The sequence below is a fragment of the Garra rufa genome, chromosome 20 (assembly GCF_049309525.1).
Source record: "Garra rufa chromosome 20, GarRuf1.0, whole genome shotgun sequence".
Lineage (NCBI taxonomy): Eukaryota > Metazoa > Chordata > Actinopteri > Cypriniformes > Cyprinidae > Garra > Garra rufa.
This window is the reverse complement of record NC_133380.1, coordinates 229,519-357,132: the sequence shown is the minus strand read 5'-3', so window position 1 is coordinate 357,132 and position 127,614 is coordinate 229,519. Positions and strand designations below refer to the sequence as shown.

At 35.6% G+C, this 127,614-nt stretch overlaps 7 protein-coding genes across 8 annotated transcripts; 5 read left to right on the top strand and 2 right to left on the bottom strand.

Annotated features, from left to right (window-relative positions):
• Positions 1-7,821: 7,821 nt before the first annotated feature.
• On the top strand, positions 7,822-24,902 carry LOC141294083 (ras-responsive element-binding protein 1-like). Its single transcript, XM_073826164.1, has 11 exons — positions 7,822-7,951; positions 8,045-8,256; positions 10,629-10,718; positions 10,911-11,074; positions 14,501-14,642; positions 14,739-14,881; positions 15,931-16,120; positions 16,210-18,775; positions 19,987-20,157; positions 20,521-21,261; positions 22,648-24,902. Exons 1-11 carry the CDS (start codon positions 7,822-7,824, stop codon positions 23,115-23,117), a joined length of 5,019 nt encoding a protein of 1,672 aa, XP_073682265.1. The 3' UTR covers positions 23,118-24,902.
• Positions 24,903-26,499: 1,597 nt separating this feature from the next.
• On the top strand, positions 26,500-36,830 carry LOC141294038 (serine/threonine-protein kinase RIO1-like). The gene is made up of 17 exons (XM_073826115.1): positions 26,500-26,676; positions 27,036-27,261; positions 27,403-27,493; positions 27,621-27,690; positions 28,520-28,562; positions 28,661-28,753; positions 29,816-29,928; positions 30,017-30,097; positions 30,181-30,267; positions 30,391-30,528; positions 30,645-30,748; positions 30,827-30,933; positions 31,094-31,159; positions 35,407-35,526; positions 35,615-35,668; positions 35,931-36,071; positions 36,156-36,830. Exons 1-17 carry the CDS (start codon positions 26,627-26,629, stop codon positions 36,264-36,266), a joined length of 1,695 nt encoding a protein of 564 aa, XP_073682216.1. The 5' UTR covers positions 26,500-26,626; the 3' UTR covers positions 36,267-36,830.
• On the bottom strand, positions 36,265-41,492 carry LOC141294037 (LIM zinc-binding domain-containing Nebulette-like). The gene is made up of 7 exons (XM_073826114.1): positions 41,262-41,492; positions 41,064-41,158; positions 40,830-40,914; positions 39,728-39,835; positions 38,124-38,301; positions 37,865-37,983; positions 36,265-37,754 (listed from the first exon to the last, which is right to left on the bottom strand). The coding sequence occupies exons 1-7, from the start codon at positions 41,328-41,330 to the stop codon at positions 37,578-37,580; spliced, it is 831 nt and encodes a 276-aa protein (XP_073682215.1). The 5' UTR covers positions 41,331-41,492; the 3' UTR covers positions 36,265-37,577.
• A 3,633-nt stretch (positions 41,493-45,125) lies between these two features.
• LOC141293912 (phosphatidylinositol 5-phosphate 4-kinase type-2 alpha-like) lies at positions 45,126-74,903 on the top strand. Of its 2 annotated transcripts, XM_073825984.1 has the most exons (11): positions 45,126-45,945; positions 53,598-53,695; positions 53,786-53,882; positions 61,055-61,207; positions 61,301-61,447; positions 62,581-62,619; positions 65,262-65,357; positions 68,504-68,617; positions 68,809-69,061; positions 71,203-71,306; positions 71,401-74,903. In XM_073825984.1, exons 1-11 carry the CDS (start codon positions 45,802-45,804, stop codon positions 71,479-71,481), a joined length of 1,326 nt encoding a protein of 441 aa, XP_073682085.1. In that variant the 5' UTR covers positions 45,126-45,801; the 3' UTR covers positions 71,482-74,903. The 2 variants fall into 2 exon arrangements, with proteins under 2 accessions (XP_073682085.1, XP_073682086.1); XM_073825985.1 differs by lacking the exon at positions 65,262-65,357.
• Positions 74,904-77,730: 2,827 nt separating this feature from the next.
• On the bottom strand, positions 77,731-83,425 carry LOC141293924 (polycomb complex protein BMI-1-B-like). The gene is made up of 10 exons (XM_073825995.1): positions 83,048-83,425; positions 80,269-80,400; positions 80,043-80,139; positions 79,815-79,870; positions 79,627-79,674; positions 79,426-79,534; positions 79,245-79,287; positions 79,040-79,138; positions 78,837-78,917; positions 77,731-78,753 (listed from the first exon to the last, which is right to left on the bottom strand). Exons 2-10 carry the CDS (start codon positions 80,384-80,386, stop codon positions 78,427-78,429), a joined length of 978 nt encoding a protein of 325 aa, XP_073682096.1. The 5' UTR covers positions 80,387-80,400; positions 83,048-83,425; the 3' UTR covers positions 77,731-78,426.
• Positions 83,426-88,041: 4,616 nt separating this feature from the next.
• Positions 88,042-96,869, top strand: LOC141293834 (dnaJ homolog subfamily C member 1-like). The gene is made up of 12 exons (XM_073825901.1): positions 88,042-88,358; positions 89,370-89,471; positions 89,604-89,650; positions 90,954-91,119; positions 92,190-92,287; positions 92,903-92,993; positions 93,090-93,180; positions 93,314-93,477; positions 93,556-93,675; positions 94,745-94,793; positions 95,900-96,345; positions 96,455-96,869. The coding sequence occupies exons 1-12, from the start codon at positions 88,206-88,208 to the stop codon at positions 96,521-96,523; spliced, it is 1,596 nt and encodes a 531-aa protein (XP_073682002.1). The 5' UTR covers positions 88,042-88,205; the 3' UTR covers positions 96,524-96,869.
• A 2,067-nt stretch (positions 96,870-98,936) lies between these two features.
• Positions 98,937-105,033, top strand: LOC141294055 (uncharacterized). The gene is made up of 7 exons (XM_073826135.1): positions 98,937-99,290; positions 99,361-99,505; positions 99,615-99,713; positions 99,806-99,950; positions 100,117-100,262; positions 102,656-102,795; positions 102,943-105,033. Exons 1-7 carry the CDS (start codon positions 99,182-99,184, stop codon positions 103,077-103,079), a joined length of 921 nt encoding a protein of 306 aa, XP_073682236.1. The 5' UTR covers positions 98,937-99,181; the 3' UTR covers positions 103,080-105,033.
• The last annotated feature ends 22,581 nt before the right edge of the window (positions 105,034-127,614 follow it).

Sequence of the window (127,614 nt, the reverse complement as noted above, 5' to 3'; positions counted from 1 at the left end):
AAGTGCGCATTCAAAAGTGGTTTCATATTTAAAGGTTTTTGTAGTACATGTCATTTTTGTTCTGAACACGGTGTGAATGGATTCAGACACATCCCTAATGGAGAGTGTAAAATATTTTTGATTAATTAGTAAGTTTATAGTTAATAGGAAACACTGATTTCATGAGTCAGGACCACCCATACTATAGACTGGGTGTGTTTTTGTATTAAAATTGTGGTGTGTTTGATGTCCAGTGTGCACCAAAAATTGATTATGATTCGTAATTAAAAATTGAAAAATCATAAATCGATTTTTAATCGAATCGTGTGGATCATTTTGGCGAATCGTCTAATTGTGAGGTATCGAAAGATTCCCACCCCTAATTTTTTATGGACAAATGTAAAAAAGCTTCAGTAAAATCCAAAATGGTTAACATAGTATAATAACCACAGCTGCCATTTTAAAATATTATATATATATATATATATATATATATATATATATATATATATATATATATATATATATATATTTTTTTTTTTTTTTTTTTTACAATGTAGGATTATAATTATTTTTTTATAATATTGGTATTTTACCGGGACATTAGTGTGAAAAGTCATAAGGTTTTGCTCAACCTCCGTTAAAGGCATAGTAACCCAAAAATGCCAATTACCCTATGATTTACTCATCCTTAAGCCATTGTAGGTGTATTTGACTTTCTTCTTTTGTAGTTATATGTGACCCTGGACCACAAATCCAGTCTTAAGTAGCACAGGTATATTAGTAGCAATAGCCAAAAAATAAATTTTATGGGTCAAAATAAAGATTTTTCTTTTATGCCAAAAAATCATTAGGATATTAAGTAAAGATCATGTTCCATGAAGATATTTTGTAAATTTGACTACCTTAAATATATCAAAACTTTGATATTAGTTTTTGATTAGTAAAATGCATTGCTTAGAGCTTCAAAGGCGATTTTCTCAATATTTAGATTTTTGCACCCTCAAATTCCAGATATTCAAATAATTGTATTTTGACCAAATATTGTCCTATCCTAACAAACAATACATCAATGGAAATCAGCTTTCAGATGATGTATACATCTCAGTTTCAAAAAATTGACCCTTATGACTGGTTTCGTGGACCAGGGTCACTTATTAAAAAATGTCCTGGCTCTTCTGAGCTTTATAATGACAGCAAATGGCTGATGAGATTTTAAAGTCCAATAAAGTGCGTTCATCCATCATAAAAAGTGCTCCACATGGCTCGATAGTGTTTATTAAAGGCCTTTTGAAGCAAATTGATACGTTTGTGTAAGAAAAATATTCATATTTAAAACTTTACATTGTTTAGGCGCAGCTTAAGCTCAGGTGAGAATATGAATTGAATGTGCGTACAACAGCAGCAGCTGTTACAGTTCATAAAGTTTTACATATAGATATTTTTCTTACACAAACGCATCGATTTGCTTCAGAAGGCCTTTATTAACCCATTGGAGCTGTGTGGAGGAGTTCTTATGATGGATGGATGCACTTTATTGGACTTAAATCTCAAAATCCATTCACTGCCATTAAAACACTTGGAAGATCCAGGACATTTTTAATATAACTCCAGTTGTATTTGTATGAAAGAAGAAAGTCATATACACCTAGGATGGCTTGAGGGTAAGTAAATCAAAGGGTAATTTTCATTTTAGGGTGAACTATCCCTTTAAGAGATTTGTTGCCCCAAATATATTCTGTCATCATTTACTCACCTTCCTGTCATTAAAAAACGGGAATGACTGTCTTTTGTTCTGTGGATGTTTTGAAGAACGTTGGTAACCAAACAACACTTAACCCAATTGACTTTCTTATACAGACAAAAAGTCATTTTTCAAAATATACTTTTTTATGCTTCACAGAATAAAGAAAATCAAACAGGTTTGGAATGACACGTAGGTGAGTAAATGATGACAGAGTTTTCATTTTTAGGTGAACAATCCTATTAAAATTTTCGTCACAGTGTGTGTGTGTGTGTGTGTGTGTGTGTGTGTGTGTACTAGTAGAGCATCTTCATTTAGATATCAGCACGTTGCAGATTAAGATGATGATTTTCCCAAATTAGACAGAGAGAAAAAGAGGGATGGATTGGGTGGAGTGGAGTGGTTGAGTGAGTGAGATGGAGGATGGTCTGTAAGATGGAGGATGATAACATGGAAGATCAGGGGAGCTCTGCAGTGTAGAGGAAGCAACAGAGAAGAATGGCTCAGCATTCCCTAGAACTTCCCAGCCACCACACCAAACAGGAAATGCACAAGTTCCCCGCTTTCTCTCTGGTGGAACAGGGAGGGAGGAGGGCTCAGACTTTCCATTCCTCGGTGTACTTATGAACGAAAAGAGGAACAAAACCATCAAGAACACTCTGAATGAAAGCATAAATCTACGGCGAGCATTCATGCAGTATGGGGGCATTTGAGAACGTTTTTGCTGTGCTCCTAAACCTAGTGGGGCAATCCCAGAATGCATTGCAACAAGCTCAGCGAGAAGTGAGAAAAATAGGTTAATTTTCATTCAACACTAAGGGTTTTGTGTATGTTAGGATGCTGCTTTAAAAAGGTTTTGGAGCAAAGCTAATAATTTCCTCAGAGTTTCTATGGATAAGCATATATACTTCTTTTTCTGAATCCTTTTGTCTTGCTAGTTCACCTTGAAGTGTGAGTGTGTAAAAGAGAGTGATGGTCAGGGGCAGATGGACTCATCATTATCCAGTGTTATCTGTTCTCAGTAGGAGGGAAGGTCTATATAATCCCCACACTCCCATTAACTCAGACACTTTTATAGCCTGTAGATGTAGGAGGTTATGTGCTTGCCTGGACAGTGTCTATCGGAGCATCAGCACTCCTTTATTCTTTCCATCCTTTTTGTTCTTCACATGTATAATGTTTCTTGAATCATTACCACTTATATTACTGTAATTATTGCCTGTAATATAGCTTTAACATAATTGTAAACAAACCACTAATCCAAAGTAGACACCTAGGAGAGGGACTGACTGATTTGGGCCAGGATGCAACCACCCAGAGCATCCAAGCAAGTAACAACCAATGTTGCTCAAAATGCTTTAGTGGCCTCATATACCAAACATCTTGCCATTATAATAGTCATATAGACCATATGATGATATGTTTAACTGAGATGTCCATCTGCCATTATTAGTTCCAGTGGCTTATGAATTACTGTCTTTAAGCCTGATCCTCTCAATTAGTCCAAAGATGCTTGGCTAATAACAGCTCATTAATCTTAGATAATCTATGCTGTATTGCTATCTCAGCTCGCAACACTTATATGTAGCATCTGTGAGGCCGATAAATGTACTGAGGCTGCACACAGTAATGTTATTATTTTTGACAAATACTCAGTAAATTGAGTTTTCTTTTTTTGAAGGAAATGAATACATTAATTCAGCAAGCGAGCATTTCAATTATCCTCAATGGATTTTTGCAATCATTGGCTTTTAGTAAAAATGTTTTGTTATCAGGCCTTAAAGGAGTAGTTCACTTTCAGAACAAAAAATTACAGATAATGTACTCACCCCCTTGTCATGCAAGATGTTCATGTCTTTCTTTCTTCAGTCGTAAAGAAATAGTTTTTTGAGGAAAACATTTCAGGATTTTTCTCCATACAATGGACTTCTATGGTGCCCCTGAGTTGAACTTCCAAAATGCAGTTTAAATGCAGCTTCAAAGGGCTCTAAATGATCCCAGCCGAGGAAGAAGGGTCTTATCTAGCAAAACGATGGGTTATTTTCTAAAAACATTTACAACTTATATACCGAGTTAGACAAGATGAGCATTTGAGGTTAAAAAGTATATAAATTGTATTTTTTTTTTTTTTTTTAGAAAATAACCGATCATTTTGCTAGATAAGACCCTTCTTTTCTCGGGTGTGATCGTTTAGAGCCCTTTGAACCTACATTTTGGAAGTTCAAACTCGGGGGCACCATAGAAGTCCATTATATGGAGAGAAATCCTGAAATGTTTTACTCAAAAAACATAATTTCTTTACGACTAAATCTTGGATGACAAGGGGGTGAGTACATTATCTGTACATTTTTGTTCTGAAAGTGAACTACTCCTTTAAAGGGATAGTTCACCCAAAAATGAAAATTCTGTCATTATTGCTCATACTCATGTTGTTTCAAACCTGTAAGACCTTAGTTCATCTTCGGAACACAAATTAAGATATTTTTCTGACTTTTTTTCTCAGAATTGCATGATATAAACTTACAATTCTGACTTTTTTTTCTCACAAATGCTAGTTTGTATCTCACAGTTCTGATTTTTTTTCCTCAAAATTGCATGATATAAACTCATACTTCTGACTTTTTTCTCAGAATTGCGTGATATAAACGTACAATTCTGACTTTTTTTCTCACAAATGTATGATGTAAACTCACAATTCTTTTCTGTTTTGTTTTTTGTTTTTGCCTTTTATTGATGGGACAGTAGTCAGACAGGAAACAAAGTGGGAGAGAGACGGGGGACAGGATTGGGAAAGGTCCACGAGCCAGGACTTGAACACGGGACGCCCAAATCGCATTAGCGCTGCATGTCGACACACTGCCCACGAAGCTATCGGCGTAGACTAAACTTACAATTACTTTTATTCTCAGAATTGCGTGACATAAGCTTACAATTCTGACTTTTTTTTCTCACAAATGCTAGTTTGTATCTCAAAATTCTGACTTTTTCTCAAAATTGCATGATATAAATTCACAATTCTGACTTTTTTCTCAGAATTGCATGATATAAGCTCACAATTCTGATTTTTTTTTTTTCAGAATTGTATAATATAAACTTACAATTCTGACTTTTTTTTCTCACAAATGCTAGTTTGTATCTTACAGTTCTATCTCACTTGCAATTGAAAGTTGGCAAAAAAAAGACATTTATTCTCAGAACTGCAAGTTCATATCTCACAATTCTGTCATTCCAAACCCATAAGACCTTCTTTCATCTTTGGAATACAAATTAAGATACTTTATGTCTTTCTGACCCTTCAAAGACAGCAACGCAACTGACATGTTCAAGGCCCAGAAAGGTAGTAAGGACATCATAAAATAGTTCATGTGACATCAGTGATTCGATCGTAATGTTATGAAGCCACGAGAATACTTTTTGTGTGCAAAGAAAACTAAAATAATGACTTTATTCAACATTTTTTTTCTCGTTAGATTGCCCATTGTATTTGTAACGACATGAGAGTGAGTAATTAATGACAGAATTTACAATTTTTGGGTGAACTATCCCTTTAAGGGCCTGACACTGATAGTGATAGAGTTGAGAAAAGCTTAATGCAAATAAAAAGGCAGCACTATAGAGGTTTTCACATTCATAAACTAATAATCATTCATTCTAATTTTGTTATGATGCATAGCAATGCTTACTGGCAACCTGGTAACCTCCATTGTAAAATCTGTCAGTGTTAAAGGTGTAATACACTGCAGAATATGTGCATCTCTTTTCCTCAAAGTTAGAAATAGAAGATAATCAGCTTCCTCCGTCCTCACTTTTCCAACCAGTGGAAGTACATGTGCAGAGTTTGGGATGGTGGGAGCTGGGAGGGGGATTTCCTACCCTCCCCCCTCCAGCAGAGGCAATCACACCCTGCTACGGCGCACACAAACTGCAGCAGGGCCGCATGGTTAGAGCACGAGAGAGTACAGCAGACAGCCGTCTACCCTCCACTGCTCTCACAGCCACTTCCTGCTTTGCCTCTCAACCCAACCCCCCTACTGTTCCTCTCTTCACAGCAGAAAGACTTCCAAGTTTCTCCCGTGTGAACATGCACCCAGTCTCTCGCCTCTCTTTTCCAGTCCTCTCTCTGCACTTTTCTCACATTTCACTTTTCTCTCAGTGTTTTCCTCCATCTCTGCCTCCCCTCCTTCTCTGCGCTCCTTTGCTGTCACGTATGTGTCGTTCATCTTTCTCTCCCTCGTCTCCTCACCCTGCACCACCCCCCTCACTGGGATGGGCCTCTCTCGCTGTAGTATCACACTCCCACAGCTGCCTCAAACAGTCCACAGCCAGTGCTTTTCCTATCTTCACTCTTAGACAACACAATACAGAGAGCTCAATCCAAATTGAGATGTTTGTGGGAAGAATGTAGCTTTTTAAATCTGATATGTACACTAGCATTTAAAAGTTTGAGGTCAGCAAGATACATTTATTTAGCAAGGATGCATTCAATTTATCAAAAGTGACAGTAAAGACATGTACAATGTCATTTATAAAGATTTCTGTTTCAAATAAATACTACTCTTTTGAACTTTCTATTCATCAGAGAATCCTGGGAAAAAAGAATCATGTTTTTCCACAAAAATACTAGTAATATTGGTGAAATAATAAATGTTTCTTGAGCAGCAAATTAGTGTACTAGAAGGATCATGATGTGACACAGGGATAAATTACAGTTTAAAATATATTTAAATAGAAAACTATTTTCTATTTTAAATTGTATTATTTTAAATTGTAATAATAATTCACAATATTACTTTCATTTACTATATCTTTAATAAAAGCCTTGGTGAGCATAAAAGATTACTTTGGAAAAACATGTAAAAAAAATCTTACCGACCCTAACTTTTGAAGAACCTTCACAAATACTTTGTCTTTTAGTCTTTTTGCCCAGCCATTGACAGAGACTAATTATTTCCTATCCCCCCAAAAAAATGTTATTGTGACTTTTTATCTCACAATTTAGTTTTTTTTTCTGAGAATTGTATGATATAAACTCACAATTCTAACTTTTTTTTTTATCAGAATTGCATGATATAAACTCACAATTTTGACGTTTTTTCTCAGAATTATGTGATTAAATGTACAATTTTGACTTTTTTTCTCAGAATTGCATGATATAAACTCACAATCCTGACTTTTTTCTCAGAATTATGTGATTAAATGTACAATTTTGACGTTTTTTCTCAGTTTTTGTCAGGATTAAGTGATTATAAACGTACAATTTTGACTTTGACAAACTCGCAATTCTGACTTTTTTCGGAGAATTGCGTGATATAAACTGACAATTCTTTTTTTTTTCAGAATTATGTGATTATAAACTTACAATTTTGACTTTTTTTCCTCAAAATTGCATGATATAAACGCACAATTCTGACTTTTTTCTCAGAATTGCGATATAAACGCACAATTCTGACTTTTTTCTCTGAATTGCAATATAAACTCTTAATTCTGACTTTTTTTCTCTGAATTGCAATATAAACTCACAATTCAAGCTTTTTTCCTCTGGATTGTGTAATAACAAACTCACAAATCTGACTTTTTTTCCCCCAGAATTTCCAGATATAAACTCACAATTTTTCTCACAAATGCTAATTTGTATCTCACAATTCTGACTTTTTTTAAGCTAGTATTACAATTGTGACTTAACTCTATTGCATGGTATAAAGTTAGAATTGCGATGTGTAACTCGCAATTCTAAAAAAAAAAAAAAAAAAGGAGTCAGAATTTGCAAAAGAAAAATTTTCATTTACCTTTTTTATTTATTATTCTGGGGCAGAAATGGGATTCCATATCTTAAGTCCATAATAGAGTTTTGTTCTTGCATTTGATTGTATGAAAATGATTAAGTAGCACATGTGCCAAAATAGAAAGTTGAACGATGAAGCTGCTCCTGTAAAACACAACAGCTCCTGCAGAGATTAATTGTAACCATTTAGGCAGTTAAAAGATGTTTTCCACATGGCTTCTTATGCAGATTGGAAAAATAATTGATGTGTTTAACTTTACAAAAATTATGTCATATTGAGTTCTGTGTGAGTAACTAATATTCTCTATTCTTAGAAATGGAAAGTGCCTCCCCTGAGAAGACTGTCAGCAATGGTGTCGGTGCTGCTGATGTGAATGAACAGTCTTATTTGTCAGAAGAGGCTGTGAACAATGAGTCCTCCACACATACACCAGAACCCGTTGAAGGTAAGATGCCACAGTGGCACAAAGAGAGACAGTTCATCCAAAAATAAAGATTCTGTTTTAAAGAGTATTTACTCACTCCCATTTGATTTACAGAAGCAGACTGTGATGGAAAGGACAAACAAGAACATGGAGATGGAGATGAAGATGGAGTTAGAACAGAGGAGGAGCTGTCCTCGATCAACTCCATGATGAGCACTGTGATGAATGTGGGCCAGATCAATGGAGTCGATTCGGAGCCCACCAAAATATCTCCCAGAAATGCCACCAAATTGCCTTCTGTCAATCGCACTGGGAGAAGAAATCAGGTATAGCAGCAGTTAGTATTTGGTACATAGCAGGAAGTACAGCTGTATAGGCTGCAGAAGTGGAGTAGTCAGCAATGTCCCTTTCAAGCTAGTTTGTTTGTTTGGCATTCATATTGGTATCTCATCTACTTGAAGGGCTACATCCAAAATCACACACTCTTTGAATGGGCACTTCTTTTGATTGAGTAATTACTTTGTGACCATTAAAAAAAACTATGTTCTGTATAGCATCAGTGTGTGTAGTATGAAAGTAATGCGGACATACTACATTCATCAGGATGTCATTTTCATGTGACCTACAAGTGTCAGTTGAGTCACTTCACTGCCATTCACAAATCCTGACCCATGGCCTCACGGAATAGCAAAGTGTACACATTTATTCACCAGAAATAATAGGTCGTCTGGGTATTTTGACTACTGTTTACTATAGACTTGCTGTACTACTCTTTCACGTGCAAGTTTTTGCCTACTATATAGTTGGCAAGTATGCAATTTTGGATGCAGCCCACTGTCATTTCTATATATGCCATATTTAGTGTATTTTTCTAGTGGATAAACTCACAATTCTGACATTTTTCTCAGAATTGCATGATATAAACTCACAATTCTGACCTTTTTTCTCAGAATATACACTCACAATCCTGACTTTTTTCTCAGAATTGCATGATATAAACTCACAATCCTGACTTTTTTCTCAGAATTGCATGATATAAACTCACAATCCTGACTTTTTTTCTCTCAGAATTGCATGATATAAACTCACAATCCTGACTTTTTTTCTCAGAATTGCATGATATAAACTCACAATCCTGACTTTTTTCTCAGAATTATGTGATTAAATGTACAATTTTGACTTTTTTTCTCAGAATTGCGCGATATAAACTCACAATCCTGACTTTTTTAGAATTGCATGATATAAACTCTCAATTACGACTTTTTTCTCAAGATTGTATGATATAAACTCGCAATTTAGATTTTTTTTCCTCAAAATTGCATGATATAAACTCACAGTTCTTACTTTTTTTCTCAGAATTGTGATACAAACTCAGAATTCTGACTTTTTTTCTCAGAATTGCATGATACAACTCATAATTCTGACTTTTTTCAAAGTTGCATGATATAATCTCACAATCCTGACTTTTTTCTCAGAATTGCATGATATAAACTCACAATTCTGACTTTTTTCTCAGAACTGCATAATATAAACTCACAATTCTGACATTTTTCAAAATTGCATAATACGAACTCGCAGTTCTGACTTTTTTTTCCAACAAATGCAATTTTTTATCTCACAATTCTGACTTTTATTTTCTCAGAATTCTGCGAAATAAACCCACAATTCTGACTTTTTTTCTCACAAATGCTATTTTGAATCTCACAATTCTGAATATTTTCCCCTCAGAATTGCGTGATATAAAGTCACAAGTCTGACATTTTTTTTCCTCAGTATTGTCTGATATAAACTCACAAGTCTGACATTTTTTTCCTCAGTATTGTCTGATATAGACTCACAATTCTGACATTTTTTTTCAGAATTGCATGATATCAACTCACAATTCTGCCCACTGTCATTTCTATACATGCCATATTTAGTCTCATGATTTGTCCTATTTTTCTATGAGAGGTCCGTCTCATTTCCCTCATGCTGTCTCTGGTGGTCATTCAGTGTAGCAGTTACGTAAACTCAGTTAAATGAGTGGCAACAAATGGTCCTTGCGCTTTCTCAATCCCCCCTTTGTGAGAGCCAATGCTTGTCTTATGCCTTCAATTAAAGTGTGGGATTTGACTGAAACACTTCTCTGTGGAGAAAACAGGTGTTTCAGTCCCCCAACCCCCTCTGGTATCCCGTCCCACAGCCCTAACTGTATTTCCATACGCTGAGAGTGACTCCTGCACCGCTGCTCGACTGCAGAAGGCCTTACCCACTAAATTAGTGATGCTCTTCCTCAGCCAGTGCTGCTGTTGTCTGGAGAAACAGATGGAGAGGCCACTTGTTACTCCATGTGACGCGAGCGCACAACCGCTCCCGCTGCTCTGACACATACTATCTTCATCAGGCAGGCCACATCCTGCATCTGTTTTACCTATTGTGTTTATCTCTCACCGGGGGACAAATAAACGACTCACTGGGGTTTTGGAGTCATGGGGAGCCACATGTGTTGAGGAGATGTATTTTCGTTTGATTAAATCGTAATTACTTAATGTGTTTTCAGGATCTGTGTCTAAGGTGTAATACTTAAAAATATATAAATTAGTTACTAGTTAGTTACTAATGTTATATGTTTATAAAATTATATAAAACTTCATACTAATCAACTATTTAATGAAGTACATTGTAACTAAAATCTGTCTTGTTTTTGTGTCTGCTACAGGAAGTCAAAGACGATCGCTCAAGCTTCATTTGCCCCTTGTGTAACAAAAACTGCATGACACAGCACCAGCTCACCATGCATATCAGACAGGTGCACACTCTCTCTCTTACACAAACACACCAGAACATCCCTACATGTACACCTGTTTACTGAACCACAACCATTTGTCTTAAAATCAGAGTTGTACTCAATCTGAAGATGTGTTAATACTCATTTCTTTATGATTTATATGTAGACTACATATAAGTATGTTCACATCTGTCCCTTTTTTTTTTCCTCCAGCATAACACAGATAGTGGGGGCACTGACCACTCCTGCAGTATCTGCGGGAAGGCTTTGAGCTCGGCCAGTTCTCTGGACCGCCACATGCTGGTTCACAGTGGAGAGAGGCCATACAAGTGTGTGGTATGTGGTCAGACGTTCACTACCAATGGAAACATGCACAGGTAAATGGTCAGACAGTGTTTTTAAAACTGTAGATGTTTAACTTTTATGTGATGTAGGCTAGCCTTTTCACTGGCTCACGACCATACACAATAGAGTATCCTATTTCCTGTTTAGCTGCATGGGCTTTTTCATTAATTCACTACCAGTCAAAAGTTTTTGAACTGTAGTGCTTTTAAAGAAGTCTCTTTTGTTCAACAAGCCTGCAGTTATTTAACCAAAGTATAGCAAAAACAGTAAAATTGTGAAATATTTTTTAATATATAAAACATCTGTTTTCTATTTGAATATATTTTAAAATGTAATTTATTCCTGTGATCAAATCTAAATTTTCAGCATAATTACTGCAGTCTTCAGTGTCACATGATCCTTCAGAAATCATTCTAATATGCTGATTTGATGTTCAAGAAACATTTATTATTAGTATTGTTGTTATTATTAGCTATACTGTATTTAAAACAGTTGAGTACATTTCTTTCAGGATTCTTTGATGAATAGAAAAATCCAAAGATTAGCATTTATCTGAAATAAAAAGCTTTTGTAACATTTAACACTGTACCATTCAAAAGTAATTTTTGAGAAAAAAATTAATTATAGAAATTAATACTTTTATTTAGCAAGGATGCTTTAAATTGATCAAAAGTGATAAAAACATTTATAATGTTACAAAAGATTTCTTGTTCAGATAAATGCTGTTCGTCTGAACTTTCTAAACCTGAAAAAATTCTCAGCTGTTTTTAGCATAATAATAATAATAATAATAATAATAATAATAATAAATGTATTTTGAGCAGCAAATCAGAATATTAGAATGATTTTATGAATGTTATAATTTGATCATGGATCATGTGACTGGAGTAATGATGCTAAAAATGCAGCTTTCAAATCACAGGAATAAATTACATTTGAAAATATATTCAAATAGAAAACAGTTATTTTAAATAGTAAAACTATTTCAAAATTTTACTGTTTTTGCTGTACTTTGGATCAAATAAATGCAGGCTTGGTGAGCAGAAGAGACTTACTGTTCAAATACTTTTGACTGGTAGTGCACACAGGTTTAAAAGCCAAAATGTGAAACTTTCATTTTTGTTAACAAACAAAAATGAATTATAATTAATTATGTAATGTTATATAATTACATTTTAAGCTGCAGATTTATCTAAATCATCCATTTTGAAGTGAAGACACTTGTTTATACTCTATATAAATAGTGCTTTTTTGGTATTTTAATCATTGTATATTGGATATAACTTTATACATATACAAACTTTACATGGCATGCATGATGACAAAATATCTAATCTTTCTATAGTAAATGTTATATTTATTAAAGATATAGTTCACCCAAATATAAAAATGTTGCTATTAATTACTCACCCTCATGTCGTTCCAAACCCGTACGACCTTTGCTCATCTTCAGAACACAAATTGAAATATTTTTAATGAAATCTGAGAGCTTTCTGATCCCGCATAGACAGCAACGCAACTCACACATTTAAGGCCCAGAAAGGTAGTAAGGACATTTTTAATATAGTTCATGTGACATCAGTGGTTTAACCATATGTTATGAAGCTATGAGAATACTGTTATTGCACAAATAAAGCAAAAATAAGTTTGGAAAAATCTAAATACTTCTCTAAGCATTATATTTATAACACTTTAGCTGTAGGTTTGTGGTGGTGGTGGAGGAGGAGGAGGGTACGGAGGGAGGGATGAAGGAATGTCTGCATGTGATGTGAGAGGCCTGTTTCTCAAGGCTGACTTATATTGATGGCAAGTGGCTTCTTTCTTTCATGTCACTTATATTTAGAAAGATTGTTCTGTGTCCATGCTTTCTTTTAATGTGTCTTTGTGGGTTTGATGTGTGACTCTTTGTTTGTGTTGATGGGATGTGCATAGAGGGCTTCCTTGAGCAGTTGAGACATGCAGGCATTCCAGATGGGGGTGGAAGAAGTTTGTGTGAGGAAGAAAAGGCAGGGGGCAGGGAGAGGGCTGCTGAGCATATTTTTGGGATAGATGTTATGGATCATTTTCAACCTTATCGTTTCATATATTGCATAACAAATCAACTTTACTTGGCATAGTGTTAAATCATGCAGCTGAGCTGTTTTTCTCACACTGCCCTCTTACAACATTGATAAGGCACTGCAGAAGGAAACATTTACTCAGTGCATCAGCTAGTAACTTCAAACAAACTTTAAAACCACAGCGTAATTAAGTGGCGTGTGACAAGAAGTTGCAAGAAATGGAATTATGGTTGCATGAGAACATAATTACGCTGATACGGTTTTAGTCTGTATGGTATCAGCCTGTGGCTGGAGACCTGAGATGGAACAGGATTCAGGCTGTCAGGGTTGGGTCCACATGTGGGTGACCATCACTCTGCCTCTCTGCTATTAATATCTTTGGCTGCAGAATGTAAAACAAGATTCTTACCACTGGGTCTGCTGACATTTATCCTCCCTTTGCTGTTACAAACACTCAGTGCACAACCATTAACTCTAGACACCACACATTTCATTTGAAAACGTTCACATTGTATATATGCTCTATAGAGCTATACGGTCAACTATTTTCAGTGAAGCACAGCTGCACATAAGCATCAGGGGCCTTGTATCTGGTTGAACCTGAAAGGTGGGTTTGTTTCTGTGTAAGTGTAGGAGGGTGAGGGGTGCGCACGTTCCAGCATGTCGTAATGCGACTCCCAGCGCTTTGCCTCCACACATTACCTCTGACCTCTGCTGGTCGTATAATTGCATTTCCCGCCACCTGGTCACTCCCCTCTGTATTTTGCATGCTTTAATTATTAAAGTATTCTAGTGGCCCGGTGCCATCAAATAAGGATGAAAACAGAGAACGTTTTACAGGGATAAGGTTAGCTTATTTGTTTAATAGTTATTTTATAGTAGTCATTTTATTGGGTTACAATTATAACCCCAAGATTTGCTCACCCTCAAGCCATCCTTGGTGTATATTACTTTCTTTTTGCAGGCAAATACAATCAGAGTTATATTAAAAAATGCCCTGGATCTTCCTGGTTTTATAATGGCTGTTGAGATTTTGAAGTCCAGTAAAGTGCATCCATTCATCAGAAAAAGTGCTCTACACAACTCTGAGGGGCTAATAAAGATTACGGTTTATAAATATAGATTTTTTTTTTACACAAACACATCGATTTGCTTCAGGAGGCCTATATTTACCCCCAGAAGCCTGGACTTCAGAATCTCAACAGACATTCACCTGATTGTATTCTTATGAAAGGAGAAACTCATATACACCTAAGATGGCTTGAGAGAGAGTAAATCATGGGGTAATTTTTATTTTTGGGTGAACTATCCTTTTAGTAAAGCATTAAATTTCTCCTACATTTATGATAAGTGTTAATAGGCAGAACTTGGTTTGAGTTTAGCTGTGTATTTCTCCAGGCACATGAAAATTCATGAAAAGGATGCAAGCAGTATTCCTACCCCCAGTTCTTCCCCACTAAACAAGCGCAGACGAATCTCTAAGAGGAAGCCTATTGTAGAGGATGAAGTAGAGCAGGATGAGGAGCCACCACTTAAAAAGGTACATCTCCACTATGTGTGTGTTTTTTTTAGTGAAAACAGTCGAAGACTTTAAATGAAGTTGTATGCAAACAGTTGTCAATTGTCTTGTGTTTAGGTGATGTTGATACAAAAGTCTGGAGAGGAGGACTCTGTTAAGAGTGAAGAAGAGATCTTTCACTGCCCTATCTGCTTTAAGACATTCAACTGTAAATATGATCTGGAAACACACATGGACACACATCCTGACACTACACTCAGGTAGGCTCAGGACATTGTATTCCTGTATATAAAGTTGAGGTCAAAAGTTTACATACACCTTGCAGAATCTGCAAAATGTGAATTATTTTACCAAAATAAGAGGGATCATACAAAATGCTAAAAGATATTTTACATAAAAGATGTTTACATATAGTCCACAAGAGAAAATAATAGTTTAGTTGTTCATGAGTCTATTGTTTGTGCTGAACAGTTAAACTGCCCACTGTTCTTCAGAAAAATCCTTCAGGTCCCACAAATTCTTTGGTTTTTCAGCATTTTTGTGTTTGAACCCTTTCCAGCAATGACTGTATGATTTTGAGTTCCATCTTTTCACACTGAGGACAACTGAGGGACTCAATTATTACAGAAGGTTCAAATGCTCACTGATGCTTCAGGAGGAAACACAATGCATTAAGAGCCTGGGGGTGAAAACTTTTGGAATTTGAAAATCAGGGTAAATTTAACTTATTTGGTCTTCTGGGAAAATCTGAAAAATGTACAATCTTCATTCTGTTTAAAAACACCCCTGGCTCTTAATGTGTTGTTTTTCCTTCTGGAGCATCAGTGAATGTTAGTTGCTAATGAGTCCCTCAGTTGTTCTCAGTGTAAAAAGATAGATCTCAAAATCACACAGTCATTGTTGAAAAGGGTTCAAATACACAGAAATGCTGAAAAAAAACTAAATTTGTGGGACCTGAAGGATTTTTCTGAAGAACAGCGAGCAGTTTAAACAAACAAAAAAAAAAAAACACAGCTGTGGATCATTTAGGTAACAACACAGCATTAAGAATCAAGTGTTTGTAAACAGGGACATTTTGATAAATTCAACTATTATTTTTTCTTGTGGACTATATGTAAACGTCTTTTATGTGAAATATCTTATTCAGGTCAGTACTTAACAAAAAATAACATGCATTTTGTATGATCCTCCTTATTTTGGTAAAATAATTAACATTTTGCAGATTCTGCAAGGTGTATGTAACTTTTTTTTTTACCTCAACTGTACATGTAATAAATACACTGTTTCTGACTGTTTCTTCTTATCCTAGGTGTAACATTTGTTGCATTACTTTTCGCACACACCGTGGCCTTCTGCGTCATAACGCTGCCATTCATAAGCAGCTTCCCACTGACCCCTCTGGACAACCCTTTATTCAGAATAACCCCTCCATCCCTCTGGGGTTTGGTGACTTGGCTTTCATTGACTTCAGCTGTCAGAAATTTCCTCAAATTGCACAGGTAAAGACTTGCAAATACATTTGATTCGAAATAATTACTTTATTTCTTTATTGGATGATGACTGAAGCTTATTTGTTGTATTTACTCAGGTCTGGTGCGAGACTAATTTGCGCAGATGCTCTAGCAAGTTCCACAAATTTGTTTGTGAGGTCTGCAACAAGGCCTTCCCTCTTGAGCAGTCTCTGGACCTCCACAAATCCTCACACAAAAGTAGCGCAGACACCAGCACTGAACCTCAGGAACATAACGCAGATGGTGTTATGGATGCACCCAAAGTTAACTCCCATTCCACAGATTCCAAGGAGGTCAATGAACTAGTCCCACATGTTGAGAGTACCACTTCAGATGGGAAAAACGGTTTCATGGAGTGCCTGGGTCTCCAACACTCCTCCTTGGCCAAGCCAGAGAAATCAGAAGAGCAAATTCAGCAGGAAATCTTAGACAGCATTCGCTTCATTCGCGTTGAGCCACCTTCAACTAATCTACCTCAAGAAAGCAGCAATCCCGGCGTCTCAGTTTTGGAGCCCGTCTCTCTTCAAGCCGTGAACAAGAACGCCGCCCTCGGCCTCCTGTCGCTACAGCCGCTACATGGTGTCGTCAGCAGCGGGATGTTTGTCCCGATAAGTGGTCAATCTGCGGTGGAGCTGGCGGACATTGAACAAATCCTTAAGCTTGCAGCCACTGTGCCACCTCAGATGTCTTTGTCTCTGCTTGCCAAAGGTTTGGGCAGTCCTCTACAGGTGGACCCCAAACAGATTGCTTCTCTCAAGCAAAAGCCCTTAATCACTCCTCGATCCAGCATGGGTGCCTCCACACCCCCTCCTCCCGTCATGAATGCCCAACAGGCTTCATCAGGCAACATCAGTCCTAGCCTTCCACCCCAAACAGGTCAACAAGTAAGAACTACCAGACAATCATCAGCCTCCTCTTCGTCCTCAACCTCATCCTCTCCTACCAACTGGGAAGGGCCAGATGTCATAGGAAACACGATTATCTCGTATGAAACTGGAAAGCAAGAAGAGTTTGATGGCAAAGAAAAGGAATCAAGAGTTGTCAGCAAGAAGACAACCAAGACAGAGTTCCCTTGTCGCTTCTGCAAAGAAGTTTTTTCTTTCTTAGGCGGCCTCCAGGCTCATATGCGTCACCATCTAGGAGCGTCACCGTACCAGTGCACCATTTGTAGCTACGCTGCTCCTGACAAAGCGACGCTGATTCGACATCTCAGAACACACAGTGGTGAGCGGCCATATGTCTGCCGCCTTTGTCACTACCCTTTCACTGTGAAGGCCAACTGTGAGCGTCATTTGCGCAAGAAACACATGAAGAACACACGCAAAGACATTGAGAAAAACATTGAATATGTAACCACCTCCTCTAGCGTAAGCGGTGTAATTGGAGGCACCACGCTAGACCTCCTCGATTCGGCCAGTGCTGGTAACACATCTTGTAGATTTTGCGGGGAAGACCTTAAGAACTACAGAGCACTTCAGATTCACCTGCGAACACACAATGGATGTCAGAGGAAGCCGTTTGAGTGTAAGCAATGCGGGGCGGCGTTTCTAGCTAAAAGGAACTGCATTCACCATTTGCTGAAGCACCACCCAGATGTTCCAGAGCGGGAAATTGAAGAACACATCAAAAGTCTCGTACCGGTTGGAGGAGACACCACCGCTCAAACCAACCCTCCAACCTCAAATGGACTGGTCAACAGCACCGTTCCTCCAAATGTAGGTCCCTACTCTGGACCCGTTGAGGACCAAGACCAGCCTTTGGATTTTTCTAGCAAATCTCAAAAGACGATTGCTTCAGATGTTAAAGTTGAAGAAACAGTATCCCCTCTGTTTAACGACTGCTCTATGGAGCCCATCGATCTCTCGATACCCAAGGCTCCTGAGAAAAAGAGAATGATGAAAGAGCTTCCTCAGAGCATGCCCCTGAATCATCAAGACATCAAGAAGGAACAGACTCTGGAAACGAGCCCTGGACTTCTTGCAGCCCTCCCGGTCTCAATTTCCAGCCTGGCTTCTGCTCTATCCAGTGACCTTAGTAAGCCTTTTACTCGCTTGAAGCCATTGCTACCAAAACCAACTTCTGTTTCAGAAATGGCACCGCTGGCCTCCATTGCTCAGATCATCTCGTCTGTGTCAGCTACTCCAGTGCTGATCGAAACAGGAATAGATGGCAAAAACAGTGTTAGTGCAATGGATTTTAATACACTAAGTGAGAAGAAGGGTCCTCCCGCCGCTAAACTGGATTCTGTTCAAAATGGCTCCTCTGATAACTCAAAGAAAAGAGGCAAGAAGAGAGCATTTCAGGAGGAGATCTGTGATCCGAGAACGCCAGCAGGCTGTGGCATTGACTTGGAGTCAAGTGGCGAGTTTCCCAGTGTGGAGAAAATGCTAGCTACTACTGACTCTAATAAATTTAGCCCCTATTTACAACCTAGTCAGATGGAGCCAATGAAGGAGGAGAAAGAGAAGCAGCCTGTCGATGAAGAGGTGAAAGAGGCACGAGAAGAAAAGCCAAAGAAACCTTCACAGAACAAAGGAAAGAAGAATGCTTATTCAAATTCAGTGCAGAAGATGACCTGCCCTTACTGCCCACGCCTGTTCCCTTGGGCCAGCTCATTGCAAAGGCATATGCTAACACACACAGGTGAGACACTGTTTACAATTCATATGCCACAAAGCACTTTATTACTTTTTTATTTACTCTATCCTACAATACAGTGAGCTACTTAGCATTCTTAGGAAAGCGGAGGTTACAGAATGTGTTCAATTTCGTACACTATTTAATTTGTCAGCCATTTCCGACTTTAAATAGATCTTAGGTAATCCTCACAGAATGCAGAAATTGTAAACAAACATGCTACAGTTGAATGTGTTGATTAGTTTTGAAATTCATTCACTGTCTATAATGATTTATACTACTGTTTTTGAAAAAAAAAAAACTTCTAGTCAGCAAGAATGCATTAAATTGACAAAGTCACAGTAAAAAACATTTTAAATGTTACAAAAGATTTCAGTTTTTAATAAATGCTGTTTTTTTTTTAACTTATCAGAGAATCCTAAAAAACTATTTTATGGTTTCCACAAAAAATTTTAAGCAGCACAACTGTTTTCAACATTGATAATAATAAGAAATGTTTATTGAGCAGCAAATCAGCATGTTAGAGTGATTTCTGAAGGATCGTGTGACACTGAAGACCGGACTAATGATGCTGAAAATTCGGCCATTACAGGAATAAATTGCATAATAAAATTAACTCAAATATAAACTCACAATTCTTCCTTTTTTTCCTCATAATTATGATATATAAACTTGTAGTTCTGAGAAAAAAAGTCAGAATTGCAACTTTATATCTTGCAATTCTTACTATAACTCGCAATTGCGAGTTTATATCTTACAGTTCTGAGGAAAAAAGTCAGAATTGCGAGTTTATATCTTGCAATTCTGGCTTTATTACTCGCAACTGCGAGTTTGTATCTCACAGTTCTGAGACAAAAGGTCATAATTATGAGTTTGTATCACTTAATTCTGGAAAAAAGTTAGAATTGCGAGTTTGTATCACTTAATTCCTGAAAAAAAAAAGTCAGTCGCAATTGTGAGAAAACAATTACCTTTTTTTTATTCAGTAATATTTCACAGTATAACTTTTCTTACTGTATTTTTAATCTAATAAATGCAGCCATAGTGAGCGTTAGAGACTTCTTTCAAAAACAAAAAATAATCTTACTGACCCTAAACTTTTGAATTTATTATATTAGATATTAACTTGTTTTTGATCCAATATATTTGACTTCATAATGCTTTGTTTCTCTCTTCAGAGTCTTACAGTTTGTGCTTTCACAAATGTGATTTCACAGGTCAGAAGCCATATCCTTGTCCTCAGTGTGAGTCATTCTTCTCCACCAAGTCAAACTGTGAGCGCCACCTGCTCCGCAAACATGGAATATCTAATCGGACTCTTCAAAATAATGGATCTCGACCCAAACCTAAGGCTGACGAAGGATCCCAAGGAAGCACTGGTACTACTGGTCAGTACCATTATGTTATCTATTATGTAGCACTAATGGTCTCACATATATATTGTATGAAGTAAGATCAATTAAAATTTGTATCCAAAAATGTGGTGATTTAAATTTTGAGATTGCTTTTTCTCAGAATTGTGAAGTGTAAACTCACAATTGCAAGTTATCAAATTTTGGGCAGGAAAATACTAAAATGTCAGAATTGCGAGTTTGTATCTTATAATTCTGACTTAATAATTCATAATTGTGTGTTATAAGATATAAGCTTGCAATTCTGAGAAAAAAAAATGTGAGATATAAATGGAAACTGCTTCCATACAAAACAGTGAAATTTATATAGTGCTTAACAAGGTTTTCTTGTCTTTGTAGAGAGTGTATCTGACTCTGAACCTGCAACCAGAGATATTGTGGATCTGAGCTCTGTCAACCCCAAACAAGAAGAGAAAGCCTCATCTCCAGAACAAGCACTAGAACAAACAGGACAATCAGCCGCTGAACAAACAGACAGCTCGGATCCAAACCAAACACTGCCAGCTGAGGAAAACCCTGAGAGTGTAGAAAATAATGATGACGACTCTCAAAGCAATAAGAGCCTTGACATGAACCTTGCCAACAAGCTTGTGGACTTCAAGCTTTCTGGAGTAGAGCAGCACCAGCCTAAATCAAAACCTGAACCGGTTTCTCCACCAGACGAGTTTCCACACACCTGTCAGTCCTGCAATAAGACCTTCCGCCATGCAGCCACTCTCAGCCGGCACCAGAAAACTCACATTCAGGAGGTCCAGCCAGAGGATGGAGGCAAAAAGGGAAGACGCCAACCTGCTCCTCAAAACCCAGTCACAGTGCTCAAAAAGGAGATAGAGCAGGACACAAAGGTAGAAGATGATGAAAAGGACGAGAACAGCAGCTGTGTGGAAAGTGGTGCCGATGAAGAGAGGGAAGAGATGAGTGAGGATGAAGAAGAGGCTGCTTCCTCAGAGCTTAGGGCTTTGGATGAGGAGGGCGACACACCTGGAGGCAAAACCGATAAGAGGAAGAAGATCTGTGCTGTGTGCAGCAAACGCTTCTGGAGCCTGCAAGACTTGACCAGACACATGCGCTCACATACTGGTAAGATCTACAGCCTTTTATTGAGATTGTATAGTATCCTTAAAGAGATAAGTCACCCAAAAATAAAAATTCTGTCATTAATTACTCGCCCTCATGGCGTTCCAAACCAGTAAGACCTTTGTTCATCTTCTGAACACAAATTAAGATATTTTGGATGAAATCCAAGAGCTTTCTGACCCTGCATAGACAGCAACACAACTATCACGTTCAAGGCCCAGAAAGGTAGTAACCTTGTTAAAATAGTCCTGTGACATTAGTGGTTCAACCATTATAAAGCTACGAGAATACTTTTTGTGTGCGAAGAAAACAAGTAACGACTTTGTTCAACAATTTCTTCTCTACCTTGTTCTACCTTTCTGGGCCTTGAATGTGAATAATACTGTGTTGTTACCTGAATGATCCACAGCTGTGTTTTTTGTTCAGTGATAGTTGTTCATGAGTCCCTTGTTTGTCCTGAACAGTTAAACTGCCCACTGTTCTTCAGAAAAATCCTCCAAGTCCCACAAATTCTTTGGTTTTTCAGAATTTTTGTGTAGTTGAACCCTTTCCAACAATGACTGTATGTTTTTGAGATCTTTTCACATTGAGGACAACTGAGGGACTCATATGCAACTATTACAGAAGCTTCAAACACTCACTGATGCTTCGGAAGGAAACACAATTCATTAAGAGCTGGGGGGTGAAAACTTTTGGAATTTAAAAATTAGGATAAATTTAACTTATTTGTTCTCCTGAGAAACATGTATGCAGCTTCTGAAGGGCAGTGCTAAATGAAGAAAATATGATATTCAGGCAAAATAAGAAAATTGTAAACTTCTTTCTGTTCAAAAGTTTACACCCCTGGTAAGATCTGGAGCTATTTTTTTATTATGTACTGTCCTTAAAGAAATTGTGATTAATTACACACCCTCATGTTGTTCCAAACTCGTAACACCTTCGTTTATCTTCTGAACACAAATTAAAATATTTTTGATGAAATCCGAGAGCTTTTTAACCCTCTAGCAACATGTTGAAGGCCCAGAAAGCTAGTAAGGACATCAGTGGTTTAACCTTAATTTTATGAAGCTACGACAATACTTTTTGTGTGCTAAGAAGACAAAAAATAGCAACATTAATCAAAGTCTGACTTGAAATTGAAATTGTTGGATAAAGATGGACTATTTTATCGATGTCCTTGCTACCTCTCTGGGCCTTGAACATGATAGCTACATTGCTGTCTATCCAGGGTCAGATCATAAGTCATATCTTAATTTGTGTTCTAAAGATAAACAAGGTCTTACATGTTTAGAACAACATGAGGGTAAGTAATTAATGACAGAATTTCCATGTCTGGGTGAACTTTCCCTTCAACAAATCCAATATCTAAAACAAACCTTTTTGTTGTAGGTGAGCGACCTTATAAGTGCCAAACCTGTCATCGCACCTTCACCCTGAAGCACAGTCTGGTGAGGCATCAACGTGTCCACCAGAAACCCACAGATGAAAAAGGGACCGACGAGGCAGAAATGAATGAAGAAATGGATGGAGCAAGAGATAACGGCGAAATGCTAGAGGGAAAAGAGATCAGTGAAGCAGCAGCTCCAATCCAGAGTGAAAATGAACATGAGAAAGCAGAAGCACCCCAAGAAGAGAGTGAAGAACACTTAGAGGAAATTAAGGAGAAGCAGCACCCTGAAGATACATCCGTGGAGATGAATTCTGCTGAGGAACCTCAGCAAGATGAGGCTAAACAGGAGGAACATCAAACATTAGTCGCCTCAGTTGAGGCCCAATCAGGCTGTGATTCAGAACCTGCAAAAATCAGTGTCCATGGCTGTACAGCAGCTCAGGAAATGATGGAGAAGCCCGTTCAGTGAAGAGAACATTCACTGTGTTGATTTTGTGCCATAGTTTATCAAGCTTCCACAAACACTAGGTCTTATACAGTATGCATGACAGATGCAGACTGGAGAACAGTTTTTGAAGCACAGTGATTCTTCTCTTGATGCCTTAATGCTTTTTTCTAAAGATCTGGATCAACACGTAACTGGACAGTAGCAGTTTTAATCCTATTTATATGATTTTTAATGAATCATATAAAGCCTTCATATAAATAAATTAGAAGCATTTGTATGATGAACAGATGATTTATATATCAGCATTAAATTGTATTATTCTTATGTCAGTTTTTAGTATCTGTATGGAGTTTGCTTTGGTTTCTTTTTCTCTTTTTTTGTCTTATGGAATTGAAGAGCTGAAGTGCCTGACTCATTTTCATTTTCATTATCAAGATTGGCTGAATACATTTTGGATAAAATTGCTGTTTAGCTCTATCGTTTTTATTTTGGGGAATCGTCAGCCAATCAGTTTATCGGCAATATTTGCCTGTTCTTTGTATATTATCCTCCATCTTCGAGCCTCGTTGACAAATGATGCAGATGACATGTATAAACGGCGGGAAAGCTTGAAACAGCGCCTTCTGGTGGCGTCGAGTGTGAAGTATTATATTATAAGGCCTGTGCATCAGAGAGAAGAGTGCTTCTGAGAGTCACGCAGTATGTATTTAATATCAGCGTGATTCCGAGTACATTTTATGTATCTTTAAAGTGTGATTCTGTTTGCGTTTTTGGGTTTTGTGTTTGTACTGGAAATCTCCCGAGGATTCACTTTGACTTCAACACTGGTGTTCACACTAAAAATCAAACACTTTTTTTAATCCGGTAGATACCGGTTCTAAAAAGTATCCCTCATACTGGTTTAAATCATACAGTTTTACACTTGTTGTTGTAATAGAGTGACTTTAATAACCCCTGAAGCCCACACAACACTTCAATTTTGGATTCAATGAATTTGGCTGAAGTCCTCTCAGTGGCGAAATGTTTTATTTTGAAAGCTGTGAGTCTTTAAAAGCAGTTGAAACATTGTAAATGAACTGGTCTTTATATTTGAAACACATTTAACATTTGTTTTTGTGTAATGATGTTTGTACTTGTAAATTTGTACAAGTGCGTGTGGGTGTGCACAGTTATACAGATAGAAAACACTGAACATGTTATGCAGGTATTTATTGATCAGTCTAAAGCGTGTGGTTGTAATTTTGTCAGAGCCATGTAGAATCCGATTTGTCCGGCGAGGAGACTCAAAGATGAATGTTGAGGTTCTCTACGTTTTCAGATGCTTTAGATAATTCTATCTTTTGTGTGTATTTTTGTTTGTCAGCTAATTCAGCCAATTCAACTATCCATTCATTTGAGAGCATTGAACCATAGAGTATAAATTGATGGGGTTTGACCATATGATTATAAACGTATTGATTTTGCATGTTAATCTAATTTGAATTTCTCAGTTATTCTCTTTCTCAGGGGCTTTTCAAAATCAACATTTTCTGTGTAAACTGTCTGGTGTGTAAAATTCGAGCTCTGTTCCCTACACTACATTTAATTTGGTCACAGTATGTTTGGGCTTAATTGTATCAGACTTTTTCTGCAAAAATTGGTATTGTAATTCACTCCGATATCATAATCAATGACCATGTTTGTCAGATGGATTGCAAATACCTGTCAGATCAATTCCGATGTAGGAAACCCAATGTTTTTGCTTTTCACCTTGCTGTTCAACCCTGTAAAGTGAATAAATCATCCAATCAATAAATGTACACTAAGAAAGAGTGAGAAATTAAGTTCTGTTTTTCTGTCTACATAGTATTAATATTGATTAATAGTATTATTAATGTAAACCAAAACATCCTAGCAGCCACTTCCATATAAAAAATAAACACTACAGTTGAAAGGTTTGGGATCAGAAAGATGAATGTTTTTTTTAAAGAAGTCTCTTGTGCTCACCAAGGCTGCATTTATTTGATCAAAAATACAGAAAAAACACTAATATTGTGAAATGTTATTACAAGGCAAAATAGTGATTTCTATTTAAATATACTATAACTTGTAATTTATTCCTGTGATGCAAAGCTGAATTTTTTATCAGCCATTGCTCCAGTCTTCAGTGTCACATGATCCTTCAGAAATCATTCTAATATGCTTAATTATTATTAAAATGATCAATTATGGCAACATTTGACTTTTTTTTTGGAACCTGTGATGCTTTTTTTTCAGGATTCTTTGATGAATAAACAGTTAAAAATAACAGGATTTATTCAAAATATATAAATCTTTTCTAACAATGTAAGTCTTTGCCGTAACTTTTTATCAATTTAACACATCCTTGCTAAATAAAAGTATTAATTTCTTTCAAAAAAGAAAGAATCCAATTTACTGACCCCAAACTTTTGTATATTGTTAGAAAAGATTTATATTTTAAATAAACACTTTCTTTTGAACTTCTTATTTATTAAAAAATACTGAAAAAGGTATCACAGGTTCCCAAAAAATATTAAACAGCACAAATGTTTTCAGTATTGATAATAAATCAGCATATTAGAATGATTTTTGAAGGATCATGTGACACTTAAGATTGCAGTAATGATGCTGAATATTCAGTTTTGATCACACGACTAAATTAAATTCTGATTTCTGAAGAAAACCGTTATTTACATCATAATGATATTTCACAATATTACATATTTGTCTGTATTTTTGGTATCAGCCTTGAAGAGCATATGAAACTTCTTTAAAAACAATACAAATCTTACTGATCCCAAACGTTTGTATATTGTTACAAAATATTTATATTTCAAATAAACACTTTCTTATTAACTTCTTATTCATCAAAAATACTGAAAAAGTATCACAGGTTCCAAAAAAAGCAGCACAACTTTTTCCAGTATTGATAATAAATATTAGCATATTAGAATTATATTTGAAGGATCACGTGACACTTAAGAGTGCAGTAATGATGCTAAAATTCAGTTTTGATCACACAAATAAATTAGATTCTGATGTATATTAAAATAGAAAAACATTATTTACGTCGTAATAATGTTTCACAATATTTCATTTTTTCCTGTATTTTTGGTATCAGCTTTGAAGAGCATACGAAACTTCTTTAAAAAAAAAACTTTTCAGCGGCAATGTACATACACACCACACACATAGATACAAACATAACAACAACAACAACCCCTGCTGAATTCAATTTTGTCTTCATTTGATATTAACATTATATCTTTATGAAGTACAATAATCCACGAATGATTAGATTTAAAACCGATGTATAATTTGGCGTTACGAGTTCTCTCTTTGAGCCTTCACAGCACCCTTACCCACATTGCCGGAAGTGAGAGTACTCCGGTGTGCGTGCGTGCGTGCGTGCGTGCTGCTGGTACGTAAACGTGTTTTGACAGTATTTGGCCGGTTCCTTTACATTTTGTCTTTTGTTGAGATATATTTTAAGGATTCTGGCTTTTTCGGGTTAAAAATAGAGCACCGCAATGTATCAGGTTGTACCAGGGCAGTTTGATGACGCGGACGAGCCGGGAAGGTATGAAACTTCATTAACTTAAATTAATAAAGGCATATAGTGAGTCATATTACAGGGCTCAAAGCTTATGAAAAACAGAAATATACTGGTATATTTACATTGGTTGTGATCATGATTTATTAGACATTAATAATGAATTATATACACATCAAAATAGTATGTATAGCACTCATCTATAATAGAGAAAATACATAATAGATCAGTAATGTGTAACTTATACTGTATGGTAGCTGTATGTTTATTTTGACAGGATATGTTTCATATTTTCAGAGAGGCAAACTGGAATTATTGAGTCATTTGAATAAACTTACAATTAACAAATTTTAAGTGATGTTGTTTACAAAATGTGTATTTCACAGTGAGCCTGAAATCAGTCATGTCCCTGACAAGCCCTCACTGGAAAACATACTCCATGAAGTTACTTTACAATCCTTCGAAAATAATAAGCAAGGTGAAAATGAGGAGGACTGTGATTATGATTATGATGAGGAAGAGGATGATGACGATGAATGGGACTGGAATGAATCTGGAGGAGGAGACTTCACAAAGCGCTACACGGCAATAAGGACTGGGTGTAATCCACAGGTATTTATTACATATAAGTATCGTGACCGCAAGGCCAATGAATACCATTGCTGACAACAAACCTGGAGTTTCTAGAAATTTGTTTAGCTTCATTTATGGTATGTTGAATTATTTGCATGTTCTTTGTTTCTTTTCCACCAGGCTAATCGTCAAAGTTCTAATAATAAGTCTTTAAAAATGTCCACTCCGTCAGACAAGGTCCTGAGGAAATATGAAAACAAAATAAACCTTGGTAAGCTTGTTATTTAACTACAAATCAAATTAAGAAAATGTGACTAAAGCTGTATGTATGTACTACAAACGTAATCTAGTTAAAATACATTGTTTTATTCTCTTTCTGAATTATCTGTGTTTTACAGATAAACTGAGCTATGCTGATTCTGTGATCAATAAAGTCACTGTGATGCAAAAGCAGAGGGAAGCAGACACGTATGTAATTTTATTTTAGTATTATTTATATAGTTTGAATTAGATTTTCTGTATACACTACCAGTCAAACGTTTTTAGAAAGTAGGATTTGTTGTTTTTTAAAGAAGTCTCTTTTCTATTTTATCCAAAGTACAGCAAAAACGCTAACATTTTGAAATATTTTTACTATTTAAAACGGTTTTCTATTTGAATGTATTTTAAAATGTGATTTATTCCTGTGATAAAGCTAAATTTTCAGCATTATTACTCTTCAGTCTTCAGTGTCACATGATCCTTCAGAAATCATTCCAATATACCAATTAGCCGAAGCTGAAGATCAGAATATTAGAATTATTTCTGATGGATCATGTGACTGATGCTAAAAACTCTTTGAAATCACAGCAACAAATTACACTTTAAAATATATTTAAATAAAAAACATAAATTTTTAACAGTCAAAATGTTTTTAAAAAAGTACTGTTTTTGCTGTGATTTCTTTTGAAAACATTAAAAATCTTACTGTTCGAAAGTTTTTTACTAGTAATGTATATTTATTTTAATTTACATTTTAGCTTCAGTAATTTTAATATGTGCTTTTGTCATTTTATTTATTGATTTATTTAGCTTTCATTTATTTGCATTTTAGTTTTAGTAATTAAAAGAAAACTAAATATGTGTGCTTTCTGGCAACTAACTAAAATATAACAAGTTTTTCATATAATGTTTACATTTTATTTTTTTAAATAAATATAATTGTATTTTTAGTTACTAGTAACAGCGCAACAGACATGATTTTAATTCAGGTTTAAGTTTTTAATCTTAATTTTTTGTTGTTGTTGTTTTTTTGCAGTTTTCGAGTTAAGGACAAATCAGACAGAGCTACTGTTGAACAGGTGTGTTTGTTTAAGCTTTATTTGTGATGATTTCACTTGAGCACCAGTGTTGTAACTGATGCTGTATTCATATATGATATTTTAATATGACTATACAGGTTTTGGACCCCCGTACACGTATGATTCTGTTTAAAATGCTCAGCAGAGGCGTCTTTTCAGAGATCAATGGCTGTATCAGCACAGGCAAAGAGGCAAGTTTGTTTTAGTGTCATTGATATATTTATTAGTTTTAGTTCATGTATTCTTTTAGTTATATTAGCACTTCAGGTTGAAAATGAGAAATGTTGAAGGTAAAATAAAATACAATTAAGTTTTTTTTATATATTATTGGTTAACTATTTAAACCCTGGTTTGTTTGGCTGAATAGAAAAAAATATGGATATATTTTGGGTATACTTGAGATCTTCTTAAAGGTTGTATCAGCGATTTCTAGCCTAAAACATAAAGTGTCAATTTCAGCTGACCTTTCTTCACGATCCGCTCGCTGCCTGCCCCATAAAATGTCTGTGAAAAAACCGCGTCTCTCTGGTCAGCCTAGGGTCCGAGATATGCCAAAAAAACAATCGGCACTACCAACCTTTCCACAGATAAACAAACAGTGTTCCAACCAATCAGCGTCAGGGGTTTGGTGTTGTGGACTTTCCTACTGGTGCAGGGATGTGAGGGAGGCGGAGCGAAAGTGACACTGAATTTGACACTTTATGTTTCAGGCTAGAAATCGCTGATACAACCTTTAAAGGAGTAGTTCACTTCCGGAACAAAAATGTACAGTTAATGTAGTCACCCCCTTATCTTCCAAGATGTTCATGTCTTTCTTTCTTCGGTCGTAAAGAAGTTATGTTTTTGAGGAAAACATTTCAGGATTTCTCTCCATATAGTGGACTTCTATGGTGCCCCCGAGTTTGAACTTCCAAAATGCAGTTTAAATGCAGCTTCAAAAGTCAAGGAATAAGGGTCTTATCTAGCGAAACAATTTTCTAAAAAGATTTACAATTTATATACTTTTTAACCTCAAACACTCCTCCATTATGGAAGGAATTCTGAAATGTTTTCGTCAAAAAATATAATTTCTTCACAACTGAAGAAAAAAGGCATGAGCATCTTTGATGACAAGGGGGTGAGTACATTATCTGTACTTTTTTTTTCTGGAAGTGAACTACTCCTTTAACTAGGAAGTAATGTTAATGTTGCTTTTTAATTTTTTTCTTCTGCTATTCTATTTTTATATTTCTTTCCTGCATTTTGTACCACAGGCAAATGTCTACCATGCAACTACAGCAAAAGGAGAAAGCAGAGCCATCAAAATATACAAAACATCAATTCTACTATTCAAAGACAGAGATAAATATGTCAGTGGGGAATTCAGGTAAGACTTTGTTCAGACATTCAGTCCTATTTAACCTTATTGATATGTGCCTATAAACACTCAATTTCTATGTTTAAATACAATTTAGGTTCCGCCATGGCTATTGCAAGGGCAATCCTAGAAAAATGGTGCGCACTTGGGCTGAGAAGGAAATGAGAAACTTGATCAGGTGAGTTTTTTGACGACTTTATTTTTCTGTAACAAACATTTTATGATGATTTTTGTCTCTAATGTTGTTCCATTTATGTCAAGACTACAGACTGCACAGATTCCAAGTCCAGAGCCAATCATGTTGCGGAGTCACGTCCTCGTCATGAGCTTCATTGGTCGAGATGACATGTACGTGGGCATTTATGGTCACCATCTATATATGAACAAATACGTCTCAGCTTGAGTTTTCAACAAATTCCTAAATGATACTTCAGACTTTTTTTTAAGTGATCTCTTTGGTGTGTTCCTCAGGGCTGCCCCTCTGTTAAAGAACGCTGTCCTGTCCGAATCCAAAGCCAGGGAACTCTACCTACAGGTCATCCAGAACATGAGAATAATGTACAAAGATGCTCGTCTGGTCCATGCTGACCTTAGCGAGTTCAATATGCTGTAAGATGACATTTTATAATACACTTAAGGTTTTTAATGTTTATTGATATTCACATGTGCTGTGACCAGTGGAAAGTGTAGAAAAAAATTAAGCATTGCTGTGTTCTGGTGTGCAGGTATAATAACGGAGATGCCTATATTATTGACGTCTCTCAGTCTGTTGAACACGATCACCCTCATGCTTTAGAATTTCTTCGCAAAGATTGCACCAATGTCAATGGTAAGTATGTGGAGCCTAGAGTAAGTTGGCAATGATGTTTCTTTTGATGTAATATATTTATTTTTTTTGTTCCATCAGACTTTTTCCAGAAACATAATGTAGCTGTTATGACTGTGCGTGAACTCTTTGAGTTCATCACAGACCCCTCCATCACAAGTGACAACATTAATCAGTACCTTGACAAGGTCTGTGAGTAACAGTGATGTATCATTGTTAGTTTAAATGACGGGCTGTTTTTCTTGTGTTTTTTTTTATACATTCTGTCAAGCTTGATGTGATTGGGTACATACATTTGTTGCCGTGTTTGATGTAGTTTGACTAAATATGTTTGTGGTTTACCTGCAGGCGATGGAGATAGCGTCTGAAAGAACTGCAGAGGAACGATCCAATCAGGGCAAAGTTGATGAGGAGGTGCATTCTTTTTTTAACATTTCTCAACAGTCATATATTGCTCTTTGTGAGCACTTGTGTAGGGTAAAAGTCAATATTATTATTGGTAATTAAATTTAAAACTATTAGATTATTTATTATTAATTGAAATAAGACTGGAATTAAATCTAAATATTAGATTAAAACCTTGAACTTGACAGATTTCAACTAGACAACAAAAATTAGAAATTTTGGCAACTATCCTGATAATTTACTCACCCCTATGTCATCCAAGATGTTCATGTCTTTCTAATTTGAAAATAAATTTATATTTTAATATATGTTAATGTGCGAAAAAAGTCAAACACCCTATACAAAAAACGTTAAATAACGATGTTGAAGTTGGAGGAGAAAATGAGATGGCATTTTTTACCTTACCTTTTTGAACCGAAGTACACGGATGAAGAACCAATTCTTTTTAAAAAATGACAATTCGTTTAGCTAGATAAGACCCTTATTCCTCTACTGGGATTGTATAGAGCCCTTTGAAACTGCAATTTTGGACCTTTAACCCACTGATCCCCATTTAAAGGTTGTATCAGCGATTTCTAGCCTAAAACATAAAGTGTCAAATTCAGCTGATCTTTCATCACGATCCGCTCGCTGCCTGCCCCATAAATTGTCTGTGAAAAAACCGCGTCTCTCTGGTCAGCCTAGGGTCCGAGATATGCCAAAAAAACAAACCGTGTTCCAACCAATCAGCGTCAGGGGGTTCGTGTTGTGGACTTTCCTACTGGTGCAGGGATGTGAGGGAGGCGGAGCGAAAGTCCACAACACCAAACCCCTGACGCTGATTGGTTGGAACATTGTTTGTTTATGTGTGGAAAGGTTGGTAGTGCCGATTGTTTTTTTGGCATATCTCTTTTTGGCATAGTGTGATCAACAGAACCAATATTTGTTCATATTTTTTTAATATTTCCAAAATTATTCAAAAATAATGATTTTTTTACTTAAAAAATTAGATGCCTACTCTCAGATAAATGAGGCCCACAATTAATTAGATGCAAATAGAAATATAAAACCAGTCCTAATTGACAGAAAACAAGTTGACAAAAAGATTGAATCCAAGATTGGGTGAAAATGTGGTTAAATGAGTGATTTTGTACAAAATGACAAAGAGTCACACTTGTGGTGTTCCTGGTCAAAAATGACGAGCCTACACAAAATATCTTATAAATCACTTGTTATGCTATATTATCACCCAAAATTGGATTCAATCTTTTTGTCAACTTGTTTTCTTGTTTTCTTCATTTTCAAACGGTTTAATTGTAGGAGTCATTTATCCGAGCTCCTGGTCATTGAAAGTGAATGGGGGAGACTGAAAATTAGAGAAAAATTTAGTTGTCAGGAGCATGTTTATCATGTTCACATATGTATATGTGTGCTTGCAGGCATAGAGCCATTGGACATGTGCATGCATGGATACATGTATGCCACGCACGCACGCACGCACGCACGCACGCACGCACGCACACACACACACACACACACACACAAACTATTTTCTGAAAGAAACATTCTTTTTCACAGTGATACATTTTTTTTATCTAATATCCATTCATCAATCTGACATTACCACATTCGAACACACACTCACACACCTAAAATCACACTCACGCACAAACTGGCTGTGACTGCAGTGACCCTGCTTCAAAAGAATCTCTCTTTCATGTTCTTGTTTCATCACACCTTCCAGACAAAATATTATGACATTTTGTTTTGGAACTGTGATGTTCTCATTTTTTTTACTTAAAAAAATTACATGCCTACTCTCAGATAAATGAGGCCCACAATTAATTGGATGCAAATAGAAATATAAAACCAGTCCTAGTTGACAGAAAACAAGTTGACAAAAAGATTGAATCCAAGATTGGGTGAAAATGTGGTTAAATGAGTAATTTATAAGCTATTTTTTATAGGCCTGTCATTTTTGACAGGGAACACCACAAGTGTGACTATGTGCCATTTTTTTTACAAAATAAAAGTTTTTCAAAACAAACTTCCTGGTGAACCATTAAAGTAGACTAGTGTGATCAACAGAACCAATATTTGTTCATATTTTTTTAATATTTCCAAAATTATTCAAAAATAATGATTTTTTTACTTAAAAAATTAGATGCCTACTCTCAGATAAATGAGGCCCACAATTAATTAGATGCAAATAGAAATATAAAACCAGTCCTAATTGACAGAAAACAAGTTGACAAAAAGATTGAATCCAAGATTGGGTGAAAATGTGGTTAAATGAGTGATTTATAAGCTATTTTTTATAGGCCTGTCATTTTTGACCGGGAACACCATAGGTGTAATAGGATTTTGAACACCACATGAGGGTTAATTAATACAAATATCAACACAACAATTACTAAAACAAAAATGAAAACAAAAAAATTTAAAAAAACAAAGCTAATTCAATGTATTAATACTATTTAATAGTATAGAAATAATACAAAAATAACATTGGTGAACACATGCTAATATTGTAATGATTGTATGATTTTTTTATTTTATTTTAAGAAATCATATAAATACAAATAGATTTTTTTTTAAATCCATATATGTGACCACAAAACCAGTTATAAAGTAAATACTGAGAAAATCATCTTTAAAGTTGTCCAAATAAAGTTCTCAGCAATGCATACAGTTGGGAAAATAATTATTTGATCCCCTGCTGATTTTTTTTTTTATATTTGCCCACTGAAAAAGAAATGATCAGTGTATAATTTTAATGGTAGGTTAATTTGAACACTGAGAGAGGGAATAGCAACAGAAAAATCTAGAAAATGCATTTTAAAAAAGTTATAAATTGATTTGCATTTTAATGAGTGAAAAAAGTATTTGATCCCCTATCAATCAGCAAGATTTCTGGCTCCCAGGTGTCTTTTATACAGGAGCTGAGATTAGGGAGCATTGTTTAAAGACACCTGTCCACAGCAATCAATTAATCAGATTCCAAACTCTCCACCATGGCCAAGAGCAAACAGTTGGTGTGATTATTCGCAAATGGAAGAAACACAAAACAACTGTCAGTCTTCCTCTGTCTGGGGCTCCATGCAAGATCTCACCTTCAATGATCATGAGAATAGTGAGGAATCAGCCCAGAACTACACAGGAGGATCTTGTCAATGATCTCAAGGCAGCTGGGACTATAGTCACCAAGAAAACAATTGGTACACTACGCCATGAAGGACTGAAATCCCAAGGTCCCCCTGCTCAAGACGGCACATGTACAGGTCTGTCTGAAGTTTACTATTGAACATCTGAATGATTCAGAGGAGAACTGGGTCAAAGTGTTGTGGTCAGATGAGATCAAAATCAAGTTCTTTGGCATCAACTCAACTCACCGTGTTTGGATGAGGAGGAATGCTGCCTATGACCCAAAGAACACCATCCCCACCCAATAACATGGAGGTGGAAACATTATGCTTTGAGGGTGTTTTTCTGCTAAGGGGATATGACAACTGCACTGCATCAAAGGGATGAATCTTGGGTGAAAACCTTCTTTCCTCATTGAAAATGGGTCATGGATGGGTATTCCAGCATGACAATGGCCCAAAACATACAGCCTAGCCAGTCTCCAGACCTTGATCCCATAGAAAATCTGTGGAGGGGGCTAAAAGTTTGAGTTGCCAAACGTCAGCCTCGAAACCTTAACGACTTGGAGAGGATCTGCAAAGAGGAGTGGGACAAAATCCCTCCTGAGATGTGTGCAAACCTACTGGCCAACTACTAGAAACATCTGACCTGAGTCATGTTTTGCGAAGAGGTCAAAAACTTATTTCACTCATTAAAATGCTAATAAATTTTTTTGAATTGTGTTTTTCTGGATTTTTTTGTTGTTATTCTGTCTCTCTTTGTTCAAACAAACCTATCATTAAAATTATAGACTGATCATTTCTTTTTCAGTGGGCAAACATACAAAATTAGCAGGGGATCAAAGAATTATTTTCCCCACTATATTACCAATCAAAAATTAAGTTTTGATATATTTATGGTGGGAAATTTACAAAATATCTTCATGGAACATGATCTTTACTTAATACTCTAATGATTTTAGGCTTAAAAAATTTTTTGACCCAAACAATGTATTGTTGGCCATTGCTACAAATATACCTGTGCTAATTATGATGAGTTTTGTGGTCCACATGTAGTACAGCAGTCATGAAACTTGAAGTTATTGTTGTGGGAATCCTGTCTAACAATTTACTCCTAAATCTGTCTTAAAACAGGTGTTTAAGAGAGCCTACATTCCACGCACACTTAATGAAGTCACCCAATATGAGAGGGATGTGGACACAATGTTGAAGAAAAAGGAGGAGGGTTCTTCTGAAGATACAAACACTAACAACGTACATCTCGCCTCCCTAAATAAAAAATAATGAACTAATGCTCTGAGAACTATTAGCAGTGGTTAAAATGATCTGTTTTCCATTACAGATTCTCTACCAAACAGTGACAGGCCTCAGGAAAGACCTTTCTGGTGTGCAAACGGTGAGGAGAACGCTGTTTTTGTTTTTAAGAAGACCATTTGGTGCATTAATGATTAAGCGCTAGGTTTAAGACACCTTATGTGGCCAAGACTTTGTTTTTGCTATTAAAGCACCCACTAGGTCCCTTTGGAATTCTCTTTGCCTACATGGCATGTGGGAGGATTAAGGCAGAGAATATAAACAACAGCCGTTGCCAAACTCAAGCGTAATGACTATGAGAAATCAGATTAAAAATGCTGTTGCTGAATTTTTTTATTTGACAGGTACCCTCGATACTGGAAAACTCCACGAAGGATGATAGTTCAAGCTCTGAGGGAGAAGAGGAGGATGAAGATGAGAAGTCAGAAGGGGAAGACACACAGGAGGGTGGCAGCAACACTGAGGAAGCACAAGTGGACAAAAAGGTACCTAATGCAAACAGAAAATGTTGCTACCAGATGAATTGTGTTTGTGGGTTGTGAGAATAAGTTGCTGTTTCTGTCTTTCAGGAAAGAAAGAAATTGGCTAAAGAAGCTCAGAGGGAAAAAAGAAAAAATAAAGTGCCAAAGCATGTGAAAAAGCGTAAGGACAGGGTTGCCAAGACGAAGAAAGGAAGATGAATATGGTTGAGATGAAGGTGAACTGAGATAATAGCAGAAATGCTACTTGGCTGATGGTACCAGTACTGAAGCTGGGAACTTTTGCTGATGAAATATCCCTTAAAGGTGCAGTTCACCCAAAAATGACAGTTCTGTCATTAATTACTCACCCTCATGTCGTTCCAAACCTGATATATTTTGATGAAATTCGAGAGCTTTCTGACACTGCATAGACAGCAATGCAACTGACATGTTTAAGGCCCCGAAAGTAAGTAAGGACATCGATAAACTAGTCAATGTGACATCAGTGTTTCAACCGTAGTTTTATAAAGCTATGATAAGTCACAGAAGTTACAAAAATGTTCAAAAGTATCTTAATATCTTAATTTGTGTTTCTAAGGTGAATAAAGAAGGTCTTACTGGTTTGGAACGACATGAGGTTGAGTATGTAATGACAGAATTTTCATTTTTGACTGAACTATCCCTTTAACAATTATGAAAATGCCTTTTATTAGCATTGTGAAAATGTTTTTGAAATGTTTATTAAAAGTATTCTTTTTAATAAACTTAACCTTTTTCTGATCATACTGCTTGAATAGTGGTTAAAATATAAATCAATTTTTGTGGTAGTGGAACATTTAATTTACATTGCCGAACAGTTTACACAAATATTCATGTTTTACAATGCAGCATGCTGTTAAAAATAATGCTCTCTTTCATATAATCCTCTATACATCTTGTACATTTAACATTTATGTCAAAGTAAATACCATGTTGGTACAAAACTGGTTATTATATAACATACACTAACTTTCCAAAAGTTTGGCAAAATTGTTTAAATGTTTTTGAAGTCTCTTATGCCCACCAAGGCTGCATTTATTTGATAAAAATACAGTAAAATCATTACTCCAGTCTTTAGTGTCACATGATCCTTGAGAAATCATGCTAATATGCAGATTTGCTGCTCAAGAAACATTTATTTTTATCTTCTTTTTTTTAATTAGTAGAAATTTTAAAAGATCACATTTATTTTAAATAGAAATGTTTTACAACATTGTAAATATCTTTACTGTCACTTTTGATCAAATTAATTCATCCTTGCTGAATAAAAGTGTTAATTAAAAAAAAAAAAGAAATAAATTACAGACGCCAAACTTTTGAACATTAGTGTACATTCACTTACACTGGACGTTCAGAGTAACAAAATGAGAAATGCTAAACATTATAAACACTTACAAAGTGGGACAATTCGCACTATTAAAATAGAGCTGTACCTGTAACCATTCAAATATGGTGTTTCATTTGAGGCTCAGTCTGAGAGATGTAGGACAACTAGCGAATGCCCTCTACATAATTAGCAGGCAGCATACCCGACCTCCCTGTCCGCTGTACCGTTCCATACATCCAGCCTTCGTCGATCGGCTGCACGTTCTGAATGATGTCACCATCCCGGAATGACACCTCATCGTAGTCCTGCGCCGTGTAGTCATACAAGGCCCTGTACATAGTCTGGTGACCATGTATTTGTGCATTAAAAGTAAGTATTTTACATACCTGAATACATTTTAATCAAAAAGAGTGTACATGCTATGTAATACCCTAGAAAAAGCAGGACTCACCATGCTCACGTGTTGTGACCTCAGCTGCATTGACTTCAGTGAATGCATGCTGGTCTGATGCATGTAGCTGTGCGCATGGCTGTGGCCACTGGGATAGTACGCACCAGGGAGAACAGGTGCTAAAACAACAATTATCAAGAGTAATATTTTGCTTATGGTTGTGAGTTTGAGATTTTGATTTATGTTACTGATTTTGTTGTACTTTTCCCTTTTTTAGGGTTCACTACCAGGTGTGAGTGTCTCACATTAAAGAACTTACCCACAATGACACCAGGTCTTCGATCCATCTCCATAATGTACTGATGGACACCCTTGTGTGTGCTGTTCCCCACCGTCTCATGGTTAGGCGTCATCTGAGCTCGTACCAGGTACGTGCTGCGCGCTCCCTGAGTGACCCCTTGCAAACCTGACACCTCAAAATCCTTATGGTACTTTGCCTGCAAGAATGAGATGCCATCTGTTTCATGCAAATTTAAGTGTTATGTATTCAGTTGCAATCGAAATCATTCAACCCCCCCAGAGACTGCAGTACTTTACAAATACAAGCTTTTTGTGAAGATCCAAGACAGATTACTAGTATAATAAAAGTGATAATGTTAGTATACTGTATAGCATAATATTTTTGAGTTGTAGTTTTTAATAACACAGCTATGTCATAATTATTCAACCCCTGTTCAACACTGCTGTTTTTTAGTCACTTAGTTGTATGGTGGGGAGCAAAATTGTCTTAAAGCACATTTAAGCCTTTAGGAACTCTGCTAGAAAACAGAATTAGCTTGAGCTGTTACACATACATACAGTTAGCCCATGCATGTGCTGAAGTTTGAGTAGCTAATATGAGTCAAGAGAGCTCTCACAAAAGCTATAGAGAAGAAATCATTTTATTACCTTTGAATGTCTAAGGCTATATGAAGATTTTCAAGAGATTGAAAGTTCCTAGATACACATCTGGTAGCCTTATTCCTTAACTTAAAATGTGTTGTACCAGAAAACGTTTGAGGGTGTTAACCAGAACAACAAAGCACAATATCATAAAATGTTTGAACAGAACAACTGAGGAAAAACCTGCAATGTACAGTCAAAGACTTTCAAGATGACCCGACGAAAGGTGGAAAAACATTTCAGTGCAGAGTAGAAGATGAACACAAGACAAGCATGGCTTTCATGTTGGGGCATCTTGCTGAATGCCACTCTTGACCAAGAAGAACATGAAATGCTGACTTGTATATGCTCAAATTTATTTAGATAGACCTGTGGAGTTATGGAGGAATGTTTTATGAAGCGATGTGACTTATAAGCAGAAGAACACCATCTCCCTTGTCAAACATTGAGGTGGGCTAGTCCTGTTACGAGGGTGTTTTACTGTTACAGGAAGTGGAAATCATGACTGTATGAAGGTCATCATGGATTCTTTGAAGTATCAGGCCATTTTGGCAAGAATTGTGATGCCTTTGTTGCAAAGACTAAAGCTGATGATCAATGGACTTTCCTGCAGGACAGACATCCCAAAGTATATCCAAAGCTACTAAGCTTGACAGAAGCTTCTAAGAACTTCCAAGCAGCATTTATTGGTGGTTTTAAAGAATAAAAGATTTGGCAACAAATTGGACTTTTGGGGGTTGAATAATTTTGGACATGAACATTTAGAGCCAATTTGATTTTTTATTTTTTTTCATTATTCATCAACTTATATTCTCAATCACTCAAATGTGCATTAATAAACTTTGTTGTTGAATTGTTTTCACAAAATTTTGTTCTCTGCAGCAAAATGTCTTAAAGGTCAAGGGGGTTGAATCATTTTGATTGCAAATGTACTTTTTTTCCCCGTTTGGCTACATTAGTTTTCTGCATTTTCCTGCATACATTACTGATCTGATCCTGGGCCTTCCTCAGTCTCTGTAGCTCTGGTGTATCCAAGACAAATTTGAGGCCCCGACCCTTGCTCTGTTCAAAATCCTTCCTGTACTTGACCTGAAGAACAAGAAAACCATTTTACCAGGGAGTTTATTGGGTGCAAAATTTACTTTTACATGCATATATAAATGTGCCACCCTACAATTATAAAAATCCATCCATTTTTTTAATCCCCAAAAAACTAAAACAGTCTTAATTATTAAGCGTTTAGACATCATACTGCTCTGCCCCAGCCCAAGAACGCTGACGGACTGTCCCGTATTAGCATATTTCTGCCCTCAGCCAGTTGTCCACTGTCTGCCATTTTCTCCACGCTCGAGCAGCTATAGCGACAACAATGTTGGAGAATGAGCCTATTTCCAAAAAAAGTGGAGTGTTCCTTTAATTTTCTCCCGACTTCAGAGCAACTGAGGACGCAGTAGATTCATTTTGTTTTTGATGGTAACGCACCACCAAAATACACAAAAGAATTATCATTGTTGCAGGCATTTCATAAAGGCCCTAAACAATCATAACAACTTCTGGATGTTCTGGAGTTTTGGATGGTTGCTTTTTCTGATTATCATTTTTTTTTCCAGGTCCCTAACACAAAGTCTGACCAACATTAAATGCAACAGACTAATTTGTAACATAAAATTGTGAATGCAAATACAAAAAAAAAATATTTTCACAGCTTGCTGACCTATCTTTCAGTAAAAATACATTTTCTGTCATAATGCCAAGATTAGGCCGCAGTATGGAATTGGCAGCATCTTTTGGGCTGCCAGGTGGAGACGCTGAGGGGATCGGCCAGGGCACCACGGAGTAGACAGCTGCCTTGCTTTTCTTCATGCTGACCTCAAAGTATCACACCCAGTCCCTCCCTGGCAGCCAAAACACTCATGCGGTTGTAAGCAATTGTCTCATCCCTTTCAATTGCCTCTACCAATAGCAACAAATAACATTATCATACCCTATATAAGCTCCCCTTTAGAATTAGAACAGTACTTTAAAAATATATTTTTATCATGTGTAATAATGGGTACACTACATAGTGAACAAGTGACCTTACCTGACTTTGGAGCTCACTTTGCTGTCTCAGCCGTAGGTTCTCAGGGGTGTCTGTCACAATTGTGAAGGTCTGTTTTGGATAGTGCCTTTTTGGAGAAAGTAAATGAGTCATTTTGGGATTTTGGACTCTACTATATTCATATTTTATCAAATAAATAAACATATAACAACAAATTACTAGTGTATATAAACATACAAGTAATTAACAAACTAGTATTTTTGGGCAATAACATACGCGTTGCAGTAAGGCTTCTTCTCATATCCCTTGTAGTTGTTCATGTTGAGAGTCATTTTGCACACCTCACAATGGAAGCATCCTTTGTGCCAATACTGTAGGATGTAAAGAGATAGAAACTAAACAGTAAGCTCAAAGCGTTATAAGTATTTAAACATGTTTAGTTCTAAGCTTCGGAAGAAAGAGAATATAGCCTACCTTGTCCAGGCAGTTCACTTTCTCTGTTGCGTAGACAATTTTCCCACAGCGGGCACAATGAGGATTCATTTTTAAGCTGTTGCGATGGTCCGGGGAAAACGCATAACTTCTCCAGTTACTCCGATAATCTTGTTGTAAATGTCTGAGATATGTCAGACCTGCTGCAGCATGCGGAGAGTTTATGTCGCAGAGCTTTAAATTCGCGTGGCTCTCGATTGTTTATCAGCGTGCTGCTGCTCTCGCAGTGAGGGAACTGAATCAAAGATGCGTGAGATTTCACCAAACATCACCCGCTGAGACTGTTGGAGCAGCAATCAAACACTGACCGCGGGGATTTGGCTATTCTGTACATGCACAAGGAGCCAAAAAGGGCTAAACAAATCGGTCTAAATAAAGAGTCAGGCTTTGTAAGGTGTGACACATTTTATTTCGTTTTTCTGGTGTTTTGTTACAGGTCTCACAAAATGGTTTGCATGATGTTTGTAATGGTATTTTGGTTTCTTGGACATGTTTTGTGCGTAATTTAGTTTCTCTCGTCATTTATCAAAGCTGGACTAAAGAGACATGAATAACATCTCGCCTGGGTAATCTTTTTTAATTAGGCTAATAGGATGAGTAGCAGTCAGAAGTCGTTAAGAATAATGGCATCATAATGCCTAAAGAGGGCAGTAGAACATCAAAAGATGCACTTTTGAGAGAAATTTAGAAAAACCTTTCTAAATGTAAATTGCTGGTGATGAAGACGGGACGGTATTTCTAATACGGTTGAGGTCAAAAGTTTACATTCACCTTGCAGAATCTGCAAAATGTTAATTATTTTACCAAAATAGGTAGGCTACACTGCCCTCCAAAAGTTTGGAAACACCCCTGGCAAAGTGTGGTTCATCTTTGGGCAATCCTTCAGGAGGCTTGGAGTAATATATCAAGGCAATGTTTGAATAAACTGACTGCTCAGATGCCCAGATTATGCAGAGCTGTAATAGCTGCTAATCGTGGATATTTTGATGAATCATAAAATATGTTTTTGTAGTTTGTGTTGTACCTTATAAGTGCAAAATTATCACAAATTAAAAAGAATTCATGCCAATATTGTCCAAAACCCCACTTTTCTAGAGCTGTTGCAAACTTTTGGTGGGCAGTGCATCTTCTGTAGCTTCTGAAGGGCAGTACTAACTGATATTTACTAACTTACTAACTTGATATTTAGGCCAAATAAAAAAAAATGTACACATCATTGTTCAAAAGTTTATACCCCCCCACCCCCCAGCTTATAATGCATGTTTTTTCCCCTTCTGGAGCATCAGTGAGCGTTTGAACCTTCTGTAATAGTTGCATATGAGTCCCTCAGTTGTCCTCAGTGTGAAGAGATGGATCTCAAAATCATACAGTCATTGTTGAAAAGGGTTCAAATACACAAAAATGCTAAAAAATAAAATAATAATAAAAAAAATTGTGGGACCTTAATGACATTTCTGAAGAACACTGGGCAGTTTAACTGTTCAGGACAAACAAGGGACTCATGAACAACTCTCACCAAAAAAAAAAGAAAAGCTGAGGGTCATTCAGGTAACAATTCAGGTAACTACTATTATTTTCTCTTGTGGACTACATGTCTTTTATGTTAAATATCTTATTCAGGTCAGTATTAAATAAAAAAATAATATGCATTTTGTATGATTACAAACGTAAGTAAAAAGTGCTTTGTCGATGTAAAGGTGTGCTCAGGTTTGTGTGTGTGGTTGAGGTATACTCTACGTAATGGGGGCAAAATGTCACAAGTATTGCAATATCCAAAACCGTTGTCCTTTTGGGACATTTTTGGTCCCAATGAGTAAACAAGTTTATAAATCATCCAAAATTAATCTGTAAATCTAAAAATGCAGAAAGATTCCTGTGAGGGCTAGGGTTAGGGTAAAGCGATAGAATATACAGTTGGTACATTAGAAAAACCATTACATCTCTGCAATATCCCCATAAAACATTGAAACCCAAAGTGTGTGTGTGTGTGTGTGTGTGTGTGTGTGTGTGTGTGTGTGTGTGTGTGTGTGTGTGTGTGTGTGTGTGTGTGTGTGTGTGTGTGTGTGTGTGTGTAGTGTTGGGAAGGTTACTTTATAAAATGTAATAGGTTACAGATTACAAGTTACCCTATTTAAAATGTAATATAGTGTAACTATTTCAATTACTTTATTAATGTAACTGATTATATCTGATTAGTTTTTGATTACTTTTCTAAATTTCTAATAAATGTTTTCAACTGTTAACCATTTTCAAACATTTAAAGCAGGTAGGGTTAACCTTACTGTAGTACTTAACACTTTCCAAATCCCTCAACACTTTAATTAATTTAATTTTAATAATTTAATTTTAAAGTACATCCACCACAAAATCAGACTTTAGCACTTCTTTTTACTTTGAGATCGTTCTGAGGTTAAATACAGATTCAAATTCATAAGATATAGTTTAATAGCTATGATACTGTTTTAGAAAACAAATATTTGCATAGCTGTGACAGGAAACACTGGCATATAAAACTGCCTTGGAAAAAAAAAACAGCAAATCTTAAAAATATATACATAAACCCAAATATGAAATAAAACATTCAGAAACATTGGTGTCTCATATTTGTATTGTATGTGGGTGTGTGAAAATATTCAGATGTAACTGCCTGCTGTTCTTCAGAAAAATTCTTCAGGTCCCACAAATTCTTTGGTTTTTCAGCATTTTTGTGTATTTGAACCCTTTCCAACAATGACTGTATGATTATAAGATCTATCTTTTCACACTGAGGACAACTGAGAAACTCATATGCAACTATTACAGAAGGTTTAAACACTCACTGATGCTCCAGAAGGAAACGCGATGCATTACATTAAATTTGAATTTGAAGATCAGGGTAAATGTAACTTATTTTGTCTTCTGGAAAACATGTAAATATCTTCTGTAGCTTCTGAAGGGAAGTACTAATTGAAAAAAAAAAATTATTTATTAAAAAAAATGTAGGCTACACATCTTCATTCTGTTCAAAAGTTTACGCCCCTGGCTCTATTACTCCCCAACACTGTGTGTAATGTTGCATCATTTTTACCTAAGAGGTTATACTAGCAATGTGAAGCATCATACAATATTAAAAGTCTTGATTTTTTACTAATGTCGTTGCAAAAACATATTCATCATCAGGTTAATTTATTCTCTAAGCAAAAGTGTTAAATAACAAGATTAGCAAGATGTGATCTTAAAATGCCTGCCCCCATGAGGCGACCCACTAGATGTAAAACTTTTATTAGAATACTGATATGCCTGGAGTCTTCATCTGATCTATTCTCAAAAGTGCTATTAATATATATATAAATATATAAAATGTAGGTCTAAAGATAAAATAAATACAACTTAAAAAAGAGTGGATAATGAGTGCAGTTAAAAAAATATATACTCTAGGCTGAATTTTTATTAAATGTGGTCTTCCTAACATTTCTGTGCATAAAACACAAGCTATCCCAGAAAAGATAACATGCATATTAGAATAACAATAATTGTGATTATCCACCTACGCTGTTTACGCCGCAGGTACGTGGTAGCATATAGAAATAATTAGTGTTACGTCCTCGGCGACATCTCCTCTGTGTGGGCTCAGGTTTAGACTCCAGCCTATGTCTTATATTTTTTTTTAACGTCTGAAAGGCTTATAATTACTGGTAAAACCAAAACCGAGATGAGTGAACCAATAGGACTACTTGGATTTCATCATGCTGTAGTCGTATCTACCCGATAGTGGCGCCAGGCCAATAGCCGTACGTGAAACGCAAGATTTATGTGTCAACGTGCTGAACTGAGCTAAAGCAGAGCTGTCAGAGAGGCAGTAAAGCCTGATCCAGCTGCAGCATACAGACGCAGTGGATGGGCTCAGATGCCCGGTCTTCGCCAGGGGTTGACTTCAACAGGACAGCAGTTGTTTCCTTTTAGTATTTCGCCGGTTTTTAGTTAGTTACGTTCGCATTGAAAGATTCGTAAGCGGTCGTACCATAAATAACGTTTTTTGACATGATTTATTTTAAATGAGGCGACACACCTTTCTATAGCGGGGTGGTGAACAATCTCTGCATTCTGAATCTGTGCATCTGTTTACTTTTTGTTATATTTCACGTTTAGCCTCATGATGGACACGGATGCCATTCGTTTGAGCTTCTGGGATGCTTTGCCCGGCGAGCTTCAGATTTAACGTTAGTTTGCAAAGCTGTGTGTGTGAATGAGCTGGTAGCGCACACATCCAGCCAACTGTAACCTTCAAGCTAACGTCAATGACAGCTAGCAGTTAGCTGGTGGGAGTTGGTGGATAGCGGGATTTCTGAGAGTTTCCCATCGTTCGTCAGCTGCGCGTTTGCAGAGGGATGCATGAACGCGATGCACTAAATAACGAAAGGGACAAATTGCATGTCGAGATCCGGCGGGGCGCTGCTGCTGATTCCGAACAGCTTGTGTCAAGACATCGCCATAGTGCCACGCTCAGAGAGGGATTTCATTCATCCGAGCCTGCTCGCTAAACATGGCCTCTGCAGCCAGCAGCCTTGCTGCATCCATCGCCAGCAAAACCAAAACCAAGAAGAAACATTTCGTGTCTCAGAAGGTGAAGCTGTTTAGGGCCAGCGATCCGTTGCTCAGCGTCTTGATGTGGGGAGTCAACCACTCGGTAAGGGCTACGGTTTCTTACAGGTTTATAACAGTGTGAGCGGATTGAAGGCACGTGTGACACTTTTCTTGCGGCTTCTTGATCCCTAGTTAAACTGGCATGTACGTCATTCTACGACTCGAAACATCAGATGCATTTGTCCACAAGCGACAATGTTGCGGGGTACACGAATCAATAGGCTACATATGTCGAGACATGGGACAAAACATGCCACACAACTTCAGTTTCAATCATTTATATGTATTATATTCAAATGGAAGAACAAAAAGCCAAAATATGCATTACTAATGTTGTGTCTTAGTGAAGATACATTATATAGTTATTCTTAAAATCAGAATACATTTCTTATGTTCTTTATAAATATATATTTTATTTTGTATTTCTTCCTATCTCTTAAAATCAAATCCAGCCTTTATTCTGAAGGTCCTCTTTACATTTTTCACCTGTTATGAGTTCCCAACATCTACGAATTCTGTTATAATTGTGCTTACATTTTATGTCTCACAGGTATATGTTTACCCCTGTCATTCAAATAGTAAAGAAATTGTTTGAGATTTTTAGAGAACTTAATTCGTTTTAAGTTAGTGTTAAACCCAGCAAAACAAAATGGCTACTGTCATATGTGTGATATGCAGAATGATTGTTCCTTTAACACGTTACATTTTTCTGATCTGATGGTGGTGAAGATTCAACAGATGGTGCTGCAAATCAGTTTGAAAGCATCCTGTGGTGTCAGTTGATTAATTCTTTGACATGAATGCTTGATATGTAAATATTTCTATTTCATTTGACACATTATTTATGTTTCTCGTGGTGTTGATCCATATGGAGCAATAGGCGAGGAAAAATATGGAAGAAGCGGGAGATTACAGACAAATGTAGGGGAATAATTCTGATTAATCTGACAGATTAATCCAAAATAATTTCTTGAAAAATAAATGATTGTTTATCAGTTTTGTGGCATGTTTTGTCCCAGTACTCAAGAATCAGTGACATGATTGTGTCAGCAAGCAAAGTGTTCAGATGAGAGGCTTTGGCACTCAGTCGTGATTGTTGAATGACTAACTATACAGGCTGCTGTGCAGACAGCATTTAGATTCTTCATCCATTCCCAGCACTTAATGCCCACAAGAATGCACTTTTATTTCTGAGTTACCTAGTGAACTCATTATACATAGATATTTATATTTATGTCGTTTTCTATTCTCTTATTTCTCATCATTAATTGTAAGAAAAAAATGTGCCATTTGATGAACACCAACTACTAAATATGGACTAAATATGTGTGTGTGTGTGTGTGTGTGTGTGTGTGTGTGTGTGTGTGTGTGTGTGTGTGTGTGTGTGTGTGTGTGTTTTAACCTGAAACAACATGATATGTTTAAAGAGTGCTTCTCCTATGGGAATGGAAGATTTCCAGGTATCTGACAAACGTTTAATTGGTCTCCCGGGAATCTGAACACCAGTGTCTGGGAGCGTCATGCTGCTCTCGTGATGCACATGGATGAGAGGGAGAATGCATGAAAACATTTTCTAGACCATTTTCTAAGGCTGCACAAAATATTTAAACCATTTAAAAATCATAATAGAGTATGCTATACGGTGTTTAACAATGCGTTATCAATTGGCCATATTGGTGGCACTGAACAGAATGTGCAAATTTTGCTGATAATTGCTGCTGCAAATGTTCAATTATTGTCATGTTTTGGGCTGTGCTAATCGGTCGGACCAGGAAAAACCAACTGGTTGGCCAAACTGAACCATGATTTCCAGGGCAAAAATCTTGTTTTTATCATTTCCAGTCAGACAGGTGAAATATTAGTCTAATATCTTAATTAATACTGCTAGTACATATCTTTACCACCTATTAATTGTAGTTTGTCAAAATATTGTGCCCTTTCCTTCTTACTAAGTCCTTCTCTATATGATTTAGCAGCTTCCACATGTTTTTTGCAGTGGTTTAGACAGAATAAATTAGCAGAACAGCGTATTCGGTAGTACATTAACCATGCAATCAATGCTGCTGTTTACATCTGTGACGTAAGTGCAAACCCTCTATTGTGAATTCTCAAAGGCAGTGATTAAATTAATAAATACAGTCGCTGTGGGGTTTAATATGCAATTTATTTATTTGCGTGTAGGTTACGAGCATCTCAGACCGGCTCCGTTCACAGTAAATGCTGCTCCACACAAACAGTTATCATTTAAATGTTATATGTGTATTTTTAGTCATTTTAAAGTTTATTGTTCACTTTAGTCTATTTTTATTAGCACAACAATGATCTGGTTACTTGATTAGTCATTGGAATAATTGACCAATTACTCGATTACCAAAATAATCTTTAGTGACAGCCCTAGCTGAGATAAAGAATATTAATTTAAAGCATTATTACAGTACAATCGAATCAAGTGACAATAGCTGGGTTTCCATCCATGTTGCGATTTTAACTTGTTCGCAAAATTCACATAAAACATTTGCAAATAAGCACCGTTTCCATCCATGAGTCAAAGAGAACAAAATCGTCACTTCCTGATAAGCAGGCACTATATATCAGCAAGAAAAGTAGGAGAAGCCACTGAATATAATAATTTTCATATATCGTAAATGACTTGCCCCAAAGACCAAGCAGAAAAAATGAAATAAATGCAGTCATTGCTTTCGGAGGGGAATGCTGCAGCTGCAGTTTGGAACACAGTCGTGTAAGACAGTTCTGGGAGGTAATTTTACAGAAATACTTCGACAGACTTTGCTCAGGCATTTTAGAATGACCAAAACAACATTTCAGATGCTATTGAACAAGATTAGTCCACTGGTTAGTCAGGTTTTGCCATCCCACATTGCAAAGTTGCATGATTTTTTTTATTCAAAATTTGCCATTTCCATCACTCGTTTTTGCTGCAATACTTCAAAATGCGCATAAAAACAAGATTATGAAAACATGGCTAATGTCACATTATCCAGAAAACGATAACTGTTGAAAATGCTATCTAAATGTCAAAATTGCTTGTTTTGTAGGCCACATAATTCATCCCCAAACAAGATCCTTATATAGGACTCATGAAGATCCTGATATATTAAAATTTTTAGGACACTACGCTGGACTAATTATCTTTAAACTATCTTGCAACATCCAGTGTTTAAGGTCAAACCGTTTCAGGCTATATTTTTAGAGTGACTTCATGCTTACTAACTCGTGTGCTGTAGTATATGAGTCTCTGACAGAATGTTTAAGTGTAACAGAGTGAAATCTGGTGAAAGAGTTGCATCATCTGTCAAACAAAATAATGTTTGGTCCCATTTTAGGAAGAAATACTTTACAAATGCAGCTACTCTGTGTATCCTAAGCGGACATAGCAAAACACAAGCCAGCTTTTTCCTTTCATCCCGGTTTTGAAATGGAGAGGTTGTTTGAATGGCCTTTTGATTTATTTTTTCATCGGGCCCAGAGGCTGGCTGTAAAAAGTAAATATGTGCAGTTTATTTCCATTAGATTTAACATTTAAAAATACTTCCATTGTTGTAGCCTAATGTAGTCAGACTGATTCGATTATATTAAGACTTGAATGAAACAAATTTTATATATGGTAGAAGACATAAAATGTCCATTTTTTCATGAACTCTATCTTTTTGTGTAGAATCGCATCACTAAACCCCAAGGCGAATCAGTGTTGCCCGCAGGTTTATCCTCTCAGACATCATTAGCACATTCTCCCCATCTTCGTGTTTTACTTTATTGGCTCTATATGACAATGAGATCTTTTGACCTCATAAATGTAGTGTTCAGGAGTATCGCCTATGGGTTTCTCCTATTTTTATCATTTAGGCCAATAGAGCCCCTCCCTTCAGCACATATAGCAACACCGTCTTGCGTATGCTTGATGCCAGTCTATGTCTTTCATACTTCTTTAAGATTCATCTCTTCTCTCATCTAATCCACACCCCTCCTTCTTCCTCTTCCCATTTTTTGATGTTTTATCCTCTCATTGAGCACTGACTCAGTTGAGCTTTTTCATGTAGATTACGTAAGGGTCTCTGAGGTATAACTTAAATCTGAGGTGAAGGAGATAAAGGCCTTTTCCATTGTGGCAGTATCTTCCCTAATGGCCAGATTGAGAAATTGCCTTAACTAGAGCCCGAAAACCCCTCCATACACACTCAGCCAGCCTCTTTTCACAGCACATAAGGAACGACAGTGTCTGTTGCCCTTGATGTGAATTTGTAGTAGCGCTGTGTTATGTAAAGCAGGTGATAAGCCGTATGTGCTGACAGATATTAGTCTGCTGAGAAAACAGGCTCTTGTAATGGAATTATTTTAGCTCTGATTTGAAATGCAATAAAAAGAAGTATGAAATCGCTTGTAACGTTCACGGCGCTCATGTAGAGTGGCTTTCAGAAAACACATGGCCTACTCTGCCAGAAAAGCCTTTGCTTGCTTGCTTGATTAATCTCAATGGCTTTATCCAAATGAAATTGTATGTTGATTATGTAACTGAGTGTAAAGAGGTGGGGGTCAAGAGGCGCTATGCCACATACTATCTAGGCTATATGTGGATGTAATTACATCAACACACTCTCGCTGTACTATTAATATTTATCACGTCACAGTTAATAATATGAAATTTAATTTTATAATTAGCATTACGATTAAAATAATCATGCATACATCATACATTGTGCTTTCAAGTCGAATATCTATATGCTTAATGTTACCTAATATATACAGAGCTGGGTAGTAACTGATTACATGTAATCTGGATTATGTAATCAGATTCCAAAAATTAAGTACTTGTAATTAAAGTAAGTTACATTTTAAAATACTTGTAATCAGACTATAGTTATGTTATTATGGATTACATGATTACATATTATTCACACAATAGCAATAAATTATTCATAATTCATTCTCCCTAAGTGCTTTCTAAATTTTCCTTTCTAAAATAGCCTACCGATTATATACATTCACAAAAATGGTTTCTTTGATGTTGTATTAATGGTCACGTGGCATGTAGTTAAAATTCATCTTTTTTACTGTTTTATTTAATAGTTATTTTAAAACAAAGGCTATAGAAATACCCTTGAAAGGGACTTGTTTTAAAACTATTTATTTTAATTTTAATCTTTTATGATTTGATTAATTGTTAGCTTTTCATTAAACTCACAAACTCTCTACAGTTCCTTTACGAACCCGAGTTTGGGAAACTTTGATGTAATGTAATGTTTAATGCACTTCATGTTGTAAATTACAATAAATGGAACATATTTTCTTACTCTTCGCATTTTTTACAGAATTATGGTACATGATAATCCTATTTAAATCAATGTGATAAACGAGTTAAGTCAAAAGTAATCTAAAAGTAATCCAAAAGTAATCTTATATTACCTAAAACAAAACCAGTCCACAAAACCAGTCATAAGGGTCATTTTTTTTTTATTTTGAAATTTGTACAACATCTGAAAGCTGAATAAATAAGCTTCCCATTGATGTATGGTGTGTTAGGATAGGACAATATTTGTCAGAGAAACAACTATTTGAAAATCTGCAATTTGAGGGTGCAAAAAATATATAAAGTTATATATAACTTTATAAAGCTATAAAGTTCTCCTAGCAATGCATATTACTAATCAAAAAGTAAGTTTTGACATATTTAAGATAGCAAATTTACAAAATATCTCCATGGAACATGATATATATATATATATATATATATAAAATATTGTATTTAGATTAATATATTTTAATATACTTTTTAAATATTACATACACTACCAGTCAAAAGTTTTTAAACAGCAAGATTTTTAATGTTTATTAAAGAAGTCTCTTTTGCTCACCAAGCCTGCATTTATTTAATGCAAAGTACAGCAAAAACAGTTTATTGTTATGGGAATGTTTTTGCTATTTAAAATAGCTGTTTTCTTTTTGAATGTATTTTAAAATGTAATTTATTCCTGTGATTTCAAAGCTGAATTTTTGATTGCACAAAAAACATTTTTTACTATTAGTATTATGTTAAAAACAGCAGAGTAGAATTTTTTTTAAGTTTCTTTGAATAGAAAGTTCAGTAGAGCAGCATTTATCTAATGTTACAAAAGCTTTTTATTTCAGATAAATGCTGATCTTCAAAGAATCCTAAAAAAAGATGTACTCAACTGTTTTCAATATTATGTAAATGTTTTTTGAACAGCACATTAGCATATTAGAATGATTTCTGAAGGATCATGTGACACTGAAGACTGAAGTAATGATGCTAAAAATATAGCTTTGATCACTGGAATAAATTGCATTTTAAAATATATTAAAATAAAAAGTGTTATTTTAAATAGCAAAAATATTTTATAATTTTACTGTTTTTGATTTTCAAAAACTTTTGACTGGTAGTGTATTTATTTAATATCTTAATATTTAACATATACATGTATTATAAATACATGTAAAAATATAATATATAATTATATATGATAAAATCTAATATAATGTATGCATTTACAGTAAAAAAAACTTGCACACAGACATATATAAAAAAATTGTATATATAAAATATGTAAATATAATATATTGTATATATAAAAGTATGTAAATATTATAAATAAATAAAAATATCATCAAAATGATGTGATATAACTTTCATTATTAAAATATATCATTAAATTCATTCCAAAAAATATGACAGTTTTACTCTAAATCGCATGGCACACACTTAGTAAATGTGCAAATGTGCAAATGAGGTGTGTGTGTGTGTGTGTGTGTGTGTGTGTGTGTGTGTGTGTGTGTGTGTGTGTGTGTGTGTGTGTGTGTGTGTGTGTGTGTGTGTGTGTGTGTGTTTGCGTCACAGCTCAGGCTGGTTGACCGCGGCTTGTCCTTTCCCATTTTCAGCTGCTGCTGTTTCAGTGCCGCTCTGAGTGAACCCACTGCCCTTTTCCCCAGTCTTGCAGTTACTTTCTTTTTTTTTTCTTTTTATCTCTTTGTAGACTACAGTTTGGCTTCATTTTAAATCACAAAGTGTAGCCTTCTTTATTGAACTGCTTCTTAATCGACAAAAGGACACCCCCTGATGCAGCAGGGACAGATGGAGGCACAGGAAGATGCACAAAAATAACTCTGCATACACATAACACGTCATTGTGTATGTGTGTGTGTGCTCATATGATGGAAAGATAGTGTCAAAGAGCCAGGTTGGATTCCAGCATGTAGGACAAACGGACACCAAAGTCTGGTTAGTCCTTAGATAAGTAGGTAACGTCTCGGGTAACATCACTATCAATCAGCCAACTTGGGTTTAAGTGTAGTCATGCATGTGGTATTGCCCATGAAAGGCCACTTGATGTGTACTGAAAAATTTAAAACGATAAAAAATGGAAGTGGACAGTCCGGCCAAATGAGTAATGCTTACCCTGTTGGCGCAGACGGCTCTGCTGTTGTTAGTGAAAGGAAGTTGTTTCTTGGCAGCGGTCCATCAGTGCAGCACATTTTGAAGAATGGCCTCTGTACTGCAGATAGTTCTCGGTAAATAAGAAAACGCTCTGATTTATTCATTTGGAGCAGGTCCAGAAGTCTCCTGTACAACAGATATAAAGCTATTTTAGATGTGCCTCAGCTGTTCAAATATTATTTTGTAAACTGGCATAATTGAATAATGTTCTCTCTATTTTCTTCCAGATAAATGAACTCAGTCACATCCAGATTCCTGTTATGCTGATGCCTGATGACTTCAAAGCCAACTCTAAGATCAAGGTGGACAACCACCTTTTCAACAAGTAAGAAAGAGTGACTCACTTTGCTATGTATGTGTTCATTGCTTTGCTTTTGTTAGTTATCAGCTTTTGCACTTTTTTCTTCTTCCAAAGAGAGAACATGCCAAGCCATTTCAAGTTTAAGGAGTACTGTCCCCTAGTCTTCCGCAATCTGAGGGAGCGGTTCTCCATTGATGATCAGGAATATCAGGTACATAAGTGCTTAAGCAAGTGGCTGCATGTAAGGTGGTACATGCTTGAAGCTGATTGGCTGACGAATGTTCTAAGGTGTGCAATTATTTTCAGGGAAACGCACAGTGAACGTAGTTCCAGGCAGGTCTTAATACATAATACATGTCCATATCACTTTGCCAAACAATATCAGTTATTTAAAAGGTCCTTACTGCCTACAACAGCAAAAGAAATGAAACCCACAATGCCACTGACCAAGCAAATAAATATAATATACAAAAAGATAAAAACGACAAAATCATTTCAATGTTTTTGCCACAAAATTACGTTTTAGTATGTACAGAAAGCACATACTTTTTTTTTTCTCCCGCTCTCTCCCTTACAAACACTTATTATTGACATTGACGTTCATTACAAGCAAGGTAATAAGGGAACTGTTCTTGAAGAAGATAAACTCAGATTTGTACTGTTAATAGAGACTTTTCAGTGCTACATTATATTTCTCAGCAATGAGGAGGTAAAAACACTGTTTTTGAAGTAACTAAACTTACAGCTTCTTTGTAAAGAGAGACACATAGAAATTTAAGACACATTTAATCTCTCTCTCTCTTTCTCTTTCTCTAACAACTTTATTAATAACTGCATTAGTCTGCTATCAATGGCTCAAGCCTTCATTACTAGGTCTAAAATGACGTTTTGGAATTAGCAATGGAGGTGTCGGACGAGGTGCATAAGAAATTAATCCTACACAGAAGACCGTTTTAAGGACAAAAACCTGACAAATGTCTACAACATCTGAAAAATCTTTACATTTAACCACAGTGAACACACCCGGAGCAGTGGGCAGCCATATTGCTATTGCTGCAGCGCCTGGGGAGCAGTTGGGGGTTCGGTGGTATTGAAGGTGGAGAGAGCGCTTGGTTATTCACTCCCCCCACGACAATCACTGCCGGACCTAAGACTCAAACCTGCAACCTTCAGGTTACAAGTCCGACTCTCTAACCATTAGGCCATGGCTGAGGACACCATGATCCCCCACACCTCTCTCACTCACGCCACACCATTCATTCATATCGCAGAGATCTGCATGGAATTGAACCAGCAACCTGTGAAACCGTGAGGCAGCGCTCTAACCTTTGAGCCACAGATCTCTCTCTATCCCTATAGGGCTGATGAATGCTTGAATCTGATTTGCTGAAGAACATTCTAAGGTGTGCAGTTATTTCACTTTGTGAGAGATTTTTTTTTCTCAAATAGAGATCAGGATTCTCCCACGGTTCTGAACTAAACAAAATAATGTGTGACAAAATATTAATTGCTCCAGTCTATATAAAAGTGTTCAATTCATCTGAATGAATTAATAAACATGTTAATATACATGTATTCAAAATATATTTAATACACCAGTTCTTTAATATTAAAATGATAAAAGTGGTTTGAATGAATGATTCAATAACTCACTCATAAATACTTCACTTGTTTCATTACTGAATAAATCTTTTTTGAACAATCTCTTGATGACAAATACATTTTTTAACAGTTACTTGTCATCTAGTGGCAAAAAAATGCAATTGACAAAAACATTATTTGAATTGCTTTCAAAATATGACTTTTTTTGATTGCTACCATAGACATAAATGTTAATATCCAAACTATGACCTTTAATCCTGGTATTTCTGTGATAATATGAATTACTGTAAGACAGAAATAATACTGGGTAGTTGAAAAGACGTAGGTAGTTGTGAAGCTGTTTCTTACCTAGAAATAGTAACTGACTGCTCTGTGTCAGCGGCACAGATTTGAATGTTCCAGTAAGACTTTTTCAAAGTTTTTATAAACATGGGGTATCTTTGTCATTTAGAAATGAAATCGTGTGGGTGTTTGAATCGAGATCGTAAATTTCGCAATCTTTAATGATTAATCATGCAGCTCTAGTTCCAGGCAGGTATAGACAGCATTACATGTCCATATCACTTCACCAAATAATTGGGGTCATTAAAATTAAAAAAACTTGACTCTTCTGCAGTTATATTGTTTACTAAGACCGGCGGAAAATGTAAAGATGCGATTTTCTAGGCAGATAAGATTAGGAACTACACTCCCATTCCGGTGTAATAGTCAAGGAAGTTTGCTGCCATAATATCACGCAGCACCTGAAATTAGTTCCCAGCTGGGTAACTTCCAACGAGGAACGCTCCCTGTGCATGCAGTTGGTCACGTTGTGCTGCGATGTGCTGCGTGATATTACTGCGCCTGCTTCGGCCATGTTACAGCAGCAAACTTCCTTGACTATTACGCCGGAATGGGAGTGTAGTTCCTAATCTTATCGGCCTAGAAAATCGCAGCTTTACATTTTCCGCCTGTTTTAGTACACAATATAACTGCAGAAGAGTCAAGTTTTAAATAGGACAAATACCAAAACTCGTTGGTCATTTTTGAACGCGATGCTATTGGTCTAATAATATTCAATGATCTATGCTAAGCTATGCTAAAAGTGATATCGCCAGAACAGGAGAACGGCTAAATGGATTTCAAAACAGTAAAACTCAACTTATTAACTCGGGGGGAGTTGGAGAATGAGCCTGTTTCCAAAAAAAGTGGAGTGTTCCTTTAACATTGCTTTGTGTCGTGGCCGCATCACCATGTTAGGTGTGCATTATTTTCTAATAATTCAGGCCCATCGTCAATTATTTCTTACTTAATGGGCCACTAGCCATGGATTATTGTGGTTATACCATGGTCATTTGCCTGCATTGACAAGTTGAAGCTGACAGTGATGTTTTCAAAGCAATATATGACCAGAAGGGTAAAAATGACGGCTATTTTCATCAGTTATGGCTCGTTAGATCTAGCATTCTGCCACGTTAAATGAGACACAGAGATAAAGTAGTGTAGTGTAAGATCACATTTATTTGATTAAATTAATTATTTGAATTAGTTATCATGAGAGAGAGGGATGAGAGTTGTGTGATTTACTTGAATTACCCATCTCTCTCTACAAACACTGAAGCTGTAAGTTTAGTTACTTCAAAAACAGTGATTTTACCTCCTTGTTGCCTAGAAATATAATGTAGCAATTCAGCATTGAAGCTGTTTTATTAATAAAAGTCATAGGACAGCGCTGACAACAATTTTCTGTGCTCCTGTATGTTTGAGTATGCGCAGCGCAATTTCGATCTGTGTGTGTGTGCAGCTTATGAATATAGAACGGTGAATAAACTGACTTGGAACTGCATGTGCATTAAATGGTTTTAATTCACACCTGCCAGCCAATCATCATTGAGTATTCAGACAGACTGTGGTATAAGGGGTCATATCGTATATTAAGCTTATTTTTTTATTTGTTATATTTTACGTTTATTTCCTTTTCACCTTGTTATTTTTTTGTGCTAAGAACTATTACATTTAAGTTTTCATTACCCTTTTTTCATTCTTCAATTGTGAAATGAGCAACAGTCTGGGCCCATTTTTTCAGTTTCACACATCGGCTGCAAGTTTGTCATGTCCAATATAATTTTTTTACTGCCCCATCCTTCAATAAGCCTCTCTGCAAAGTCTGCAGTGCATCGTGACAGATTCACTCTGTGATGTGTTGCACGAGCTGTGGAGAGCTTGTGCATGTGAGGTTTAAGGTCTGAAAGTAACCTTCCCAGCTGCAATCTGTCAGTTGTTATTGAGAATCTGTATGTAAGACATTGAGACAGCATTGCAAAAATCTATGTTGATTTAATTTATAAAATCGAAACAAAATTTAACCGCCATTCGATCTTGATCCATTCACCTGTGAATAATGTTGAAATGCCAGCTGGGATTTCTTTGTACAGCATAACATTTCAAAAAGAATAACAAGTTGATTCCTCATGATTTGACCACATTTTTCTTAGTCTCTTAGTTCATATTAAATAGATTTTAATAAATTTTTAGTAAACTGCACTAATATCAGGTTTTAGTTTCTACAGCCATCATCAGATCTTTCAGGCTCAGATCAAGTTTAATGCCATATGCTGAAAATACTGTATTGAATTTGGCCCGTCTCCCAGAATACTTCAATACTACACTTACACTACTGTTGACCCAGCACTGGGATTGCAGGAATCAGCATTTCATTTTCATTGAAGTGAAAGCACAGTTTTTTTGAAGGCATTTGTGTTTGAATGTCTCTAGGTGACTTCAGTAAAGCATCTTCAAATCAATAAATGCATCTGATATGAATATCAGCTGGTGGGTTATAACCAAAAAAATATTGGCTTATGTGGTCTGTTCTGACATAGGGACTGCAGGGGAAAAAACTAGGATAATGCAGCTAACCAAGAAATTGTGCACAGACAGAATAGCAAAATAAATAGGCTTTTGTGAGAAAATGATTGCCATATGTTTTGTTGTTAATGTCAAAGGCTAAGAATCAAACAGTATTTTGGCGCAAATTCATTTGTAACTTGGCAAAAACAACTAAATTAGGAAGACGCCAGCATGAACAGGTTGTGTGAAATGCCTTCACCCTTAATATATTAATATTAATATATTAAAGGGATTGTTCACCTAAAAATGAAAATTCTGTCATTAATTACTTACCCTCATATCATTCCAAACCCGCAAGACCTTCGTTCATCTTCAGAACTCAAATTATGATATTTTTGATGAGATCAAAGAGCTTTGACGAGTCTTTAATTCGTTATTTTTGTTTTTTGTGCGCAAAAAGTATTTTCCTAGCTTCATAAAATTACGGTTGAACCACTGATGTTACATGGACTATTTTAATGATGCCCTTACTACCTTTCTAGGCCTTGAATGTGTCAGTTGCATCGCTGTCTATGCAGGGTCAAAAAGCTCTCGGATTCCATCAGAAATATCTTAATTTGTGTTCTGAAGATGAACGAAGGTCTTATGGGTTTGGAATGACATGAGGGTGAGTAATTAATGACAGCATTTTCATTTTTTGGTAAACTATCCCTTTAAAGCTTATTAAACTATTGACTATATTAAAGTTTTACAAATAAATTGGATTTCTGCTGATGTTTTTGCATTTGCAAATTTGTCAATTTTCCTATTCAACCTATGTCTTGTAAGTAATTTTGCATATTGTTCAGCCTACAGTGGGGAAAATAATTATTTGATTCCCCTGATTTTGTACGTTGGACCACTGACAAAGAAATGATCAGTCTATAATTTTAATGGTAAAGAAAACACATTTAAAAAAGAAATGTAAATTGATTTACATTTTAATGTGTGAAATAAGTATTTGACCCCTTCGCAAAACATGACTTGTACTTGTTGGCAAAACACTTTTTTGGCGATCACAGAGGTCAGACGTTTCTTGTAGTTGGTCACCAGGTTTGCACACATCTCAGGAGGGATTTTGTCCCACTCCTCTTTGCAGATCCTCTCCATTTCATTAAGGTTTCGAGGCTGATGTTTGGCAACTCGAACCTTCAGCTCCCTCCACAGATTTTCTATGGGATTAAGGTCTGGAGACTGGCTAGGCCACTCCAGGACCCTAATGTGCTTATTCTTGAGCCACTCCTTTGTTGCCTTGGCCATGTGGTTTGGGTCACTGTCATGCTGGAATACCCATCCACAACCCATTTTCAATGAGGGAAGGAGGTGCTTACCCAAGATTTAACAGTAAATGGCCCCGTCCATCGACCCTTTGATGTGGTGCAGTTGTCCTGTTCCCTTAGCAGAAAAACACCCCCAAAGCATAATGTTTCCACCTCCATGTTTGATGTTGGGTATGGTGTTCTTGGGGTCATAGGCAGCATTCCTCCTCCTCCAAACACGGCGAATTGAGTTGATGCCAAAGAGCTCGATTTTGGTCTCATCTGACCACAACACTTTTACCCAGTTCTCCTCTGAATCATTCAGATGTTCTTTGGCAAACTTCAGATGGGACTGTACGTGTGCTTTCTTGAGCAGGGGGACCTTGCGGGCAATGCAGAATTTCAGTCTGTGACTATGGTCCCAGCTGCCTTGAGATCACTGACAAGATCTTCCTGTGTAGTTCTGGGCTGATTCCTTCACTGTTCTCATGATCATTCAAACTCCACGAGGTAAGAGCTTGCATGGAGCCCCAGACCGAGGAAGATTGACAGTTATTTTGTGTTTTTTGCATTTGCGAATAATCGCACCAACTGTTGTCACCTTCTCACCAAGCTGCTTGGTGATGTCCTAGCAGCCTGACATCGTTTGGTCTTGGCCATGGCGGAGAGTTTGGAATCTGATTGTTTGATAGCTTCTGTGGACAGAAAGGTAACAAACTGAGATTGGGTGCACTCCCTTTAAGAGAGTGCTCCTAATCTCAGCTCCTGTATAAAAGACACCTGGGAGCCAGACATCTTGCTGATTGATAGGGGATCAAATACTTATTTCACTCATTAAAATGCAAAACAATTTATAACTTTTTTTTAAATGGATTTTTCTGGATTCTGTTGTTATTCTGTCTCTCACTATTAAAATAAACCTACCATTAAAATGATAGACTAATCATTTCTTTGTCAGTGGGCAAACATACAAAATAAGCAGGGAATCAAATAATTATTTTCCCCACTGTATGCAGCACATTGTATTTTTAATTAATAAATTACTGCAAATATTTTGTGTTTTTGTTTTTAAAGAGATTTTTTTTTCTGGTCGATTTGTTTATAATCTTGATAGTTTGATAAATTCTTGGTATCCAAATTACAGCAAAACCAATTGAGAACCACTAAATAATTCCTACTAAGAAATCTGGATGTCATCACATTTTTTAACAAATGAATCCCACTCAGTACAACAGCAACACGGAGTGTGTCTGTTGCAGTGAACCGCAGAGACCTTGCATTTTTGGCAGCTATACTAAGGATGGCATCCAAAGCACAGGCAGTAACGCAGCTGTGCTTTTGCCGGTTGAATAATGCTATTTTAATGCAAACCCATGGACTCCTGTCTTTCTGTAACTGCTACACGTTCCTTCTCATTTTTCCCGTTGCTATAGAAGAGGATGTTTTCCATCCAAATGAGCAAAACCTGCCAACGCGTTTCAGTTTGTGATGAGGTTCAATAAAAGAAGTAGCCAGACAGTACAGTCTGGCATTCCAGGCTGACTGCAGACTGCAGTCTAGGAGAAGTGCCAGTAGCTTTTCACCGTTTTATTGGAGCTGTTTAGTGCAAGCCTGGCTGTGTGAAATCCTTCACTGTTCTTTCCTCCCATGGCAGAACTCTCTGACACGCAGGGCCCCAATTCCCAGTGACGCTCAGGGCCGTAGTGGAGCTCGTTTCCACACTTCATACAACAAGAGGTACGTCATCAAGATCATCACCAGCGAGGACGTGGCCGAGATGCACAACATTTTGAAAAAGTACCACCAGGTAGAGGGAACATCTGTTTCTTTGTTAAAAAAGGTCCTGCGTTGAATTTTGCAAGCTGTGAAGTAAATCTTTTTTTGTATTTGCCCACTGTAGTATATAGTCGAGTGCCATGGAAACACGCTGCTCCCTCAGTTTCTGGGCATGTATCGCCTCACAGTGGATGGAGACGAGACTTACATGATCGTCACTCGCAATGTCTTCAGTCACCGGCTGCCTGTTTACAAAAAATATGACCTGAAGGTGAGTGATTCTAGTTTGAAGAGCCTGTTTTGTCTTTAGTATAATGAAAATTAATGAATTGGGGTATTTGGGAAACTGCTATTTCAAGACTTTTGAGGCATACAATAGCTTTGTTTAAAGGATTAGTTCACTTCCAGAATAAAAGTTTCCTGATAATTTACTCACTCCCATGTCATCCAAGATGTTTATGTCTTTCTTTCTTCAGTCGCAAAGAAATTAAGGTTTTTGAGGAAAACATTCCAGGATTTTTCTCCATATAGTGGACTATGGTGGCCAACGAGTTGATGGTCCAAATTGGAGTTTCAATGTAGCTTCAAAGGGCTCTACACGATCCCAGCTGAGGAATAAGGGTCTTATCTAGAGAAATGATCGATCATTTTAAAAAATATATTATATTTATATACCTTTTAAACACAAATGCTCTTCTTGCACTAGCTCTGTGACACCTTGCATAATCACATTGGAAAAGTCATATGCAGTTAGTTCTATGTCTGTGTAACTCCACCTTCATCTCATTTTCTACTCCAACTTCAAAATCATCCAAAATCTTAGTTTTACCTTTTTTTTGTAAAGGGCGTTTGACTTTCTTTGCGCGTTCACTTTATAAACACTGGGTCGGTACTTATGCCTATGGAATGTAATGTGTGAGGTCAAGCTAGCGCAAGATGAGCATTTGTGGTTAAAAAGTATATAAATTTGTATTTTTCTTAGAAAATGACATTGTTTCATTAGATAAGACCCTTATTCCTCAGCTGGGATCAGCTTTGAAGCTGCATTGAAAATGCAATTTGGACTTTCAACACATTGCCCTCCATTGAAGTCCACTATATGGAGAAAAATCCTGGAATGTTTGGAATGTTCCAGGAAAATTTCCTCGAAAATTTCTTTTAAACTGAAGAAAGAAAGACATGAACATCTTGGATGACATTCTGGAAGTGTACAGTCAAGTCACTATTCACAGAAATCGTGACAGCCACTCTAGTTTCTCTTGCTGCGTTCATTTTAGTTTATGAGGAAAATAGTGATGACTAAATGATTCTTTGGAATAGCAAAATCATATTTTTCATCATGAGAATGACGAAGTGGCACAATTTAATGTTTTATTTTAAATAATGTCTTTCTGTACTTTTTAGGGATCCACAGTGGCAAGAGAGGCTAGCGACAAAGAAAAGGTAAACTCTCCTTCATTTTTTTGTTTACAATTATGTATAGAAGGAATGGAACTTTTGAAAAGGGGGTGCTAAAAATGTTTTAAAAAAACACTTCTGTGCTAAAAAATGTTCATTATTTCCAGTGTATAACTACAAAAGTGTTCAGAAAATGAACTCACATTTGCATGTTGAATGTATTGCATGTCTGAGTTCGGAAATTATGTGTATAAAAAAGCATTATAATCACAATTATAACATCATCTTCCTTTCATGTGTGTTGTGTATTAATAAACTCCCAAAATAAAATTCTCCTGTGTGAAAGATCCCATTTTCTACTCCATTCCTTGGAGAAAATACTCTCTGTGCTCCTTTTCTGCTCAGTGTTTGCTTGATTAAATTCGCTTCAGAGTGTGGGAAACTGCACTTTGTAGTAGTCCAAGGGTCTTATTATTTAATTTATTTAAGTAATAGTCTTAAGAATGAAAGTACTTCTATTATTGGATTAATTTAAACTTAAGAATCATAGTGTCTCTCTGTATATTGTGATACCCTATTGTTTTACACTGTAATTTAAGTGCACTGATCTCTGAAGGTGTTAGAGATGGTAACAGAAACCATTGTAAATAATAGATAAGAGACTGAGTACTTGTCTTCAAGAAACATTCAACTGTTGGATTACAGGTTTTACATTGATTTACTGTACTATATAAAACATTCTGTTCATTATTAAAAGGCAAATGAATTGGAGTTTATACTTGTGTATAGTATTCTCTCACATAAGGCAAACCTGATCATGTGTTTTGTTCATATCTGTGTACATATGGAGGGCATGTGAATGATTTGCATGTATATATATATATATTTTGTTTTTCTATATGCATGTTAGTCTTTCTGGCATGTATTACTTTCTCCTCCATTGAAATTTTATATCTACATTCTAATGCTGTATATGATACTCTCAAATATGGCAACTATGAACTGATGTATATTTGTAATTATGTGTCATATACAGACTAGATTTGTTGTCATTCACTGTATTTGATGAAATATTTCCTTTGCTTCTCAACTGTGTTTTCCATAAAGAGATAGTTTTCCAAAAAATGAGAAATCTGTCAAGTTCAAGTTGTTCCAAAACTGTATGAATTTCTTTCTTCTGCTGAACACAAAATATTTAAAATAGGGATGTAACAATGCACATGACCTGTTTGAAAATCAATACAAATATGTGACGATTCAAATCGATAAAGGGTTTGCATTTGTCACGATTTGGTCAGTTGTTCCGCTAGTTTATGCTGTCTAAACCAAGGAAAAAAACGTGTGGATGCTGCTAAATCATATAGAGAAGGACTTCGACAAATGTTGTCAAGATTCTTGCCCTGGAAATCCTGGTTCAGTTTGGCCAACCACAAACGCATTTTTTGCACTCTTCTCTTGATTTGTTATAACTTTTGTCAGTCTATAGTACTCCAAAAGTTTTTCCCAGTCCGACCAATTAGTACAGCCCAAAACATGACAATAACTGACCATTTTCAGCAGTAATAATCAGCAAAATATGCGAGTTTTATTTGGTTCAGTGGCATTATGTTCAGTGCCGCCAATATAGGAAATTAATGACGTCGTGAAAACACTATTGAAATGTTAAACGAATTGCAAAAGAATTAGGGGTAGGAGTTTATATAATTGTATTTCTGATGGGATTTCACTGTCTCCATAAAGTTTAGAAAGTGTTTTCATTTCATCTTACCTTGTATGCACCTTACTCTTCACACAAGCCTATGGGCGAGCCTACTTCCGTTTCATTAGCCGCTATAGGGAATTAACGAGAAGACAATGTGCAGTAAACAGTAAAACTGTTTGCACTACAAATTAGTGTGTTCGTAATTAAGATAATACATTAAAATAACATGGTGAAATACACCAATTTGCAATATCAAGCCGTAAAACAAGCTGTTTGAGTGGAGAATTCGCGCCCAAACTTACCGGTAAAATGCGGTTCTTGAGTTCAGCGCTGCTTTGTTTACAGCGGTAACCAAAGAAACATTATATTGTCCGGTTTTATAAGCGCCACCTGCTGTCAGAAAGTGAATTTAACTTGCATCGTGAGTTGATTGAATGGTTACTTTCCTAATTTTGAAGATTGTGGGTAACCAAACAGTTTGTGGTCCCCATTGACTTCTATAGTTTTTGTTTGTTTGTTTTTTCCATACCATGGAAGTAAGTGGGGACCAGCAACTGTCTGATTACCAACATACTTTAAAGTTCTTTTGTGTTCAACAGAAGAAAGGAATTTGGAACAACCTGAGTGTGAGTAAATGATGACAGAGTTTTTATTTTTGGTTGAACGCTCTCTTTCAACATTCTTCCATGATTTGTGTCTTCACTTGTTTACTGTACAACAGCCATGTTATCAATCAACTTTATATCGCTCTGTACTTTGGTGTGTTTCATTTGATGCATGTATGTGGGATATTTCCATCATTTTAATTCTTCTATTTTTTTCCTGAAGGCTTTACACCTTTGCTTTTTGTAATGAAGTTAAATGTGACTAAGAAATCAAGTCCTCAAAGTTATCTAGAAAGCTCTCGTCTCTCACCTCCACACACTGATTTGTGGATACTTGCGTTAGTGAAGCTGCTTGCATCTGACGCTCCTTCTCCCTGCAGCCACGTCCACCTGAGGAGGCTCCGTCCAAATCACGCATGAGCCAAAAGCTACAAACCATCCGGATCGCCACACGCTTTTACTGCGCCATAAGACACGTAAGGACACGACAGCAAAGAACTGTCCTATATTGCTCTGTGTTCTTCTTCAACATGCTTTACCCCCGCATTTTGCCTCAGGAAATCACCGTTCCCTCTGGATCCCACAAGGGACTGTAAACTCATGCCCAGGGCTGGTGCTTTAAGTTGTCTACCTCTTCCAGAAATAAAGCGGTGACTCCTTCTTCGACAATCTGTGCTGGAATTGTGAAAGGAACTGGAATACTAGTGCATCAGCATTTAAATGTTCTGCTGAGCCATAGAGGGGTTTATATCTGTATGTTCTATTAGTTTGGATGGAAGTCTCATTTCGTGGCTCAGAAATCAATTCAAATTTTCATCAAATTGTAAATAAGTCATAAAAGGTCAAGACGTATTACATATATTTTGATGATTCTTGGAGCAATCTAGACAACAAAGTTACTTAGCTAAGTGATGTGTTTTTTTTTATGTTTGATAAATGTTTCAAACATTTAATGCATTGCAATCTAACACATGCAAATCAGATCAATGAATTAAAGGGATAGTTCAGCCAAAAATTAAGCACTCATAATTTACTCACCCTTTTGTCATACTAAACTTGTATGAACACAAATGAAGATATTTTGAAGAACATTTTTTATTATGATAAAAGTAAATGGGGTCCAAATCTTTCCTCAAAATATCATCTTTTTTGTTCCACAGAAAAAAGAAAGTCAAACAGATTTGAAAAAACTTCAGAGTAAATGTTTTTCATTTTGGGGTGGACTATCCTTTTAATCTTGATACTAGCTGTAGATTTTGGTTTGGAATTGCTAATGTTTGTGGAAGTAGGCATTTAGAAATCAACCCTTGGTTTAATCATTGTAATTATTTGAATGCTGTAATTGTCTGTTGGCTCTAGTGGTGAAGTCTAAATCACAGGCTGTTGTTCTGAGTGTCCACAGGAGGCAGTCTGCTTTATATTACACTCCACTGATTCTTAGATGTTAAGTTGTTGTGTGAGCAGATCATAATAGCACCCCATTTTTGTTCACCCCCAAAGGCTGTTTTTTTAGATGCTATATTAAATCTGCATTACATTTTTTTTTTTGGTTCAAATGATCATAAATCTATTATTGAGCAGGTACATAACCAGTCATTTGCTCATGATGAGTCAAATGGACACCAAAATTAAAAATTTGTAAGGTCAAGGTTTTTTTGCTATTTTTTATATTTTTTTAAAAGACCATGCTGTCAAAAATGTATGGAATTTAAGTTGATTAGTCAAACTGTTCTCGAATAACATGTGAACAAATTTGACGAAGAGCACGCAAAAATGGATGTGAGGCTATATCTCCACAACGGTTTAGCATATTGAGACTAAACTCGGTATGTGTTAGAACAACCTGAGCTGATGCTACCTGCACAGTTTCGACTCAAATGGCTATTTTTGCTTATAACTTCTGAATGGTTTGGCCAAAAATCACAACTGGTCTCTTAACATACGGTGGAGCATGCAGAGTCAAACCATTTCCCATGTCAGCCACTTTGAATTTTGTCGTAAGATGCTATACTTTACACATTAGCGTATCATTATGAAACTCGACGCCATGCTTTGACAGTACTCAAAAAGTTTGGGGGCAGCAAAGAAAGTAAAGAAATACATTTGAATAAATGTTAATTTTGCCATAGTCAACCCAAGTTCCTGTCCACCATTTCAGTTCATGCTAAAAACTTATTTTGACTCCTCCTAGATCCTGATCTTCAGACCGTGGTGGCAAAAAGTTCTGGCTTTGTGTCAATATATGGAACGGTTATCATTTAATGCCTCAATGTTGTCACCCCACACTGACCACGCCACATCAATTTGGTAACAGCGCCACCTAATGGTCAAAACTGATAAACCGTTCATTAACCATCAATAAAGTTTTTTTTTTTTAAATGCTTATAACGTTTCATTACATTAGCCTATTGTAATATGGTCTCAAAACATTCCTTGGGTCATGCCAGGAACATAGATACCAATTTTGACATAGTCGGCCAAACATACTGTCCGCCATTTTGATTTATGTTGAAAAACTAATTTTCGTACTCCTCCTAGACGGTCGGTCCGATTTTCACCAAATTTGACTCAGATCATCTAAAGACCATGCTGGAAAAAAAAATTATGGATTTTGTGTTGATAGACAAAACCATCTTTGTATAGTGCCGCTACAAATTTGAGGCTTGATGCCAAAATGGCTGCATTTCTGCAAAGCTTTGACATATTGACACCAAACTTTTTGTGTGCCATTGTCACCTCACAAAGAACACATCCAAATAGATTTGATAACAGCGCCACCTATTGGCCAAAAGTGTTAAGCCAATAAATCATATCATTAGTGGTTGTATTTATTTTTCAGCCATTTTGCTGCTTGCAGATATATTTAACTTGTCATTTTAGAACGAATTCTAAAGAACGTTAAATTGCTTTTTGTGGTTAAAAGAACAATTTTTCAACGACATTTGAATGGTATGACAATTAGAGATTAAATTGAAATCTACAGATAATGCTCATACACAATAAATACATTACAAATTCATTGAAGTTGTTGATATTAACAATTTGAGAACAAAGTATAACAATAATAATAATTGCATAGTTTGATGTAGTCTGAGCTAACTTTGCAATCGTTAGATTTAATCACCATTGGTAGCGCGATTTATTGTAAAACTTTTTTTTTCAGTTGGTCAGAACAAAACTGGCAGACATGCTACTTCCTTATTCAGATGACATTTTCTGGTGAATTGTCTTATTTTTGACATACTTCCAAGACATAGTATCTGTAATTCTGAAGTACAGTGAATATCCACACTGAAAGCCCACATATACACCTCAAAACATGAGGTTCATCCGCGCTGAGGAGCCTTACCCACGTGTAAAATAAAAAAAAGAAAAGATAATTCCACAAATAACTGCAATTGTTTCAACACAGAGATGGCGACAAAGAGGCAAAACTTGCGTAATACAGCTTTAATTAATTAATTATTTTTGTCGAAGTTTAAATTTTTGAGTCTATTAATAAATCTAAAATATACACAAAAACATTAGAATTTATGCTATGTCATTTAAACTTTTTGTTCTGAAAGTACAATTATTGTTGCTCTTGATGAACTTTAACACTTTCTCCCAATGTGAATAACAGACCAAGGAGCTTCCAACTTACAAAGACAACGACTTCATCAATGATGGCCAGAAGATCTTCATCGATGATGAAAACAAGAAAATGTTCCTGGAGAAACTGAAGAATGACGTAGAGGTCTGTATACTTATCCATCATGTGCTTTACCACATTCATCCTATTCATTTGCTTTGTTTAATGTAATTGGCTCATTAAACTCTTATCTAAACACTCATTCGGCCTAATCACCCCTGTGTGTCGTTAAACAGTGTCTAATTAAAAAGACAATGAATGTTTAATGCTTAATCCTTTGAAAAATGTGTTTCCAGTTCCTGGCCCAGCTAAAGCTGATGGACTACAGTCTGCTGGTAGGGATCCATGATGTGGAGCGAGGAGAGCAGGAACAGCCTGAGGAGGAGAGTGAAGACAATGACGCTGGGGAGGAGGAGGGGGCGGAGAGCGATGGAGGGGCCACCGGATCCCCACCAGACAGCCCCAGTAACACACTAGACAGCAATAGACCTCTGGGCCCGGGAGAGTTTGACCCCGTCATTGACGTATATGCCATCAAGAGCAATGAAAGTAAGTGGTTTTTCAGCTTAGACTTAAATTAACTAGAGTTGCTAGGGTGTTGCTAGATGGTTGTAGGTGTTAGTTGTTTTTTTTTACTGGTCCACTAAATCTCTTTATGATTTTCTTGTCTCTAGATATAGCTTGAGAGACATTTACAATGTATGTTTTGCCTGTTTGATCATCCACCAGATGAAAATTGTTAGTCAGATAACTTAGAAAAATAATAGAGCGATTTGAGGTGTCATTTCCATAGCATAAATAATACTAAAAGAAATGCATTTAATTTTTGTGTTTGGAGTGTTGAAAAACCATCATACATTGGGGAGGAAAAAATCTGTTACAATGAACGGTAAAGAAGGACATCATTCCTCTGTAAATATTGTACATTTTTATATTTACTAGAAATATTTATTGATTAAATTTATATGTAAATTATATTTATTAAATATATTCATTACACAATATGCAACAAGCTGGAAGTTATACATTTGCAATGAAGCTCCATAAATTCACAAATGCTTTTTATATTTATTCATTAAATGTTACACTTTCTTTTTTTTTTTGTCCTTACCAAAAACAATTATAAAAATCTATAAATGCTTTTTTATATTTGTTGGAAAAAAAAAATATATATACATATACATTATACATTTTTGTCCAACAAATATAAAAAAGCATTTTATTTTTTTGTCCTTACATAAAAGTGAAAAATATAAAACAATCTTATTAAGTTATACAGCTGTAATGCAACTTCAAAACTGAATAAATGCTTTCTTATGTTTACTAAAAAATATTTATTCATTAAATGTTACATTTTCTTTTTTCCTTACAAAAAAATATAAAACATCTGTAAATTTTACAACTGTAATGCAACTCCAAAACTGTATAAATGCTTTTTTTAGATTTACTAGAAATATTTATTTATTAACTGTTACATTTTATTCACTTTATTTTGCCTTTACAAAAAGAAATATGCAACAACTGAAAATTATATAGTTGTAATGCAGCTCCATATATTCTGAAATATTGTTTTATATTTACTACAAATATTTATGCATTAAATGTTACATTTACATTTTTTGTCCTTACAAAAAGCAAAAAAAAAAAAAAAAATCCTGAAATTGAACAGCTGTAATGCAACTCCAAAATTTTATAAATGTTTTTTTACTAGAAATATTTATTCATTAAATGTTATATTTTCATCCTTTTTTATTGTCTTTTTTGTCTTTACAAACTGGAAATTATACAGTTGTAATGTAGCTTCAGAAATTCGTAAATGCTTTTTTGATATTTACTATAAATACTAACTCATTAAATGTTAGATTTTATTTTTAGTCCTTAAAAACAAATAAAATAATCTTGAAATTATGCAGCTTTAATGCAACTCCAAATTGCAATAAATGCTTTATTTTTTTCTAGAAACATTTATTCAATAAATGTTACATTTCGATTCATATTTTTCTTTTCTTTTTTTTCTTTGTCTTTACAAAAAGAAATATGCAACAAGCTGGAAATTATACAGTTGTAATGCAGCTCCATAAATGCATAAGTGCTATTGTATATTTACTATAACTATTTATTTATTAAATGTTACATTTTTGTTTTTAGTCCTTACAAAAAGAAAACAATGTAAGACAGTCTTGAAATTATACGGCTGAATTCCAACTCCAAAATTGTGTAAATGCTTTTTCTATTTACTAAAAATATTTATTAATTAAAAGTTACATTCACATCCTTTTTTTAATCAAAACTACAATATGTAACAAGCTAAAAAATTACACCACTGTAAAGCAACTCATAACTTCATAAACACTTCTGCTGGAATATGACTGATTTATAATGAGTTTTTAACACATTACTAATGCTTTCAAGACTGTCCCAAGTAATTTTTGCACATTTTTAAAACTCAATCCATGTTATCCAGCTAGATTGCTGACAAATTAGCAGTATTTGCAACAACAATGTTGAAAGCTTTACAGTAAAACAGTTTGCCGTTTGCAAGGCATATAAATGGATGCACAAGTTTAATAGATTCAATTAAAGTTACATTTTCAGTAACAGCACAGCAAGGGGCCGAAAGGCAAGTTACAGTTCTGTCTCACTTTATTCCAGTTGTATCTATCTTAAAAACACCACATGCTGCCTTTCAGGTGCTCCCAAAAAAGAAATCTACTTCATGGCAGTGATTGACATTCTCACTCCATATGATGCCAAGAAGAAAGCAGCCCACGCAGCTAAGACAGTCAAACATGGGGTAGGAGTTCAATATGTCGTAAACACAGTACTAGTATTAAAATAGTCCTCCATTCACTCACAATCTACACATATTTGCTCTTTCTTTTCTCCAGGCAGGGGCAGAGATCTCAACAGTCAACCCCGAGCAATATTCAAAGCGGTTTTATGATTTCATCACCACTATTCTGTCCTAACTGCTGCCCGAGGCTGGAATGAGGCGGAGTAACAGGTGGTCACATATGGGCTCATATCCTGGGAGAGGTTTTGCTGTGGGTAACGGATCCCACTTGTCACAGGATCCTGTCTGAGATCTGTCAAGATCTTTTTTTTTGTTTACAATTTCTTTCTCCTCCTCCTGTTGGATTCTTCAGTAGGTTTATGGCTCCATGTGGTTGATAAGGCATACATGTGATATAGTCATGCATATATAGCGTTCTGTACTTTTGTGTTAGATATTGTTGATTGAGAAACTGAGTGATGTTGTTTGTGCCCAGCTACGTGGTATGATTATCATACTGGAATTCTCAAAGCTGCTTATATATTTATTGTCTTTATGTTCTTTGCAGAGAAAAATGCGTTGTCCCTGATAGAATAGTTTACTCAAAAAAATTGAATTTGCTGAAAATGTACTCACCCTTAGACCATCCAAGATGTAGATTAGTTTGTCTCCTCATGGGAACAGATTTGGATAAATTTAGCATCACTTCCTTACAAATAAATCCTCTTCAGTGAATGGGTGCCGTCAGAATGAGTCCAAACAACTGGTAAAAACAATAATCCACACTGACTACAGTGCATCAAATAATGTTTTGTGAAGCGAAAAGATGCATCAAGGCATTCTTAACTTTAGGTAACTGGAGTCTTGAGGATTGTAAAGGTTTTATCAGCTGTTTGGAATCGCATTCCGACGGCACCCATTCACTGCCAATCCAAATTACTACCAGTCAAAAGTTTTTGAACTGTAAGATTTTAAAGGTTTTTTTTTTTTTAAGTCTCTTCTGCTCACCAAGACTGCATTTATTTGATCCAAAGTACAGTAAAATTTTAAAATATTTTTACTATTTAAAATAACTGTTTTCTATTTGACTATATTTTAACATTTAATTTATTCCTGTGATTTCAAAGCTGAAATTTTAGCATCATTACTCCAGTCTTCAGTGTCACATGATCCTTTAGAAATAATTTGAATACGCTGATTTGCTGTTCAAGAAACATTTTTATTATTGTTATTCTTATTATCAATATTTAAAACAGTTGAGTACATTTTTTTTAAGGATTCTTTGATGATTAGAAATATCCAAAGATCAGCATTTATCTGAAATAAAAAGCTTTTTATAGAATTACACACTATACCATTCTAAAGCTTGGAGTTTTGGGGAAAGAAATGATAGAAATGAATACTTTTATTTAGCAAGGATGCTTTAAATTGATCAGAAGTGATTATGAAGACATTTATAACGTTACAAAAGATTTCTGTTTCAGATAAATGCTGTTCTTTCTGAACCTACTATTCTTAAAAGAAACCTGAAATAATCTACTCAACTCTTTTGACAGAATAATAATGTTTTTGAGCAGCAAATCAGAATATTAAAATGATTTCTGAAGAATCATGTGACTGAAGTAATAATGCTAAAAATTCAGCTTTAAATAAATTACTTTTCAAAATATATTTATATAGAAATCAGTTATTTAAATAGTAAAAAAAATATTTTACCTTTAAATCAAACAAATGCAGGTTTGGTGAGCAGAAGAGACTTTAAAAATAAAAATCTTACTGTTCAAAAACTTTTGACTGGTAGTGTACATCTTGGATTGTCTAAGACCAAGTACATTTTAATCAAATTTAACTTTTTAATTTTTGAGTGACCTCTTCTTTTAATAAAAAAAAGTCCCATTTTAAATCATTCAAATATATTTCAATTTATAAAAATGTAGCCCTAAAGAAAAATGCGACCAGAGTCAGAATTAAAAATCAATTTGAATTAGTTTTAAAAAAGTGTTTATTTGCACTATCGCTCTTTAGCTGCAGGCAGTACCTTTAAATCAAATTGTTTCTATTTGTTTACAAAGCGTGGAAAAGAATGCAACTTCAGGATCAATTACTGCATTTCTAGCTCAAATCCAATCAGCAAATTGGATGTAGATGATCTGCCTGTTGTGCACTGTAAAGTCTTGCACAGGAGCTCAATATTTGCAATTGGCTCCGATGAGAAGTTTAGTATAACGCAACTGTTTTTGCACATGTTCTAATGCACCAAAACGTTTATGCAAATGATTCCAGTTTTACCACTGACTCATGCAATAGTAGTGATTCGTAGAACGTGTTAAGCACCTAATGGGTTACATGTACGTTGCCACTTTTGTACCCCCAGTGAAGGAACAAAACATTGCCTGTTTTATGTTGTTTAGCTCTCGATTCGAGAACATGGTATGAAAACGAAGCATATTTTGTACCTCCCTTTTTTTACAGTAATAATTCGCAAGTTTACAGTGGGCCGTTCTCCTGAGAATGCAGTTGTGCTGGCGCTATATAGATGCTTGAATCTGCGTATAGTGTTTCAGCTGCACTGTAAAGAGCGAGAGAATGCTGCCTCGTAGTTATCTCTCTTTCTCTCATCATTGTCAAACTTTGTGTGATCCCAGAGACCTTTAGTATTATAAAAATATATAGATATTGTGATATGTCTTCTGAAATATCGTTTGCAAAGTAATCCTAAATATTCTACTGTATGTGTTGACATATATACACTGTGCAAGGTGTGCCTTTTTTACTCTGAATTATTTAATTTTGTATTTGAATCATTTTTTAAAAAGAGACGTTTGACAAATGTTATTTTCTAAAAAGGGAAAGGCGAATAGGACGAATCCTGAGGTGGTTTTGCTGTTCCTGTGTAGATGTGTAAATACGCAAGTGTATTCTGACAATGTTGCGGTCCTAACGGTACAGAAACGTACTAATTTGATTCCTACATTGTCGTTATAATTGCAGTTTCTTTTGAGGCTTGTCGTGTTGCTGTATTTTAATTTCTTACCAATTACTAATTAGATAATAAGCCATGTTTTTAGGACAGTTTCCGGTGGACGAAGCAAGAGGCTTTATGAACTTTGAATTTGATGTTTGTACAGCACATGTGAATCTCTTAAGAAGCCTCTTCAAAGACTTCACTTTGTCTCAAATTGTATAGAGTTCTGATCTCATGTGTTGTAAAATGCTTCCATGTTGATGGTTCAGTGTGAGTTTGATACTTTAATGTTTTGGGGATGAGGAAAAAGCGGTGATGGAAATGGGAGCCCTTTTGAAAATGCTGTAAAAATGAAGATATTATCAGTTGTCAGTCTACTTGTCATAACTGTTATCTACGTCATGAACGTGTGCAGCTCTTGTGTGTATGTGCTGTAGGCCTAAACTATTTAAAAGCACTCTGTCCCATAAGCATTGCTCAATAAAATGATGCATTGCTCATGCTCAGCTTGATTCATGTTTGGAATATTCATGTATTATGGTGAAAATCATATGTTCACAAGGCAAACATTTAAAAAAATACAAAGTGTTTCCCCTAAAAGGTTTACATTTGGTTGGGTTCATCATGGATAAACTAAAAAATGGTTATATCAAGTTGCCAATTGGGTTTTTAATGTATTTTTAAAAAGTCTTTTCTGCTTATAGAGAATGTGTTTATTTGATTAAAAATACAGAAAAAAAACAGTAATATTGTAAAAAAATATTTTTGCAAATTAAAATAGTGTTTTTCTATTTTAATATAGTTTAAAAAGACTTTATTCCTGTGATGCAAAGCTGAATTTTCATCAGCTGTTACTCCAGTCTAAAGTGATCCTTCAGAAATCATGAACCTGTGATTTTGGAACCTGTGATTCCTTTTTTGGTCCCTTTGATGAATGATGAGTTAAAAAGAACAGCATTTATTTAAAATATAAATCTTTTCTAACAATGTAAATCTATGCTATCACTTTTTATTAATGTAACACATCCTTGGTGAATTATTAAGCATTCATTTCTTTCAAAAAAAGAAAGAATAAAAATGTACTGACCCCAAACTTTTGAACAGTAGTGTATATTGTTAGAAAACCTTTCTGTTTTAAATAAATGCTGCTCTTTTTAACTTTATATTCATCAAAGAATCTTGAAAAAAGTATCACAGATTGCACAAAAATATTAAGCAGTACAACTGTTTTCAACATTGATAGTAAATCAGCATATTAGAATGATTTCTGAAGGATCATGTGACACTTTTGAAGGAACCTGTGATGCTTTTTTCAGGATTCAGAAACATTAAAAAGAACAGTGTTTATTTAAAATAGAAATCTTTTAACAATATACACTTCTGTTCAATGTTTGGGGTCAATCTTTTTCTTTCTTTCTTTCTTTGAAAGAAATTAATACTACTATTCAGTGATAGTAAAGATTTCTAGTTTGAATGAATGCTGCTCTTTTTAACTTTATATTTATCAGAGAATCCTAAAAAAAAGTATCACAGGTTCCAAAGAAACATTAAGCAGCACAACTGTTTCTAACATTGATAATAAATCAAATCATATTAGAATGATTTCTGAAGCATCATGTGACTCTGAAGACTTGAGTAATGGCTCATGAACATTCAGCTTTGCATCACAGAAATAAATTATATTTATATTAAAATAGAAAATATTAAAATGTTTTTATATTAAAATAGAAAACCACAACTTTAAATTGCAATTTACGTTTTTCTGTATTTTTGATCAAACAAATAAAGTTTTGATGAGCATAAGAGACTTATTCATAAACTAAAAATCTTACTGATCCCAAACTTTTGAACAGCAGTGTAATTGAAACAACCAGAAGAGGGCGCGTCGCGCTGCCGCACAGTAACATGACAATCAACATAGGCCAGAATCCACGAAACGCTTTATGTGAGGCTCATATTTTAGGCGTAGTATTTTTTAATTATCCTTGTTCTATTAATATTAAACATTCTACGCAATTATTTCCTATATCTTGACTTTGTATCCCTTTGTAGGGTCATTTGGAATCAACAGCGTTATTAATCAAGTAGCCTTGAACTATACTTCGCCTGACAATTATTCTTCATACGACATTAATGCCTGCGATGCATTTGTTTCCATATGGTACTTCTCTTCAAGGTTAAAACCATTTTTCATTACTTTTTACATTTCATTTTTTTTCAATATCAGTGTTGTTTTAAATTAGCAAGGCAAACCTGAAAAGGACTTAAGCTCAACTACTCAAGAATAAATCGTTTCAATCATTCCATTTAAACGGAAACGCTTTGCATATCCACAGAAATCTATAACGCGATGAATTAGCAATAAAACATCGCTTCGACGTATCAATTTATATCTATAAGACATTTTAACAAAGGTAAATATATTTTACTAAACTTTTTCTTTATTTATTTTTAATATAAATGTGATTTAATGTAACATTTACCGTTTAATTCATTTCGATAATAGCCCGTTCAACATCGCCAAATAGCCAACTGCAGTTAATTCTGACAGGGCACCTATGCGAGATTATTCGAGCATGCGTTTAGGATAATAGATTATTAATAGGCTAGATAACAGTCTATTAATTCAATTCTAATAAACGTAGTATTTATTAAGAGATCATTAGGTTAGGCTTATTGGTTTTGCTAATTGATATTAACGAGACAATTAGGCCTAAGAAGTTGTTTTAAATTACGACAGCGGATACAGGCTATCATGCACAACTATAGGCTTCCCAATAAGCTATTTATGTACATTTTCAGCGTGGACCTGTTATGTCCTGCGGTTTTTTGACATTCGTGCAAACGAGGTCAGCGAGAGCGATCTGACATGGACAAGAAAGACAAGAGATGGCCGAAACAACTTATTGGTAACTTAATACCTTTACAACTAGAATTCGTGCGGCTGGACATTGAGCTTGACCCTCATCAAATCTTTTAACCGAAGCAAAGCAATCGTATAGCAAAGATAATAGCCGTTGCTAGTCATTCTTAGTCGACTAGGCTAGCTATTTATTCATGTGTTTAGCTTTTAACGGGACAATTAGCCTAGTGTTCTATAAATTGATATTTATATGGTTTGCACCCACACGGTCACTATAGGCTATTTGTTGTTTGAACTAGCATATGGAATCATATTTATTGATCACAGAAAGACAGGGATCATAGCACAGACTTCTTGCTCTGAACTGTGTGAAAATTACGAAAGACCACAGATTTCATGAACTTATAATACGGCTTTGCTAGTCGTAAACTATTCGTCCACAAACAAAATGTCGCAATTTTATCCATTATTTATATTTGTACAGCTAAAATAAAGAAAGGTATCAAAGCATCCTTTGAAAAAGAAGCGAATTTATAAAGGCCAAAGTAGGCTAGGTTTCGCAGAAAAGGCCTAAACAAAGTAGCTAATGGTGGTTTTATCGAGGCCACACAAATGTATTCAGTAATAAAAAAGTAAAATGTTTATTTAGACAAATGTTTCATATTGTACAACAGTAAATGATACATTGGCTTTAACAAATAACCGCTCGAACAGAAATGTAAAGCAAGAAAACATCTGAACTTAAGACTACACGTATATGAGTCATCTATCCTTGCGTGATAACAAACCGAGAGAAAAAGGACTACTTTTCAACTTGACGAGCATGTAAGTAGCATTTTTTTTATTACACTTTCTTTCCGTGTTTATCCAAGACAATACTGACGCTGCATTTCTGCCCTTTGCAAATTTCGTTTGATGTTACACAGCATTTCACCCGAATAAAACCAATGCGATCTGGATAATCAAAACATTGTGCGTGCCGCCATGTGTTTTATTGAAGACTTCATGGACAAGGAAATGATTTATATACACTGATGTTCTAATCTAAATGAACAAGACAGAGTTTATAAAAACACCTAGATACATTCTCCTTCTTGTTGAGTTTCCCTCCAGTACTCTTCACAATATTAGTTATGCCATAGTAATAATACAAAATATAACACAAGGCTGTGTTACAAAGTTTTCACACGCGGTGACAAAACAAATATATTTAAAAATGATATAAAAAATTGAAGAGGTGGTTTATAAAGAAAGCATCTACATCACAGCTCTGTTTGCAGGGGGGGTTGATGGCTTTGGCATCCATAAGCAAGTCACCCGAGAGAGTTGGAGCCATTGTGGGAAGTTTTGCAGACTTTGCTGCTGAAAGGAGTTTGGCCATTGTGGCCCACTTTGGCAGAGACTCCGTTAACGCTGGAGATATGGGGGAAGCTGGGATGTGACGACTGGACAGGAGTGCTTGGGCTGGGCAGAGAGGATGTGGATGGGGCGGCAATAGCAGTCGGGCTGTTTGGTTTGTCACTGCTGGAATCGCTTTCTATGTCAGGCCTTCTGCCACCGGCCATATCACCCCTTGGGCTGCTCAACTTCATTTTTTTGCAACCAGGCCGAACTCTGTACTTCAATGGCAAGGGCCCGTTCTGGAAAATATCAACATGTTATTATCTCCGCAGTTGGACTAAAATGTTTAATGTGTTTAAACTATCAGACTAAATACACATACCCTTCTCCATGTGTAGATATAAGCGATATCCATAAGAGTATAATAATCTTTCAAAGGCTCGTCTTCATACATAACTTCAATCTGAAAGAAAAACCACAGCTCACTGACATACAGAAGCTCAAAACGTGTGCTTTTACATCAAAAACATGGCTATTTTTGAGAGGCAATTAAACCTTTTAGGAAGTGAATGTAAACAAGATTACCTGAAAGGTACATGGTATATCCATTTTACTTCTGAGAAATTTTCTGAGATGCATTACTGTCATAGCTGCAGGGCATTGCAAGTACCGCTTCACATTCACCTATAAAAATGAGATCATTACAAAAATCCGGTAAGTGCCCCATAACTCTTTAAAACTGACTCCGTGACATGTTCTAAAATATTTAATTTATTCAGAAATGAATCACCTCTTTTGTGGTTTCTTTTTCTTCTCCCTCTTTACTGTCGAGCCTAATCATTTTAAGAGAAAATAATGAATGCAACGTCTAACAACACAACTGCGAATGTCAAGTCTGGGGTAGCCTACTACATTTACATTTCACAAACAGCATTAAAGTAATCTCTGATGATTGCTTTGACTAAACCTACTTGTTCTGATCAAAAAATTCAATGGACAAGCTTATGATCTCATCATCAGCAATGATTCTCTTGTCTTCGTCTGCGACTTCTCCTCTGTCCTCATTAGAACCATTAGTAGCTGAGGGACAGAGAAATAATTACAACTTCTAGATATGTATTCAAATTATGTTTATGTATTAAAACACCACAATGACCATCTTAACAGTTTACCATCAACTGGATGCTCCGCATAAAAATCTCTCCTTCGTTTCATCTCATCTGAGTAACAAAAGCACAATAAATGCATTACTGTGTTGATTAAAAAATTATTAGTAGTAAAATAAGTTATATTGCAATTTTAACACATAACTAATTAATAAATAAATGTATAATGAACAATTCAACTTATTCAAACTTACTTTTGAACAGACCAGGCACAAGCTTGTAAACAATGTCCTGAAGGGTCTTATCTGACCTGAAATATACAAACATCTTTGAGGGGTGTACAAACTGCTTTTTTTAACTGATGTACAGAAACGTAAAGCTTTAAAGCCTTTTCTGGATGTTAATTAGCCTAAAAGAACTTTTCAAATGGTATATCAGAAAAAAATAATTAAAATACGATAATCCCAAGCCATTAGACCTACCTGATATTGAGGAGAGGTTTTGTTTTATGAACTTGAACATCACAAATAGGACAATATTTGCTGGTTTCCAGATACCTCACAATGCACATTTTGCAGACTGTGAAAACAACAGAAGACACATTAATTAAACGCGACCAATTCAAATACGGTTTGAATCGGGTTTAAAGACCGTTCCGTTTGAATTCCCAAGCAAGAATATACATTATATACATTATGACAGACTTACATGAATGCAAACATTCGACAATGGTGGTCGCGTCAATGAAGTATCCTCCACATAAAACGCACATCAAATGAGGGTTTAGCTCCGTTATCTTGATTCTCGTTGTTCGGTGCATTGTCATGGGAGCTCGCAGACCTGATAACCAACAAGAGACATTTATTAATATTTACAGACACAATTAACAGCCTATAGAAAAAAGAAAGTCGGGTTATTAAGGTTAGATGGTCAACTTACACAAAAAATATCAGACAAAATACACCTAGTTTTAATGTGTAAACCGGCAATACAACTGATAAGGCGAATTAACTAGTGTTATTCTAAATTCATAACGCCTCTCTGGCATTCAAGGAAAGCGTCCACGCACAAGTTTAAACGATTTACTGTTATTTGCGTGGATGCGTACAGGTGAGAGTGAAAGCCAAAATGCCCACACGTATAGTTGCTATGACGACGGGTGTAATTGGCATTGTGCCAGTCTAAACGGAGGCATACCTCAATAGATTCACAGACAGTCCGGATCATTACAAATGACCATAAATGCAACAAATTAACAGTAAAACGCCACCACTTCTTCTCCACAACTGTGTTTTTCGCTAAAAAGCATGCGGCTATTTCAACGTGGCTGCCATTTTGATACAGACAGCCCCGTGTCCAAGCGAGTTCGCTCGCATGAGGCTGCGACCTGAGCACCACGCACTATTGTTTAAGAAGCGGTGAGTAGGTTACTATCACCTGTTAAACACGTCTCACAATCTTAATTTCAGCACGCATCGCTTCCAAATGTGAAAGAAAAAGCAATGTGCTCTTCCCTGCCTTGCCGACGTCTTCAATGAGGAACAGAGTCAACGGAAGCTCTAGAGCTCGCATCTGTGATCCCGCTATCTCTCGACTGCGATGTCGGTATGTGTGGGTTCAACGGAAAATTTTCAAAAACCAATATCCCGTAACGTTAACTGCTAATGTTCACTTATAAACCGTTCCGCTCGGAACTCAACGCATCAAATGCCGTCAAATAAAATTAGACTCTCTACACTTGACACAGAGCAAGCTTTAAATAATTGCCCAGTGACTGAGAAATATGCTTGCTATATAAAAGACAGTGTATTACAATAATATACTAATACAAGAACGTCTAACTTATGCACAAAAAGTGCGAAACAGCGCACTGCATTTCAGTCTGTGATGAAAACAAAATTCAAAACACCTATAAAAAAGTATTTCTATAACGTTACTTTTACTTCTTTATTAGGTGACAATTGTCGTTAAAGATTGAGTTAGATTCAATTATTTTACTTAAGTGAATTTGTTTATTAGTGGTTTACAGAAACAAGCTGGCTACGTTTCCAGCAAAGGCGAAAAAAAACAGGTGTTGGCTGGCCTAAGGAAGCCGTTTCTCAAGCTTGACAAATAATGAAAACTCATAAGACTAATCTATGTGGTTTAGTAATAATATTCAGATTACGCTATGATACGTAGGATATCATATTTAACACTCGGTGTACTGGAAACGTCTTTTCTGTAAATAAAGAAGAGGTCTAGGTCAAGAAAAGACTGCAGTTACAGTAAATCTGTCAGTTTATCATATCTCTGAGACTACTGTGATGTGTCTTGTTTCTATTATTGTCATACAGATGATTGCAAGCAAGTTGCAATTTGAATAGCTAATGAAAAACTGATATTTGCGGTGTGGAAAATATATATAGGCCTGTGTATAAGATTAATAAATAGTCTAAATCAGTAAGGCACGGCATGGTGGAAAGGTCAGATGTAAAAACAAAATTAAATCTGCCCGTACAGCTTAATCATTTAAATATGGATATAGAAGTATGATTTGCCAATAGAGAACTAGGTTAACAACCTATGTTAAGTCTATATTTACATAATCTAATTTCTTGGACGTAGTTAGGCTATTAACCTTTTTTTATAAACTATGACGGAGCGAGGTGAGCCGCATCAGTTAACAACTGACTGATTAATAAAGACAATCTATATATCAGACTAACGAAAAAAAAAAACATTTAAGAATCACATTTTAGAATGAACAAATCTTACTTTGTCCAGAAAAAAAAAAGGTTCGCTTGAGTTTGACGTGTCTTGGTCACAAAGGTTGCATAGAACCGAGACAATGTTTAATTATTATTTTTTAAAGCCTAATACCGAACATACAAGCCAAGTTACATTCAGTAACAACTAAACAACTAATGAACAAGCTCGAAAACATATTTAAAATAGGCTATAAGTTAACAGCCTCAAAACAAGGTTCTGTTTTCGTGTTAGGCTACAGCCTATAGGAGGAGGTACCCAGCAAAGACGCACATGAATTTAAGTTAATAAAATTAATCAACGACATTAAAACACGGTAAAGTTATTTTTTCCTGAATATACACTCTCTAGACTACTCGATTCTATAAAATAATAGATCTAATGTTTGATTTTCCGGCGTGAAGAAATGGATGAAAGTGGTCAACCCGTTAACACCTGCCCCAACTCGCCAGTTCTTCAGTGCGCGCCGAGAGTTTACATTAAAAACAACACTTGAAGACACAAATACATTTCAGTTTTACAAAGATGACATACTCGTTAACATGCATATTGTGTTACCGTATGTCACTGGTTGCGTTTCATAAGAAATGTGGCAAAACTGAAATGAAATTCGAACGTATGAGAAACACTCATACATACAAGAGGCAACATTGTTACTCTCTTGTCTCCTAACAGAGAAAAGAAAACAAAAGCAAAAAAGCTCACAGCTCCGCTCTTTTGTACATTAAAGCGTACATACCCAGTATATTTCCCGATGGTTTCTTTGCTTTGTTGTGGTAGACAATGAAACTTGAGAGACGATCAGCAAAAAATGAATGCTACCGAAGCGGCCATCTTGGAATGAGCTGCAGACGCTGTCAATGGCTCTAACGTTCCACCGCCGTGCTCATTGTGGCCTTCTTGCGCAATTGCACATAGGTTAACGTAGCTCACTCTTCGCCGACACTTTCCGATTTAAATCACATATAAATCCACAGATTCCGGTCATGGGTAGTCAATTCCAGAGGCGTAGTTCTCCGGCACGGCGATCTGAAAAACACACTGCCTGATGGTTCAGTGCAAACTGACACAGTCCCCAAAATGGCTAGTTCGACCGCCCCACTCCATCACGTGATCTCATTCCTTACGGGTAGCCTGGGAATTAGTAGTGGGGTATATCATCAATAGGGTACCCCTCTGACGGATGTCTTTGTCAAACCTCACCACCCACATCACCACTTCTGAAGAGGAAAATCCCTCGCCAAGCCACGCAGTTTGGTCGGAACGATTCTTAGGCTAAGGAATGAAGAACTTTCAGAGAAGCTGGATTTCTCTTTAATTTCACAAAAAAATGTCATGTAGGCTATAGTAGCCTATTAAATCCCCAAATGCAGAAAAAGCAGAAGGGTTATTCCGAATGTCCAAATTTAAAAACGGCACGAAGTTAAACAAGCGCAAGGGGAATCAATACGCAGTTCAAACCGATTCTTATATTTTCTCCCACGAAAGATTTACGTTTTAATAGCCAACATGTTCTTTGAGCATTATGCAACATCTGCTGAATTTACCCTTATAAAATATCTTTCTTCTCTAACCGTTAAAATGGCTTTTATAAATTTGCACAAACCACTAAAGCAAAAAAATGTAGTCCTACATTTTACATTCCTAACTGTTAGGTCAAAAGTAAAATCATTGGACTTTCAAATATAGCAGAAGACTACTGACTGCACGTCAGGATAAACAGTTGCTTTTATTCACAGTCACTTTCTAAGAGAATACAGTGAAGACAAGTCCAGTGGTGATCAGAAATTTTACTGTGAATGTATGGATATTTCAACCATTTGTTTCTAACTTTGAGGTAAACATGTGTCCGTTACAACAATGTTTTGCTAAACTCTTAAAAATAAAGGTGCTTCACGATGCATTAGAAGAATCATTTTTTGTGTAAATGGTTCCATAAAGAATCTTTAACATCTGAAGAACCTTTCTGCGTCACAAACGGTTCTTTGTGGCGAAGGTTCTTCAGGTTATAAAAAGGTACGATAGAGATAGTTCTTTAAGGAACCGATGGTTCTTTGCTAAACCAAAACTGGTTCTTCTATGGCACCGCTGTGAAGAAACTTTTAAACCACATTTAGTGTATCTAATGTGTAAAGAAGTCATATTGAAATTGTCTCAAAAGAAAAGCATAAAGCGTTCTAAGCAAAGCTATGTTTTTGTAAATTACCATTATGGCTTCTTCCATTGCCAGTTGGGTTTAGGCTACTGTTGGGTTCACACAGCTTAATGTTTTTCTTCACTGTTGTTCTTACAAATTCCAGAGACCCTTCGTTCACAAACGTTTGCATTTACTTTGATAGCGTTCCATTAGTGTAACAGGTCAAGTTACATATAACTTTCTAGTGATTGGATAATCAGTGAAATTGTGAGCGCGCGTTAGTACGTGCACTCGCTTGTATGTGTGTGTGCGTATGGTGGGTTGGTGTTTTTCTGTGTTGCGCTGGACGGACGGTAGTCTCTCCCCCGTTTAGGGCACAGCGTTCAGCTGCAAACCACACGCACAGTCTGCCTGCCATGACGTCAGCTGCTCTAATACTGGCACTTCAGCGAAAACAAAGAAGCTCAGCATGCTGGCGGAAACCCCGAGCACTTTAGCGTTAACCGTACTGTGTTCTGCAAAACGTTAAAGCTTCTTCGGTTTCCACGTACCGTAACAGTTTTACACATAAGTCATCGCTAGAATAAAAACAGCCCATTGACTCGGCGCATCAGTCGAATTGGTCAAGGTACACCAGCTGTAGGCTAATTTCAGTGACTAGTGTCATTTTCTCAGAAATATACCGATTATATCCATACCTATTTCTATATTCCGACTACAGATGTGACTCATCAAAATGGCCGTATCTCGCCTAGCGGGTGTTAATGCAGCACAGAATCTCGAGAGAAATAGCCTAATGACCTCCTCTTGCAAAAACTGTAAAGTTATTAACAACTGCATATCGCCTGTGCATCACGGAAAACTACTCCAATATTAAATACATTTGTGACGAACAGATGCTTTGCACCGTTTCGTATTACCCCATTCCTTGCGTGATTAAACAGGAAATGCTGACCCGAATCTTATTTTAGGCATCAGTACAATTTTAAAGCGCGGGCTCTTTTGTCTGGTAATTTGTTCGATCTTTAATAAAAGATTGTGAAGACGATTAAAAGCGATTTATTATAACACATATAAATGGCGAATAAAACGAGAAGATATCTTAAAAATGACCGTGCTCAGTGACTGCGTTTTCTCTTTTGTCTTACCTATTGGCTTAAACTTTAATGATTCTATTGATTATTGGCTGTTTACAGATCCCACAAAATTGATTTGTGGACTGAATGGGGGCTGGAGGTCAGGATTTACAGATAAAACCGCTTTGAGATTGTATTTTGTTATGCCTTTGATGGTCTAAATCGAATGATGACGATTTCATGAATAAACATGAATATTGTTCCATTATGATATCAAGCGCATGAATGAAAATGTGTGGACAAAAAGGTCAGATATAAGTATATGTTTATATTACTGGTTAAATAATTTAGTAATTTATCTTTAAAATTGCCGGGAATGTCAAAGGCAATGAGCTTTGTTAGCATTTTTTCCTTGTATAGAAACACCTCTTTGCGTATTGCTAGTCAGTTTTTCAATGTTAAGGATTTATTAAATTTTTATTTTATCTGAATGACCTGTGCCTTGTCTTATCACCTAAATATGCAATTAAGTAGCCTACTCTGCTCATAAATAATATTTTCTTTCTTCCTTTTCGATATCGCCATTCGGTTTAGAAAGAAAAAAATCAAATATAACTGATCAGATTTGTTACATGGGACTGACTAAACAGTTGAAAAAATGTTCCAGGGCAACCTTCTAAGTGTAAGTATATTATTAAACAGTTTAAAAGATTTCTTGTTATGACGCATTTAAAATATATTTAGCTCACACAAACGCATGCGTAAAATATATATTTTTTACTTATAAAAATATTTTTGTTTATTAAAAAAATAATAATAAAATAAAATGGAAATCAGACTAATTGCAGGCCTAACTGTTAAGAGATCGCCAAAATTAACTACAGCGGGTTATGGCTAGTAATCTAGTGAAAATATAGGCTATATATATATTTTTTTTTTATTTAGAGCTTTTTTATTTAGGCTTTTGCGCTTTATTGATTTACTTAACATTTTAGAAAGACTGGACGGTGGCAAATGCTGCCATGCTTTTTGTTGTGTTTAAATTCATATAGACTATTTTGTATGTTTGCCTACACTGCAGCAATATTCCAAGACCTAATTTGCTGTATCAAGTGGTTAAACCTCAAGATGTCTGTTCTATTCTTTGTTTTAATTGCTCACAATTAACCAAATTAAAGCTCATATTCTTTCACAGCTTGCGTCCCTAAAGTTGGTCTGTGCCGACTCAGAAGTTTAACAAAGAAAATAACTAAAAGAAAGATTTTTCATTAAACTAGAAAACAAAGGGAATGTATATTTTGTTTCTGAATTCCGTTGTTAGTTAAATAAGGCCAACCCGTGGCACGGATTTCTACCAAGCCCAACGACGCCCTCATACGATCTCAACTACAGAAGGATTCTTCTTCTTTTTAAAAGTTTTCTTTTCTAAAGAATGTCACAGAATGGAACGTTTGCATGTTTAACCATGTTTGCATGTGTCCTTAAATCCAGCTTCACTAACGACCAAATCAAATATAGCCAAGAAAGCAACGACCCCCCCGTTAATTAAAAAAAAGTGATAATAAATTATAAGAACCATACATAAATTGTAGAAAAAGAAAAAAAAAAAATTCCCCAAGACTTAAGGGCATGTGTGTCTAGTGACCACCGGAAATACTGATACAATTAAATCTGCTTAGATATTAATTAATGATTGTTTTGTAGGCCTGCATTTTAACAGTATGCTATATACAGTTGAGTTCTCCCTACTTTTAAATCCATGAAGTGTAGGCTAACTGTGAGTTTCTCTATCTAGCTATACCTTAACTAACATCTCAGATGTTTTGACTGTCTGGTCTTTTAATATTTTCACTGAAATATTTTCCGTCACAAAAACTAACTTTGTCGAGAATCACCTTATCGCTATCCTGTAATGCGTTATGCTTAATGTTAAGCCTTGCTGCCAGTGAGTTTTAATCAAATGGACTTTTATCTAAACTTCATGTTATGTGACAGGAACAGATTACAAAGACGGCCGATGAAAAATCTTTAGATGGAATGTCACAAAAAGTCACAAAATTGACCAAACGATGAAAAGGAGATTATTAGACTAATAGTAAGAGAACAACAAACATGCGAGGAATCATTTTAAGCTCTCTCCCAATAATAATAATAATAATAATAATAATAATAATAATAAACAATTTAGCTCTCTCCAATATATTCTATGAGAATATAATACATGTTTCTACTGGGGACATCACTTATTTTACAATTAGATATTAAACAAAGAAAATGACAATAGATACTGTAATTACATTTGTGGAACAGGCTGTGAGGCCAAATCCTTTTCCCTTTTTTTTTTATTTAAAAAATGCTACGCACGTAGGACAGATAATGATTTCTTGATTTATAGTATTATGAAATATAATCGATACCGTTAAAACCGAGAGGCCAGGAGTCCTGAAAGTCTCCTGGTACATGACGCACCATGTCACTAGTGCAGCTTTAATGCTTATTGGCTCTTGCTGTGGCGGCTGCATGTGAAACGTGTGTACGTAGAGCAAGCTGAGCTCAAGCCATGGGCCCGTTTGAGCTAAAGGACGGGAAGTTATGCTAAACTCGCCTCGAAACCAAGATTGTCCGAATAGGTAGTAGGTAGTAAACCTTCTCAAACATACATATATATATATAAACTTTAAGCAATGGCTTTGCCCGAGATCCTTAAGTTAGTGTTGTTCTCCGGGTTGATCGTTATTCAGCCCTTGCCAACATTAGCATGGGACGCAGACTTGGAGCTTTTCGACCTAGTGGAGGAAATCCCCCAAAACTTCTATGAATTCCTGTCGGTTAATCAGGTAAGACCAATTTGATGTAACTTAATTCGCAAATTTGTCACGAGTGCCTTTAACTGGGGCCATTCAAACGGTGTCGGTAAACGTGATATACATTTAACTTTAACATGTAACGTTAACAGCAGCGCGCCGACGTAGATTTATCGCAGGGTCGCCGCCAGTGCGTTTACAGAGGTTGCATTCTGATCAAAGCAACTCGAGCCGTTAGCTCAATTGCTTTCATGAGCCCCAGTATTATGTCTCCCGACTCAGCGTAGCGGTAAACAGACTCTTCCCCCTACAGAACCTGAACGGCGGTGACCATTGACAAAGAAACCTCCCGGCTGTGGGCCTGTACAACACAACGTGACGTGTCATTACTCAGCTTATACAGCTTATAGTTTTATTGTTTTGCTACAATTTCGCCATTCGGTTGCTAAGTGTTATTTAGTGCATCGAAGAGGCCGTGCATTTATAATCATAACCGCTATTCGTAAAAACTGCCATTTCCTAAAGCGTCAACCGTGATTTCGGCATATTGGCATATCTTGCTACCTTGCAGAAGATCCAGGCATATTTCTTGCAGAAAGATTCTGTGCTAGCTTTGTTTTGGAACATGCTAACTATCCAACTGGTCCAAGATGGTTGTTAGTTAGCCCAGGCAAGTAAACCAGTTACTGTGCTCCAGAAACTAGTTTAACCACACTGGTATGATCAGCTGGTATCTGGATTTTGGTTAGTGGAAAATGGTCTACCAGTTACATCTGCCAGTATAAGTTCGATATAATTCCAGTTGGCAACATTGACAGTATGTTTATTGAAAGAAACGATGGAAGATGTCAAAAATACCACCGCTTTTATTGCTAAGTGTTATTTTATTTTTGCCTGAAACGCTAAAGGAAGTCCAATCACACAGTCTGTGACTTTAAACAAATGCATACTACTGTAGTCTCAGATTATATGCCTTTCTGACTCTTGGAAATCTTGGCAATTAAGTGTTTATGATCTTAATGTTCTTGATTGTGTTTCTAACAGGATGCATCCTCATCTGAGATCAGGAAGGCGTATAGAAAGCTCTCTCTTACATTACATCCCGATAAAAACAAAGATGAAAATGCAGAAAACCAATTTCGACAGGTAGGTGTTTTCTTAAACTTGAATGAAAGTTCTCTTTGTGTTAGTAGATTGTGTTGATTGTTGCTTCTGTACCTTACCTTTTGATATGCAGTGTATTGTAATTGAAATATCTTCTCTGTCATCTCTTACTAGTTAGTTGCCATCTATGAAGTCCTCAAGGATGAGGAAAGAAGACAAAGGTGAGATGTTTTATTAATCGTAGGTCAATCAAAGGTCTTATTAATCGTAGACTAGTTTTTCTCAACCTTTTGACTCAAGGGTTGTCCAACACAGTATTTACAGATATTTCCTCCAGTATTTCTGCTGTAATTTTGAGTTTATTAACAGATACTGTTGATATACAATTGAGGTCAAAAGTTTACATACACTTTGCAGAATCTCAAAAATGTTCATTATTTACCAAAATTTTACGAAATTCATGTTATTTTTCATTTAGTGCTGACCTGAATAAGATATGTCACATAAAAGATGTTTACATATAGTCCACAAGTGAAAATAATAGTTGAATTTATATCAAATTTACCCATTCAAAAGTTTACATACACTTGATTCTTAGCATTGTGTTGTTACCTGAATGATCCACAGCTTTTAGCATTTTTGTGTATTTAAACCCTTTGCAACAATGACTATGATTTTAAGATCCATTTTTTACACAACTGAGGGCCTCATATGCAACTGTTAAAGTTCAAACACTCACTGATGCTTCAGAAGGAAACACAATGCATTAAGAGACGGGGGATGAAAACTTTTAGAATTTAAATATCCGGGTAAATTTAACCTATTTTGTCTTCTGGGAACCATCAGTGAGCGTTGAACCTTTTGTAATAGTTGCATATGAGTCCCTGAGTTGTCCTCAGTGTGGAAAGATGGCTCTCAAAATCACACGGTCATTGTTGGAAAGGGTTCAAATACACACAAATGCTGAAAACCCAAAGAATTTGTGGGACCTGATTTTCTGAAGAACAGTGGGCCGTTTAATTGTTCAGGACGAACAAGGGACTCGTGAACGACGATCACTAAACAAAGCACAGTTGTGGATCATTCAGGTAACAACACAGTGTTAGGAATCAAGTGTATGAAAATATTTGAAAGGGGTCATTTTTTATAAGTTCAAATAATATTTCCTCTTATGGACTATGTAAAATATTATATTCAGGTCAGTACTAAATAGAAAAAATAATGCGCATTTTGTAAGATCCATCTTATTTTGGTAAAATAATTAACATTTTGCAGATTCTGCAAGGTAAAAAATGAAAAGTTGCTGAGGTTTCCTGGCTAAGGATACCACTATTGTCTTTGTTACACATAAGATCTTAAAACATTCTCCCATTTCTTGAATGAAATGGGAACAGCAATAATTTATTGACATTATCCCCTCGAGTAATAAGCCTAACCACTTTTTGTACCAGTGTGACTGACTAAGGATCTGTGAACTGTGTGTTACAATTGCTAAAGTCTTTTAACAATAGTTTATGTTCACAGTTATGATGACATCCTGGTTAATGGGCTGCCGGATTGGAGACAGCCAGTCTTCTACTATCGACGCGTTAGGAAGATGAGTAATGGAGAGTTGGGCTTCCTTCTCTTCCTCATTCTGACTGTGGGTCACTATGCAGTTATATGGTCCATCTACCTTGAGAAACAGTTGGTAAGTAAGTGCTGAATTGTTGTATAGCACAGTTGTTGTCTTGTAATTCTAGTTTGCAACAATGATGCTGTACCCTGGAAATCCAGAGGTCTCACGAGAGCATTTGAATTGTCTCGGCAAGACACTCTGGCATCGAGCAATGATGCACGTTACTGCATTACGTAAGCAGTTGTGGGAACCAATCAAATCGGTGTATCTGATGTAGGCGGGCCAGAGGCGAGCTAAGCTGATGACGACAGCGCTGCAATGAACACCAGTTGTTTGAAACGGCTTTGGCCGCTACAATGAACGAGTTAGACTTGGCTTTTCATATAAAAGAGGAACAGAAAACCGAGCTCGAATTGTTCCTTTGCAAGAAGGACGTTTTTGCTGTTTTGCCAACTGGATACGGCAAAAGTTTAATCTATCAGTTAGCTCCGCTGGTAGCTAAGCGTATGGGGCTTAGTGAAAACCCACTGGTGGTTGTGGTCTCGCCATTGATCGCCCTTATGTAGGACCAGGTGAAAGAGGCGAGGAAATACGGTCTTACGGCTCTGCAACTTGGCGACCATGAAGAGGAACCATTTCCATAAGGCTACATTTACGTCTCTCGTCAACCTCTCTCGGTTCCGTCGCTCTGGATACGTCACACTGTGTGTTGTGATTGGTCGTGGCGTTATCCAATTGCGTGCAGTGAAAGTTTCAAATGCATGCTTGGTGCCGCCCCTCGAGTTAGGCCCTTTTCATTGCTCGATACCAGACCCTTAATCTTAATAGATTAGGGTCTGGATTTTTTCCAGGTTTATGATGCTGTGAACTTCATACTCTTTCAAATGCAGTGTTTAGTTGATCCTGGTGAGTGTTTATAGTCACAGTAGTAACCGTGACAGCTGTCTTCTTCCATATGAGGATTTGGCATCACAGCAGCTTTGTTTCCAACTGGACCATTAAGGAACATGACATGCACGTCAACTAATCAGATGACAGTTTTCAAAATCCCAAAGTGTTTTCCCATTTTGAGACTAGCTTCTGTAATACTAAATGTACTTTAGCATTCCCATTGACCTCTGCTATGTCTTGATTCTTCTTAGGATGAACTTCTGAGCAGGAAGAAGAAAGAGAAGAAAAAGAAGCAAAGCAGTAAGATAGCAGATGAGATAAAGTCCTTGGCACAGGACAAAAATGAGAGGTAACCTATCACCGGGGGTTTGGTTTGTCTGAAAAAGTCTAATTTCACCCTTTCATAAAGTAACACCTAAAAAGGAGAAAAAAAATCAGTTTTTTTTTTTGTCTTGTTTTCCAATAGCAATATCTGTGTGCAAGTCAGTATGCATTTACCTGAGATGCAAAACAAATATATGAAAACATGTTTTTTTTTTTGTGTGTGTGAAATTAAGTTGATATTTGTTCTTGTTTTATTGATAAACTCACTTGATTTTAATCAAGTTCTCAGAAAACACAACCTTATTTTACTTGTCAACTAAGCATATCTTGATTAAGAATCTTTTTACTGGGGAAAAAAAACAGACAAACATACTGAGAAATTATTTTCTTCACTTTTTTGAAGGAACAGTAAGAGTTATGGTTATCATCATTCTAGTATTTGGAAACGAGCTGTTTAACGTTATTGATCCCATAATTTTTTTTTCTCAAAATGCATGGAAAAGTAAGAGATTTTGGATGTTTAAGAAGTAATAACCTGTTGAAACCATGAATAATAGATGATTTTTGCAAATAAATAAATAATAATAATAATGTTGACACTGGTACTCAGACTTATACATCTTTGCTTTCATTTTTGTAGATCTGACAGACCACACTGGCATGACATTTTGCCTCTCAAATTAAGCATCTGGTTGTACTATTCAGTGAAGTCTCTCCCTCATATCATACAGGTACTGTTTCACCACGTTTTATGTGTTTAAGAAGTGTTTTCAGAATAGACACTCCAAGGCTATAGCTGTAGCCATGACCATTTGTTGTATTTTTAGGATGTGAAGCAGTATTATAAAGAGTATAAGGAAATGAAAGTAAAAGAGAAGGAGGAGGCAGAGGCTCTGGCAGAACAGGAAATGCAGCAGAGTAAGATCACAATCACACCCAGTTATACATTACACATTTGACCTCTGCACATACAGCCGTAGATACTATTGTGATTGAGTTGTGACTGTGTGACCATTAAAACTACGTGCTGCTGACTGATTTTGCTCTGCAGAAGAAAAGCGGCCCAAGGTGAAGAAACCTAAAGTAGAGTTTCCAGTCTATGAACCGAGTACAAATGCAGCCTTTGTGCCAGTGTATGATCAGGGAACGTCTATTGAAGATATTGAGGATCAAATGGATGACTGGTTAGAAGACAAAAAACTGCAGAAGAAGAAAGTATGTTTTATCTCTTTTGAAAGGACATTGATTTAAAATGGAAGTATTGTATTAACCGATGACTGGTGATCATTGTAGGCTCATGAGTGGACGGAGGAGGATCTCAGCCAGCTCTCTCGCTGTATGGCCAAGTTTCCTGGTGGAACGCCAGGCCGGTGGGAAAAGATTGCTCATGAGTTAGGCAGATCAGTGACTGAGGTAAATCTGTAATTAGTAAAGTTATGACTATTAATTGACCCCCAGGGATAGTTCACCCAAAAATTAAAATTCTGTCATTAATTACTCTCCCTCATGTCGTTTCAAACCCTTAAGACCTTTGTTCATTTTCAGAACAGAAATTAAGATATTTTTGATTAAATTTTTAGAGCTTTCTGACCCTGCATAGACAGCGATGCAACTACCGTGTTCAAGGCTTAGAAATTCAGTAAGGACATTGTTAAAATAGTCCATGTGATATCAGTGGTTCAACCGTAAGGTAAGATCTCTCGTGAGTGCGCATCAAAGTTTGTTTTCTTTTCACACCAAGTATTTTCATAGCTTCATAAAGTTTAAGGTTGAACCGCTGATGTCACATCGACTGTTTTAAGCCTAGAATGCGGTGGTTTTGTTCCTGTCAGAAAGTGCTCAGATTTGATCAAAAATATCTTTTAATTTAAGGTTTTTCGGGTTTGGAACAACATGAGGGTGGGTGAGTAATTAATGACAATTTTCATTTTTGGTTGAACTATCCCTTTAACATAAGGATAGCAGTGTTTCCTGACTGTTTAGTTTTACTCACAAATGAAGAAAAATACAACCATATAAAGAAAAAAATTATTACTGAAAAAAGAAATGTTAGATTTCAAAGATTTCAAATACATGCATTTTATGCATGCAACTTTCTATTCATCAAAGTTCCTGAAAAAATATCTTGGTTTTGCACAATTATTTACAATATTAAAAGTAAAAAATGATTGAGTACCAAATTGGCATATAAGAATGATTTCTGAACTGAACTTTTGTAACACTGAGGACTGGAGTAATGATGCTGAAAATCCAGCTTTGCATCACAGCAATAAATTATATTGTTTTCAATTATAATATATTTTACAGTTGTTTTAAATAGTGTTTTTTTTTTTTTTACTTTTTTTTTTCACAATAATACTGTTTTTAATGTTTTGTCAAATAAAGCCAGCCGGTTTTGAGAATGTTTTTCAAAAACGTTAAAAAAATCTGGTGTGGTGAAGAACCACTGTAACCAAAAAATGGCTTTGGTATACCTTAACAGGTGACTGGAAAGGTGAAACAAGTCAGAGACTGCGTCACAAATACATCAGGTGAGTTGTTTGATTCATTCAAAAATTTTAATAAAATTCCACTTACAGTGGATGATAGGGATGTAACAATATCAAAATCTCACGATACAATAATAGTGTGATATTTATTTAAAAACAAACAAAGAATTGGGGGGGGGAAAACATTTTGTACATTTTAAAATAAAATTATTATCTAATGCACTTTGAGAGTTTAAGATTCTTACTTAAGAAATCTTAAGTCAGAAGAAAGTCAGAGAATTGACTTGTACCTAAACTTTAAAGGGCACTCAATCTTCTTTTTGTTTGTGATATACACAATATAAGTCTAAACTACATTCACACTTGTGTGGCTTTTAGGAATTATAATGTAACGCTTAAAAGCGATATTTTAAATTTGGACTGCATTTAAACCACTAGCTGCCAGCAATTCATACTACACTTTTATGTTAGACAGCTATTATTTTGGTGGAAATGCCAGTAGAATTTTAATTTTGAAGTAAAACTCCAGCTTCATTGAAAACAGGCTTACAAAAATGCATCTCACTACAAATATATTTGTAGTGAGATGCATTTATAAATGTAGTGAGATGTGCATATAAATGCTGTAAACATCTGCCATGAAAATAAAGCATAACTGGTGGTCGTTGCGTTCCCAAAAGTGCGCTAAACTCACAGCACATACAGTAATGGAGTTCACTACATTCAGTGTGAACTGAGCTGTTCCGAGGTGCATAAAACACTGGATCGCGAGCTGATTCACCTGAATGAAGTGCACGCTTTACTTCACTGTTTGCACAGTACAAACAGACTTGATAAAAGGATTAAGCCATATTGTGCTTTTGTTTTTCTAGTTTGTTCGACAGATACCTTGCGAAAGCATAATGGCCCAAAACACAACTTAGAATTAGAAGTTTACATATATTTTAAAAACTGCACTTTTTGCCCAGAAGACCTATCATTTCATATTGTCATGTGACCATGATAATATCAAGACGGCGATATCACGATACCATGATATTGACAATATAGTTTCAACTCTAGTGTATGATTTATCACCTACTGTAATGTATTATCAGGCATATATTTCAGTCTTTTTCTCTCTCTCTCCATTTTGTCTGTATTTTTAGGGTTGGTGAAGCTTTCTGAGTTGAAGGGTGGTACAGTGACGGTAAAGAGTTCTAAAGGCGTCACAGTGCCAGACAGTTTGATGACCCAGCGAGAGGATCCTGTAGAGCAGCAGCTTGAGGATTTGGCTGAGCCTGCTGGGGCAGAGGATTCTGAGAGCAAAACGCTCAGAAGACGAACAAAAAAGCCTGCAGCTGGCAGCACTGGAACCGGAGCAGCGGAGGAGAGGGTGAAAGGACGCAGACAAAAAGACTTCGACCTCACAGCTGTAGATGATGACAGTGAAGATGAGAAGAAACCTTCAGCCTCCAAAGAAAAACCCGGTGCTGCTGAAGACGTTTGGACACAGAACCAGCAGAAGCTCTTGGAGCTAGCCTTACAGCAATACCCTCGTGGCACCACTGAACGCTGGGACAAGATTGCTAAGGTGGTGCCTGGAAAAACTAAGGTGAGCAGCAACTTTCTCACCCACAGTCATTGGAAAATGTATTTGAATTGGCATATCAAAGCTGGGTGTTCATATCAGTTAATGAGTTGATTCTCTTTGACCTTTTTAGGAGGAGTGCATGTGCCGTTTTAAACTGCTAGCGGAGCTGATTCAGAAACGGAAACAGGCCAAGAGCTGACTCCGGGTCTTCAGTATTTCACCATACCTCTCACCTGCTTGTTACGTGCCTTAATGCAACCCTTCGTCCTGTTGTCAGACTATGTGCCATGTTCAGCAGAGTCTGAATCGTCAGCATTATTCATCGGAGAGATCCAAACTGCACATTTAAAGGTTTTATTTATTTTAAAATCTGTTTCAGATTGTAGATTTATTTTTTGTTTCTCTATGCAACCAGACAGTTAGAGGAGCAGGAGACACATTTTAATGGTTTTTTTTTCCCTCCCCAGTTTTGTTATTCAGAAGCACATGTTGTGCTGTAATCTGTTTTGACCATATGTTAGAACATAAAGTATTTGCATATAACATTTATTGTGTCACAGTCTCTCATGTGGTCATTATAATGCTTCAGAACATACTGGCTCATACATTTAGAAGAGAATGACACAGTTGTCTTCACATGTTGCCATTCTGTAGATTTAGATTAAATCAAAGGTCCTTTAAACAATGTTTCCTGTATGCAGTAAACATATTTTGATCTATTTAGTTCTTGGTATTGATGCAAGAGGAAGGATGTGTTATTAAAAAGTATTCCCTTTATCATCAACATTAACCAAAAGACACTGGACATTTGGAATTTTTTTTAATAATCTGGACGATATGAAAAGATGTCTGCCGCCCTCATGTGGCTTTGAGAGGAAACGCAGCTGCTTCCTAGTTAAACGGTTTGTATAATTATATAATAAAAAGCTTATGAGACATGCATGCCAATATAGTAATCTTCAGAAAATTACTTAACAAATAAAATGAACAGGAGAAGGAGGGCGTTACAGTATTATATTTGTTATGTTAATTTCTAGGGCCTCTAAATTATCTAAAAACATTACATAAAACTTTGCTGAAAAAACATGTTTACAATGCATACAATATTTTGACCCCTGACTGATAGTTCATACTTTAGCAAGTAAACGGCCTTATAATTCTAAAAATACCTCTTTAGGTTGTGGTACATATATCTTTGTTATGAAGTAAATTTAAGAATAACTGTGTTGCTAGTTATAATAAAGATGCCATAATGATTTGCATTACAAGTTATTATAATTTCATATTACTTTTTGGTCATATAAATAACATCACCTGGGTTTGGGTCATAAGTGTTTTCCCCCCTCGAGCTATATGTGACCCTGGACCACAAAACCAGTCATAAGGTAAAATTTTACAAAACTGAGATATATACATCATATGACAGCTCAATAAATAAGCTTTCTATTGATATATGGTTTGTTAGGATAGGAAAATATTTGGCCGAGATACATCTATTGGAAAATCTGGAATCTAAGGGTGCAAAAAAATCAAAATACTGAGAAAATCGCCTTTAAAGTTGTCCAAATTAAGTTCTTAACAATGCTTATTACTAATCAAAAATTACATTTTGATAGGTTTACAGTAGGAATTTTACAAAAAATCTTCATGGAACATGATACTTAATATCCTAATGATTTTTGACTTAAAAGAAAAATCAATAATTTTGACCCATACAATGTATTTTTGGCTATTGCTACAAATATACCCCAGCGACTTAAGACTGGTTTTGTGGTCCAGGGTCACATATGGGCTGTAAATATGTTGCATACAGTTGAAGTCAAAAGTTTACATACAGCTTACAAAACGTTATTTTACCAAGATAAGAGGGAACGTTCAAAATGCATTTTATTTAGTACTGACCTGAATAAGATATTTTACATAAAAGATGTTCACATATAGTCTACAAAAGAAAAGAAAAGTTTACATACACTTGATTCTTAATATGGTGTTCTTACCTGAATGATCCAGCTGTGTTTTTTTTTAAGTGATAGTTGTTCATGAGTCCCTTGTTTGTCCTGAACAGTTAAATAACAAATGAAATGAAAATGGCATCTTCTCTCTTTTTTATTTTTAACTTAAGACTTAACACTCGTACATTCCTCATATATGACCCTGGACCACAAAACCAGTCATAAAGGTCAATTTTTTAAAAACTGAGAATTATACACCATCTGAAAGATAAATAAATCAGCTTCTTGGCCAATATTTGAATTACAACTACTTGAAAATCTGGAATCTGAGGTTGCAAAAAATCTAAATATTGAGAAAATTGCCTTTAAGGTTGTCCAAATTAAGTTCTTAGCAATGCATTTTACTAATGATCTTTACTTAATATCCTAATGATTTTGGGCATAAAATAAAAAATTATAATTTTGACCCACACAATGTCTTTTTGGCTATAATTGCTAGAAATATACCCGTGCTACCTAAGACATAGTTTTTGTCAAATTAATTTTAGTCAAGACAAACGCTGGTCGTGTTGTTGTCCAGCAGATGGCTCTCTTACACTATCTCTTTCTCTTTCTCTTACACAACAGAGCATCTTTTGAAACATAAACAAGTTAGAGGACCCCACCTCTGTATGGTGACAGAAAACTGAAAAGTTATCAAAAAGTCTTGGATATAAATCCGACGAAAGGAAGGACGATATTATTCTCTAGGCAGAAACATTCCGTTTTTAATTAGCTTCTATTTGCACAGATTGTAACAGCGAACCTAGCTAACTTTGCTAACTTCACAACAAGCGCAATAAGCAACAATACAAGAATTGTTATAGCGTACAAAAACGAAATAACATAATAGTTTGACTTAAAATATGTCTCTTTTAAGGGATAACAAGATCGTGCGAATTTCGCTCATTGTTCTCTCTCAAATTGCTTACATTGCAGCTTTGATTATCAACGCGCTCGCAGGACCTGGAAAAGGTATGCAACACGTTTATTTACATACAGATATATGATTAGTCATTTGACTAATTTCACGTTGGCTTTCAAGGTCCATTTCAGCATGGGACTGGAAATATATCAGACAGATATCGGACAGAGATCACTCCAGCTGGATGGACCTTCTCTATATGGGGTGTCATCTATTCCTGGCTCTTCCTGATGAACGCATATATTCTGACCTGGCTCTGTAGAGGGTACTTCAAACCATACACACTCCACTCATATCAACCCTTGGCTTGTTCACACTGTTTAAAAGCTATTTATTATAGTTTGACAGTCTTCGCCTGAATTATTGTCTGTCAGGTTGTACTCAAGTCCAGCAATCCTGCCCTCTGAATTCTTTCTCTCATGGATCATCAACATGATTCTGAACAGTACCTGGCTGGTCTTGTGGGATAGAGAGTAAGTTGTAGACAGCCAGAATGTTTTGTGGCATAATCATAGCTTTGGATGTCTTTCTCAAGAGGTCACAGAGTTTGTTTTTATTGATTCAGATTGATGATACCTGCACTGATTGTTCTTGCCCTGATTGCTTTCACCAACTACCTGATGATCTTCTTCTCCTGTATTGGTCTACGAGCTCATGGGTCTTGGCTTAAACGGCAACATCCAAAAGACCTGTTCTGCATCATAGTGTTGGTATGCATTTAACATAATGTTGGATTTGCTTTGACAAGAGGCAGAGTACTCATATGTGCATTATTTCAAATGTGAGGAATTTAAATGCACAGTATTGAGCCAAAAAAAAAAAAAAGATAGTAATGCATTACAGATTTGAAATGACCATGCTGTATGTGTTCCTTAGGTTCAAAATGGCATTGCCACCTATGCAACATGGACAACCATCGCCACACTGCTCAACTTCATTATTGTGTTGGATCTGGCATCAGTTTCCCCAACAAATGCTGCTACAGCTGCTTTATGCGTACTTCTGTTGGAAGTAATTATATGGTAATCATAGTCATTTATTTTCTGCTACAAATATTGTGATATGGCTGACATGATGTACATTTTTTGAAAAGTAGGATTTTTGATGTTTTTTAAAGAAGCCTCTTCTGCCTACCAAGCATGCATTTATTTGATCCATAATACAGCAAAAGCAGTAATGTTGTGAAATATTTTTACTGTTTAAAAAAAAAATCTGTGATTAAAGCTACATTTTAATACAAATTAATACTTTTATTTAGCAAGGATGCTTTAAATTTAACAAAAGTGATGATAAAGATGTATAATGTTACAAAAGGTTTCTATTTCAGATAAATGCTGTTCTTCTGAACTTTCTATTCATCAAAGAAACCTGAAAAAATCCTACTCAGCTGTTTTCAACATAAGAGCAGCAAATCAAAATATTTATATTGCTGATAAAATTCAGCTTTGAAATCACTGGAATAAATTACATTTTAAAATAAATTCAAATAGAAAACAGTTATTTTAAATTTTAAAATATTCAAAAATTTTACTTTTGGTGTACTTTGAATTAAATGAATGCAGGCTTGGTGAGCAGAAGAGACTTCTTTAAAAAAAAAAAAAAAAAACTTAAAATTCATACTGTTCAAAAACTTTTGACTGGTAGTGTATGTTTATCCAACAATACAGTTTATACATACAAAGATTTAAATACACACCTACTAATAAGCATGTTTTTAATTTCTACATTAAAGTTAAGATTTCTATAATTAAGGTTTTTGGGGGCAGATAAACCTGTTATGAAGACAAAAGTCTAATTAAATATTAAATTCTTAATGAAAAGACAAAACTATATTAAGGAGTTTGGACTTTAGTTTTTATTATTATTTCTAAGAAAACAAAACATGCAAAGGTTAAAAACATAAGACAGGAAATTATGTTGTGATTGTTTCATGGCCAAGAAGCCTCCTAAAATATCAAATAATTAAAACTTTTTATGACAGCGTAAAGTTAGTTGACATCTCTCTAGAAAATTTATATTTATGACCTTGGACCACAAAACCAGTCTTAAGCAGCACGAGTATATTTGTAGCAATAGCCAAAAATACATGTCAAAGTTATTAATTTTTTCTTTTATGCCAAAAATCATTAGGATATTAAGTAAAGATCATGGTCCATGAAGATATTTTGTAGATCTCCTACAATAAAAATGTCAAACCCTAATTTTTGATTAGTAATATGCATTGCTAAGAACTTCATTTGGACAACTTTAAAGGCGATTTTCTCACTATTTAGATTTTTTTGCACCCTCAGATTCCAGATTTTTAAATAGTTGTATCTCGGCCAAATATTGTCCTATCCTAACAAACCGTTTGTCAATGGAAAGCTTATTCAGCCTTCAGATGATGTATAAATGGTTTTGTGGTCCAGGGTCCCATTTATTAATGAAAAATACATAATATTTGTCTACAAACGTATGGTTAGGTTAATGATAATATATTATTACTTTTTACATGATAGTTATTCTTGAAAATGGTGTAAAGTTATGAAGAACTTTGCATATGTTGTACTTTTAAATCTTTAGCTTAAAACAACATTTTTGTTTTATTTCTTTAATTTGTGATTGACTCATATTTAAAGGAGACCTTATATGCCTCTTTTTACAATATGTAAAATAAGTCTCCAGACTGTATCTTTGACATTTTAGCTTAAAATACCCCACGGATAATTGATTAAATCATTTTGAAAATGCTTATTTTAAGTAAAAAGCAGAAACATGAGCTGCTGACTTTACAGCTTGTACCTCAGCTCGTACCTCTGACAAAAAACATCTGTTTGGGTTTCATTATAATGTCTATCATGCTGAAATCATGCGTTTTAAACCATATTAGTTTAAACTTCTGATATGAGGTTTTTTGAAAACGCGCACACATTTGAAGCATGCGCACAGAAAGCGGCTGTCGCACGGCTTGTGAGTACTAAAATAAGTTCTCTTTCATGTCTTATTGCGCCTAAACTGTTAAGTACACACAAGTTTATGTAAAAACACACAAGCTACAAACACAGTCGGTTATGTCTGTGAAGGTAAATCGCATGAGAATCAATGTTTAAATTAGATCTGTGTGGCAGCAGCGTAATATACAGTAAATAAATCAATAAATCCACTGTTCTCTTGTCTCCTCTGAGGCTGGGACTCTAAATAATGTTCTGTGCTTTGTTTTCATGCTTTGCTCAAACTTTCACCATGGCGTTAGTACTGGTACACCTTTGTTGCTTTTAATGTTTTCTGGGTTGGTAGATGCACCAGGGAACTGATTATAGCACTTAAACGGTCAGATTTTCATGATATGTGACCTTTAAGATATGACTAAAGATATTAGATCAGCATACAGTATCTAATCAAAACTTTCTTTCTTTCTTTTTATGTTTTTCTACAGGTTTACAGTTGAAAACTTTCTAATAGAGAAGCACGTCCGTTACATCCTCACCGTTTACCCTGTGATTATCTTTGCTCTAATTGGAAGCCTAAGCAAGCATTACGATGCAGCGGCACCTGGCCGGAACGCTATCTTTTCAGGTTAGTCAATGATAAACACATGCATGTCTTTTTGGTTAACCATAAATAAAGCATCCTTAAGTCACAAACTCATAAAACTCAAAGGCCCCACATAAAGATGTTACATATTAAGGCTGATTACAGTGTCATGTTTTTTATTTTCCATAGTGGTGCTGCTCGTGTTGGCCTGTATTGCGTTAGTGGCGCGCGTGGGGCTGGTGGTTTGGAGACACAGGACTCGGCCTCTTTTCCGTGAAGTCAGTCCTGAGGTCCTGATGTCGCCAAACAGCGCCACCGATAAATAACCATACATCATAAACACTCAACACTCATAAAAACTTCAAAGATGACGTGTCCTGAACGGTAACCCTTCCAGGTGTGCTGAACCTGCATGAATGTGTTTCAACTGGAACAGATGCTTTCAAAGTCTTGGAAAATATGGAAAATATGCATGAAACAGCATTCGGTAGCAATACTATATCTGTTCTGAGCTTGAGCCAAGCCATGTGTAAGATATTAATTGTGACTTGCATTATGTGCCATTTTGTTCTGTTTTATACACTGCTATTCTAAAGTTGAAACAAGACTCATGCACAGTCTGCATTTATTTAATCAAAAATACAGTAAAAACACTAATATTGTGAAACACTATTGCACTTTCAAATAACAGCTTTTTATTTGAATATATTTTACACTGTTTTTTAAAGGGTTAGGATCGGTAAGATTTTTAATGTTTTTAAAGAAGCATTTTCTGCTCATCAAGGCTGCATGTATGGGATTAAAAAATACAGGAAAACTGTAATATTGTGAAATAATATTGCAATTTACATTAGTGGTTTTCTATTTTAATATACTTTAAAATAGAATTTATTCCTGTGATGCAAAGCTGAATTTTCAGCATCAATACTCCAGTCTTCAGTGTCACATGATCCTTCAGAAATCCTTCTAATGTGCTGATTTAGTATTTTGGAAACAGTCGTCCTGTTTGATATTTTATTTGGAACCTGTGATACTTTTTTCAGGATTCAGCATTTATTTAAAATAGAAATCTTTTGTAACAATATACATTATTGTTCAAATTCTGGGGTCAGTAAATCTTTTCTTTATTTGTTTGTTTGAAAGAAATCAATACTTTTATTCAAGGATGTGTAAAATTGATAAAAAAGTAATAGTAAAGACTTATATTGTTAGAAATGATTTCTATTTTGAATAAATGCTGTTCTTTTTAACTGAAAAAAGGATCACAGGTTCCAAAAAATACTGTTGTTCCAACAGTGATAATAATTCAGCATATTAGAATGATTCCTGAAGGATTATATGACATTTAAGTAATGGCTGATGAAAATTCAGCTTTACGTCACAGAAATAAATTATATTTAAAAGTATATAAAAATAGAAAACTGTTATTTTAAATTGCAATAATATTTCATAATATTACTGTTTTTTTGTATTTTTGATCAGATATATGTAACTTTGATGAGCATAACAGACTTTAAAAAACATTAAAAATCTTACTGATCACAAATTTTGAACGACATGCATGTATACAGACCAAAAAGTATTATATCAGTACCTTTTTACACATGTGTATGTATTAACATTAACATTTAATATTTTAGCAAATGCTTTAATCCAAAACAAAGCACAAATAAGGAAGCAATTTCTTAAAATATCACAAGCAATATATCATACAAAAGACAACAATACTCACAATACCATATTTCAAGTGTAAATACAAAGAGAATTATTTTTTTTTTTACTTTTTATTAAGTTTGTCATTTAAGCCTTTTTTTAAGTTTGATATTTTTTAAATATATTACACTCATGTAAAGCTCATTTATTAATGTTTAATAAAATACTTGAAATGCACAGTGTCATTGTTAATGATCACAAAAAATGTAACGCAGACGTTGTTCGTGAGAAACAGCTCTTATGTATGTTTAGTGCAAGTGCTCTGGAAACCACCTTGGTGTTGATTGCAAGCTTCACAAACCATGGGTCTTTCAACAGTGATTACAGAGACATTCAGGGTTGCCACACAACATTTGTATATGGTGAATATACATGCTTTGATCACGGCTTGTCTTGTACATTTACTTTGGTGTGGATGTGAACTGAAGCATCTCGTCATGCATGTTGTTGCCCTTTGGAATGTGTGTGTCTCCTGGCAGCAGCTGCGGCAGGCTTGACCCTGTGTACTTTGGCTTGTTCACTACAGGATGAATTACTTATGAGAAACTAAAAGACAAATAAAGGACATTTTTTCCTCCCAAGAGATTAACATCCCCTCCATTTCAGACGACTCAGCCTGTGCTAGTATTAAAGTAGTATTTTAAGAATCTTTTCTTTGTAATGTTTAAATGATTATTTTATATTTTAGACTAATGAAACAAATGTTGCATCAAATATTTCATTTAAAGACAAAGGTATGCATTATACTGTCCACTCTGTACAAAAAAGAACAGTTTAGACTTATTGTATTAAATTACTGTTGGTGTGTACTGGAAGTCTTCTACTCACCTGGCTTAAAGAGGACAAATCATAAATACTTAATTTTTTTTCTGTGTATAAGTGTTATAAATGGGTCCCCGGTGCATCTACCAACCCAAAATATGTAAGAAAGGACAATCCAGTGACTATGTTTTGGTAAGCTTTAGCTCTCCCCGTGATGTAGGGGGATCTTCTTATAATATTACCGCCTCTTAATCTGCATGTTTTCACCCACAGTGCCGCCATTCTGTTTTTGCAGGTGACAACAGTGTAGCAGTTCTAACACCATGGTGAATGTCAAGCAAAGCATGCTAACTGTTCTTTCGTTAGCTGCACAGACGAGCACAGAACACAATTTAGAGTCTCCGCCTCAGAGGAGACGAGAGCAGTGAATTTATTGATTTATTTACTGTATATTACACTGCTGCCACTCAGATCTTACATAAATGTGTTTTTTTATAACGTATATATTTTTAATATAAACTTGTGTGTATTTGACAGTTTAAACGCAATAAGACATGAAAGAGAACTATTAGTTTAGTACTCACATGCCATATGACAGCCGCTTCCTGTGTGCGTTCTTCAGCTGTATCAGAGGTTTGAACTTTTATGGTTTAAAACCAGTGTTAATTTCAACATTTTTTCACAGAAGAAAACAAGATAATGAATGACAAAACTATGATGAAAGTCTATCAACATTTTTTTTATCAACAAATAAAAATGAAAAAAAGAGATTTGTTCTGAATGAATCTGCTGTGTGGTTAGGTAGTAAGATTAGTACATTTGAACTGTATCATAGCCTATTGATCTATCCGTAAAACAAGCGCACACATCGAAGTAGCGCCTCTCATCACAGTGCATGAGTAGCTACTCTTTTGCGTCTAATGAATGGAGAAATACACACAAAATTATGTCGAATTGTCCATTTTGACAAGTATTTAAGTAAACACACTCAGTTATGTCTTATGTGAACGTCAACAGTTGGGAGAATATCATACATGTATCAGTACGTTGCATCCTTGTACTACTGTAATCTACTGTAGATTTAATCAACTAAAATCGTATGATATTTAGTCGACTAAAACTAAAACAATTTAGATGACTAAACTATGACTAAAACTAAATGACATTTTAGTCAAAAACTATGACTAGACTAAATCAAAATTTGCTGTCAAAATCAACACTGTTTAAAACACAATTTCAGTGTGATAGACATGGTAACCAAAAACTGAAAAAAGTCAAAAATATGTAGTAATTGCGAGATAAAAACCTTATAAGCACAATGGTCATTGGATAGTGGTCTAATGATAAACGGTCATTCATAAACGAGAAAAGTCATAATTTCGACCTTTTTATTTTATAATTGCAACTTTTATAGTAATAATTTCGACTTAAAGTCATAATTATGACTTACTTACTGAAGTACGTCATAACTGACTTTTTATTTTGTGATTACAAAGTCATAATTTCAATTTGTTATCTCGTAATTATGACTTAAAAAGTCAAATTTATGGCATATTTATCTGCGTGGCAGAAATGGGCTTCCATAAAGTTACGAGCTGTAAAGGCACAGTCCTTTTCTGGAAAAGGGGACGGGGAGCAGCAGCTCATTTGTATTTAAAGAGCCATGCAGGAAAACAGTGTGTTTCTACACTCAAAGTAGGCATTTTCAAAATGATAAAATACATGATCTATGGGTTATTAATATATTCAGACTAATGTCCAGCCGCCCTGTCCATATACATCCGTTATTGCAACACACTAACTTTAGCTCAAGAACTCAAAAGCATACAAATGTTAAGACTGCAAGAAAATGAAATGTTATGATTAATTAAAATTTATTTCACAGGTGACAACACAATAATATAGCATATAGGGTCTTCTCACATATTAAGTTCAACAGTTCCTTTAAGGGGTTACTAAGATGACATCTTAACCCACTTGAAACTCCTAAACAGATTTGACAGGTAAAAAGGTTATATAAGATCTTTGTATTTAGATATTATACAATCATATTATATTTCAAAATATTATTTTAGATGTATTTTAGAGTGCAAAGTATTTTAATCAGAAATGCTGAGCAACATCAAGATGTTCCTAACAGCAGATTGCCGCACAAAAATATACATTTTAATGTGGTGAATATAAAATGCACTTAATGTAGTAGTTCTATATTGAAACACTCCATTACAAGGCATCATTTTTTTCTTTGAACTGTCATTTCTGTAAGACAGCGATTTTACATTAATTGTTCAGTTACTGCTTCAGCTGGCTTGCTCACATGTAAAGTCGATTTCTCTGCAGTTGACATAGTCCTCTTGTTGACATCTGTCCCTCTTGTAATTTTCAACTATTTCTTTCAAACGTGTTTCCAAGTGATAAACCAAAAATATCAGGGCGATGTCGATGACCCCGACACAGAACAAGAAGTAGCGAGGCCATTCGCCAAAAGCGTCTTAAAACCATTAAAAAAACAAACAAAACATAACAAAGGTGGATAAAAATATATGTGAAGTAGAACATGACTTCAGATGTTTCAAAAAGCAGTAAATGAGTGCATTTCTTACCAGATATCTCTTTTGCGCTCATATCTTCTCAGAATAAAACTGAAATATTAAAATGGATTTACAAATAAAGTTATATGTATTTGAAAAGTCACTTATATGTGTAAAAAATTATAAATAGAAATCTTTACCTATAGCCTAAGTAGACTCAGCTGTACTAACCAGCACCAGACAGCAACAACGAGGTTTTGTTTCATGTTATTTGATGCTGTACAAATGGTGTTAAACGACACTTCCTCTGTGGTTGAAAGATATTTTAGTTTAGAAGCTCAGAATATGTGAGTCAAGAACAAGCAGAATTGTACTAAATGATTATACATTTAAATGACTTAGTTAAGCAGTTAAGCTGCTCTTTTCATAATATAACCAAATTGTCCATTATATTTAATTTTGAATGATCTTGCACATCACCAGAACATTGTGTGAATCATTATTGTTGATTATAGTGTTTTTTGTATTGTTGTATTGTATACTGCACTGTTAAATGTTTCTGTTAATTTACACCCAAATTTCAACATGATTAACCTGTTATTTTTAATAACTGCGCCTTACTGTCAATTTTAGTAAATATATGTTAAATAACACCTCATTTTTGTTATTTAACACCACATTGTTAAATAACACCTCATTTTTGTTATTTAACACCACATTGTTAAATAACACCTCATTTTTGTTATTTAACCGCAAAATCGAAAATTCAAGATGTCGGATAGAGTTAGATGGTCTGGTATGTAACGTTATGGAGATAAATGCTGATATGCAATTTTATGCTTATAAAAAAGTTATAATTTATCAGTGGAGAAGTTAGCAATTTCATTTCGTTTTTTAGTTTGCTAAACAACGACTGATTCAATCAATAGTCGACGGTGCAAATCCATTACTAACAAACTAAATATTGTATGCATTTACTGAATGAAGATTAGACAAATTAAACACCTGATTTCTCTACTGCAAATGTTATCAAGAATAATCTTGCATAGCCTATTCCACAGACAGAAATAAGAACGTTTGCGGTGTTTTCTGCGCATACGCAAATGTGTTTTGTTATCGTGGGTGTAATACCCTTTTTTTAATGCAACCATACACTCCAGATTTTACGCGAGACGGCCTATACATTTAGTTGAGGAATTGCGCTCCCAGTGTGTGTCTGTATCCGTGTCACCCCTGTTATTTCTGAACACGGTGTAAATATCCGTATAACAATTGGCAGCCCGCTGGTAGGCGCCGCTTTATTTGGCGCCACTATCTGAAATAACATGTTCATACAGTATTTTTTTTGCATTCTGGAGTGGGAACTGGAAGGAGCGTAGAAGGCGGCATTTGAACCTGCAAGCAACGAACACGGAGATCCATGTCGGAAGATCGCGGTGGTTACATCGTCCAAAATCACAATAATCCGGTGAGATTAAAGAGTTTTTTGAAAGTCATGCATAATTTTAAGGTCTATCAGTGATGTTGATGTAACGTTATACTAAACGCCACGGACTTACACCACATGAATAACAACTGCTAATGAGCCAAGGTGATTCAAGCTAGCAACATTGCGATAGTTTGTCCATTAATTTTGGAAACAACGCGATTATTTTAATGTCCATTTATGTATACGATTAAATATATAAACAATAGGCTAACGTTAGGCCTATAACGTTTAAGTAGCATTCCCGTTGTAAAGTTTGTGTGGCATTCTTGCCATGTGCACGTCTGGTTAAAGCAGATTCATCCTGAAAATCAAACGGCTAACATAAATCTATTTACTGATAGCTGTTTATGATGCTAATAGTTGGTCTAAGACTGTATAAATACAGTATCAAATTTGATGAATTCAGGTCAGCTGCTCGTATTTGTTGGATTATAGCTGTTTGGGCTACCAGACATGCTGGTGTGACTATCTATATATCTATCTATCTCACTCAGTGGTAGTCTTATGTCATTATTGTGTTTAATTTGTTCTATGTCCTAGGTATATGCCACTGCAGCTGACCTTGAGAGTTCACTCTCTATACCTGCAACTCCTCGTCTGATACTTCTTGGTAAGTTGGTTTTAGATAAGACAACTTTAGTGTTGTATATAGTGAATTCAATGGTATCAAACTAAACTGTATTCAAAATGAAAACTAAAACAGAAATTTGACAGTTAAAACTTTTCTGTTTCAGGAGAAACAAAGCCGCTCCCAGCGCTGGATGCTCAGCCTTGAGGGCCAAATCGTTTGTGAAGGGATCCAGTCCACCTTTGTGACAGGGTTGGCGTTTTTTTTTTTTTTTTTCCTGTTTTTACATCTTTAACCTACAGTACCAGGAGGAGGCAGCCTGCACGCTTGAATTCATCCAGAGGTAAGATATTGTCTGTTAACACCTGCATTTTTTCTGAAATCGTCCCGAAAAAGAAAGTTAGAAAGTTTTAGTGCAGCTTACAATATTCACAGAGGCAAGAAGATAGTGCATGTTGAGGATAGTTCATGTACATTTGTTGTCTTTGTTGTGCTGTTAGTCTGTGTGAATTACTAGATTTTTAACCAGTGTGTAATTTTTCAGATGCTTTGTGGGTATAAACCCAGAAAAAGGGACAAAGGCTGCAAAGGGGAAGAAAAGAAGAACCGTCAATTCACACGTCACCAGCCTCTTGCGCAAGCTCATGGACTTTCAGTGGGATTTCATTTGAAAATGGTGAGTAAGATGTATACATTGCACACATGTTCAAACAGCAAAGACTCAGGAGGCTGGGGAAATTCATTCTAATGTTCATTCTCAACTGCCTTTCAAAGTAAGAATGCTGAACTCCTCTTTCATGCTCTTTTGCCATTCTTTTTTTGTTCTTTCAATGAATTGTACTCATCACACTTTCTATTATTTTATGTTATTCTGTCTGTTTTGTGTTCTGTTTCTAAAATTAGCTTTAGTTAGGTCAAGTCATGTGATATAATTTTGGATTAAAAATGTGAAATTATGGAACTCATCTCTCTCTCTTTCTCTCTCTCTCTCTTATACAGACCCAAGACTTTGCAAAGGATCCTCATTGTGTGCTTTGAGAAAATGGTTAGTGTTCTAAGCAGTGACAGTGTTTTTATTGTTTATTGCTCTTTATTGATGAAGAGTTCCATTAAGTGTTAAAGGATAACTGTTGCCAAAATGCAACCTGGGCTGTTTTTTTTTACTGTAAACGAGACAAACTTATATCTAAAAGCATAATTACGACAAACGAGACGTTTTTGAGATTGACCGTGATTTAGTTTTTTTGGTCAGTGGCCAGTGAATGGGAGTACTAGGGGCATATTTTTGAGCGTATCAAAATCGATATTTTTACAACACTAAGAAGGCTCGACACACCATGAAACTTTGCTCGAAGTATCGCCTGGGTCTCTACACATGAACTCCAGCATTGACAACATTGTTTGTGTACACAGAGTTTACTAAAAATAACGTTTTTGAACAACTCACTTTCACTGTTTGAGTCTCGGCGCCCGGCCGTCTTGCCAGTCAAGAAGTATCGATCTCCGAATGCGACGTAATACTGAGGAGAGTAAAGATGGATAGCTCCTAAAGCATATTTCCATATAAATGCACGGCTAATTTGTTGTTTTGTCGTAAGTGAAAAACAATATTAACCTTCTAGTTGTAAAAAGACCCTCATATAAGAAACATTAACATATAAGAATCTCACACTCTGAGATCGATACTTCTTGACTGGCAAGATGGAGACTCAAACAGTGAAAGTGAGTTGTTCAAAAACGTTCTTTTTAGTGAACTGTGTGTACATGAACAATGTTCTCAATGCTGGAGTTCATGTGTAGAGACCCAGGCGATACTTTGAGCAAAGTTTCATGGTGTGTCCAGCCTTCTTAGTGTTATAAAAATATCGATTTTGATACGCTCAAAAATATGCCTCTAGTTCTCCCATTCACCGGCCACTAACCACAAAACTAAATCACGGTCAATCTCAAAAACGGCTCGTTTGTCGTAATTATGCTTTTAGATATAAGTTTGTCTCGTTTACAGTAAAAAAAAAAAAAAAACAGCCCAGGTTGCATTTTGGCAATAGTTATCCTTTAAGTATTGGTTTGAATGTATTCATACATGTTGAATTTTAGTGGTTTAGGTAACAGTAAGAGTTGAGGTTCAGTATTTTGTTATAATGAACAATGTATTTGCGTTTAAAAATGTATTTGCTACTTTTTAAGCCATGAACATGAGAAAATGAGATTTGTTTGTGATTAATCTGAGCCTATGTGTAACATTTTTATGTGACCAGGAGTCACAGTGTATATCCTTGGTTGGAGTTTTTTAGCTGAATTTTAGCAGCAGTTCAGGGAACATTAAATTTTGAGGTTTAGGGCCCTATCTTGCACAGACGCAGCGCAGAGCCAAACGCAAGTGTCTTTGCTAGTTTAAGACAGACACAGTTGTTATTTTCTGTTCAGTGACCACAGATGTCAGCAATGAAAATGATATCTGTGATTGGTCTGATCCATGTGTGCCTACATTTGTATGTATTTACCTTTCAGTGTTTGTATTACAATAAAAAAAGTTAATTTCAACACGGAACTATTTGTTTTCTTTCACTTAAGTGTTATCTGATGGATTATGCCTATTCTTGTATTAACTCAAGCTAGAATATGTCTATAACAATCAGTGGTACACGTTATTATGCTAAACATAATTAATATTTAATGGAAACAAAATAAATGGTGATTTAACAGGAAAATAATGGTAACACTGCTGCCAGTTATTTCCTGTTTTATTCTGTGATTCACAGTAAATTCCTGTTGAAAAACATTACGGTGAGTGCACTGTAAAAAAACATTAACAGTAATTAACTGTTAAAATAACAGGAAAATAATGGTAACCCTGCTGCCAGTAATTTCCTGTTATTTAACAGGGAAATAATTAACAGTGTGTTTTATGCTGTTTAATAAACCTCACCTATAGCATGTTTGGTGTCTGCAAATTTGTATTTTGATTATCTAAATGAGATATTCAGTGTATATTATATGTTAATACCTACACAACATATTAATGTTCTAAGATTCTTAAAAGAGCAAGTATCCTTAAATGCAAGCAGTCTGCAAATTTGTTAATCAAAAAAGACCATGATAAACAAAGATATTGTCTCTCAAAAGAAAGGGTCAACTCATATTTTTAAGTCCATAAAAACTTTCCCTCCAAAATTTCCCTCCAAAAGTAGGGCTGGACAATAAATCGATATCAATATATTTCGCGATATAATTTTTTTCAATAACGGTGATACGATTTTTAAACCCATTTCCGATATTTCGATATACATTTGCATATATATATATATATATATATATATATATATATATATATATATATATATATATATATATATTATACATTAGCATTTGTCACTGAATGACGTTCAATGCTCAGCCGTCAGAAACATAGATATTTATATAGAATGACAAATAAATTTTCATTCTATATATATATCTATGGTCTGAAAGAGCAGAACAGAATTGCGTGATGACGTACATCACAGACACGCTGCCAGCGCTCAGCAGTAGTTGGTTAAGCTCCATCACGGAAAGTTTTAGCTACAAAATGAGTCCCCCTGACCGCAATACAGATGTGGATGAACAAGCTTCCACAAGTAAGAAGGCAGACGAAATAGTTGATAAGACAGGAAAGACTAATTCAGTGTTGTGGAAGTGGTTCAGATTTTTAAGTTCAGATAAACTGTGTATAACTGACCATTGGTAAGTTATACACAGTTCATGCAAATGTTCGCCATAATATCAGCGCTGACCGCTTCAAATAGATTTTCAAAAAGGCTTTGACTTCGTTAAATAAACACTGCACGTTTCACAGTCAAAATGTGGCGCTGTTTTTTTTTTTTTTTTTTTTTATGAATGTGTCTAAAAAGGAAACTTTACTGTATTCAAAAAAGTTCCTGTCATTTTCATTTAATTTTTACTATAATTCCTTATAAAGTAATTCATGACCACTGCGCTACAATTGTGTCCAAATGTTACCAGGAAAATGCGGGAAACAGCACCTCCTTCTGGAAGAGGATTAATAATTAGTTGGCCTAGTGGCATAATTTTTATTATGATTTCTTTCCCCCTTTTTAAGCGATTTTATAGGGAATTCATTTAGTCTTTAGTCAAGACATACATATTTGTATAGATTATTCACAGTTCTCTCAATTAAATAAGCCTGTTCTAGTTTAAATGGAAATATATTATTGTTAATAAGCTGAGTCTGAGAGTTTTATTTATTTGATAGTTTATTTCACATTTCTTGTTTGTAAAGGCTAAATACAAATAAAAAGTGAACCTTATTTTTTGTACTATTTTTATTTAAAAAAATATATAATTTTAATAGGAGGAGCCTGGAGGTATTATAGACTTTGCAAATTCAGTTTGCAGACATTTGTAGGTACAGACATCCATTGTGTGTGTCCTCGGCTGTTTTTTCCTTAGGCTTTTTAATATTGTCCATATCGATATCGGAATTATATCGTATTTTGCTGATTTTTGCTCCTGAAAATGGTCAATTATTGTCATGTTTTGGGCTCTACTAATCAGTTGGACTGGGAAAAACATTTGGAAAACTATAGATTGCCAAAAGTTATAACAAATCAAGTCCCAGAGCCAGGCAGGCCTCGGCTACAGCCATGTCTTCACTTTCCATCTGGGAGAAAACTTACTCCATCTTTGGAGTTCATCGCCCTCAAAACCTGAAAGAACTGTAAGAAAAAGAAATGTTTTGATTAATTAAAAAAAACCATTCTATTATATATTAGATATTAGATCATTTCTTTTAAGGGGTTACTTAGGGATGATATCCTGACCCATCTAAAACTCTTATTAGAATTTTTGAGACATGTAAAATTTTACAAATTTTATATATTTTACAAGCATATTATTTTTTCAGTATAACTTTAAAACAAAACATTATTTTAGATTTATTTAACAGTGCAAAGTATTTTTATCAGAAATGCTGAGCAACATTGTTGCGATGTACTGATTCAAATTTAAAGCAGATTGTCGCACAAAATATACATTCGAATGTGATAAACATTAATTATTTTAATAAAATAGGTCTATATTGTGACACTCCATTACAAGGCATCAGTTCTTTCTGTGAACTGTCATCTCATTTTTGTAAGACATTTAAATTAAAGAATTTTAAATTAATTGCTCGCATGTAAAGCCACTTTCTCTGCAGCTGAAATAGTCCTCTTGTTGACATCTGTCCCTCTGGAATTTTTCAACCCTTTCTTACAAACGTGTTTCCAAGTGATGAACTAAAAATATCAGGGTGATGTCAAAGACCCAGACACAGAACAAGAAATAGCCAGGCCATTCGCCAATAGTGTCTTGAAAATCACACACACGAAAAACACCATGACAAAGGTGGATGAAAATATGTCAAGTATTGATTGATAGTGATATGATACATGACTTCACATAACAACAAACCAAGGCACAAAAAACATGAAATGAATGCAATGAATGTTTATCTTTTGAAATTAAACTGAAATATTAAAATGGATTTACATATAAAATTACATGTACTTGCAAAGTCGCTTAAATTCTTTAAATGAAAAATGAAAAAAACTTTTTTTACCTTAGCCTAGGTAGACTCAGTAGTACTAACCAGCATTATTCAGCAGCAACAATGATGTTGTGTTTCATCCTGATTGCAGCTAAGCATAGTCTGAAAAAGGTGTTGAAAAACACTTCCTCAGTGGTGAAGCTGAAATGTTGAGTCCTAATTTAATTTAGGAACTGAAAGTAAGACGTACTGCTGTAGATTCTTGGTTGTTATTGCAAAGTGTTGAATTACTGCCAGCTGGATGTGTTGCAATATTACTAAAAATATAATGAAAGTGCCTGAAACTTTGTATTACGAACACTTCCTGTGTTTATTTGCTTCTTTATGATTTATTTTTCAGTTTTAAGTTACTTTGGATAGAAATGATGAATAAATGGGTCATTCTGTGTCAAATCAACCAAATTTCAAAAACTTCCCAGGCTCAAATTTTTGATTTTGCTAATATTTTTTTCTGAAGAAAGATAGAAATGTATATGAAAGTGAAAATATTAAATGTCATGGATGAATATTTACTGAGTAATCCACTATTTTATAGAGGGGGGGCAAAATGTCAATTTTCACCTGAAGTTCAGAGCCAAAATACAAGAGAGTAAAAATGACTTCATAAAGATCACAATAGCATCCCAATGTTATTTTTACAAGTCAAGTCAAGATTATTTATACAGCGCTTTTTACAATAAAAGTTGTGTCAAAGCAACCTTACAGTATTAAAATAATAAAGCAAAATGTCAATAATAATGCAAGAGTTCCATATTGCAACAAAGTCAAATTGGGGAGGACTCATCTGGTTCCCATGGCCTTGTGCCGGTGGCCGCTTAGGGTAGGAGTTCTTTCTTGATGATCTGTCTCTGGGGTCATCTAGATGACACAGTATCCGCTGACATTCGGCTGTAGGTGTTGATCCACCATCTGCTCTTGGTTTGGACTGGATCCGTGGCACTGCAGTGACCATCTGATCTGGATATGGACTGGATCTGGTGGCTATGGTGACCTGGGAATAAGAAACAAACATTCTAATATTAATGTAGATGCAAGAGTTCCAAGTTGCCACAAAATCAGATTGGAGAGGACTCATCTGGTTTTCACTGTCTTGCGTCGATGGCCATCTAGGTGATGAGGTCTTCACTGATGATCTGTCTCTGGGGCTCATCTAGTTGATGTGGTCTCTGCTGACATTCAGGGCTGTAGAGGATATCTCTGGGTGCTGATGGGTACGGACTAGATCCGGGAGACTGCAGTGACCGTCTGATCTGGATACAGGTGGCTACGGTGACCTCGGAATAAGAAGGAAAGATATTAATATTAGCGTAGATGCCATTCTTCTTCTGATGCAACGAGTACATCAGGTGTTATAGGAAATGTCCCTGGTTCCGGTTGACCTAAATAATGCAGCCTAACAATCCTTTAACGGATTTGGATTATGAAATGTATTAAGTGTAGGCCAGGTTAAAGAGATGGGTCTTTAATCTAGATTTAAACTGACAGAGTGTGTCTGCCTCCCGAACAGTGTTAGGTAGATTGTTCCAGAGTTTGGGCACTAAATGTGAAAAAGATCTGCCGCCCGCAGTTGATTTTGATATTCTAGGTACTATCAAATTGCTGGAATTTTGAGAACGCAGCGGACGTGAGGGACTATAATATGATAAGAGCTTGCTCAAGTACTGAGGAGCTAAACCATTCAGGGCTTTATAAGTAATTAGTAAGATTTTAAAATCTATACGATGTTTAATAGGAAGCCAGCGCAGTGTTGACAGAACCGGGCTAATATGGTCATACTTTCTGGTTCTAGTAAGAACTCTAGCTGCTGCATTTTGGACCAGCTGGAGTTTGTTTATTAAGCGTGCAGAACAACCACCCAATAAAGCATTACAATAATCAGTCTTTGAGGTCATGAACGCATGGATTAACGTTTCTGCATTTGACATCGTGAGCATAGGTCGTAATTTCGATATATTTTTTAGATGAAAAAATGCGGTTTTGCAAATGCTAGAAATGTTGCTTTCGAAGGAAAGATTGCTATCGAATAGCACACCTAGGTTCCTGACTGATGACGACGAATTGACAGAGCAGTCATTGCGTATTAGACTGTGTTTTAGGTTATTACATGCAGAGGTTTTAGGTCCAATAATTAACACCTCTGTTTTTTCAGAATTTAGCAGTAAAACATTTCTTGCCATCCAATTTTTTATTTCAACTATGCATTCTGTTATTTTTTCAAATTGGTATGTTTCGCCGGGCCGTGAAGAAATATAGAGCTGCGTATCATCAGCATAACAGTGAAAACTAACACCATGTTTCCTGATGATATTTCCCAAGGGTAACATATAAAGTGTAAAAAGTAATGGCCCTAGTACTGAGCCTTGAGGTACTCCATACTGCACTTGTGATTGATATGATACCTCGTCATTCACTGCTACAAATTTAATTCCGGTCAGATATGTACGATTCGAACCAAGCCAGTGCACTACCACTAATGCCAACATAATTTTCAAGTCTGTTTAAAAGAATATTATGGTCAATAGTATCAAACGCAGCACTAAGATCCAGTAGTACTAATAGAGAGATGCATCCACGATCGGATGACAGGAGAAGATCATTTGTAACTCTAATAAAAGCAGTCTCAGTGCTATGATACGGTCTAAAACCTGACTGGAAATCCTCACAGATACCATTTTTCTCTAAGAAAGAACACAATTGTGAGGACACTAAATTTTCTAGTATCTTTGACAGAAAAGGGAGATTTGAAATTGGTCTGTATGTAATTGTTTAATTCATTGGGATCAAGTTGAGGTTTTTTTAATTAGAGGCTTAATAACAGCCAGTTTGAAAGTTTTGGGGACATATCCTAATGATAGTGACGAATTAATAATATTTATAAGAGGATCTATGACTTCTGGAAGTACCTCCTTTAGTAGCTTAGATGGAATAGGGTCTAACATACATGTTGTCGGTTTAGATGATTTAATAAGTTTATACAACTCTTCCTCTCCTATAGTTGAAAATGCATGGAATTGTTCCTCAGGAGATCTATAGCATATCTGATGTGATACTGTAGCGGATGGCTGCATAGTTACAATTTTATCTCTAATAGTATCTATCTTGGTAGTAAAATAGTACATGAAGTCATTACTGCTGTGCTGTTGGGAAAATTCAGCGCCTGTTGGTGCTTTATTCTTCATTAATTTAGCCACTGTATTGAATAAATACTTAGGGTTATGTTTGTTTTCTTCTAAGAAAGATGAAAAATAAACTGATCTAGCAGTTTTTAATGCTTTCTAGGATATGTTACATTCACGCCAGGCTGAGATTGGTAGAACTGTTAGTAATATCTGTTGACTTTAGCAATCTTTGTTGCATTATATGCCAGTGGTGACCATTCAAAATTGGGGAAACAGCACTCTTCAAGTTTTTACTCCAAAGTTTGCATGTCTGTACCTCAAGAAGTATTAAAGATATATTAACGCCCTTTTAGATATTGGGTCTTAGAAAACTTTCCTTTTGACATCTTCATTTGTAAGGACCTATAAAATTACATTCCAGAGATACTGGAATTTCAAAAAGTAATGTTTAAACTAGACATGACTCTCGTTTCCTTCCATCAAGACAACTGCATTGAACACACCTGTCTGAGTGCCATCTTCTTTTTCCAAAGATTGTGTGCCTATAACTCAAGAAGTATTAAAGTTGTCACAATATATTAGATTCTAGTTGTTAATAACATTTTCTTTTGGAATCTTCATTTTCAAGGTCCTGCATCATTCAGCCCCAGACATGTGGGGATCTCAATGAGGCTCCATTTTCAGAATTTTGAATAGGCCTAATACCCATTTTTAGTGGTTGAAAACCAAATGTTGGTCACTGTGTATACAGCAGATAACTATTTTTCGAACATTTTTCGAGTTCTATTTTTAGAACAATGTCTAAAGAAAAAATAATGTTGAAACTAGGAATGCATTTCTAGAAAAACTGAAATTGAAAACCATATAGGGCCTTTAAAATAAAGATGCCAAAAGGAAAGTTTGTTAAGACCTAATATCTAAAAGGGCGTTAAGATATCTTTAATACTTATTGAGTTACAGATAAACTTTGGAGTAAAAACTTGAAAAGTGCTGTTTCTCCATTTTTGAACGGTCACCATTGGCACATAATGCAACAAAGATAGCTAAAGTCAACAGATTTTACTAACAGACCTACCAATCTCTGTGTAAAAAGGACATAATGATACTGCTATCTTTCTAAAGTCATTTTTACCCCCTTGTAATTTGGATCTGAATCTCAGGTAAAAAAAAAATTACATTTTGACCCCCTCTACAAAATAGTGGATTACTCAGTAAATATTCTAATAAACCTAATGTAATTTAATTTATTACGTCAATGTCACAACTGTAAGTAACACATAGGTACATTTGGATGATCATAGGCAAGCTGATTGTCAGTAATTAAGCCCCTCTGATTAGATTCCACAAAGAAATCGCACGGGTCAAGACCTCTTTCTCAGCCTTAAAGCGAATCATTAACATTCGCCACTTAAATAACTTACTGCTGCTTAGTCATGGCTGAATATGACACCACAGATGGATAAGAGAATCTAAAGCAAGAGTATTTCAGTTTGGTCTTTTTTTATCATTCACATAATGAGGAAAACTATTAAAAGGGCTCTATTGGACCAGCTGACAGAGCATCACGTCTAAATATAATAATCTGTTTGATGAAAGAACATCAGGACAATCCCCTTATCAGCACGTCAACCATTTGAAAAGCTGTTTTGCAATCCATACAAACAAATGATCTGTTTTCATGTTCACCATGTCAAGTCATTGTATTTCCCATTAACGTAAAAGCCTCCACATGCATAGTATCACGGATGATTCTAGTTTCAATCAATATAATCAATTTATCCAAGGTTTTTAACATTCAGGCAGTAATACACTTAAATAAGGAACAGCTGCAGATGCAGTGTCTGGCTCAGCGTAGTGAAAATACCAGTATTTTTTCTTATGAATCGTTAAATCATTTTAATCAGTTGGATGTGCAAAAGTTGGATGTGGTCTGTTTTTTTGAGACAGGTTGTGAATTTTCCCAAAATACACTGGCACATGATTCCTTACGCAGGCTGCAACTTGCGCAGAGTCTTTGGTATTCAAACAGCAGGTTTAACGCTTGGTATTTGTTTGTCTAATCAACCCTCAGCCAAACACACAAATCTCTCCATTACAATAAAAATGCTCAATATGTAATCCATCATAAATCTTCACACGCTGTTTATGTGCAAAAACAGAATCAGATAGAGTATTAAGAATTACCTGTAGCTAATACGACTTTAGCAGCAGTGCTAGTGCAGCACTGTTTGCTCCCTCTCAAGGACAAAAAAGCCATAGACTATTACCATCATCCACCATCGCTTCTGGTTCCTTCCAGGTAACGGGCTTTAATGTGCAAACTGATCTCTAACCAGATTTCATGCTGACTTGCTAGAGGGTAAATTGAGTCAACAGGTCCACCTTTGTGTCTGTCTGTGACCCTATTACATTTGGAGAATTGATTTGACCAAACGCTTATGAATCACTACCCCCTTTTCTGCCCAAAGCATCAACCCTCTATGATTTAATTAGCTTTTATTCCTGCACCTCTGTGATTTAACCTTGCCTGGTGGGTATTTTTATTGGAGACACAGCTTTCAGATGAATAAAGTATATGCCATAAAAATGAACTCCAGGTTTATACCTATGAGAGTACACATTTTTTGGTGACTGATTATCCTTTAAAATAATATTATAGACTTAATTTATATGGCATTATATAGCTTTAAATATTTTCCTATGCTAATTTTGAATGAGATATTGTACCTGCAAGAATTTGTAGCACTTAGTCTTAAAAGAAGAAAATAATAATCTCTAGGTTTGCACTTACTTCACAGATGAGTGGCCATATTGGAGATACTTAGATGTAAACAACAGCATTGACTGCATGGTAAATTTACTACTGCATACGTAGTTCTGCTAATTTATGCTGTCTAAACCATGGAAAAAATGTGTGGAAGCTGTTAAATCATATAGAAAAGGACGCAATATTTTAGGTGGTTAAAAAGATACTATCAGTATTAATTAAGATATTAGCCTAATATTTCACCTACCTGACTGGAAATGATCAGAACAAACATTAATGTTGTCAAGATTGTTGCCCTGGAAATCCTGGTTCAGTTTGGCCAACCACAAACGCCTTTTGTTCCTTAGTTTGCACTCTTTTACTTGGTTTGTTATAACTTTTGGCAGTCTATAGTACTCCAAATGTTTTCCCCAACACACCCCAAAACAATAATTGAGAATAACTGACCATTTTCAGCAGGAGTAATCAGCTAAATTTGTGAGTTTGGATCAGTGGCATTGTTTACAGTGTCGCTGTTTGCTGACGCGTCGTGAAAACATTCTATAGTGTTGTCTCAAGCTAATGAAGCAGATATTAGGTCTCTTTAGAATTTTGCACATACCCTGATATAGCTGTAACCAAAAGACTCAGTTAATAATCCACTTAAGTAAGAAAAACATAGTCATTGTTCCCATGTTTATTTTTGGGTGTGACTGAAAAAACTAAGTTATTTCCATTTCAACTTATGACAATGATAAAGTAACTAGTTTATACAACAGTTCAGGACAGCATGAGTGTAAAAGTACATAAGAAACAACAATGGTGTCCATCACGGATTCAAATCGCAGTTTGACAGTTTAACAGCTGAGCCCAAGCTTTCATTGTTAACTAAGGAACGTTGAGTTGCTTCATTAAAAGCTTACTGTATTACTGTAAAAGCTCACTATAATATGTAGAGTATTATTAGAGAGAGATGCAGTGAGCGAGTGAGATTACCTGCATCTGATACAGCATTCATTCTTCAGCTTAATCTCATATTCAAAATAAAACATTAGTTTGAATATCCGCTGAGGAAAGCGATATCTTTGTTGTTCTATCTTTTCATCTGTCATCTGTATTTGTTGGCTGCATCTTACACGGTGTTGTTTAAAGTAAAAATAAATTCCTTGTTTACCGCATTTCAGTCTCTTTCAATATAAAAGTCTCTTGTCACCATCTAATGGCAGAATAATGGAACTAAAATTACCATCACAAATGTGAAATACTATTATTACAAACAGCAATTATTTATATTAAACAATATTCATTAAATAATAATAATATATAACAAACAACAACAGCCATCTTAAAAGGGTTAATCCACCCCAAAATGAATTTCATGATGAATCACTTACCCCCATGTCGTTTCAAACCCGTAAAAACTATGTTTGTCTTCGAAATACAATTTAAGATATTTTGGTTGAAAACCGAGAACTTTGTAACTGTCCCATTGACTGCAAGTAAATAACACTGTCCAGGCCCAGAAAAGTTTAAAAGACGTCATCTCTACCCTCGTCAAAATAGTCCATCTGCCATCAGTGGTTCAACCATAATTTTACAAAGCTACGAGAATACTTTTTGTACACAAAGAAAACAAAAATAACGTCTTTATTTAACAATTTGTCACCTCAGCGTCACCATAGCGTCATTTTGGAGAGTATCTACTGTTGTTCTCTGTCAGCCACAACACAAGGATACATTTTCTAAATTTATTTACGCTTTGATTCGAACAAAAACACCGTATCCGCGTGACGCAGCTGACAGAGAACAGCGTACGCTGTTTACGTCCAGGGAATACTCTCCAAAATGGCGCTACAGTGGTGCAGAAGAGACAAATTGTTGAATAAAGCTGTTATTTTTGTTTTCTTTGCGTACAAAAAGTATTCTTGTGTGTAGCTTTGTAAAATTATGGTTGAGCCACTGATGGCAGATGGACTATTTTGACTATTCTGGAACAAATAATAGATTAGTGAGACCAAAGACTGCCTGTTAGATGTTCCTAAAACAAGTTATATCTCATGTTTAACCACTATCAGAGCCAGCAGCAAATTCCAGAAGATCTGGCCGAAGTAAGGCAGTTCTTGGTGGGTTCATGAGCACTGAGCAGCCGCTGATGCCCTGGAGCTCACATCTCCAAAACCACGGAAGCAAATTTTCAAATAGACGTTTTTTTTTGTTGTTGTTGTTGTTTTTTTTTTTAATAAACAAACTGTATATTTGAAGTCTAAACACGTACATTATCAGCTAAAAAACTCTTAAAACTACATTCTGTGACAAAGTTCAAAAACTTTAAAATTATAGTGGATTTGGGCATCCGCCATAAGATTCGCTGTGGAAAATATCGCAAGAGGAGGGATACAAACGGTGAAATTGTTGGAGTTCCTAAATCACCTGAATATCACACACCTCTCAGCCAATCAGATTCGAGGACCAGAAAGAACTGTTGTGTCATTTAGCTATTCCTAAACACCTCTTGAATCACACTGCAGAATTACTCTTTGTTGTTTCAAACAAATGCCACTATTTTTGTTATTAAATATCAACTGTAGAGAAAATTACATTGGGGGACTTGAGTATTAATATTACTGTTATTATTGCAGCGTTTGACATTGTCTAAGTCGATTGTTTTGCACGTTGTTCTGGCCACAACTTTTTCACAGTATGTAAAATCACAGGACATGACAAGTAATTCTCAAAGTTTAAACATTGTCGCCTCTAAGAGGTGTGTGATATATGAGACTGCTTGTTGATAGTAAGGGCTTGTTTTAAAGCAGACCGGCCTTGAGGGGGTGGTGCAGAGTTCCTCCATTTGAACAGGATGTGGGCTGAAGGAGGATAGAGTCCAGAAGATAGTGATAGATGAAGCATGAGATAAGAAGTGTTATATTCTTTCTCCACCACAAAGTCACGGCCAAAACCAAAGATTTCAGCTCATTCATTCCACATGTGAAGGCATATTTCCTCTTTAGACTGGCAGCACTGAAAGAGTCCTGTGAATATATGATAGATAGAGTAACTTTTATCTGAAGATTCTAAAGGATTCATGTTTGTAAAGGTCAGACTTGTAATGCAAAGGGACACGATAAGTTCGTGACACATTGATCAGGGAAGCTGATAACACACAGTAGCTCAGTAATTTAGATAGACTGTAAAATGAAGACTCAGAATTGAGAAAGAGAAACTTTAAGTAGATTGTAAGAACACTTTTAAGGTGACACATGGCGCTATATTACATTTCAGCTGTTTTATTCGACGGTTAGTAGGATTTTATGGCATTCCGCAGGTCAGAGAGTTCTGTGACTCATCCAAATGAAACACAACAAAACACCAGGATACCATTTCACAAGAGTTAAAAGAACATTCAACAAAAACCAGTATGCTATGACACAAACGTTAAATGAACCAATGATGTTTTTGCTTCTTTCATGTCTATATATATTTGTATTCACAGATCTTTGGCCAGTATAATGCTGGAGTGTAATGCGTGGTAAGTTAATTGTCTGTTTCACACCTTTCATTTAAGCCACTAAATATCAATAGACAAACAACAGAAATGGAGCATAAATTGTTGACTTCTGTCTTTTTCCAGTTTTCCAATTCTTCACTTGCAGTATTATTGTTACAGTAATGATGAAATGTGCAATTTTGTGTGTTGGCACAGCATGTCATAAAGTCAATGCATCTCTGTAGTAAATGGTTTGACCAATACATCTGAAGAAATGTAGTGCATATAGGCCATTCTACAGAACTGGTGCAAACTGCTGTCCCACAACCAAAAAACACATTTAAAAAACATTTAGGTGTTCAAATCTTAGATGTTTACTAAGATCCCTTTATTATCTATTGAAACACACAATAATATGTGAAGTATCAGTAAGATTAATATATATAAAATCATTATTTAGTGTACCTGCAATTGGGAGGTGGCTGTCCCAATCCCTAACCCCAACCCCTACAGTCGTGGCCAAAAGTTTTGAGAATTACATAAATATTGGAAATTGGAAAAGTTGCTACTTAAGTTTTTATAATAGCAATTTGCATATACTCCAGAATATTATGAAGAGTGATCAGATGAATTGCATAGTCCTTCTTTGCCATGAAAATTAACTTAATCCCGAAAAAAAAACTTTCCACTGCATTGTTAAGAAGGCTTCAGGGCGTCCAAGAAAGTCCAGCAAGCGCCAGGATCGTCTCCTAAAGAGGATTCAGCTGCGGGATCGGAGTGCCACCAGTGCAGAGCTTGCTCAGGAATGGCAGCAGGCAGGTGTGAGCGCATCTGCACGCACAGTGAGGCCAAGACTTTTGGAAGATGGCCTGGTGTCAAGAAGGGCAGCAAAGAAGCCACTTCTCTCCAAAAAAAACCATCAGGGACAGATTGATCTTCTGCAAAAGGTATGGCGAATGGACTGCTGAGGACTGGGGCAAAGTCATATTCTCCGATGAAGCCTCTTTCCGATTGTTTGGGGCATCTGGAAAAAGGCTTGTCCGGAGAAGAAAAGGTGAGCGCTACTATCAGTCCTGTGTCATGCCAACAGTAAAGCATCCTGAGACCATTCATGTGTGGGGTTGCTTCTCATCCAAGGGAGTGGGCTCACTCACAATTTTGCCCAAAATCACAGCCATGAATAAAGAATGGTACCAAAACACCCTCCAACAGCAACTTCTTCCAACAATCCAACAACAGTTTGGTGAAGAACAATGCATTTTCCAGCATGATGGAGCACCGTGCCATAAGGCAAAAGTGATAACTAAGTGGCTCGGGGACCAAAACGTTGATATTTTGGGTCCATGGCCTGGAAACTCCCCAGATCTTAAAACTTGTGGTCAATCCTCATGAGGCGGGTGGACAAACAAAAACCCACTAATTCTGACAAACTCCAAGAAGTGATTATGAAAGAATGGGTTGCTATCAGTCAGGATTTGGCCCAGAAGTTGATTGAGAGCATGCCCAGTCGAATTGCAGAGGTCCTGAAAAAGAAGGGCCAACACTGCAAATACTTACTCTTTGCATAAATGTCATGTAATTGTCCATAAAAGCCTTTGAAACGTATGAAGTGCTTGTAATTATATTTCAGTACATCACAGAAACAACTGAAACAAAGATCTAAAAGCAGTTGAGCAGCAAACTTTGTGAAAACTAATATTTGTGTCACTCTCAAAACTTTTGGCCACAACTGTACATTTCAACTTATGAAAATTATATTGAAATATTATTCCATTGTTGTTTTTAAAAATATATTTTTGACATTTATGATCAGGAAATATTTATGTGTCACTCTCTCTCATGGCTACAAGGTGTGAATAGATAGGCTCATTTTGAGGTAAATGTGTTCAAAAGTAAAAAAAAAAATCTGTGTGTTACTTCAAAGAAGTACTGAACAATTTTCTATAACTAAATGCTTTTTGGGGAATTATTCTACAAAATTTAGTTTTTATATGTGTACAGCTGTTCAGTACTGTGCTATCTAACCATATGCTGATTAGCACCTTTGAGTAAGTGTCATAAGTGTCTAAAATTACTAATGTTTCGGTAGTAACAACCTTGTTTTTTCCCCCCATAAAATTGTCACTAACGTATACTGTAATTTATTTTTTTAGTTGTTTCAACTTAAAAAAAGTAAGTGTTCGTGCTGCCTTAAAATGTTATTTTGTAAACTTAAATTGTGAAGTTGTCTTAACTAAGAATGAAGTTGATAGGACTTTATAAAACAAGTGCAATGAACATAATTTAAGTTTAGTGAACTTAAATTATGATGTTGTCTTAACTAAGAATAAAGCTGATAGGACTTTATAAAACAAGTGCAATTAACTAAGTTTAGTGAACTTAAATTATGATGTTGTCTTAACTAAGAATAAAGCTGATAGGACTTTATAAAACAAGTGCAATTAACTAAGTTTAGTGAACTCAAATTATGATGTTGTCTTAACTAAGACTAAAGCTGACAGGACTTTGTAAAACAAGTGCAATGAACATAATTTAAGTTTAGTGAACTTAAATGATGATGTTGTCTTAACTAAGAATAAAGCTGACAGGACTTTGTAAAACAAGTGCAATGAACAATTAAGTTTAGTGAACTTAAATTATGATGTTGTCTTAACTAAGAATAAAGCTGATAGGACTTTATAAAACAAGTGCAATTAACTAAGTTTAGTGAACTCAAATTATGATGTTGTCTTAACTAAGACTAAAGCTGACAGGACTTTATAAAACAAGTGCAATTAACTAAGTTTAGTGAACTTAAATTGTGAAGTTGTCTTAACTAAGAATAAAGTTGAACAGACAAGTGCAATGAACAATATCAGTTTA

What these genes read in the sequence shown, in the direction of transcription:
- LOC141294037 (XM_073826114.1), bottom strand. Translation starts at nt 41,330, where the DNA reads ATGAATCCTCATTGTGCCCGCTGTGGGAAAATTGTCTACGCAACAGAG. An exon ending in CCCAGGATCAGATCAGTAAT is followed by an intron (nt 38,302 to 39,727) that starts GTATGCAGGAAA and finishes TCATTCTTGCAG; the next exon opens with GCAAAGTACCATAAGGATTT. An exon ending in GGTCACAACACGTGAGCATG is followed by an intron (nt 37,755 to 37,864) that starts GTGAGTCCTGCT and finishes CATGGTCACCAG; the next exon opens with ACTATGTACAGGGCCTTGTA.
- LOC141293834 (XM_073825901.1), top strand. Translation starts at nt 88,206, where the DNA reads ATGGCTTTGCCCGAGATCCTTAAGTTAGTGTTGTTCTCCGGGTTGATC. An exon ending in GATGAGGAAAGAAGACAAAG is followed by an intron (nt 89,651 to 90,953) that starts GTGAGATGTTTT and finishes TTATGTTCACAG; the next exon opens with TTATGATGACATCCTGGTTA. An exon ending in TGGTGCCTGGAAAAACTAAG is followed by an intron (nt 96,346 to 96,454) that starts GTGAGCAGCAAC and finishes TGACCTTTTTAG; the next exon opens with GAGGAGTGCATGTGCCGTTT.
- LOC141293912 (XM_073825984.1), top strand. Translation starts at nt 45,802, where the DNA reads ATGGCCTCTGCAGCCAGCAGCCTTGCTGCATCCATCGCCAGCAAAACC. An exon ending in TTTTGAAAAAGTACCACCAG is followed by an intron (nt 61,208 to 61,300) that starts GTAGAGGGAACA and finishes TGCCCACTGTAG; the next exon opens with TATATAGTCGAGTGCCATGG. An exon ending in TGCCATCAAGAGCAATGAAA is followed by an intron (nt 69,062 to 71,202) that starts GTAAGTGGTTTT and finishes GCTGCCTTTCAG; the next exon opens with GTGCTCCCAAAAAAGAAATC.
- LOC141294038 (XM_073826115.1), top strand. Translation starts at nt 26,627, where the DNA reads ATGTATCAGGTTGTACCAGGGCAGTTTGATGACGCGGACGAGCCGGGA. An exon ending in ACAGAGCTACTGTTGAACAG is followed by an intron (nt 28,563 to 28,660) that starts GTGTGTTTGTTT and finishes ATGACTATACAG; the next exon opens with GTTTTGGACCCCCGTACACG. An exon ending in GTATCAGCACAGGCAAAGAG is followed by an intron (nt 28,754 to 29,815) that starts GCAAGTTTGTTT and finishes TTTGTACCACAG; the next exon opens with GCAAATGTCTACCATGCAAC.
- LOC141294055 (XM_073826135.1), top strand. Translation starts at nt 99,182, where the DNA reads ATGTCTCTTTTAAGGGATAACAAGATCGTGCGAATTTCGCTCATTGTT. An exon ending in CTGACCTGGCTCTGTAGAGG is followed by an intron (nt 99,506 to 99,614) that starts GTACTTCAAACC and finishes ATTGTCTGTCAG; the next exon opens with GTTGTACTCAAGTCCAGCAA. An exon ending in CTGTTGGAAGTAATTATATG is followed by an intron (nt 100,263 to 102,655) that starts GTAATCATAGTC and finishes GTTTTTCTACAG; the next exon opens with GTTTACAGTTGAAAACTTTC.
- LOC141293924 (XM_073825995.1), bottom strand. Translation starts at nt 80,386, where the DNA reads ATGACAATGCACCGAACAACGAGAATCAAGATAACGGAGCTAAACCCT. An exon ending in TGTCGAATGTTTGCATTCAT is followed by an intron (nt 80,140 to 80,268) that starts GTAAGTCTGTCA and finishes TTGTTTTCACAG; the next exon opens with TCTGCAAAATGTGCATTGTG. An exon ending in AAAAAGAAACCACAAAAGAG is followed by an intron (nt 79,139 to 79,244) that starts GTGATTCATTTC and finishes TCATTTTTATAG; the next exon opens with GTGAATGTGAAGCGGTACTT.
- LOC141294083 (XM_073826164.1), top strand. Translation starts at nt 7,822, where the DNA reads ATGGAAAGTGCCTCCCCTGAGAAGACTGTCAGCAATGGTGTCGGTGCT. An exon ending in GCACTGGGAGAAGAAATCAG is followed by an intron (nt 8,257 to 10,628) that starts GTATAGCAGCAG and finishes TGTCTGCTACAG; the next exon opens with GAAGTCAAAGACGATCGCTC. An exon ending in CATCCTGACACTACACTCAG is followed by an intron (nt 14,882 to 15,930) that starts GTAGGCTCAGGA and finishes TTCTTATCCTAG; the next exon opens with GTGTAACATTTGTTGCATTA.